Below are 144,179 nucleotides of genomic sequence, written 5' to 3'. Positions count from 1 at the left end.
TATGATTTGTCATATTCCATAAAAGTGCCAACCGCGATGCCAATCCTTTTGAAGATGTCTTCGAACCAGTATTGTAGTGGGAGACCTGGCAGCCGAATCCAAACATGTCCAATACCAATCTATTCGGTTTCAGGATCAAAGAGGGGTGACCAATGTTCAGCAGTACCGGGGTGTGCTCGAAATGCCAGTAGGAGGATAGGACCCAATTTGTGTGATCAGCACGAGCGAATCTCAGAGCGAACCATCCCCTCACAAACATTTGCACGAATGGGATTTCAACTAGATGGTGACCCCAAACTTCTGTTGCCCAAGCCTTCAGACCAGCGGCCGAGTAGTTCCTTCCCCTGATGCGACCGACAAGGACTCTGTCCGCGAAGTCCATGGTTTCTCCCCACTCTATATCCTTTTCCAGTCTCAGAAAAATATCGTCTGCTTTGGATTTAAAACACTTGTACTTCTTCTTGGTCCCCTGTGGGCGAGGGGGGTGCGACGCCCTAATATGAGGTGGATCAGATGAGGCAAGAGGTGGACGATGGCTAGACGAGGAGGGTGGAGGGTTATCAGCAGAAAGAAGTGAACCGGCAAGCGGTGGGATGGCAGAAAAACTGCCAGAAGGGGGTGCCAGGGAAGCGGTATTGTACGAAACAGAAGGAAACCCAATCGCCGGTGTAGATAAGCTAGGGTTTGTACTAGAGTAAGGGGGTTCCGAACCAGGGTTAGGGTTTAGACAAGCCGAGACAAAACCAAGAGTCGACGGAGATGCCAGAGGTGTGGATAGCACTGGCCAGGTGGGAGGATCGTCCGGCAGGACCACAGGAGGCCGGGAGGGTTCAACCAGGGAGAACCCGGAACTGAATAAGATTGACGACGTGGAGAAAAGGGTACGCCAGCGAGTCTTCGGAATAATCAATGGCATCCAAGTCCTCCATGTTGACAGCTGCACCTTGAAACGGAGGAAAACCTTCTCGAGTCTGATGGAAACGAAGAAACAGACACCCCCAAACCGGTCAAAGCAGTAATTGGAGTCAGGCTGCAAGGGTTGCGGTTAGTACCAGAGAAAGTAACTCCCGAGAATCACGTACAGGAGATGCCGCCGGAGTAAACGCAACTGCAACAGGTAGAAGCTGAGGGAGGATCGTGTCGGAGCAGGTAAGCAAGCAGGACGGTAAACAGCGGCTGGTCTGAGAGGCCGCTGCAGACAGTAACCCTAAACCTAACCGATGTCCCCGTCTTCAGTCTCCATCGCCCCCCAAAATCCAAAGGTCTCATCGCTTCATCATAAATATAATATAATATTTAAGTAACAATATAAATTAATATAAATTAAAACAATTAAAGAAATATACCACTTGATTAAAATTATCATAAAAATTAATTAAACTATCCTTTTTTTTTTCTTTTTTTCTTTTTTTTAGACTAGAGGAATGAGAACGACTACATGACACAAGGTCGATTTTGAATGAACCTAGAATCTTGTAATACATATCACTTCATTTTCATGGCCATCACCAATTGAGTTGCCCCAAAGGGGACTCAATTAAATTATAACTTTATTTTAAATTATTATTATTATTATTATTATGATTATTAATTATAAAAAGAATTAATATATTATTTAAACATATATCTTTATATATTTAGAAAAACACTCAACAAATCCTTTTAACATGGAGATTCAAAGCACTTTATAATGAATATTCTTAATGATGGGGTGTCTCCTCTATCCCCTCCTTGTGCCCCTAAACTTTTTTTTTCCAATTTTCACGGGCAAAGCCGAGATGTAATCGACAAAATCTAGGGTTTCTGTTCACCCAAGGGTGTAACACCCTTTCTCGAGCCCATATATGGTTCCTAGCTAGATATGCTTTCGACTAGCTCTTGGTATCTGGGATCTGGAAGATCTGGGTGTTCCAAGTGTGTTGCATTCCAACAAAAGTGTATGATCGTATATTATCTTGCATTCTTAGGCAAGGTCCATGCCACATAAGGCTAGAGGTGGATGTAGATGATCTAGGATTCAGAGCAAACTTGAGCTTTCCAACTTCGCAAAGGCCCGAATTACACTTCGGCTAGATTACTCTACAAGTTGTTAGATGTAGTGCCAACACAGGATATAACCTTACAAAACCCGAGATTAGGATTAGGCTAGATTTCTACACAAGGTCCTGAATGTGGAGCCTACACTAGATGTCCTTCAAACAAAGGATTTTTCAGATAAAGTGTGCACATTGGTCCAACTGAATGATGGATGACTGAGTCTCATCTCTTGACATAATTCTTCAACAAAAAAATTCTCTACTCTAGTTATTGATAGACTTGCCTTAAAACTTTGGATCTAGGTCATAGCTATAGTTAAAACTCTTTTGTATGTTTAAATGAAGTCGATTATAACCAAATGTTAAGGATTTCGGGGTGATCCTACGACTGGTTGCAGAGTTCTAGAGCTTCAATCTAAGGAAAAATTATTAACACAAAATCACTCTCGCTCTCCTCTCCTCACAGAGTATTAATACAAAACCATAGGGATCAAGTACACAATGAATAGGGAACATAATTCAACCACATTAGATAGTTCAAAATGCATAAGAAATTAACTTTTTTATGTGATGGGTTTGGAAGACAATTGTGTAAAATATAATTCAAGTTGTGATTAAATTGAAAAAAATCAACTAATCACACATATTTATAATTTCATTACACATGCCTAATAACTATTTAAGGGATAATAATTTTTTTCTTCTTTCCCCTCTTCTTCTTGTGCTTTCTGCCCTAAAGAAAATATCTCTACTGAAAAATGGAGGTTGTAACTAACAACTGTCTCATATTCCTACATTTTTCCTTCTTCTAGAAGCTAATGTGAGTCCACCTAGTATAATTTTTACATTTTTGCCTTAAGGAAACTTCAACATAACCATGAAACTAACACAAATTATCCTAGGATAAATATCACAATTTATAGAAAATATGAAAAAGGGAATTCTTCACTCGGGTGAAACAATTTTCTACTAAGATGCTCTTGCATCAGACTCTCGAGAATGAAAGAATTTCTCCATCAAATCTTCAACATCCATGCCAAATTTGGAAATTTATGATGTTATCATCCAACTGACATCTTCTATTGGCTATTTTTTCCATTTGACTAAATACTTAAAATACTTTTTTCCTCTAGTCCTCTTGGTCACTGCCTTTTCCAATAATGCTTCAAACTCTTTAAGAATTTCTTCTAGCAATTGGTCATGCCATCTATAGGTCCAACTTTCATCACTTGCAGATGCATTTGTTGTATATTTGAAGGGGTATAGGTCAAGCCCCAAAGTGTCATAGCAATCCTCCACTATGTTTCTCATTTATCAAATTATCTCTCATGGAACATTTTGTATGCAAAGTCGAATATCTTTGAACAAAAAAACATCCTAGATCATGTAGCTTGACCATTGCGTTATATTCATGTCAGATGGGGTTTCACAGGTTATATATGCTTCCTCAAAATATCAATCATCCTTGTACATTTCTCTTAGTTCATCAATTCCCATAACATTAACTTGGATTTCTCACAACACCAATTTGATTATGTTTAAAGCATCAACTACTTGATTTGATAAACCACTCGTATGCCTAATCACAAAAGTACAATTCTGTAGAAATTCAAACCGTTTTACATGCCTCTGGTTTAGCTTTGCTTGGATATTAATGAATTGTAGAGCATGGTTATTAGTGTACAAAACAAATTCCTTTGGCACAAGGTAGTGTCTCCATTCCTTCAAAGCTTGAACTATGGCACAAAATTCTTTATTGATGAAGGCGAATGGACCTCGTCCCAAATCAAATCTCATTTTTTGAAGCTTCCAAGAGGGAAATTGACATCTAGAGATAAAGGACAAACTTTCCTCTAATTTTATGTAATTTTAATTAATTAGAATCATCTAGACGGCATGTACCGATAGAGGAAGAGATTCCTCGTTCTTTATCATTGGACTTGCAATATTTCATAAGGGGGCCAATCCAAATGAGAACCAAGATACTCTCCCCCTTTGACATCAAGGGCAAAGCGCAGACTAAGATATTCTCTCCTTTTGAGATCAAGGGAAAAGGGCTTACCAAAATGAAGACGTCCATATCTGAACAACTGAATATGAACATTGATCATGAACCAAAAATGTAAACTAGAGTTGGGAAAATTAAAATCATAATAATATGGTATTTTTTATTGGTAAAAAATGTATTTTTAAAGGAAAAGTTAAGATTTACTTTTATTAAGAAGAAACAATTAATGTTGTCAATTATATATATATATATATATATATATATATATATATATATAAACAAAATTTATTTCAAAATTATAAATTAGTAATTTGAGAAGAAATTTAAAATTACAACATTTTTTTATTAAATTTAAATAATATTAAATAATGTACATTGATAATTTGAAAAAAAAAATTATAATTTTATCATTTTTTTAGAAAATAATATTGGGAAAAACATAAATAATATGTAACAGCTTTGGTGAAAATTCCATGTAATAAAAGTTAATAAATGAAAAATAATAACCACGGTTGATGGGACACTTATTCCAAGCTAAATGTTGGGGAAGACATCCTAGTGTGGGTGTTCATTGGTTTATTATGGCTAAGGAAATTGGCAAAAGAAATGGTTAAACCTTTGGAAGGGCAAAATGACATTTTTGGTACAATTATTTATGAAAATAATGGAAATTGGGAGAAAAGTAAGGTGAAAGGTCATAGGTTTCACATGAGGAGGAAAATGAAAGAAAATAATGGAAAATGAAGAAAATAAAGGCCTCATTAATAAAGATGCTTCTAAGGATCAGTGGGTACCCTTTTGTCAATGCGTATTTGGAGCTAACTCATTATTCTCTCTCTCTCTCTCTTACTCTTGGATAGCTAGAGTTTTCTTAGAGAATTTTGGCATGGGAATAAGAAAGACAAAGAAGACAAGAGGAAGCAACGATCAAGTAGGGAGAGGCATGATCAAGCAGCTACAATAGGATTCTTTGTAGGTATCAATTTTCATATCTATTATCCTTTCTATATTTGGAATGCATGGTTTGAATGTGGTTCTTTTGTTGTTATGACATGGGTTTTGCTAGGTGTGACAGTGTTTTCAGCCTAGCCTTTCCATTTCTGGATAGCCATGGTGTGATGGGGTTCTCATGTTTAGGTTGAGCTGGATTGTTGGATGGATTCAATGCTGAGTGAGGTGGATCTCTGAAATGATAGAACATATGGCCTAGTAACCCTTGAACCAGATTATGGGTTTCGGTAAAGTCGGATTTTGCGTTGCCTCAGATGGCCTAGGAATCCTTGTCAGTGAATGGCAGGACATACGGTAAATCCTAGAGGTGGTTTTCTATCCATTGGGCCTAGTAATCTTGGGTTTGGGATATGCGATAAAGTTTGGAGAGTGGGTCTTAGTTTAGGGCCTCGTGATCTGGGTTTGGATTGTGGTAAAGCCCGAGAGACTAGGAGACAGGAAAATTCCTCGCAGTGTAGGTGGAGAAATATGGTGGCATCCATGCTTGTTTTGGCGAGAGATCGAGGATCGATTATGGTAAAGCCTAGTTTCTATTGACCAGGGTGAGGTGGTTTAGCCTTAGTATGCCCTGGTTGGTTCTTTTAGTTTGACTCCCATTCATGCTTGGAATATGTCATGGGGGTGAATCGCTGAAGAGAGATTTGGCTAAGCCATTCTATGGTCGGGTGGAACATAGAAGTCCCATCCTAGGTTTGGATTTTACATCATTAATGAAAGGTTATTTCTACTTTTATTTTTATAAGTATTGTACTGGTTTATATGTGAATCATATGGATGTGATATCATTGGTATTTCTACTGCTATTGTGCTGGTTATATATGTGTTTTATGACAAAGATTGTATGGTTCACATCATGTTTTTACTTGTAATTGGAAGAACAATGTATCTATATCCTAATGGATGATAATGCATCAAATGATATAAGGGAACAATGGTCCTTAGTGATTCTCAGATACATATGGGATCCCTATGCTTAGTTCTATTGTTTACACATGTAGATTAAATATTTGTGATATGTTTGACGAAATTCTTGTCATCGCTAGTAGGGGTCTGGTTAAGGGCTTGCTCAAGTATTTACATTTGCATCATTGTTTCCTTGTCATATTGTTAATCTAAAGGTGACACTGAATTTTGGACAATGACCTGGGCTCTAGGCCTCAAAAAGTGGCTCAAATCTCGAGGGCGCTGGCACATCACTAGACAAATTGGTCCTTTGATGCTAACTGACAGGCCTGTGAGAGCGCCCAGAGGTCCTTGGATGTTGGGATGCCTATAACATGAGAGCGACCAAGAGACAAGTGATCAAAAACTTCAATGGGACCCAGAGGCAAGCCGCATGATGTCTTGGCATGGTTCTTAGGGTCTTGTAGCTGATGTGGAATGTTTGTGTGTTAGGTTTTTGTTGATTCTATTTCCTTAAGGTGACATAGGAGGTTAAATCCAATCATAGTAGCCTCTTGGTGCATGTTTACCCTAGTTGGCTGGTTACTTGGGTAGATGTGGGAGGAGAGTGTTACAGAGTGGTATCAGAACATGGTTCGCCCCTCAGACTAGATGGGCTATGTGTTGGTAATGCATGCATGTCAGTGACGTATGTGTCTCTTAGACTTGTATTCCATGTGCTTGTTGAATTTCCATAGTGTTGATCATGGTTGTAGCGATGTTGTCATGTAGAACTTGATGTTGTTATTGTGGAATGCATCGTCGTGAATGTATGATTTGTTACATGTTGTTATATGTCGCTTACATGTATCATGTTGCGTGTTTGGTTACATTCTCCTATGTTTGGTTACATTCTTGTATGCTTAGTTACAGGTATTATTCTTGTAGGTTTACATGTATTGTTTGCTTATGCTCACTTACATGCATCCATACATGTGTGTGGTTTCTTATGCATTGCTTATGCATGTTGATTTTTTCATTTGGTCATGTGTATAGTGGCATAATGGTTGTAGTTTTCATGCATGAGGTCAGGGTATGTGTAATTGATATGGTCATACATTGATGGATGGACTCTAGTTAAAATGATGGTTGCATGGTTATATGATTATGTGTTATGTTTCTATATGTTTTATGATTATTTTATACATATATCACGTTGATTTGATGATCTTGCAGACAAGGTATCATCCCTGAATTATGCTAAAGTACACTGGTTTATTGTGATTTGGTTTAGGTGACATAGTATGCCTTGCAAGAAAGATATCAAATGACTAGCAAGATGGTAGACTACAAAGACTCTCTCTATGAGTCAAATGAGCAATGTGGTGTTGGGCACTCTTCTGTCTTGGTAGAAACATTGAGAAGCTTAAAAGAAGAAATAAGGAGTTGTAAGGTAGATAATGGCAGAATCATACATGCACAATAGAAACAAGCAGAGGTAAATGTACTACTTATTTAGAGTTTGTCATAATTGCAATGACAAAGGCCACTTTGGATCAGCCATGGTCAAGATGACGAAACTAATGGGACGTATGGAAGTAGGTCTCATGGTGGTCACAGGTCGGGTAGAGATGACACAAAGATGCTAGATTGTTGTTTACTGCGGATAGGAGAGGTGATGGATACAAATATTATTATAGTTCTAGTTATGATAGACATCATGATCGTCATCGTTATCATCCTTACAAGAGGAGTGATAGGGGATATTTTCCAGATGATTTTAAGAAAGTGAAGTCACCTACTTTTTATGGAGATCTGAAGAAGACGAAAGATGCAAAAGCTTGGATCCTTGGAATGAAGAAATTATTTGAGTTGCACAATTACACAGATAATATGAAGGCCAGAGTAGATATCTTTGGCCTAGGAAGTAAAGAAGATATCTAGTGGGAAAATGTGAAGTGGGTCAGAGACATTAGGACAGATGATTTGAGTTGGCATGAATTCAAAAGGCTTTTCAGGAAGAAATACTTGTCAGAAAGGTACTACGACAATAAGGCTAAACAATTCTATGAGCTAAAGATGGGATCAATGACAAATGAAGAATACATGACCAAATTTTTAGAGCTATTGAGGTATGTACTATATCTTAAAGATGAGAAAGCTAAAGTTTAGCAATTTTTCATTGGTTTTCCATTAGAATTTAGAGATCGGATTAAGTATGAGAAGCCTCGATCACTTGAAGAAGTTATTGGGAAATTGAAGCATTTGTATGAATAGTCAAAGCGTAAGAATGAATCTCAGCAAGGATGGAAGAGAAAAAACAAAGGTAAAGGTAAATGGTAGCCTAAAAGAACAAGGCCTCTTAATGAAGATGAGAAATAAAATGTGGCACCACAAAAGAGGTTCAATGCAACTAGATAGGGACATGGGTCACAACAACAACACAAAGGCAATGGTACTAGTCGGTTAGAGTGTTGGACATGCGACAAGGAGCATATTAAGATAGATTGTCCACAGAATCAAGGTTGTAGACCTCAAATATATAGTGCACAGGAGGCACATATTGTTAAGTATGTTGGTCAGAGCATTCCTCGTATTTATGCAACATTGGATAGGAAACAGGTAGACCATCATGCATCTATCATTGAGATGGACAGTCAGCTTTGTGATAAAGTTATTCTATTTTGATTGACCCTGGATCTAATTATAGCTATGTTAGTCCTGACTTGGTGGATAACTGTGGTTTGAATGAAGAATTGCATGCAAAATCTTGGTTAGTGCAGTTGGCTACAGGTACAAAGAAACGAGTTCATCATTGGGTAAGAGCTTGTGCATTTCATTTGAATGGTATGCCTACTGCATCATATTTGAATGTATTACTATTGGGATTGTACAATAAGTTGTTGGGTGTGGATTGGTTATATCTTCATAGAACCAAGGTGGATTGTTATGATAAATCTATTGAGTGTGTTGATGACAATGGGGAACCAAGAGTCTTGCAGGGTAAGAAGAAAGCCACATCAATTTGGATGGTGAAATCTATGCAAGCAAAATATAGTTGTAGGAAAGGGTGTAAGTTATTTATAATGCACATTTCTAGTGATAAGGGTAAGGAAGTTGAGCATGCAAATGTTTTGAGAAGGTACCTAGTTCTACCACAATTCAAGTATGTATTTCCTAAGGACATTTCAGAGTTGCCACCTCACAGGGAGGTAAAATTTTCTATTGAGTAAGTGTTAAGGGAAGCTCCAGCATCAAAAGAACCTTACAAGATTATCACACCTGAGTTAGTAGATTTGAAGGTACAGTTGAAGGAAATGTTGGACAAGGGATACATCAGGCCAAGTATATCACCATGGGGTGCACCAGTATTGTTTGTGAAAAAGAAAGACGGTACTCTTAGATTATGAATTGACTACAGGAAATTGAACAAAGTTATTGTGGATTGATGACTTGTTCAATCAGTTTAAGGGAGAAACAATGTTCTCAAAGATTGACTTGAGATCTAGATGTCATCAGGTACACATCAAAGAGGATAATATTTACAAGAAATCTTTCCAAATCAGGTATGGGCATTATGAGTTTTGGTTTGATTAATTCTCCAACTACATTTGTGTGTTTGATGAATAGTGTGTTGCATCCATTTTTAGATAAGTTTGTTATTGTGTTCATTAATGACATACTGATATATTCTAAAAATTAGGAAGAGCATGCCAAGAATTTAGAAACAGTACTGAGTTTGTTGAGAGAGCATCAGTTGTATGCTAAGCTCAACAAGTGTAGTTTTCTTTAGACTAAGGTACATTACTTGTTGGCATTATGATGCATGTGTTGTACTTGATGGTAACCCACTTGTAGCAAAACAACTCACTAATATATAAGTAGATGAATCTACATAAGAGATATCAGATGTGACATAATACATGGGATGCAGAGCAGCTCAAAGGAATCAGTTCAGATGTAATGAACAATGACAACTCATTAAGATGACAGTTCTCAGTATGGCAAGATAACTTCGCCATCAAGTCCAAAGGGGGAGATTGTTGGCATTATCATACAGGTGTTGTCCTTGATGGAAACTTACTAAGATGTCAGATCACAGCTCAGGCTCACAAAATGAAGAAAAATAGATATACGCAGGTTACCCTTGATAAAGTCGCATATACACGCGGGATTGGCGATCAAAAGTCGCGTATGCATATACACGCACTTTCATGCAAGGAAAAGCGCATACATGTGGGAAAACTTATTTTTAGTCCATGGTATTTGGTCCTTGGTATTTGAACCTATGGTTTTGGACCATGGTATCTCGTCCAATGTATTGAACCCAGGTATTGCGCCCCAAGTATTGGTTCTAAGCGGTTTTGGACCATGGTATTGAGTAAAGGCCTAATACTATAAAAGGAGGAGAAGATCATTAGGCAAAGGCACCAAACAAGTCTCGAATATCTGATGAAGTATGAGATCCAGTATGCAAGTTATGGGTTCATAATGCCTTGCTTTATCTGAGCTAAGGAGGAATCTCAGCGGTTGATGGAGAACAAGATCTAAGGATAGATCGAAATTTAATGGCTTGGAATGAATCATCTCTATATGGTTTGATTTTCTTATTCTAGATCCGTATATTGATGCATGTAATGTTCTGTAAATATTATGATCTGGGTATAACTCAAGTTTGGAATAGCTGCAAATCATGAATGAATATTTACAGATGTATACGCTAGTTGACTATGATAAAAGTGCGTACATATGCAGGTTAGATACATCTAAATAGCGTGTAGCATATAAGCTATGATATTTGAAGTTACAGGTGGTTCTGGTTGTTGATGAAAAGTTCTGAGTTCTGGTGACTATTTACCGGTGTCAGTATTTTGCATATTCAGATTGATTGATTGTGTTTAGCGTCAGTGTTGATAGATGAGATCTAATAATGGATCAAGATCATATTACTTATCTTTATGTGATCTGATGGACTAGATCTAGTTGGTAACACACGTATTATCCATATGTATGTAATGATCTGGGTACGTCTGAAGTCAAGAAGTGCAACAAAGCTATAAGTAAGTATCTGATGACATCTACATTGGTTTGCTTTGGTGAAGTTGCGTATACACACTGCTTAGGCTCTTCCAAGTAGCGTATGCACTCTGATGCATGATTTTGATGATACAGTTAGATCTTAACATTGTTGCAGAGTTCTGTGTTCTGCTCTCTGTTCTGGTGACTGCAGTTTGTTGACAGGGTTTCAGTCAATATTGGGTGATTCAGAGATTGATGATGCTAGTGTTGATTGATTGTGTGTTTCAATGATATTAATGGGTCCAATATGAAAATTGGATGAAATGTGGCCTTCAGATTATGGTGTTGTGCTTCAGGAGTATCCAGTCTAAAAATTTATGAAACGTGGTACTTGGAGGAAAAAAGAGAAGGTTGTAGCCTTCTGTAGGTCGGCACCTACATACTAGTACATCAACTAGTACAAGAGCAAAGGGGGTTGTAGCTCCCTTCCAGTAGTAGCTGGAAAACAAGTGAAGGTTGGAGCATTTTGTAGAAGGATTGGCTCGTACAAGAGCTAAGGTGGTTGTAGCTCCTTTCCACGAGAAGCTGCAGAACGAGAGGAGGTTGTAACCTTCTGTAGGTAGAAGCTTGTGTACTAGTATAAGGCTGCACCAGTACAGAAATAGTATAAAAAGAAGTTTCTTATTAAAAGAAGATAGAGACGAATTGCAGTAGGTGGTTTTCACCCACATTGGGTTTCCACCTTATATCATGGTGTTCATGTGTGCTTCTTGTGTGTGATGATCTGTTCTGTTTTACTGCACATGTTTACTGTTCATATGGTTAATAAAGTTCTAATGCACTAACTAAAGATCAACATTTAATGGATTAATTGAATCATAATTTTACAGGATATATGCTAGTTGCATTAGACACAATTGCATGTACACGCAGGTTCCCTTAACTGAAGTAGTGTATATGAATCTGAGCACGGAAATGAAAAAGTGTTTGATTTGATAATACTGATTCATCCCCCCCTCTCAATATTATTTCGAACAATTGGTATCAGAGCATGTCCTTTGGTAGAAGCTTGATCGCTTGAAGGAGATCTGTAGAACAATGGGAAGGAAACTAAAAAAGAAAGCGCCTTAGAAGAAGAAGACATCTCAAAGGAACTACGACAGTGGGAGAATCGATTGGGGAATATGTGGAAAAAACAGTTTAGATTCAGAATCACTTCAGAATGAGGATGAACAAGCAAAAGAACTATCAGGTATGAATTTGTTATCCTCTGGTGATACATTTCTCCATCCATTTGAAGATGATGAAAAGTGATAGCGAAACAACTGAATTTGCTCTTATGGGTGAGAAAGAAAGATATCAAATAGAGGCAGAATTTAAAAGGCTTACAGACAAAATTAGAGATCAATAAGATCTATTGCACAAAGGGAATGTATCTCCAAAGAAGAAGTTACCAATCTAAAATCTCAACTAGAAGAAGGAAACAGGGTAAGGAAGCTATTCAAGGAAAAGGAAGATCAATGTCAAAAGTTGAAAGATGAAGTAACATCATTAAGAAATGAAGTAAATGAAAGGAGAACAACAATCAAGAAACTCAAAGAAAGATCCAGTTACTATGAAAGTCTTAAAGCTATGATCCTCTCGCGAAAGGAATATCTTGAAGAATCAAATAATTAGAATAAGGAACTACTCCAAGCTCTTGAAAAACAAGAAAACAAAGTTCTTGAATTAAGACATCAATTGGAAGAAGGAAGAAAAGTTGAAGAAAACATGAAGAAGCAGTATCTTGAAAAGGAAGAGCAACATCAGGTTGAGGTAAATATTCTAAATGATAAATTAGAAGAAAAGGATAAGCTCTTATGATTTCAAGATAGTACTAAGATCTTGGATGATATTCTTAGTAGTCAAAGGTCTCCTGCTATCAAAACTAGTCTTGGTTTTCACGAATCTGTTGAAGGTAAATCTAGTTCACAAAATGAGGCAAGGAACTCTAATGAGAAATCTGAAATGCTCAAAGAAATGGAAGGACAACCCCATCAACAGCCAAGGAAAGAAATTCCTCAAAGACAAACTTTTGCTCCTAACTGTGGAAGTGATAGACGTTTATTTCCTCCGATGAATAATGTTGAATGTTATGTATGTCAAAATCTTGGACATGTTGCAGCTAAATGCAAAAGAAGAATGGTTCAAGACCATCACACAGAAAGATCATCACGTTCCAGGTACTTTAAGGGATATTGTTTTTCTTGCAATATGTTTGGTCGCAAAGCTGTTGATTGCTACAGAAGGAATATGAAACATGTAAGATGTTATGCATGTAACAAGCTTGGACATATAACAAAGGAATGCAGGAACAAAGTACGGGCACCATATCAAAAGGAGAAAACATCATCACCCCTGAAGATATGGAAAAAAGGAAGTACAATCAGAAAAATGTGGCACAGCTCAATGTACAGACACAACAGACTCAGAGAAAACTGAAAGTGTGAAACTTCAGTGTTCTAAATCTCATACGCAAGTTTCATGAATAGAAGTCGCGTATATACGCGAGTTAGTCATTGCACAGTAGCATATATGTTAGTTTGAAAAAGAGCAGTAGGACAGGCTCAGGAAAAGGGTCTGATATGATTCAGTTCATTATTTGTTCTGTTTGATAATGGTTACAATCTGCTGATGATGTGTGGAAATGTCTTGATACTTGTAAGATGTTTAGAAGTGTTTTGATCCTAACTTGATGATGATGCCTTGATACTTCTTGCTGATATATGCATGATCAGATCTGACAGTAAACAAGATGGCATAGGTTCAGGGGGAGCATATGCTTTTAATAATGCATTGTTGGCATTATGGTTGGTAGTCCTTGGTGATGATGCTTATATGGCTAAATGATACATCGTGCTATGATATGGTTATGAGTTGTCCATGACAAAATCTCATATGATTCTTGGGGTTACATAGTTGGTGTTTAGATCATATTTGTGGTTGATTCTCTGATGATGCATATATGGTGCTTACATGGTGATCTTCATAAGGATAAGGAGAAGTACAAAGCTTGAATACACAATTTCATTACTTGATGATGAGTCACTCATATGTTGTTGTCGACATATAATACAATTATGATGCAGGATTCCTATAGTTCTTGGCACTCACATGGATGAGGATTATTGTTGTTGATGATATCAAGAAGTCTTGACAAAAGATCTTGAGCTCAAGATACATAGTGCTATATACAGTATGTTGGATACATGGATGATTACTCAAAGTTGCATTGTTGGAGACATGATGATGATGAGTTCTTACCTATATGATGATAGGTTGATACTTACATATGTTGATTGATGCAGATGTTCCCAAGTGATGATACTTGGATGATATATAAGATCATGCAGATCTTGATGCTGATGAGATGGCTATGGTGTTTTTCACATATGATATAATTTGAATGATTCTGTATGTCATATGCAGAATTCTATTCAAAAGGATGAGTTGATATCTATATGCAGACATACCTTGTTATAGGTTGATGACTTATACACTAATGGACATATACAGGTTGTTGGTCTAGATGTTGTTGACAGATGCTTATGGAGCAGATCATACATTGTGTATGATAATTGCTGATGACTATCATGGTCTTATTTAGATGTTTGTTCTCTGTTATACATGTCATGTAAAGTTCATATCAAGACTCATGATGTAATAGTTTGTCTCTATCTATTGTAGTCATTTGATGAATCCCTTTTGGTCATATGATATAATTTGTACCCCCACTATGCATGGGAAGGATGATGTAATATTTCAGTCATGTATAAACAATTGGTATCTGATGTATCCCCACTTGGTTGGGTGGATGAGTCAATATTGGTATATCCCCACTTGGTTGGGAGATGGATGTATGTATGAGTCTTTGGTGATAGGAAGGTCATTTCTGATAGAGTCATGTTCTTCTTGTAGAACATCTTTTTGCAAACCTTGCTTACAGTCAGGGGGAGCATGAACAACACACTTCAGCAGAGCAGAGATTTCAGCATGTACTCAGAGGGAGGATGGACAGATTGATACATCTTGGCATATACAAAGGGGGAGCTCAATTAGAGATTTCAGCAGGTAATCAGGGGGAGTATGGACAACGGAATGTATATCAAAGAAGAGAATATCTTGGTCCGCCCTTTGCCCTTGATGTCAAAGGGAGAGAGTGACTTGGTATGATTGTTGCCATCAAGTCCAAAGGAGGATATTTTTGGCATTATGATGCATGTGTTGTACTTGATGGCAACCCACTTGGAGCAGAACAACTCACCAATATATAACTAGATGAATCTACCGAAGAGATATCAGATGTAACAGAATACATGAGATGCAAGGCAGCTTAAAGGAATCATTTCGGATGTAATGAAGAATGACAACTCATTAAGATGACAGTTCTCAGTATGGCAAGATAACTTTGCCATCAAGTCCAAAGGGAGAGATTGTTGGCATTATCATACAGGTGTTGTCCTTGATGGAAACTTACTAAGATGACATATCACAACTCAGGCTCACAGAATGAAGAAAAAGAGATATACAAAGGTTACCCTTGATAAAGTCGCATATACACGTGGGATTGCCGATTAAAGGTTGTGTATGTGTATGCACACACTTTCATGCAAGGAAACGCACGTACATGTGGGAACACTTATTTTTAGTCCATGGTATTTGGTCCTTGGTATTTGAACCTATGGTTTTGGACCATGGTATCTCGTCCAATGTATTGAACCTAGGTATTGCGCCCCATGTATTGGTTCTAAGTGGTTTTGGACCATGGTATTGAGTAAAGGCCTAAGACTATAAAAGGAGGAGAAGATCGTTAGGCAAAGGCACCAAGTAAGTCTCGAATATCTGATGAAGTATGAGATCCAGTATGCAGGTTATGGGTTCATGATGCCTTGCTTGATCTGAGCTAAGGAGGAATCTCAGCAGTTGATGGAGAACAAGATCTAAGGATAGATCAGGATTTAATGGCTAGGAATGAATCATCTCTATACGGTTTGATCTGCTTATTCTAGATCTGTATACTGACGCATGTAATGTTCTGTAAATATTATGATCTGGGTATAACTCAAGTTTGGAATAGTTGCAAATCATGAATGAATATTTATAGATGTATACGCTGGTTGACTATGATAAAAGCGCGTACATACGCAGGTTAAATACATCTAAATAGCATATAACATATAAGCTATGATATTTGAAGTTACAGGTGGTTCTGGTTGTTGATGAAAAGTTCTGAGTTCTGGTGACTGTTTACTGGTGTCAGTATTCTGCATATTCAGATTGATTGACTGTGTTTAGCTTCAGTGTTGATGGATGAGATCTAATAATGAATCAGGATCATGATGACTTATCTTTATGTGATCTGATGGACTAGATCTAGTTGGTAACACACATATTATCCTTGTATTTGTAATGATCTGGGTATGTCTAAAGTCAGGAAGTGCAGCGAAGTTATAAGTATTTGATGACATATATGTTGGTTCGCCTTGGTGAAATTGCGTATTCATGCAACTTAGGCTCTTCCAAGTAGCGTATGCATTCTGATGCATGATTTTTGATGATACAGTTAGATCTGAACATTGTTGCAAAGTTCTGTGTTCTGCTCTCTGTTCTGGTTACTGCAGTTTGTTGACAGGGTTTCAGCGTTTTAGTATTGGGCGATTCAGAGATTAATGATGCTAGTGTTGATTGATTGTGTGTTTCAATGACATTGATGGGTCCATTATGAAAATTGGATGAAACATGGCCTTCTGATTATGGTGTTGTGCTTCAAGAGTATCCAGTCTGAAAATTTATGAAACGTGGTACCTGAAGGAAGAAAGAGAAGGTTGTAGCCTTCTGTAAGCTAGCACCTACATACTAGTACATCAGCTAGTACAAGAGCAAAGGGGGTTGTAGTTCCCTTCCAGTAATAGCTGGAAAACCAGTGAAGGTTGGAGCATTTTGTAGAAGGATCAACTAGTACAAGAGCTAAGGGGGTTGTAGCTCCCTTCCAGGAGAAGCTGGATAATGATAGGAGGTTGTAACCTTCTGCAGGTAAAAGCTTACATATTGGTATAAGGTTGCACTAGTATAGAAATAGTGTAAAAAGAAGTTGCTTATTAAAAGAAGATAGAGACAAATTGCAGTAGGTGGTTTTCACCCACATTCGGTTTCCACCTTACATCATGGTGTTCATGTTTGCTTCTTGTGTGTGATGATCTGTTCTGTTTTACTGCACCTATTTACTGTTCATATGGTTAATAAAGTTCTGATGCACTAACTAAAGATCAACATTTAATGGATTAACTGAATCATAAGTTTACTGGATATACATTAGTTGCATTAGACATATTTGCGTGTGTACATAGGTTCCCTTAACTGAAGTAACGTATATGAATCTGAGTATGGAAATGAAAAAGTGTTTGATTTGATAATATTGATTCACCCATCATCCCCCGCCCCCCCTCAGTATTATTTCTAACATTACTTGGTGCATGTTGTTTCCAAGGAGGAAATTGTAGTAGATCCAGAGAAGATAAGGGCCATCATGGAGTGAGAAGCTCCTAAGAATGTGGATGAGGTGATATCTTTCATGGGTTTAGTTTGTTATTACAGGAAGTTCATCAAGAACTTCTCACATATTTCTTATCCTATCACATCATTGCAAAGGAAAGGTAAGAATTTTGAATGGACAGAGGAGTGTGAGACTAGTTTTGAGTAGCTTAAATGGTTGTTAACAAATGCACTGTGTTATAGATTGCAGATATGGATAAACAATTTGTAGTGTGAAAAAATGCTTGCAAAAGAGGACTTGGTGGAGTCCTTATGCAGGATGGACAAGTGGTATGCTATGAGTCATGAAAACTAAACAAGCACTAGAGGAACTACCCTACACATGACCTTGAGTTAGCAATGATCATACATGCATTGAATATGTGGAGGCAATATCTTCTTGGAAAGAAGTTTGTACTGATGAGTGATCATATATGGTTGAGTTATTTGTTTGACCAGCCGAATCTAAATGCCCGGCAAGCTAGATGGTTGGCCATGATCAGTGAGTTTGATTTTGAGATCAGGTACATCAAAGGAAAGGAGAACAAGGTGGTAGATGATCTTAGAAGATGGATATTGATTAATCACTTAGCAACTATGAGCTCATATGGGACAGACTTATAGGTTAAGATCTTGTAGGCAAGTCAGCATGATGTCAAATATATGGATATTGTGCACAGGTTATAGTAGAGTACAGGCACATGTATAGGTAGTAGCACAGGTAAAAGTACAAGTACAGGTGGTGGTACAGGCGTAGGTGCACAGGATGTGGACTATTTCCTTACAGATGGATTGGTTCGATTTAGAGACAAGGTATATGTGCGGGATAACCATGATTTCAAGAAGGTGGTCTTGAGAGAGTTTCATGCGAAACCTTATTTAGGTCACTGAAGTTATTAGGATACACTGAATGCAATGAAGAGATTTTATTATTGACCGAACTTAAAGAGGGATGTAGCAGAGTTTGTGGCTAGATGTTTTTATTTCTAACATGTGAAGGCAAAGTGTAAGCACCTAGGTGGACTTCTATAGCCAATTGTGATTCCAGAGTGGAAATTGGAAGTCATTTCCATGGACTTCATCACATGTTTGTTTAGCACAGCGAGACAACATGATTCCCTGTGGATAGGTTGACAAAGGTTGGACATTTTATTCGAGTGAAGTCTACATTCTCACTAGCAATGTAGCACGAGTATTCATCAGAGATGTCGTTAGGTTGAATGGTGTTCCGAAGAATATTGTGTCAGATAGGGAAGCAAAGTTCACTTCCAAGTTTTGGAAGGAGTTATTTGTAGGTTTGGACATAGAGTTGTCTTAAGTACAACTTATCATCCACATATAGATGGAAAGACAGAGAGGGTCAATAAAATATTTAAGGACATGTTGAGGATGTATGTGATGCATCAACAACAGAAGTTGATTTCGCATACAACAATGGTTATCAGGAGTCATTGAGGATGAGTCCGTTCGAGGTATTGTATGGATAGAGTTGTAACACTCCCATCAACAGGATTGATCCAGTTAACAAGGTACTTATTGGACCAAATATGTTGGTAGACATGGAAGAGGAAATGCAGGTGATCAAGAAGAATCTAAAGGTAGCACGGAATAGGCAAAATAGATATGCAAATCAGAACATCTTGTTCAAGGAGTTCCAAGTTGGGGAACATGTGTACTTGCGCATCAAATTGAAGAAGAGCTCCTTATGGATTCGATCATGTGCCAAGATGACACCACGGTTTTGTGGACCCTTCAGTATTGTTGAGAGGATTGGGCCAATTTCCTATTGACTTTCATTGCCTCCTATAGTGAAAGTCCATGAATTTTTCCATGTGTCATTGCTTAAGAAGTATGTTAAAGATGTTGATCATGTGATTGACTGGTATGTATGGCAGGTGGAACCAAATGGAGAATTCCAGCCAAAGCCTTAGTGTATATTGCAGAAATAGGTGTTCATGCTCCGTAACCAAGGAATCGAGCAATTTAAAGTGCAGTGGAAGAACGTTGGGCTCGATGAAGCTACATGGCAGATGGATGATTAGATGCGGGCTATGTATCATTACTTGTTTGTCAATCGAGGCAAAGTAGTTTTGGCATGGTGTTTTAGTATTATATGTTTGGTGATTTTAGTATATGTACACATGTGTATGGATGTAAATATCGCCATGAGCTATGTTATAAAGCTCCAATAAGCGGTATGAGTTTTATGTCATTATGTTGTCATGTTGGTTTGCTTTTCAGCAAGGTGGTCATTGTAAATACTACATCGAGCTACGTTATAAAGCTCCATGGGCAATATGTTTTCTTTTCAGAAGTTTTGGTGAGGTATAGGTGTGGTTTAACACTAAAGACGGTGTCCCCCAAGGGGGAGGGTTCTGTAACAACCTTGGTAAAAATTCCATGCAATAAAATTTAATAAAGGCAAAATAACCACAGTTGATGGGACACTTATTCCAAGTTGAATGTTGGGCAAGACATCCTAGTGTGGGTGTTCATTGGTTTATTACGGCTAAGGAAATTGGAAAAGGAAATGGCTAAGGCTTTGGAAAGACAAAATGGCTTTTTTGGTACAATTATTTAGGAAAATAATGGAAATTAAGAGAAAAGTAAGGTGAAAGGTCACAGGTTGCATGTTAGGACAAAAATGAAGGAAAATAATGGAAAATAAAGAAAATAGAAGCCTTATTAATAAAAAGGCTTCTAAAGATCCATTAGTAACCGTTTGTTAGTTTAGTTTTGGATTTTTCTCTCTCTCACTCTCTTGGACACTTACAGTTTTCTTGGAGCATTTTGGCATTGGATCAAGAAACGCAAAGAAGGCAAGAGGAAGTAAGGATCGAGCAGGGAAAGGCAGGTTCAAAAAGCTACAACAAGATTATTTTAAGTATCGATTTGCATGTGTATTTTCCTTGCTATATTTTTCATGCATGGTATTGCATGTGGTTCTTTTGTTGTTACGACGTAGGTTTTGCCAGGTGTGAGAGTATTTTCATCCTAGCCTTGCCATTTCCAGATAGCCATGGTGTGATGGGGTTCTCATGTTTTGGTTGAGCTAGAGTGCCGGATGGATTCGAAGCTGAGTGAGGTGGATCTCCGAAATGATAGAACACATGGCCTAGTAACTTCTGAACGAGAATGTGGGTTGCGGTAAAGACATATTTTGTGTTTCCTTAGATGGCCTAGGAATCCTTATCGGTGAATGGCGGGATATATTATAAATCCTAGAGGTGGGTTTCTCTCCGTTGGCCCTAGTAATTATGGGTTTGGGATATGCGGTAAATTGTAGAGAGTGGGTCTCATTTTAAGGCCTAGTGATCTAGGTTTGGATTGCGGTAAAGCTTGAGAGTCTAAGAGATAGGAAAATTCCTCAGGGTGTAGGTGGAGAAATCTGGTGGCATCCATGATTTTTTGGCCTAGTGATCAGGTGGAAATCATGGTAAAGCTATTATGACATGTTTATTATGTTGGCCTAGTGATCCGGGATGGATTATAGTAAAGCATGATTTCTACTAATGAGAGTGAGGTGGTTTAGCCTCGGTATGCCCTCGTTGGTTATTTTTGTTTGAGTCCCACATTCATGCTTGGAATATGGCATGGGGATGAATGACCTTTCTCTGGTCGAGTGGAACATGGAAATCCCATCTCGGGTTTGGATTTTACATCATTAACGGAAGGTTATTTCTACTTGTATTTCTATGAGTATTGTACTGTTTTATATGTGGATCGTATGATTGTCATTTCATTGGTATTTCTATTGCTATTGTGTGGGTTATATATTTGATGACATAGTCTATGTATGTCTCTCATCATGTTTTTACTTATAATTGGAAGAACAATGTATTTATCTCCTAATGGATGATAATGCAACAAATGATATGAGGGAACAATGGTCCTTAACGATTCTCAGATAAGTATGAGATCCCTATGCTTAATTATGTTGTTTACACCTGTAGATTACATATTTGTGATGTGTTTGATGAAATTTTTGTCAATGCTAGTAGCGGTCTAGTTAAGGGATTGTTCAAGTATTTACATTTGCATCATTGTTTCCTTGTTACATTATTGATCTAAACTTAACATTGAATTCTAGGCAAGCACACAACTGGACAAATTGGTCTCTAGATGTTGGCTAGCAGGCCTATGAGAGCATGGAGAGATCCTTGGACATTGGCATGCCTACAGCATGAGAGCGACCAGGAGACAACTGATCAAAAATTTCAGTGGGACCCAAGGGCAAGCTGCCTTAAGTGTTGGCATGGTTCTTAAGGGTCCTGTAACGGATGTTGAAGGTCTATGTTTTAGGTTTCCGTCGATTCCATTTCCTTGAGGTCACATAGGAAGTCAAATCCAACCGTAGGAGCCTCTCGTCGCATGTTTACCCCGGTTAGTCAGTTACTTGGGTAAATGTGGACGGAGTGCATTACATAATATATCTTAATAGTTTGAAAAAAACATTACAATTGTAATATTTGTATAACTTTTATAAATACGAAAAAAATTATGAAACAATAATAAAACAAAAACCATATATTGAAATTATGTAATTGTTTTATGATCTAACTTTTTTTTACAAATTTTATTAATAAAAATATTTTCAATAATATATATATATATATATATATGAATTTACTCTCATCTATTTATTTATAACCAAAATTCATTTACAAACTCTATCCATCAAATAGAAATTAATAAAATATTTATCTAAAAATAAATAAAATACTTAGATAAATTCACCCTTATGAATAATAAAATATTTATTAAAAAATAAATAAAATATATTTCATTCTATTCTGTAGGATAAAATAAAATATAGTTATTCCTAAGAGACTTGATGTACAAATTATTCTATTCTATAGGATAAAGGCAATCAGGATCGAAACTTTGAGCATATTTCAGAGTTAAAAGTGTTTGAAAAAAAAACATTAAATTTTTAATTTGCAACTTCACATGTAATTTTTAATTAAATTCCAAATTTTATAATGACCATGATCAATATTGCTACACAACTTTTATTTGTCTCAATAACTTGATTCTGTGAGAACTTGCTCGCCCTCAACGAATGAACGCCTAATTTACCTCTACGCATTACAATATGTCATTCCTTCAGAGGAATATGGCTTTAAAGGGCCCTATCTGACAACACAAGTGGACGTATCCTTTTTACATGGCCGTAGTCTTTAACGCGACTTTTTGAAAGCCTTTCCGGCGATTTTTTCCGGTGAAAATCCGGCAGTGATTTATGGAAATCCAAGTTTGATAACTAATTTCTGCACAATGAAACTGTCCCAGGGGTTTTTCAGGGTGCTGAATCCGAATATGCAGTTAAAAAACCATTTTAACTGCAACAAATCATGATTTCAGCTCAATTTCTTCAGCCGGATTCCGTCACCGGAATCTCAAAAAGTCGCATTATAGACAACTCCTTTTACATGTACAATGTGTCATTTGTGGAAATATTAATTTCCAACTGTGCGCGCATTTAATTCCGACAACCATGATGGATTTCCACGCACCACCTTTTCAACTGAGTGGTATTTGTCAGGAGGGTTCACCCCGACTTGCTGCCACGCGTCCAGTATACTTTTTCAAAACCGCCATCCCCCAGAGTGTAAAGTTCGTGTTAAAAAGGCTTCCCGGTAAATTGCGATAGCGGTTCGATTAAATCAACGGACAAGGACCATTTGAACTTGGGTGAAGTGAATGCTTTGGTTGACAGACAAAACTATCAGCAGAAGGACGAGAAATTTAATTCTCACCATGCCAAAGTAATAAAGGAATTTATTATGGTCGTAGATTTTTGGTAAAGTCCCTAAGTTTATTTTTTTTTCTTACGTGGCATGTAATATTGTAATGTTTTTTTTGCACGGATGTAATTTTTGTTTTTTACGGGACAAGTGAAAAGTCAAGTTATGTATTTTTTGTTGGTGTTCATTGCAAGTGTGATGAAATGCACAGCAGTGCGAAGAAGTAAAAAAAACGGAAACATGTGCAGCGGGTGAATGGAGGAAATTTTACACAGCAGTGTAATTTTTATTTTTGCTGAGACAGAGAATGAAATGCACAAGAGTGTAGTCAGTTTTTTTTATTCCAGCAGTGAATGTAAGTGATTTTTACATCACTAAATGTAAATCTTATTTTTACACACAGTAGTGTAAAAATAAATTTTGGAGCTGAAACAAAGTAATTTGTTTTTTATTGTGGAAGTTCTTGGTGGATCCCTCTGAGAGAAGAAGAAATATGTAACATGCAGTTTATCAATGAATATAAAGTTTTTATGGGTGTGAAAAATCTCTGTTCTCATAAAACAATTTAGCTTCCCTGTGTAAAAGACCCTATGGCAAAAACAGAGCATTTTCTTTGTTCAGTGATTGTTTGAAATTACTAGAAATTTCCAACATCATTAGGGAAAAGACGCTGTAACAAAAACAAAGCATTTTCTCTGTTCAGTAATGGTTTGAAATTACCAGAAATTTCAACATAATTAATACAGAGGCATATATAAATAAAATGGTTTTAAAAGATTCTATTTGAGAACACCAGCTTTCCTTAATATTCATTGGCTTAACAGGATTTGCTTCATATTAATATATGTCGAATAAAAATGGGCAAGATGCGACACGAGAAGGCAGACTCTATAAATTAATTTGTTCTACGCGCCCACATTCATATATCTGTTGAGACGATAGTTTCAATGATCAAATATGTTATTGGTTCAACCTATACTTTATAAAATAGTTTGTTTGGCATGCTCAGATTCAGATATATGTCAGAGGATATGCTCCAATAATCAGATCTGTTATGGGTTCAACTTATGTTTTGAATTACAGTTACCCTAATATTTCTATTATTTTTGCAGCTTAATTTTAATTTGCTTCTAAGCTTGGTACCATCATCCATGACCGAACTGCACAAATGGATATCTGCGTTGTTCCATTAAAAAAATGACCACTCTTTTGAATGAAAAACAGCTAACCGATCCATTGTCAATTGATAACTACTTCAATGTCTACAAACCCTACAAATGTCTGACTGTTTGTTAATCAAAGCTACAAAACTCTATTGTTAGATTAACAGAGTATGTGGTTATAAGCACATGTCCCATCTTTCTTATGGGGAATGATATTGGAGAACGACCACAACAACAAAAACAAAATGGGAAAAACATAAAAGACAGTACCTGATATTGTAAGTAGAACTGAGAAAACCCAATATAAATAAATACTCCATGGCATCATTAAAAATGTCTGAAATTAATTGGAATGAAGCAAAAGAATTAAGATAATTGTGTGCCAAATGACACAGATCCCATATGGAAGGCTCTTTGGTATGACCCACAACCAGTTAATACAAAGGATATGCGAGAAAACGAGATGTTCTATCACACGCAAATTTTGAACTTACAGATCGTCGCTGTTTCAAGTCCTGTCGCAAAGGATATCTTTTTCGTCTAATAAGTATGATGAGAGAAGTTATAATTCTATTCATGATCTTATAATAGAAGATCATTAGATAATGGAAAATAACAAACTAAATATAACTTTTGTATATGAGAAGATAAAGGTACAAGGGGTTGATATTAAATAGTCATATCAGATTTGCTCAATCTTTTGTACGTAGTCTTTCTTTATATTTTAGAATTGTATTCTCCTAGCATCCATCATACAACAAAATCCATTTGTACCTTTCCTTCCCTGTTCATTAATGGCCGGGTGGCGGGCCCAATCATTTTGCATGTTACTTTCGATTGAAGAGCTAAAAGGATAAGAATAATTTGATTTTTAAATAAAAAAATTAAAAATAAAAATTTAATATTATAATTTAATAAATAATAATAATATATTTTAAACGAAAGGAAAAATATATATATTTTAATTTAATTTGATAGAAAGGTCTATTTTTTTATCTGTCATGATGATGAATCATATTTGATGGTTTCAAAAAGGTCTACTAAAATTTTTATGTGATTTTTATCTAAATGTCTCTCAAATTCATAATATAGATCACAAAACCCTAAATTCAAATAAGATAATTATTTTTTATTGTTGAATTAATTAAAAAATTGAAATCATTATTTATATAATGTTATAAAATGAATTCAAAATAAATTAAATATGATGTGCATTTTATGGTTTTATTTTAGAATAGGTTTTTACAATTTTAATTTAATTATCAAAGATAATTAATTGGATGGTAGAGATTTAAACTCTATAGGATATTTTAGAATATTTTTAGTAGTGTATACAAATGAAAGGTTAAAATTTATCCTCAAAGTAATTATATCATTTTTAGTAGTTTAATTAAATTGATTAATTTTTTAAAATGACATATAAAGTAGTTCTAGAATATTCTTAATAGCATACACAAATCAAAGTTTGAGATTTATTCCAAAGTATTTATGTACACGTTTTCTCCATTTAATTAAAATAATTAATTAAAACAAAAATTTCATTGTGAGCAATAATTTTATGAGCACAAGGTATTGGCACAAAATCTATTTAGAGATACATTTAAAAAATCTTCATAATAAAATGGAGATGAATTTTCAGAATATTTAGTTTTTATAAATAACCATAATAAAATAAGAGTGAATTTCCACATAAAATATATCATAAAATAAATATTTTCATAAATATTATAAATTTGTGTTGATCAATATTTATCAATAATTATACTAATTATAATAAATTTTTAACTAACCAAAATTATACTTAAAAATAGTCATCAAATTCAATAATACCTAGACGTCAAATTCAGTATATTTTGATTAATCGATTGACAAAACTGTGCACAGGTGTCTGAGACAACTGAGCAGGTCTGAGGGGATGGATAGTTTGAATGTGAATGGTCAAATTATGTCTAGAATTTCACATCCCATTTGCCGACAAATGAAAATTTGATAGGATTTTGAGGATAGTGTGCCTTTCACTGTGTGTTATTTAAATCTATAAAATGCTGCTCCTCCTTTATTGAAGATTTGATCCACTATTTAACATATCCCGTGCACAGGTTCAGATTTGGCCACCCGTTCTCGCTTTTTTGTGAGCTAATAAACCAAGGTTATGAGGTCACCTGCTAATGTTCTTTAACTTTGCTAAGATATCGATCATATTGATTGGCAGAGAAATCCTGTGAGTTCACGGTTAAGAAGAGATATCTGTTGACTTATAATTGCTGGACTGAAAAAATAGATCTTTCGTAGAAGGTTTATATAAAAATCCAAATAAAATGGGCTCCAATTTTAGTGAAATCGATTGTCACATGCAGACATGAACAACAGTGGGAGAGAATAGTGGAAGAGATTGTACAGGAGTAACTAACTGTTTTTATGTTTTTATTTTATTTTGGAAGAAAATATTCCATTTCATATTTTTACATGTGTCTTAATTACTTATCACTATAAATTTACTTTAATTAATTCTAATTACTGATTTGTTAGATTTGTTATAGGTAATTATTAGTTTATTTTATTGGTTATAAAATAATTTAAAATTTAAATTGATTTTTTTAATAAATAAATAGATTTAATATTTTGAAAAAAAGAATATTCTTATTTTTATTCTGTACACTACCTACCATAAACTTAATTTTACTAGAGAATATACTTAGAAATAAGTCAAAATAAAGAAATTATTATTATTATTTAAACAATAAAATATTTTATTATAGGAAATGTTAAAGAATTGATATTGAAATATATTACTTAATATGGATATTAAGATGGTTTATTTAAGTACCATATTAAAATAGTCTATTTATATATATTAAAAAGTCAAAATATACTTTTTTAATTACTGGATATAAAATTATATTATTTAACATAGCATCAACATATTTTAATTATGGTTGGTAGGGTATTTCATCACAACTTCTAGTTGTACTATCTAAGTCAACATAGTCAAAATAATGTTTTATAATGTTTTTAATTAAAACTAACCAAATATATATATTCATTTTTGTTTTCTGGAAATCTCTGACATTGCTTTTATATGGAGAATATTTTGTTTTTTATTTATTTTTAAATGGTTAACATTGTTTTCTGTATGGAGAATAAAGCGAATCAAGGTGCTGAAGGGTGCATACTAGTGTGGATTGAGCTTGAATGTGAGGAATGACAAAGTTCTTAGAGCTGGAATGGTGGTCAATGTTGCACTTGGGCTTCAGAATTTATGAGACTACGGAGATAAAGGAATTTGATGATTAAGTTTTTTTTTTTTTTTTGAATTATGAATAAAATTATTGTGCCTTATTGAGCCTAGCTAACTCAATGTAGGCAAATTTATTTTGTTAGAATTTGCAACTCTAACGAATCACAGGGTAAGCATGGAGTTCCAAGAATTTATTTGACAAAGATGCCCAAGATGTGAACTATGAAAAGATGGGATAAAGGAGCAGCAACAATGTTTATGGTGGACAACAAAATAGATGTTTGTTTGAGTTAGTGTGGTTTGTGGAATAGACTCCCTAGCATGTTATAAACAAGTCCAGTTGTTGTAATGGGCATTGTATTTGTCCAGAAACTCCAAAATGTTGAAGTATGAAATGTAAGCCTTTTAAAGGTATTTGAAAGTTTGTGGTGATCTTAAAACCACTTTGTAATGGATTGCCTTTGTAGCTGGTTGGTGGTGAGTCAGAAACCATCCATAGAGCTTTAGTGGCTATAGGATTTGCCCAGAGGTAGCACATTTAAGTTCCGGATTTGCCCGGTGGTAGTAGATCGAATTTGCCCGAAGGTGGCACATTTAAGTTCCGGATTTTCCCGGTGGTGGTAAATCGGATTTGCCTGGAGGTGGCACATTTAAGTTCCGGATTTGCCCGGTGGTGGTAGATCAGACTTGCCTGAAGGTGGCACATTTAAGTTCCGGATTTTCCCGATGGTGGCAGATCGGACTTGCCCGGTGGTGGCATATTGCCTGAGTGGCTAACGTGTACATGGGAGCTTTGTGCTCGTAGGAGCAGGGGGACTGCAGTAACACCTGGATCACGGTCTCAGATATTGGTGTGTCTGAGCATAAGAGGGTCGACGCACTTTTCTATTTGATAGTTGCTTCGAAAGGCGCAATCAGCGCAACTGTTTGCAATTGGTATTTGGACATGAATATTTGGCTTAGAAAGGCACAGATCTCTCTTTGTTTTTGGAAGTTCTGTACATGAAATTCGTCTGATGGTGGTGGATTTGACTATCATGACAAGTAGTCATTAAGGGGGGGAGTTAGAAATAATTAATCCCTACTTGTCTATAGTTGTAACTCTCTATTTGAGGAGTTTGTTCCTACATAATAAGAATTAGCTAGAATATAGTTTCTCCTAGTTTAGTGTGTGGTTGAGAGAATCTCTCAACCACACTACTGTATGTCTAAGATAGAATTCCTATCTTGAGACTATTGATTGTATAAATATGTGTCTAATTCCCTCATTCAAGAATAATAGAATATATTTTTGAGTGTCTGCAATTTTATTTTTTATCGCACAAAGGTTGCATTTCTATGTGGTTGTTGTTCGATTTTTGTTAACTTCTAGAGGTAGAGTCGTGGATCAATGCCGAAAAATGTAGCAGCAAGAATGTAAGGTTAGATGAGTGACCAAAGCATACCTGCATATTATCATTTCTTTTTTGAAATTTAAGACCCATTGGCCACGGTTGATCATTGAATTTAACAAAAAAAATCGGAAATTCTATCCAAGCGTCATTAGAGAGGAACGCCACTATCTTGTCACTAAACGAAGAGTAGTTCTCTAAGACCCTGCTGCATATGAAGCAGAGTGTTGGCCGTGCAAAATACCGAGTATGTTTGAGACTGTTTAGGCTAGTCGTGTGACGTGTTTGTTGGACATTGCAGAAACATGCACCACCATTCTAGTTGGAAAAGAGTCGCAAAGGAGAAAGAGCATGTGTGAGAGAATCATGCGTAGTCATACCATTGTGCATTTGAATCTATGCGTGAGCAGATGAGTCATAAAAAATGTGTGTGAAGATGTTTCATGCTTATGAATCACTTGAAATTGAAGACCATATGTATCATGGAATTCGCAATATGGCCACAAAGATTTAGTAGAGATCGAGAGGCAAGATCGTAATTTGACAATGAGGAACATGAGACAATTGTCCCCTCGACATTTAGAAATTTTTTGGAGTGAAGGTGAAACCTATGTGTGAGTGGGGCCTGCATAACAGTTTCATTGGAGGTTTGCATTAAAATCCATACCAAGCCATGCTTTGGCCTCTACGTCGAACTACAATGAGTGAAGCAACATTTCGGTTATGTAAGAAAAATGTAGGTTGAAGTAGAACGTGTTTTGAAGGACACTGCAAATGCCATTGAATTGAAGGACGTTGTGAATGCAATTGTGTGCTAAAAACAATGATTTGTAGAGTTGGAAAGCACCTGTGTCAACATAAGTGGACTACGTTGTCACCCTACGCGTGGACCAGCAAAGTCAAGGACTAGATTTGTATTCTGCCACTCCTTATGAGACAATTGTAATCTATTTGGAACCAGATGGATTTTGGAAATGAAATTTTATGTTTTAAAGTTTTGGACCGTAGTCAATTTCCATTAATTACATTAATATGGTTTCCCCATTCGCTATACAATTCTTCAGCAATATATCTCACGCTACCTTCTACCAAAAAAGTACCCTGTAACTGGTCTTAAATACTTCACATGGCGATATAATTTATTTCTGGAACGAAGGTACTCATCTACAAACATAGTCATTGATCTGCCCCTCAAAAATCGGACGGCTGACAGTAATATCGCATGCCCAAACCTGCAGGACTTTATGCTCCGGGGAAAAAACTGCTCTGACAAAACTGTTGTGCACGTGGCAGCCGATGATTGTGATCGCTGCCTCCTCCAGAAATACCGGCGTTCAGCAAAAGCGGTGCGGGGGATACGTTGGTGGTTTTCTACAATAAATGCCGCAGTACAACAGTTGAAAATAATATTTCAACACTCCCTTTTAATTTCAACTGCTGGGTTATCAGTCATACCCAGACATTTCCTCAAAAATTCAAAACTTTTCTGCCCCAATGGTTTGGTTAGAATGTCTGCAACCTGCTCCTGAGTTCTGCAGTGGACTAAAACAATTTCACCATTGTTTATCAATTCCCTGATGTAATGAAACTTTGTTTCAATGTGTTTCGTTCTCTTATGAAAGACAACATTCTTAGATAATGCAATAGCTGAGATATTGTCACAAAAGATCACAGTTCCTTTTGCTTGCTCTTGGCATAAACTCCTTAACGTCCTTCTCATCCAAACTGTTTGACATGCTGTTGTTGTAGCTGACACATATTCTGCCTCTATTGTAGACAACGCTACAATAGGTTGTTTTTTAGAAGCCCGTGAAATGGCTCCTGAACCCATGTGAAAAACATAACCGGATGTGTTTTTCCGATCATCTACACTTCCAGCCCAATCACTATCAATGTATCCAATTAAATCTTAACATTCTGAAGCAGTATATAAAATGCCAAACCTTTTAGTACCTTTAACATACCTAAGAATTATTTTTGATGCCTGCCAATGTGCTTATTTTGGCCTCCCCATGAATATGGAAATTAAACTAACAGCATACATTATATCTGGCCTAGTTGCAGTTAAATACATGAGGCTGCCAACTATGCTCTTGTACAAACTAGGATCAAAATCCTTGTTGTTGTCCTTTTTGCTGAGTTTTAATCCCATCACTGTGGGAGTGATTGCTGCTTTGCTCTCCTGCATATTAAATATTTCCAACACTTCATTAACATATTTCACTTGTGAGATAAAAATCCCATTTCCGTTTTGTTCTATTTCTATTCCTAAGAAGTATCTTAGCAAACCCATGTCAGTCATTTCAAATTCTTCTTTCATCACTGTTTTGAAATTTTCAACAAATAATCATCATTACCTGTGAAAATAACATCATCAACATATAACACAACAATTAGTAATTTACCATCCTTTTCTTTGATGTAGAGAGTGGGTTCTCCCTCACACTTTTCAAATTGGTTTTCCAGTAGATAGGAATCTATCCTATTGTACCACGCTCTTGGTGCTTTCTTGAGCCCATAAAGAGCTTTCTTCAATCTACACACTTTGTGCTCTTGGCCTTTCTATTCATAGCCTAGAGGTTGTTCAATGTAAACCTCTTCCTTTAACACTCCATTTAGGAATGTTGACTTCACGTCCATTTGGTAAACTTTCCACTTGTTTTGTGCTGCTATGGACAGCATTGCTCTCACTGTTTCCATCTTAGCAACCGGTGCAAAAGTTTCCTCATAGTCTCTCCCATACTGCTGCTTATATCCTTTGACAACCAGTCTTTCCTTGTGTCTTTCTATTTTTCTTTCAGCATTGCTCTTGGTCTTGTAGACCCATTTAACTCCAATGACTTCCTTTCCTTTTGGTAGTTCAACCAAATCCCATGTCTGGTTTCTTTCTATGGCATTAATCTCCTCATCCATAGCTTCTATCCATTTCTTTTCCTTAATTGCATATTCGAAATGAATAGGGTCATCAACATGACAATATAAAGCAAACAAAGAGTTCATACCTTCATTTGTTGCCTCTTGTTCATAAATGTCACTTAAATTTATGAACTTCTTACCTCTTTTTGGTGTACAAGTACTTGAAGAAGCACTTGAATTTCCTCCTTGTGGTGTGCTTGGAGAAGCACTTTCATTTCTCCTCAAGAGTGTCCCTTGCTGCCCTTGTGTTGGCACTGTTGTTTGGGGATGTATTTCAGCCATCTCCTCATCATCTTCATCATGTGACAAAGAGTTTTTAACATTCACTGTTTTCTCTATGCTTCCATCCCAAGCTTCCTCCTCAATGAACTAAACATCTCTACTCACAATAAGCTTCTTGGTGGATGGGTTATACAACCTGTATGCTTTGGATTCCTCACTGTATCCAATGAAAATACATTTCTCCCCTTTGTTGTCCAACTTCTTCCTTCGCTGATCTGGAATGTGTGCATAAGCCACACATCCAAAAACTTTCATGTGGGTGACTCCTTGCTTTGTCCCACTCCATGCTCCTTCCGGCACTATGTTCATGACTGTTTTTGTAGGGCATCTATTCAAAATGTACGCTGCACAATGTACAGCTTCAGCCCAATAATCATTTGGCAAATGCTTTGCCTTTAACATACTCCTCGCCATATCCATAATTTTCCTATTCTTCCTTTCAGCAACTCCATTTTGCTGCGGAGTGTACCTAGTGGTAAACTGCTTGTGAATTCCATTTTCTCTACAAAAACGTAGAAATTCCTTGGAGATATACTCACCTCCTCTATCAGTTCTTAGAACTTTGATATGCAGTCCGCTTTGGTTTTCTACCAGTGCTTTGAAATTGCAAAAAATTTCAAACACTTCACTTTTTTTCTTCAAGTAATAAACCCAAGTTTTTCTAGTAAAATCATCAATAAATGTTAGTATGTAGTGGTTTCCTGCAAGTGATGGAGTTTGCATCGGTCCACATAAATCGAAGTGGACAATCTCTAAGGGTGCTTTTGCCCTTATGCTTTTCCCTGATGGAAAACTTTCTCTGTGTTGTTTCCCCAAGATACAACCTTCACAAAGGCTGTCTGGTTTCTCTATCAATGGTAATCCTCTTACCATTCATTTTCTATTCAACAAGTTAAGACCTCCAAAGTTGAGATGTCCAAATCTCAAGTGCCACAACCAATTTTCATCCTTTGGTTTGTTTTGGAAAGCCTCTTGAGTCACTGCTGCTATTTCTTCTTTATTTTTCAAATCTTCCTTCATTCTGAGAGGGAACATCATGTTCCTTGTCATCTTTACTTCAGCAATACATTGTTTGTTGGGTGCTCTATCCATGATGGTACATACATCATTGATAAAGAAAACATTGTAACCCTTTTGAACAAGTTGTCCAATACTCAAGAGGTTACATTTCATTCCAGGAGCATAATAAACATCTGTTATGGTTTTATTTTCACCTTTCTTTGTTAAGACATTTACTTCTCCTTTTCCCATAACAAAAACTTTATTATCAATCCCTAGTGTGACTTGTGACTTCACATTTTGATCTAACATAGAAAATAGGGCTATGTTTCCTGTCATATGGTTGCTGCAACCAAAGTCTAGAAACCATACATCTTCACTCTTTTCTTCAGCCATATTAAAAGCTAAAAACAAATTATTTTGACGGATATTTTCTATAGTGAAATTTGCACTAGTTCTATTACTCATATCATGCTGCTTCTTCCTACATTCATTTGCATAATGCCCATATTTTTTACAATAATGACATTGGACATTGGATTTATCATACCTTTGTCCTTGAGCATGATGTTGACCACTTTGTTGGCTGCTGCCTTGGCCTTGGTTCTGATTTGGATTGCTGCCTCTTCCTTGAGCATTTGTTGGACTGTTTCTTCCACCTTTGTTTTGGCTTCTGCCTCTTCCTCCCTTGTTTCCTCTGCCTTGACCTCTTCCTCTTCCAAATGACATCTGGGTCTTAAGGGCATGCTCTAGAGATGAGTTTTCATTCCTACTCAATCTCTGCTCATGTGTTATCAGTGATGCATGTAGTTCATCAATTGAAAAGTTTGTGAGATCCTTTGTCTCTTCTATGGTGGTGACAATCACATCGAACCTTGAAGGTAGGATCCTCAATAGTTTCTCCACAATCCTCCTTTCTTCAAGAATCTCTCCATGAGACCTTATCTGTGTGACTAGACCAATCACATGTGTGAATAATGAGTCAATATTATCTGACTCCTTCATGCAAAGATTCTCAAAATCTCTCCTCAGCAACTGTAATTTTTTTGTCTTTACTTTCTCCATGCGCTGATAGGCTGTCTTGAGAGTTTCCCATGCTTCTTTAGATCTCTTGGCTGCTGCTATCCTTGGAAACACACTCTCATGCATTGCTTGATACAAAAAGTAGAGGGCTTTTGAATCCTTCTTCTTATAGATCTTCAACATATCTTTCTCTATCTGAGTCAAATTATTAAACTCATATTCATCTATTGGTTCTTCAAAACCATCATCAACAAATTCCCATAAGTCTTGAGAAGCAAGCAGAGCTTTCATAGTTATTGCCCAATAGTCATAGTTTTTCCCCATTAAACTGTGGGAGTTGAGTATTACAGATACCCATGCTAGTGTTGGCTTCAACCATTCTTTCACTCTTCAAAATACTTGACTGTGTATTTAAAATAACAGACTATCCTTAGCAGTAACACACAAAAAACTGACTTGAGAAATACCTTGACTGAGTATTCACTCTGCTGGAGAAGCTGCTGCAACAAGAAATCCTTCCTTCAGCTTCTTTGACACCTTCAAAGAGCCTAAACAAGCTCTGATACCATGTTGGGAATTTTCTGTTTAATTCCAAAACAAAATAGCTTGAACAGAACAAAGGAAAAATGCTCTATTTTAACACACAGGGAAGCTAAAATTTGTTTCCAGAGACAAAAACGAACAGAGTTTTACACCCAAAAAAAAACTTGTATTCATTAAAACTGACTGTTACAAAAGCATCTTCCTCTGTCAGAGGGATTTTACAAACAGATTGTTTCAGAAGCAGTAAAATAAAATTACTGTGTCTTCTGAAAAATAAAAATCAATACTGCTGTGTATCTCAAAATACTCTGTCTTTGCTTAGCAAAATTTACACTGCTGTGTGTAAATTTTTCTTTTTACATTCACTGCTGTGCATTCTAAAAAAAAACATTTGCGCTGCCTTCCTTGTTATTACACAACTACATTTTTTCCCCCTTTCATTACATATTTGACATCAAACAAAACATATGATTTATTTATTTTTTATGTTAAATGTGCCGTAAAAAAATAAAAAAGTAAACTTTTACCTACTTTTATGACCGTAGTCAATTTCCATTAATTACATTAATATGGTTTCCTCATTCACTGGAAAATTCTTCAGCAATATATCTCACGCTACCTTCTACCAAAAAAGTACCCTGTAACTGGTCTTAAATACTTCACATGGCAATATAATTTATTTCTGGAACGAAGGTACTCATCTGCAAACATAGCCGTTGATCTGCCCCTCAAAAAATCGGACGGTTGACGGTAATATCGCACGCCCAAACTGCAAGACTTTATTCTCTAGGGAAAAAACTGCTCTGACAAAATTGTTGTGCACGTGGCAGCCGATGATTGTGATCGCTGCCTCCTCCAGAAATACCAGCGTTCAGCAAAAGAGGTGCGGGGGTGGTTTTCTGCAACAAATGCCGCAGTACAGCAGTTGAAAATAATATTTCAGCAGTGAAGTCATGAAATTAATGATAGTTTACAAGCATGGAAGAGCACATATCAAAGTCGTGAAGTCATGAAATTAATGCTAATGAGTGACATAGAATCAACATAAGTAAACATCATTTCTTTTTTTGGCTGAAGCAAGAGTCATCCCTTTTATTCAAATTAATAAAAAAGGAGTAATTACATAAATTACAACCATCCCTAAGGAATCGGGGGAGATGAAGAATTAACTATCCCTTCCAAGTTATGGGCCAACGAGCGAAAAAAGGCATACAAGTTAGAACAAAAATTGGACTCGAAAAGGAATAAAAACCAAACTATTCAAATTTCAGGTCAAAAAAGGGGCATAAACATTGTGTATGTGGTCCGCCCGAAAATCATCGCTGCCTGCCATGAAGTTGAACAAGCATGGACGATAACAATAAGGCATAACTCTAACCTGGACCCACCAACATGTAAAATGATCCTGGGTCGTTGATCCGCCTTACAAGATCCAACGATTGATAAACATATCAGATGGAAAAGAAGCCTAGAGAATACCCAACCGATGAGGGCGGTATTCTCTCTCCTACTTGAGCAACGTGTTGCATGCTGAGTGACATCGAGCTCAAATCTTTGAAACCACTTTCTGGAGTTGAGAGCTTCTGATAAGCTAAAAACCACCTTGAGGGTGATATAGAAACTAGAGGTAGTTATGAGGAAGGTTTCGAGTCCGCTAAGGAGGCAAAGACTCTGACCTGAACCCATCAATCTGCAATTTGAATCTCCACCCTTGATCCTCAGCTGTTTGATCCAATGGATGAGAGGAATCTTCCTTTGAAGAAAAGCAGGAGCGATTCCCACCATCTGAGCAACTGAAAACCTATAAACCAACCCCACCGGTTCGATGTATCCATTGCCAACGGTTATAAACCAATGGTGGGGTGTTGATGTGCCTTTTAACTTAAGACTCTTCACCCCCTCTTCCCGCCGAGTAAAACTAAGGTGATCAGTGTTAGGAGAAAATTTTGAAATAATCCTCAATCTACAGTGCACCTTCCACCCAAGAACTCTGTGTCTGAGTTGTTCTGGACTGTTAAAGCTAACAAAGGCCTGTGTGCCGTTTTCAAAATTACCTCTAGAAAACCCCTTCATGTTGATTGTGCATCTACAAACCTAACCTCTGCTACTACTGACATTCTCTGTTTTGATGTATCTCTCGGTCCTCATTCGCCAGGGTGAGACAGTCATCCCTCAATCTACCCCATGGAACCTCTTGCCATCTGTACTTATTACTACTTTTAGTGCAGAGAGCACATTTGTTGGCAAGAATGTCCGCCAATTTATTAGCCATCCTGCGCACATGTGTGAAGCTTAAGGTTCTCATATTTTGAAGGTAGAGATGGATTCTTTGATAGACTTGAAGAAGCCTCTAGTTTCTTGAGACTTTTTTCAAAGCCGAACCACAACAGATTCTCTTGATCAAATTGATGATCAGCTCAGAATCTGCTTCAATTATGATATTTTGAAGATTATCATTCTTCAGGATTTCTAAACATTGCTCTAGTGCCATTAGCTCTGCCATATTGTTTGTGGCTCTTCCCAAATTGAAATGAAAAATGTAATGTATGCAGCGTTTTTCATCCCTTTTTACACCACCATAACCAGCCATACCCAGATTTCCTTTGAGGCCCCATCTATGTTACATTTCATAAATCCCTAAGGGGGAGGATGCCAGAAATCTTTATTAGTGACCAGTTGCTTTACCATCATGTTCTTGCCCTGAGGAATAAGCCACCCAACCGAAGAAGTATCTACACATCAACATTTGAAGGGATATTTATAGGGGGTGTTTGCATTAAAGTTCCAACCGTCTCCTTGAGTTGGCTTAAAATTTGTTCTATGATGGTCTGGGAGGAACTTTTTTTATTTTTGAAAATTCTATTGTTTCATTATTTACAAACGTCCCATATTAGGAAGCTTGGAGTTAAAGCCAAAGCTTTGTATCGTTTCATAATCAGAGAAGTTCCTCCTCCAGTTGCTTAGGGTATTGGTGATGCTTCCTTTGTCCCTATCTGTTTGTCTGAATATTAAGGCAATACCATCCCACAACGCGGAGGTAAATATGCATGGGTTGAGAAGGTGCTCCATTGTTTCCTCTTGTGATTCATAGAGCTGGCATCTGGATGGGCCCAAAACGCCCCTTTTCCGGATATTCTCCCATGTCAGAATTTTCTTATGATATACCAGCCACATGAATAGTTTGGTTTTCATCCATCCTTGATTATTCCAAAGATTCTTCCAAACCCAATCCGATTTTGTGGAATCAAGCTCAAGGGCTATGCGTTTTGCCTCTTTAAGGTTAAAGGTGCCTTCATTGTTATTTCCCCATCTAAGTTGGTCAGGATCAGCTGATATCAATATCTTTCTTTGATCTAGAATGGCCTTTAGAGCATCAACATTTGCTTTCAAGGGGTTATCATCCCTGTATTCCATTTTCTTCCAGGTTCTCCATTTTCCTTCGCTATTTGTCTGATCCCAAAAATAATAATCCTTTGTTATCAGTATCATTCTTAAGATCCACAACGTCCTCTCTTAATAGCTTAGGTTCATGTTGCCATTTATCCTCCCAAAACCATGCCAGGTCTCCTGCTCTAATCTCCCAGAATCCATTCTTTTGAACTATGTCTCTATTTTCCCAGGCTTTATTCCAAATGTGGGAGCCTTTTATGATGCTCGACATTCTTATGTGGTCCTTGTTTTGCTAATTTCTTGCATATTTCTGGTTCCAAATTTGAGCCCAAGGAGCATCTGAATCTTTTATCCATCTCCACCATAATTTTTCCCCCAAAACTTTATTTAGTATTTTAGGATCATCCAACCCTAAAAATCCGTGGTTTTTAGGTTTACAAATCTTTTCCCAAGCTACCAAAGCCCATTTCTTCTTTTCTTCCCCTTTACCCCAAAGGAAATCTCTTTGGATATTTCTGCATTGTTGCACAACTCCTTTTGGAGCTAGAAGGGCTGAAAACATGAAGATGGGGATTATTTGCAGGATAGCTTTTGTAAGCACCAATCGCCTCGCCAAGTTCAAAGATCTGTTAGTCCATATTCGAGTCTTATCCTGCAGCTTATTAATCATAGACTCCCAAATAGTCTTGTTCAGAGGTTTGTCTGCGAGCGGAACTCCCAAATATTTGGAAGCTAGCATATATCTTTGAAAGCCCAGAATTCTTGATATATTTCGCTGAATAGAAATGTTAGTATTGAAAAAGAAAATCTTTGATTTGGAGAGCCTCACCTCTGTGCCCGCCGCCATAGCAAAGTCACTCAGGATTTGTTTGTAATCTAGTGCTTCTTTGACCGTGGGAATGCCCTGTAGCATGGTATCATCTACAAATTGTTGATGGGTCAATGCTTGTCTGTTGCTGGATAGTTTGAGACCCTGGATCTTACCTGCTTCTTTAGCTGACTTTATGGCTCGGCCTAGTCCTTCCATCATAAGAATAAAGAGAAAGGGGGATAGAAGATCTCCCTACCTGAGACCTCTTGAAGGCTTAAAGGTCATAGATGGAGAACCATTTACCAGAATTGAAAAACTAGAGGAAGTCACCAGGGCCATTATCCATCTTACCCAGTTGTGGTCAAATCCAAAAGCCAACAGGACCTTCCTAATGTAGGTCCAATTTAACTTATCATACGCCTTTTCTAGGTCCAATTGCATAATCATTCCAGCCTACCTTTTACTCATCAATGAGTGAACCACCTCATGCACTTGAATGATATTATTGAGAAGTTTTCTGCCCTCCACATATCCCGTCTACTCCACAGAAACCTGAGTGGGAAGAAGGGTTTGAGTCTATTGGCAATAATTTTGGATATTATCTTATACACCACATTGCATAAAGCTATAGGTCTAATCTTTTTGGTGTCATAGCATTGTCCTGTTTAGGAATCAAAGAAATGAAGGATGTGTTGAGTGCCTTCAATATAGTTCTATTTTTCCTAGAGTCGTCCACCACATTCATAATATCTTACTTGACAATACTCCAACATGCTTTAAATAAATCTACATTGAAACCATCCGGGCCTAGCACTTTTCCATTTTGCATTTCTTTGATGACCTCATTAACCTCCTCTTCATTAACATACCTATTAAGATTATAATTATCTTCTCTTGTTACTAGCAAAGGAATATGCTTTGTGAAGTCCCTGATAAATTGTGATCTATCTATGAGAGGTTCCTCTGTTATGCTTTGAAAATGTTGGACCAACACAGCTTCTATTTCTTTATGGGTATTGAGATGTTGACCTCTAGAGTCCTTGATCGCGGAGATTCTGTTGTGAGACCTGTGTTCCATTGTAGATCTGTGGAAAAACCTTGTGTTTCTTTCCCCTTATTTTAGCCATTGTACTCTTGATTTTTGTCTCCAAAATATTTCCTCTTGTTTGCATAAGTCCTCCCAATCCTGTTGATGCTTGTTGGCTTGTTCATTTCTTTCCCCATCAAAGCCATCTGTGATAAGGGTTTGATTAATTTCCTGCATTTTTCTTTCAACAACTTTTTTTGCTTCAAAAATATTGCCAAACTCATTCTTATTCCAATCTTTGAGCCTGAGTTTGATATGTTTCAATATTTTGTGTAATAGAAACATCCTCGTTCCCTGGATCTGCAGATCTTCTTTCCACCATTTTTCAATGTTGCTAATAAATTTTGGATGGGTAAGCCAGATGTTTTCAAACCTAAAAGGTCTGTTCTTTGGGGTTCCAATGTCGGTCGCCTCAAATTGAACAGGCCAATGGTCCGAGCCACCAAAGGGGAGAATTCTCGCTGTCATATCAAGGCCTGTGAGCATGAGGTCCTCTGAGATAATGAATATGTCAAACTTTGAGGCTACTTGAGACTGTAGGAATTTACAGGGTAAGTTCCTCAGACAGAACACCAAAGGACACCGCTCACAACCAGATCACAGATCAATACACCAGTATTTTGACGTGGTTAAAACCCTCAAAGAGGGAAACAGTCCACGGCCTAAGCCAACGCGGCCACTTCAGGCAATTTATTAATAAAAGAATGAAAATTTACATAAGCTTCTCTCATAGATGGATTACCCTAACAATGACCCTCCATGCGCTTTAAATAGAAATCATGGACCAATCGGGTGTTAAGCCACGGATCAAGTGTCGGTAATACCGAGGAGAGAATGAACCGTCGGATCACTACATATCGTGACCGTCGGATTGTAAGTTACAAAATGTACAAAGAAACACACTTTACCTAACCCTATACTAGACCAAGTTGTACTTAACTATTTCCTATGTGTCGAAATATCCTAACATCCCCCCTTAAGAACAACTTGGGATAGGATTGAAGGATTTACAAATATGACACAATAGGAGAAGGAAGGAGGCACTAGAGCCTATCCCCCCTTAGTGACAACTTCCTGAACTCCAACCATAAATCGAAGTTTAGTGAACTTCGCCTCTGTGAGAGCCTTTGTAAAGATGTCTGCAACTTGATCATCTGTTGAACAATATTGCACTTCAAGAATATGGTCGTGAATGAGCTTTCTGATGAAGTGCATGTGCAGTTCAATGTGTTTGCTACGCTGATGTTGGACTGGATCTTTGAATAGTTGAATGGCACTTTGATTATCACACCAAAATGTAGTCGGATGCTGCTGCTGAAAGCCAAACTCTGACAGGATCTGACGAAGCCACAAGGCTTCCTTACTAGCTTCTACGGCACCACGATACTCTGCTTCTGCTGACGAAAGAGAAATGGCACCTTGTTTCTTGCAAGCCCATGTAATAGGTCTTGAACCAAGAGTGAACACATAACCGGCAGTAGACTTCCGATCATCAGGGTCACCAGCCCAATCAGAATCACTGAAACCAATCAATAGAGGAGCTGCTTCAGCACAGTAATGAATCCCAAACTGAACTGTACCTTGAACATAATGAAGTATTCTTTTAGCTGCTTTCCAATGACTTTCATGTGGGTTTTGCATAAACCGAGCAACAAGGCCAACAACAAAGGAAAGGTCAAGACGAGTATGGGTTAGATACAAAAGCTTTCCTACAAGTTGACGGTATAAGGTAGCGTCAACCTCAGGAGAAGTACAAGTGACTGAAAGTTTAACTCCAGACTAAAAGGGAGAAGGGGCTGGCTTACAGTCTTCCATGTGAAAATGACGTAGAATATCACAGGCATACTTAGACTGGGAAAGGGAAATACCCTCCTTGGATTACAAGACTTGAAGACCGAGAAAATAATGTAAGTGTCCTAAGTCTGTCATTTCAAATTTCCTTTTGAGGCTGGACTTCACATGGTTTATAAGGTTGGGATCACTACCAGTAAGGATAAGATCATCAACATAAAGAACAAGAATGATAAGAGACTTGCCCACTTTCTTGGTGTAGACAGTATTGTCAGAATGACACCTAGAAAAGCCGGATTCTAAAAGAAAGCTATCCATTTTGGCATACCAAGCCCGAGGAGCTTGCTTGAGACCATAAAGGGATTTCTTAAGTTGACATACAAGGCTGGAGTCTGTTTGTATAAAGCCAGTAGGTTGTTCCATATAGATTTCTTCATGCAAGAAGGTAGATTTAACATCCATCTGATGGACTTCCCATTTGAAGGAGGCAGCAAGGGAAATAACAAGGCAGATAGAGTTCATTTGGCAACAGGGGAGAAGGTTTCAGTGTAGTCAGTGCCTTCAACTTGTGAAAAACCCTTAGCAACAAGACGAGCTTTATGTTTATCAACTTTTCCATCTGGTCCATACTTGGTTCTGTAAACCCATTTGCATCTAATAGGTTTTCGTCCCTTTGGTAGAGGAACAAGATCCCATGTATCATTTTCCAATAATGAATGATATTCTTCATTCATAGTTGCTTCCCAATCTGGATGGCCTGAAGCTTCTGCAAAGGTGTCAGGATCATAATTCACTGGAGCTTGAGCCAGTAAAGAAGAGGCTCTGTCAAACTGATAACGTGTACGTCGTTGATCTGTAGGATCACCGGCAAGATCACCTGCTGCATCTCGAGTAGCACGGACCCATTTTGGAAGCTGAGCAGCTGAAGGAGGATCCTGAGATGGTGGGGGAGGATTGTCATCCTCACTTTCATCATCTGAAGAAGAAATGTTTTGAAAAGTAGAAGAGATAGGGAAAAGTGGCACAACCGCCAGACTAGGCTCGCAGGCCGATATATTTTCAGCAAATTTTACATCTCTTCTAATGATAACATTTTTGGACTTAAGTGGAATAAGTCTATAGCCTTTGACATCTTCAGAATATCCAACAAAAGTACATTTTTCACTCTTAGGTTCTAAAGCTTTATGCTTTTCATCTGGAATATGGGCCCATGCTTCACTTCCAAAAACACGAAAGTGACTTACATCTGGTTTAATTGAGCTCCATGCTTCTTCTGGAGTGATATTCTTTAAAACCTTAGTAGGAGTGTGATTTATTATGTAATTTGCATAGTTAATTGCTTCTGCCCAAAAACTAAGACCAAGTCCTTTAGATTGTAGCATACAATTAGCCATTTTCTTTAAGGTGTGATTCTTCCTTTCAGCTACACCATTTTGTTGTGGAGTATATGGAACAGTATGTTGCATTTGAATTCCATTCTCAGTGCAAAAGTTGATGAATGTGTTTTTAACATATTCTCCGCCATTATCAGATCTTAGCTTAAGAATTTGATGTCCAGATTGTTTTTCAACAAAGGCCTTGAAGGCCAAAAATGTGTTAAATACAGTTTCACTCTTGAGTTTTAAGAAGTATACCCAAGTGCGTCTGGAGAAATCATCAATGAAGGTTAAGAAATACTTGCAGCCAGAGAATGAAACAACTGGAAGTGGACCACATAAATCACTATGCACAAGCTGTAAAGGGGTTGAGGCGTGCCAAGAGGCATGTTTTTCAAAATTGTCCCAACGATGTTTTCCGAGTACACATCCGGAACAAACACCATCTCTACAAGATACCATTGGAAGACCTGTCACCATATTTTCTTTACATAGATGCTGAAGGGAGCGATAGTTTAAGTGACCAAATCGCTCATGCCAAAGTTTGCTCACTTCATCGTTATTAGCAACAAATACGGAGGGAAGATTTGATGACCCAAAGTTGTGAAACTTATACAACCTTGTAGAATCATCAGCAATGCCAGTAGCTAAAATCTGGTTAGGATCTCTTAGGTCCTTAATTACAACATCATGACGTGAAAATTCAACGATTTTACCTCCACCTGAATGAGTTATCTGATATACAGATAGAAGGTTGCAGGATAAAGTTGGAACACATAATACATCACTAAATTGACAATTGTCTAGATGAACAGTTCCAGTCCCTACAACATTAAGAGATCTATCATCACCAACATATATATTTTTGGTGTTACAATCATTTAAAGAAGAAAACATGGCTTTGTTTTTGGCCATGTGATAAGAAGCTCCAGAATCAATGAGCCACTCATGAGAATGAGAAGAAGAAGATACATTTAGTGCATAGCCAGACCGATATGATTGACAACCACATGCAGAAAGTGTCATTCCTGAAGATGAAGTTGAAGTTGAAGAGTGCTCCAAATGGATGTTATGCTTCTTCATTGCTGCTTCCAAGGCTTCCATCTTCTTAAAGCATTTGGATTCTAAGTGGCCATCTCGATTACAAAAGTTGCAATGTCTATCAGTCTTCTTCCTTTTGTTTTTATTTGCCTTATCATTTTGTTGAAATGATTTTTCATTTTGAGGCTGAGATTGCTTAGGACCCTTGTTTGGTTTGGGACCATTCTTTTTAGGATATGACTTCTTAGGATTCTTTGAATTTGGTTGTTGCTGGGCGGCTAACGCTTTCTTGGAAGAGTTTCCAAGATTAAGAAGACCAAAGTGTAAGAGTTTTTCTTGTTCTCTTATTAAAGAATCACAAAAAGAGTCAAAAGAAGGGGACTTGTAGTCTTGTCCTTGAGAAATGAAGGCTTCTCTTGTAGAATGGAAGGTGGAAACAAACACAGAGTAGGCTGGTCCCAACTTAGTAAGGATGGAATAGAGAAGGTTACTATCTTGTTTCTTAACCTTAACACCTTCCAAGAGATATCTAAGGGTCTTGAACTTGAACAAGAAATCTTCAATGCAAGAAAAATTATTGGGGTCCAATGTAAGCAACTCATTTTCAAGTTGATGGGCTCTAAGTTCATTTTTAATTCCAAAAACTTTATTGATCTGTTTCATTGCTTCATCAGGAGTATCAAGTTCTGCAATATGGAATCTAAGATCTGGAGAAATAGACATCCCTATCAATCCACGTGCTTGATCTTGCCTATTTTCCCATTTAGCAGCCTTCTCTTCATCTTTCGGTTTGGTTTCTTGGCCTGAGGCTATTCTGTAGAGACCTTTACTTCTAAGTAAATCCTCAATGTAAGACAACCATTGGAAGTAGTTGGTGCTGTCAAGAGTAACTTGGTATTAACTTTCCATTTCAATGGAAAATGAAGCTAAAGATGCTGAAACTAAGTGTTCCAATGGATATATCTCGAAAAATTAGGCTGGTTTAAAAAAAACGGCTTCCGGATGAAGAAGTTATGGCTTTTTAAAAAAAGTTGTTGAAGATGCCGACGAAGTGCGGGAATGTGCGGAAATGAAAAATCTGCCCTCACAAAAAGGAGATTTGAACCCAAGACCTCCACTCTCTTAAAATAGCTTTGAACCAATTGAGCTATACAAAAAATTTGAGAGAGAGGGGGGGGGTTGATGCTTTGGGTTGCGTGCTTGCTTTGAGAAAGCTCTTTTTCCCTACAAAACAAAAAACACAAAACCCAGAACGGACATACAAAAAAAACGAACCTTGTGGCTCGAAGTTAGCTTTAGCCGAAAACTAAATATTTTCCTCAATGTTTCTGATTTTCCGAGATCACACTATGGCGCAGCAAAAAAGAGCATACGCATGAGAAAAATCCTTCCTTTTTGTTTCTGATTTGCCCAGATCGCACAGAGTCGCGGGGCAAAGAGCATACGCAGAAATGAAAGGTATAGATCCGATAATAAAAAAAGCTAAATAAACCGAAACCGAAATAAACAGAGAGAAAATGACTGTAAACTGCAAATAAACATTGTATACCTCTAGATCTTAAAAATGACGTAGCTAGGGCTACCGGAAACCTTTTCGCGTGAAACGAAAGGGGTTCCTCACTGGAACAGATGCTCCCAACACAATGGTGTAGTCCTCTCGGCCTGAAAGTAGTTAGAAATAGTAGATCTAGGAAACAACAGTCGCATGCAGTTCTACGGCTTCAGATTTGAATCACCAACGGACGTGGCCCTCAAATAGCTCTGATACCATGTAGGAATTTACAGGGTAAGTTCCTCAGATAGAACACCAAAGGACACCGCTCACAACCAGATCACAGATCAATACACCAGTATTTTGACGTGGTTAAAACCCTCAAAGAGGGAAACAATCCACGGCCTAAGCCAGCGTGGCCACTTCAGGAAATTTATTAATAAAAGAATGAAAATTTACATAAGCTTCTCTCATAGACGGATTACCCTAACAATGACCCTCCATGCGCTTTAAATAGAAATCGTGGACCAATCGGGTGTTAAGCCACGGATCAAGTGTCGGTAATACCGAGGAGAGAATGAACCGTTGGATCACTACATATTGTGACCGTTGGATTGTAAGTTACAAAATGTATAAAGAAACACACTTTACCTAACCCTATACTAGACCAAGTTGTACTTAACTATTTCCTATGTGTCGAAATATCCTAACAGAGACTATCCTCCTCTTTTGTTGTTCTAGGTAAAGAGGCCATTACTTGTAACTGTGTCAACTAGCTTCATGTTGGCTATAAAATTCTGAAAAGCTATAGGGTCTCCTGCTTAGTGTTCTGGTCCCACCTTTTTTTTTTGACAGGGATTTGATCATGTTAAAGTCCCGGCCCAGAATCCATGGTATTCCTGAATGTCTATCTCTTAGATTCTCTAGAGAAGTGAGTAGTTTGAGTTTGTCATCAGGTTTATGAGGGCCATAAATGTTTGTGATTAAATAAGTCTCCCTATCTCCCACGGGCTGAATAACCATTGATAAATAATTCCTAGATGCCTCAGCGTACACTATGCCAATCTTTTGAGGGTTCCAACATGTGAGAATACCTCCTACTGTTTTGTCTGCCTTGAATTTTAGAAATTCATATCTTTTGAGCCATTTGCTGTGTGTTTCTCTTATTTTTTGAATTGAACATTTAGTTTCTTGGATGAAAATCATATATGGAGTTTCTTGTTTCATTCTATTGTTAAGATTCCTTTGCTTCCTTTTACTTCCTAGACCTCTAATATTCCAAGATGTGAGCTTCATTGAGAAAGATTTGTAAAGGAGTAGCTAGTTAGATCTTTCATCTTACCTGAATCTATCATCAATTTTCCACATTCTATCAATAACTCATTTTGTTTCTTTTTGCCCCTTTTCCTTCTTGGGTTTCTAGGAGCGAGTCCTGATGTGGTTTTCATGGTTTTCACCCCTTCGCTATCTTATCTTTCAAGGTTTCTTTTCCCTCCTATCTCTTTAGCCTGAGTTCTCCACAGAAATAGCTGTTGCACTCTATTAAACTCATCTTGAGGTAATGAATCCATACCTTCCATGGTCCCCTATTTCAGGAATCTTTCCAGATCTAGATGTTCTCTTTTGAGAATATCCTGAAATTCATGATCCTCCATTTCCACCTCACTCGGGGTCATTTCTTGGTCCATTTCAAGTTCCATGTTGCTCAAAATATTCTCATTTTGTTGGTTATTGTCCTGAATCTTCTCCCTGTTTTCTTCCTTTTCATTCTCCCCTGGGCTGTCCTCTGCGGCCTGATTTGCCTTTGTTACCTCTTCCTCTTCTTCTAGTATCTTGTTCCTGTTCTGACTTGCCTATTTTTCCTCGATGTGGTTTTTCTTTTGTAACCTTTTTCCTCCTTTACCTTTATTTCCCACTTTATGAAAGATTTCAATTTCTTTCTCTGTTGTAACTTTACTTTTGCTCTTTTTATTTCTAAGAGGGCAGTCTCTGAATAGATGCCCATGTTCATGGCATTTGCGACATCTAAAAGGAACATGTTCATAATCCACTGTTTGCACCCATTCTTCATAAAAAACTTTCAGTATCACCTCGTCTGGTAGAGCTCCAGAGAGATCCATCTCCACACATATACGAGCAAAGGAGGTGTACTTTCCCCTTCTGATTGCCTAAGATATTTTAACAAAACACCCTAATTTATTTCCTATTGTTGATAAAGATTCTGGTTGCCAGTAATCTAGAGGTAAGGAGTAGAGTCGTACCCAAACCAGGACCGAAGTGAAGGTCTCACGCTCTGGGACAAAATTCATCATCCAAGGCCGCATATAGAGGCCTGTAGCTGCATAGAAGTAGGGCCCTCCTTCAAACACCCTGTCTTTATCCTCGATGTTAGTAAAGACTACAGTAAAGAAGCCCTTTGACCCAAGATGTAGGTCTATATACCCTTTAGGTTTCCAATGATATTTAATCCACGCTTGTAGCGACTTCTCTGTGGGCCATAACTCCATGAATTTACAAATAATAGCATACGTCCTCATGTGATCCCCATGCGCCTGCAGTGCTGGATCACTTAACATCACTCTCGGTGTGACAATTTTTTGTTTTCTGCTTGTTGTTTCTTGTCCTCTTCCTCCTTATCTTTTTTTCTGTCTCCCTCCCTCCTATTATTTTTCTCTTGTGTGTCGTTGTTGTCCCGTTTCCCTCCTCTTGAAAGACCTTTTTCAACCTCTAGCGGTTTCTTGCCTCCGCTGGAGACTGCCTGGCTATAGGAGGGAGTTGAGCTCCCCCCTTTAGACCCCTCCATGCTGTTCAATGCCTGATTAATTTTTTGTAAACCCTAGCTCTTACCAATCGTCGCTCAAGTCTTTCGCCTTCCTTTCTAACATGTATAATCATAAGTAAACATCATTTCATTATGAAAGGGGAGTTTAAAAAAAATGGATTATTATTATTATAATAATTCATTAGTGTGAGAGAATTAGTGGCTAAGGAGAAACAAACCGAATGTTAGTCATAAAATTTGAACTTTGAAATGTATGGAGTCCACGTTGAAAGTCATAAAGGAGTCATGAAAGATTCAATCAAGTTTTTTAACGGAAAGATCAGATGTGGAAAAATAAGTTTGGTTTTTATTTCTAGCTTTGGATTGATTTTAGTTTGTAATATTTTTGGAGTGATGGGTGGAATTTTTTTTTAAAGTAATGTTTTTAGGGGAGTTTAAAAATTTCTAGTTTATATATTCAAAAATATAAACGAAAAAGTTAAGTTAGGTCTAACTTATGAAAAATGGTGTATTCTTGGTTGAATCAGACATCTAAGCTTTCAATTTCATGGTATGAAGTCAAAAGTCAAATTGGTTGAGTCTAAGTCATTTGGACGTGTCATTAAATCATTGTAAAACTCTTTAGGGTGACTTTTTCGGTGGTATATGACACCCTCATCTTATTGAAGCAAAAATCAAGCGAGTGAATACAAGTGAGCGCTTTAAAGACCAAAATGGGTAAATGAGGGAAATGACTTCAAAGTGCATAACTACAAATCAAAGAATTGCAAGAGTGCAATCATGAATTACACAACACAAATGAAATGCTTGAGTGGACTTAATCAATCATATAACCAACACATTAGAAGCAACAAAAGATTTTCAAACTGAGCTAGATATGAAAGAACAACTCATTAATGCACTCCAGATTAAATTAAGTGAAAAACAAGATCTACTTGATGCACGATGTACAAAAAAGATAGATGCAGTGTGTGATACAAAATACCTCATCCAAACAACAAATGTAAGTTGTGACATAGATGACCTCATTCAACATGTTGATGAAAGTTGTGACACAAATGATCTCATCCAACAAGTTGTGCTACTAAATGATGCAACTAATAGTATTAAAGATTTAATTTAAAATTTTGATGCAGCATGTGATACAAATGAATTGTTAATAGAGATGATTGATGCTCAGTGTGATACAAATGACTTAATGAATGTCAGCAACAATAGTAGGTGTGAAGAACAATAACAAGATGATCTTTCCAAGAGAGTGATCAGACCTTGAGAATAAATTTCTTTCAACAAATATCAACATGGCTTGGGATACAACAAAGAAAACACTTTTCATGTTCCAGATTTCTCAAAACCAGTTCATTTTGTAAGTGCGGATTCTCTATAAAATACCCAAAATTTGTGTTAAGTGTAACCATTGTAAGAGAATAGGCCAAATGGAGAGTAAATGTTTTGACCTCCATCTTATCACCACTGTGGTAAGAAAAATAATCTATCTGAGAAATGTTGAATGCAGAAGAAGACTAAAGTGATAATTAACTATGGCCTTTTCCTCTATGCCCCCTGTCTTTCATAATTTCATTATATAGTTTTTATTTGTTCTTAATTTTCTTTACGATGAGACTAAAATCATGATAATTAAATCTAAAAAGATCGCCCATGGAAATTTCGTCTATGATAACAATTGCTTGGAACAACTCTCTTCTTATAAATATTTGGGTATTGACATTCCTTATCAGCTCAACTAGAATTACAATATTGAGAAAAGGAACATTGGACGCTGGAAAGCTTATTATGAGCTTGAAAACAATTGTAGTGTTATCGATCTTTGTATTTGGAATAGAAAAATGTTCCTCTTTAAGACCCTTGTCACCCTTGTTGTCCTATACGATTGTGAAGTCTCGAGTTGCAGTATATCCAGAGAGTCGTGGAGAAATATTGAGATGATTCAAAAGCAATTCATAACCTACAATCTCAAGATCAAGGGAAATACCCCCTATCCTATCCTCCTGATCAAAGTTGGCCTCTCCCCTATTGAAAGCAGGGCTATGTTTAAGTATCTAATGTATAAGAAGAAGCTTTACAACATGGAATCTAAGTGGCTTCCTAAAATTGTTCTAACTTTAGTCAAAACCCCCACCTTCGCCTCAAGCGTGGGTGACATAAAGATGCCCAATCTTGGCTCAAACATTGGGGGATAAATGAGGAGATCATCTTGGGAAGCAAGGATAGTGTCAAAGATACTATCACCTCCAAAGTTAAGGATACACTATGGGATGATAAGGAGCTAGCTGGAGAGTAAAATGAAGCTAAGAAATTATAAGGAGGTGATAAACCCCACCCTTGAGAACCAAAACTATCTGTCTGTTTTTACTAGCTCAAAGAAAAAGATGAACATCATTAAGATTATAACTAATTCTCATGAACTTTGAAGTGAAACCGGATGTGTCTACTCCCAAGACTCCCTCAAACGATAAAATTTGTCAACTTTGTGATACTAAGAGGGCGGAGGATGAAAAGTACTTTCTTTTAGACAACCTAACCCTTTACTCACATCTGCTCTCATTTCCCTAACATATGTGACACTTCCAATCTTCTTGACTTGCTAATTCAACCCAACTATACTGATCTTGGGGTGCTTCTTTCCCTTCCTTTTTAGCATAAAAATAAGATTATAAAGAATTACAATTATATTCTTCTTCTTCTTAAGGTGCGATAGACCGCATTGGTCTTAGTGGACTTTAATCGTCATCATCATCATAATAATTAAGTTTTAATATTATTATATTACAATTATAAAATTAATTGCAATATATAAAAATAGGGGTAATCTAATTTATAGATGAAACAGTCTTTTTTAAAAGCTTGAGTTTAAGTTTTCTAATATGTATAATTTGAGTGCGTGGTTGTTGAATCTATTTATGCATTCAAAAGACATTCTTTCTTGAAATTGTTTTGTGAGATTCGAGTAAAAAAATCTATTTTATCTATAAGGTAGACAATGCCTAATAAATATAATAATAATTAATTTCCATATACACAACCATATTAATAAATATGGATGATATAAACCAATAAACATATATCAACCACAATAATAATTACTAAATATACAGTAAAAAAAAATTAATAATATTAATTAATCTATAAGAATAATAATTAAATTTTAGTATTATTATTATATAATATTAATTATAATATATTATAAATATAATAATAATAATAATATTAATTAACCTATATTTAGTGAGTATAGTGTTGGATTTTAGAATTAGGGTTTTAGTTTAAGGTTTTAAAATTGGGAAACAAAGATTTTTTTAAGAATTTTGACTTAGAATACATGCCTTTGAAAAACAATTTCAACCAAAAATATTTGGTTAGTAAATTTTACTATGGGCAAAACAAAAACTTTTCAGAACAAAATGCTTTTGTTAGAAATTTTCATGAAATTTTTCAACAAAATCGACACTCATTTCATGGATTTCTCTGAGGTATTCCATTGAGGATTTTTTCCTGAGACTTGTTCAGAGTTCTTCCATCGAGGAGATCTTTTAAGGAATTCTTTCCAATTTCGATTTTGAGCTATTCCAATTGATTGGAAAAAGCACAACAGGGTTTCTCTGAGATTTTAGGGATAATTCCAATCACTTAATGCCAAAGCAATTCGAGTTTAGTGATATGTAACTATAAATAAATAGATAACTTATTTAAAATGTGAATTTTGAATTTGAATCTTTTACAATTTAACAAACTAAATCCTTTAAAATGTATAACTTTCTAGTGAAATAGAAATGCTGGTGCATTAAACCATAAGAAACATTTTATAACAATGAAACATGGTTGTGAATCTTAAAAAATACATAAAATTATAATGTAACAAATATTGATGTATGTGAGAATACTTAAAATTACAATCCAATATTGTTTTGAACTATTCTCAATATGTTCTAATATATAAAAAAAATTATTGAATTTTATAAGTCGTAAATTTTGAAAATAAATTCAAATTATATAACATTAATTAATGACTATAGAAAAAAATTAATTAAAATATGTTAACTATTAATAAAATATTTAAATAAACGGATCCTTTACCAATACTTTTTATCATAAAATGAAATTTCAAATATTTTGAAAAATAATAAAAATTACATTTTCCATGTCATAATGGAACCTATGTGTGATCATATAATGGTTCAATCTCCACTCATTAATGACCCTTTTATCCACCTACTTAGTGACGCAACTGACCAAGAGCTTTTGGGTGCAAATTTTGCAATGATTTTCTTAAAGAAGACGCCCGACATAGAGTCGTGCGTCGGCAACCATAGTCCTCCCACCAGAACTTTATCCAATTCACTTACACTCGCATCGCACTCAAAACTCAGCCATAATCTACAGCTACTATTTCCCTGACGTCGAACCAATTTGGAATATTCCATAAACCATTCTGAAGATGGAGTCCACATTAATACATGAAACGTTCTTCCACCACTCTTCCTACCCTGCGATATCCACGAGGGGTAGCGACGTCCCGTTGCGCAGCTTTCTTCAAATGCCACGCGGATTGAATATCCACCCAGATCGTTGGTGATAAAAAACAATATCCCACGGGGCGAAAACCAAAAGTCTATTGGACATTGCAGTGTCCAACAGCGTTGGTTGGAATCCTGTGTGCTAATTGTATTATTACACACAAAATTCACGCTTTTAAAGTGAAAAAGACCTTCAAGTTCAAACATATTCTGCCGAATTTGTCCTTCGTCCTGCACAAGCATTTCAGTTGACCCATTCAAAATCCAATTTATCTATGCTTCAAAACTATTTTCTTCTTTTAATAAAATTGAACACCCACCATCTCATCATCCACTTTTCCACTCAACATGAAATTTGGTAAACGGACGCGGGGCCGAGTTCTGCACAAATTTGACAAGTTCCATTAGAACAACAAAATCTATAAATTGTAATATTGTTTCAAGTTAGAATGAGTTAAGACACTCATCGATGGACCACCACACATTGATTGAACACCACTAGAATACTCAAGGTTTCTTAATTAGCAGAGAATATTACAGAAATTTAAAATAAATAAATTGTGTATTAATGTTTGGTGTAATGAACAGAGATATTCACCAAAAAACTGCAAACATCTTCCCAGAAAAATTTATTGTCTGTTGAAATCTTCAGACAATTCAAACATTTTAGGCTATTCATTCCTTCCATTTGCTTCAGCTTCCAACACCTCTCTGCTTCAATCTCTTCCACATATATCAGACCTCGTACATTAAGGGTTTCCAGCGCGATGCAACCATTTATGTTGAGAAATTTAAGGTTCACGAGAGTTGAAAGGTTCAGTGTCTCCAACTGCGAGCAGTCTTGCAGGTTCACTCTTACTAATGCTGATGGCAACGCAATAACCTGCTTTAGCTGAATATTTTCTGAAAGATTAATTGTTTGGAGCCACGGGTAAACACCTTCAGCCATACATATCTCGGATATGGATGTTCTCTTCAAAGTGAGATCTCTTAGAACGCCCATGGTCCGCTGATCCTTTTGAAAACTAAAGTTTTTTACTGGACAAAAGTCTATTGCCAAAAATTGGATATTCGGCGCTACAATTCCTTCTGGTGAGAGGCACTCTAGACGGCGGCATCCCATCACAATCAACTCTGTTAATCCCCTCAAGTTGGCCACAGAACGTGGTAAACTCGTCAACTCTGGGCTCCCTATTCTCAGTTGTTTTAAGTTGCCGAGTCGTTCCACCTCCTCGGGTAACTGTGACAAACAGGTAGATAGTAAATTCAGATATCTCAGATTGCTTTGATTTGGGATTCCCTCTTTCCAATTGAGCACATCCTTTGAAGTCAACATACTCTAGTGTGGAAATTGGTCCCAAAATATCCGGCTGGATGGACAGTTTCCGGCATCCTCGTAATGCCAGATACCGCAGATCCATTAACTTGGAGAATGATTTTGGCAGTTCTGTCAGAATAGTGCAACCAGATAGATCTAAATGTCTTAACCTTGCAAGCTCCCCAAAATTAACTGGAAGTGATTGTAGAGATGCTAGATTTGTTAACACCATCTTACACAAGCATTCGAAATCAGTCCATTTTAGGAAACTAGGTAGATGTGACATGCCACCTTGCTGGACGGAAGACGAGCTATAATTTTCTGAAACTTTCATCGAATGTCCGGCATGGAGCGTCGAGCTGCTGCTCGAGGTACTTGGACGTTCGTACTCCATTCCGCTAATGTTCAACTCATTTAAGCGCGAACATGGCTGATTGCAAACGATAACGATTTTAAAAACTTGTAACATAATGAAATCTTGGATCTGTCCAAGTAAAGAGAAATATGACATTGGAATATTTTTAACTGTAATTTATGCTTAATAAATCGGTCCGTATTTCAAATTATACGATTTTTAAAATTTATATGAATATGGAATCTTGGATCTGTTAATATGGAGAGAAATTTGAACATGGGATTAATGTATGTGTCACAATACTTGTATATTGGTTTGCGGCACTGCCGTCAACACTAAGGTCGTTAGTTTCATTTTCTCATTATAAAATACTGTGCACTAATTGAATCAGTCAAGACGTGTTACCTTACTAAAATCGCGATCCATGTAAGCCAGGTCAAAATTTTGGAAAAACTGATCGATATCGTGTATATCGCCCTCAAGTTCCAAAACTCTCAACTTTGAAAAACGAATGAAATATTGAGAAGGCATGGACCCAAACCGGAAATTGCGCAAGCGAAGCCATACCAATTCACCGGAGAGGTTCCACGATCCCACCAGTGACCACAAATCTATGGGAACTTCCAGCACTAATAGATGGACACATTCGCCTCTGAAACTAGCGAAATTCGGTGGACTCTCATCTCTCGAGGTGCGAATTCCCCGTATTGGTGAATGTAATGCGCCCTGACAATCACATAAAGTTAATTAAAATGGTGCAACTTGGTGGATTAACCTAGTTAGCTAAGGTCGGCCAATCTCAACGACCATAAACAATAAATAAATGAATAATGCTAAAATTAATCACGCATACGTGGGATTCACTCAATTTGATTATATCCTCGGAGCAGCTAACCCGAAGCGGTTTAAGCGTTGGCGACACGGCAAACTCTTGTCGGGCAATATGTCTGGCCAGTTCCCTAAGGTGATCGTGCATTGCAAGTTTATAACCCTGATACTTTACGGAGGGATCATCGTCGCCAATCATCTGAAGAAACAAATTAAATTAAATAGTTACGGCAAAGGTAAGATGAGAAGGTTTGTAAAGCTAAAAGAGACACATATATAATGCTTACTGGATCCTCCGGTTTTCTGCATTCAATTTCATCATCCGACTGAACGTCATAATGGAAGTCCACAAGGCATTTTTGATGGAGCCTTTCAAGGGAGTGCACGATATTGCTGCCGTATAATCCCTCCAACACTCTAATTGCTAATTCTGTCTCTTCTCCCACCAAGAAGCAGCCGATGTCCAGAAATGCTTCCCTGTCCTCATCATTGAGAGCATCGTAACTAACTTTTAGTGTTTGTAGTATATCCTCATGCAGTGTTGTAGAGAACCTTTTCAACTGCCGCTTCCAGTAATCTTTGTCAGACTTGCCAACAAAGTGTGCCCCCAAAACTTTTAATGCCAAAGGAAAACCCTTACAAATTTTCAAGAACTTCTCCACTAAATCTTCGAATTCTTCGGATGCTTTCGATTCACGAAAAGCATGTTTGCAGAAGAGCTCTTGGGCATGCTGTTCATTTAATGGCTTTACATCATACAAGACAGTTTCTGGAGAAGAGCGTCTCAGTAAATCTTTATCACGAGCTGTGATCAATATGAGACTCCCACGCCCCACTGAATCAATGTCTAAAAGATCATTTATTTGATCAATATGATCTACATCATCCAAAACAAGGAGAATGCGATGATGTCGTAAAAGATGCATCCCAATACTGTCAATATCCTGCAAATCCTGAGTATAGCCAAGCAGATCAGAGAGGAGCTTCTGTTGCAACTTAGCCAAATCTTGTGTTCTGACATTAGAAAGAAAACATGACTTGCCATTAAAACTTAGATATCTCAGGTTGTATAGATATTTAGCTAGAGTTGTTTTTCCTATTCCGCTCATTCCCGCAATCCCCACAATCATCGTGCCGCTGACATCGCTTTGTTTCAGAATTGATTTGATCAGGGGATCCTCCGCCACATGGTCGAGGCCGACTGGGTATTTGGCGACATATAATGATCCCCATTTAGATACCTCTTTTAACACTTTTTGCACAATATCCTCCAAAATTTCCCCATAGTCACTGAAAATGGCATACAGAACAGATATATTGACTCATTATGTCTAGAATTGAGCAAAGTAGATCGGAATTATATATATCAGTTAGATTCTGTAAGAAAGGGAAAAAAAAGGATGTATTCACCTTTCGTTCGGTTGGAAGAATATGCCAGAAATATCCGCGGCCTCGCTGAGGGTCTTCTTCCATTTTTCGATCTCATCCGTCGAGACTCTCCTTTTGATTTGGTGTTGATCAAAGGCATTTTTATAACATCCGCTCTCAATGTGACGAAGGTCTGCAGGCTGAACACCAAAGAACACCGGAATAACCTTCCTGTTGTGCTTATGATATGATCTTAAAATCCAGTACAGTTCCTCCATGCACCACCATGATTCAGCATAGCGCTCAGAAAAAATGGTAATGTGAACATAGGCACTCTGAATGGCGTTGTGGATTGCATCTGAGATAGTCTCTCCCGTGCGAATCTCATCCTTATCGAGAAAGACACGCAGCCCGTAACAGTTTGTGAGGCGCTTGTAGATCAGGCTGGCCAGGTTTTTCTTCACATCCGGTCCCCTGTGACTTATGAAAACGTGGTATGCACCTGGCTGTTGCTCCATTAGAAAAATGACGTTCTACAGAAGGAGATATGGTGTTCCCGATCGAAGTTGGGGAACGCTATGCCTGGAAAAGATATCGATGACAGCAATAAGGAAACATGGACAAAAACGAGCATTGCCATTAATGAATAGAATCAAGCGTTTGCCACGATTAATTGTAAAAGAGAGCGAACTTTAACTTTTATTGTAAAAGAGAGCGATTAATTGTTGAATTTCGCGTGATATCCAGGGGCATGATTAATAGAAGCTACTATTGAACAATTCCACATGTACATCCGCTATGTAATCTTTTTTCTTTTGAAACTTACCGCGATAGGCTGAGCAGGTGGATTGAGGAGAGAGAGCTTTTAAAATTTCCAAACGTTTAACTATATTAGATCAAAAATACTCTTTTAATATCAAATCTGGTACATTTTATTAAAAAATCAAAATCCTTCAAACTTAATTTCAATCTAAACCACCTTATAAGATTCAGCGATGTTTTACAATTTTAAAATAACTCTATCAAAAATTTACTTTACATTTATTTATCAAAAATTTATTTTACATTTATTTATCAAAAATTTACTTTACATTTATTTAAAATTAATTAGAGAAAAAGAATATAATCATTATTATTAACTTACTTTACATTTATTTAAAATTAATTAGAGAATAAGAATATAATCATTATTATTTTCTTTTAGTTTTGATTCAAATCTATCTTAATTTAGTTTCTTATTTTAATTTGAGTTATCTTCATTTAAATTTACATTAAAATTTATGGGCTAACTCAATAATTTAGAAACCTAAATTTAAAAATATAAAAAATATTTCCATACAATATTTAAACTTTACTTAAAGTATCCAAATTTAAAATTAGTAACTAAAATAATTAAATTTTTACTAAATTTATATATATATATATATAACACATAAATTAAACATCAAACTTAAAATAAACTTATGCTTAATGTAATAATCTATATAATAAAATTAAATTTAAAAAATTAATTTAAATAAAAACTACTCCATATTAACAATAATTTTAAATATAATTTCGACAAATTATGTAAAACAACTTAATTTAATGAAAAATACTCCAGAAATAAAACCATTAATAATATTGTTTAATTACAATTTTTGTTATATAAAAAATTTATTAACTTTGATACATCTATCTATATATATATATATATATATATAATTTTAAAACAAAAAAAAAATATAAATAACATAACTAATAAATCAACAAACTAATACGAACACTCAAAATTGAAAATCTATGCATCTAACTTTGTTTATGAAAAGCCATACCTATGCATCTAACTTTGTTTATGAAAAGCTATACATGTAAACATTCAACAAATGAAAGAGATATCTGAAAAGCTATGAATCTAACTTTGTTTATGAAAAACTATACCTGTAAACAGTCAACACATAAAAGAGATATTGTTCTTTTGACAATTTTAAGAGATATCACAGTCAAAATCAAACAACATATTTATTAAAATATAATATCTCTCTTATTTACTGACTTGGGTCACCCAAAGGGCATCAATATCTCTCGGCCTATTCACTGACCTGATCCCAAGAGCTTTCGAGATTTGACCCTGTAACCTCCCATTGACAAAGCACTTGATTTGACCGATTGCGCTAACTCCTAAAGCTTTAAAAAGTATATAATTTATTGTAAAAAAAATTAATAACAAAAAGCGAAAACAATACCCATGAATTTGCAATTGAATTTACTCAATGTCTCTGCGTATAGTTTTGACATTATATTTATTATTAATTTGAAAGCTTAATTTACTCAATGTGTATGCGAGAAATAGCCAAAGAAAGGTGGCCATAGCTGCCGGCTATGGATAATAGCAATTGTAGCCATTGTTGCCTTGATCTACCGATAACCTTTCGGCCACTATTGAACCAAAGCAGCCGTCATTGAGAAATTTAGAATTAAAATTCTGATATTTAAATTTTAATTGAAGTTTGGCGGTAAATTAAATGAAAGGTTTTATGTTTGGAGTATAGGATTTAAGTATTATATTTTTTTTATTAATATTTATTTCATTCCTGGACGTGTGCATAATATTTTTCCTCCAGAATATTTTCATATTTAAAATGTGATTGATATTTTCATAATAATTTCTTAAAAGCTCTGGTATTTACATGTGAAAGTAAAACATAAAAAGTAAATCATTGATTATTAAAAAATGTGTGATTAAAAAGTAAATTATTGATTATTAAAAAATGTGTGATTATGAGAATATTAGAGAAATTTTGATATTATAAATTATTTAATGGTTATAAGTTAAGAAGGATTAATTATTTTTAGGAATACTTTATTGTAGGTGCAAGAATGTTAGGAAGTAATGTACAATGACTTTGTAGAGATAGATTAAGAAGTAATGGACAATGACTTTGTAGAGATAGATCAAAGAATTTTCTAGACCATGATTAATGCTTAAACAATCAACTTGCAGAAATGGGACGCCAAATTTTGAATCTAGAGTTTAATAGATGGCTCAATTTTTCTAGAGTTAACATATCAAGATAATGACAAAGCGAGGGCTATTAAGTTTCAAAAGCTTAGGAGAGAGTTTGAAACACTTAAGATGAAGAAAGTAAAAATCATTGACTAGTTCATGAATCAAGTGATTAGAGTTGTAAATCAGCTCAAAACTCATAGATAGACAATTGAAGATTAGCAAAATAGTGGAAAAGGGTTCTTAGAATCCTACATATGAAGTTTGAGATGGATATCACTACCGTAAAAGAGTCGAAGATATGTCCAAACAAACAGTGGAAGAATTGATGGAGTCTCTTTTATTGCATGAGTCAAGAATCAACATGGAAAATGAGTCTTTAGAACATGCATTTAAGACATAGGCACTTGTTGGTAGAGGCATAGGTAGAGAGAGATAGAGGTCAAAGAGGCAAAGATAATTATCAAGCAAAAAAATAATTAAACCAAAACAATAAGATGATTAGTTAGCCAAGACTCTCATAATCAAAGGGGGGGAGGTAAAAGATGAAAAGACAAGTCCAGGGTACCATGTCAATACCACAAAAAGTATGGGCATTATGAAAGTGAATGAAAAAAGAAATACTTAGATCTAAACAAGGATAGGGCTAATGTCTCTAGCGTCCAAAAAAAAACATTTGGGTCAATGTTTATCTGATGTCAAATCATTGAAGAAGATCAAAACAAAGTTCTTTGATTGTGTGGAGAGTGGCTATAGTAATCACACAATAAGTAACAAGACGTTGTTTCTTAGCATTGATAGATCCATCCAATTTGAAATTACTTTAGAAGATGATTCTAGCGTTAAGGCCATAGGCAAAGGTGTTGTGTTTATTCTCACTGAGAAAAATGAAAAGAAAGATATCCTTGATGTCTTTTATGTACCAAATCTTATAAATAGTATGTTAAATATTGGACAGTTAATCAACAAGATCAAAACAAAGTTCTTTGATTGTGTGGAGAGTGGCTATAGTAATCACACAATAAGTAACAAGACGTTGTTTCTTAGCATTGATAGATCCATCCAATTTGAAATTACTTTAGAAGATGATTCTAGCGTTAAGGCCATAGGCAAAGGTGTTGTGTTTATTCTCACTGAGAAAAATGAAAAGAAAGATATCCTTGATGTCTTTTATGTACCAAATCTTATAAATAGTATGTTAAATATTGGACAGTTAATCAACATGGTTATGATATCATATTATTAAAGGATTCCACATGCACAATCTTAGATAATTCGCCTAATAAAAGCCTTGTTGCAAAGGTTCAAATGTGCAAAAAAAAAAATACTCCCACTAAATATGAGAAGTGTAAATCTATCATAGTCATATGTACAAAATGCCTCAACTAAGACGAGCCTTTATTGCAATATTTTAGGTATGGTCACATACATCTTATGACTTCTAGTCTCTTGAAAAAACAATCAATGGCTAAGGGACCATCCATATTAAATGAGCAAACTAACACTTATGAAAGTTGAATTGTTGGAAAACATCAAAGAGACAGTTTTCCATAAGCCTCCTATTCAGCCAAAGAACATCTAGACTCATCCACAAAAATATATGTGGACCATTCAAATTCATTCCATTAGTGGAAGCCTTTATTTTCTAACATTTATTGATGATTTCAATGGAAAACTTTGGGTGTATTTTTTCAAAATCAAACTAGAGACATTCAGAAAGTTCAAATAATTTAACGTCGTAGGAGAAAAGAAAAAAGGATAATATGTCAAAATGCTCATATCAAATGGAGGAGAGAATGACTCAAAGGAGCTCACAAAGTTTTGAAGAGACCGGGGAATTAAACGGTAGTTCACTACCCTATTTTCCCCACAATAGAATGAGTGTATAAATGGAAGAATATGACCATTGTGAATATAGCAAGTAATATGTTCAAAGCTCGAAATCTACTGAATGATTTTTGGGTTGAGGGTTTGTCTTGTTCAATCTACATATTGAACATATCTCCAAAACATAGTGTGAAAGGTAAAGTGTCTCCAAAAGCATGGAGTGGCACAAAGTGAATTGTTTCTCATTAATTTTTTTGGCTATATTTCCTATTAACATGTCCCAAAATAGCTATAGATGAGCTTCACAACAATATTTAAAAAAATGCATTTTCATCAAGGGTACAATGAACATTCCAAATCCTACAATTTATATAATTTAATCACTACAAAGTTTTTGGTGAGAAGCGATGTGAAATTCTTGAAGCGATCAAATGAATAAAGCAATGGATTGCATACATCCATCTCTCCCACTAGATGAATAAGTGTAAAGTCGAAGATAGCTATTCCCTCCACCAAGATGGCCAAGGTTATAGGGGCAAACAGAAGAAGATAGTTTTTATTTGAGAAAAGAGTAAGCCAATTGAATGAAAAATTAGAGTATTAGTCCTCCTTCCAACAATGAGCCAAAAACTTAAACAAGGAATAAAAAAATAAGAGCTGAAGGGAAACATATGAGCAATGTGATGACATATATCAACAAACTTATTCTTCCTTATTATCCTATCAACCTACTTATTTTCAAGATGAGGTGAATGAAGAGCATTAGGTATAGGCTATGAATGAAGAAACTGAACCCATTGAAAGGAATGAGACATGGGATCCTGTTTATCTCCTAACAAATAAAATGAGCATTGGTGTTAATTAGGTGTACACGACAAAACTAGATAAGAAAGGCAAGCTAGAGAAATATAAGTCAAGGCTAGTTTGCTAAAGGACTTTCTCAGCAACCGGGTATTGAATATGGTGAAACCTTTGCTCCAATAGCAGGGCTGGATACTGTTAGATTTGTGTTAACCATTATAGCCAAAAACAAATGGCCAGTTAACCAAATGGACATGAAGTCAATTTTCTTGAATGGAAAACTAGAGGATGAGATGTATGTAGATCGACAACTAGGATTTAAAGTAAAAGGACAAGAGTACAAACCATACAAGTGGATTAAATCCTTGTATGGGTTAAAGAAAGATTCAAGAGATTAGTACAATGAAATTAACTCATATTTACTCAACTATGGGTTTAGTGATAACAATAATGATCCCACTCTCTATACCAAATCAGATAAGAAAAAAGGATTATAGTTTGTATTTGTGACACGATATATACTATGAATATGATGTTAGATGATTTCAAAGTTGTTATGAAAAGAGAATTTGATATGACAAACTTCCACCTCAAGAAGTACTTTTTAGAAATTTAAAGTTAACTAATCTACTTAAGGTATTTTAACATGTTAACAAAATTATGTTATAGATATTTAAAGAGATTCAAGATGAACAACTACAAACTAGAGGAACAAATTTGAGCAAGTAGGAAGATGGACCAACAATCGATTCCACATTGTATAAGAGGTTTGTATGTAATCTTTTGTACCTTTCTGTGAATGGATCTAATGCTATGTGTGCAATTAGCTCCATTTCTTGATTTATGTAGTCTCCCAAGGGATCTTAATGAAATATTGGAAAAATAATTTTGGGGTATATTGCGGGTACACCTAATTATGGATTATTTTACACAAGTTCTAAAGACAACACACTTATGGAATACACAGACAATGATTTTTCTAGCAATATTGATGATAGAAAAAGCACTTCCGTATATGATTTTCATTTGGGTACAAATTTGATCTCATGGACTTTTAAGAAATAGCCCATTGTCTCCATATCTTCTATAGAAGCAAAATATGTAGAAGTTACTACAATAGCATGCCATACATAATGACTAGCAAGACTTTTGAAGAATTTTGCACATGTGGGAAAGCAGTCGACCTTTATTTCTTGTGACAACAACTCAACAATTGCATTATCAAAGGCCCATGTGTTATCCAAGAAAACCAAGCACATTGACACTCTCTATCATTTTATTCGCGAGCTTGTCAACAATGATGGTGTGGCGATTAGCTAGCAAATATATTCATTAAACCATTACGAAGAATATTTTTTAGATTCACAGACAAAACTTAGATAATGTCCATGCCAATGAATGTAACAATTGAGATTGAGGAATGTTAAAATATAATCTCTTGTTAACTGAATTAGTTGAATAGTTAGTTGTTAGTCTAATGTTTTTATTTTAAGAATGATATCTCTCTACGTTGTTAATCTTCAATAATTCTATAATATTCTTATTAGTCATAGATATCTCTAGAAGTTGTTAGTCCTATATAATTCTAGAAAGTTCGTAGTTTATTGTAAAAACTATTTAATAGTGAAAAGGGTGAGCAATACTTTATGAGTTTTTAAATGGTTTTCATTCCTATCTCTATTTGTAGGATTTAACAATAGTAACAATTAAAAATATTTTGATTCCATATGATAAACTTCATTTACCATTAACTTACATAAAATACGACACAATCTCTTTTATACACATTATTCGTGACATAAAAGACCCATAAATACAAGACCTAATAAATACTACCATAAAAATATTTTCAATACACATAAACCTCCAAAATCCATATGCCATGAGAAGCATGCATACTCCCACTCTAAAACATAAAAATATTTTCAAGACAAATAAACCTCCAAAATCTACATACCATAAGAAACATGCATACTCCCACTCTAAAATATAATATAAAAAGTTAAAGCAAAAAATAACCATAAACCTCTTTGGATAGATATTTAGATTATTATTTTTAAATTCAAAACTACTTATGAATTATATTAAGGTTGGATGATTATGAAATAATTATCCCGATAGGTTTATATTGACTTGAAATCAAACTCATTAATTTTAATTCTGTTATCAAATATTAATAAAATTCAAAAATATAACCAGAAAATATTAATAAAATTCAAAAATATAACTATAAATATGTTAATTTGGAGTATTTTTAATTAGGTCGATAGGCCTTTCCTATGCATCAACAATTGTCAACACTTTTACCCTGCTCCGTTCGATCAGGTGAGACACTTTCAATCGTTGATTTGAAGTGTGACTGCTTTTTCCAAATATCGGTTGAGTTGCCTCACTGCTTTTTCCCATTCTTTTATGTCACTCTTGAAGATATTTTTACTGCTTTTTCCCTACCAGTGGTTGTTGTTCTTCTTCTTCCCTAGCTTTTGGCAAGCATTGACTCATCATTTTCTTCAATACTTTGCATTTCATTGGCTTGCCTTGTTTCTTGTTCAAGTTTATTTTCTTTCTAGGATGGCCATGCATTTTGGATTTTAAAAACCGTTTGAAACTCAAATTTCCAAGCTCCCTGGGAATCCTTCCAGTGATCTTATTGCTCGTCAGAGAAATCCATTCTAAATTATCGCAATCTGCAAGTTTTTCTGGTATCTCCCCTGTTAGAAAATTGTTGTTCAAGATCAGATTCTTGAGCTGGGTGCACCCACCGAGTTCATGAGAGATCCTACCCTCCAACCCATTGAACCACAACATCAAATGTTCCAGATTCTTCAGCTGGCCAAGCTCGGGAGGAATCTGGCCTTTCAAAAAATTGAGACTCAGGTCTATTGTTTTCAGCCTGGTGCATTGAGCTAATGTAACAGCGATTTGCCCTATTATGACGTTATCTGGGAGCCTAAGCTCTTCTCTAGAGCAGATGCAACTGGGAAAATTGTAAGCGGCAATGTTCCGGACAATCTGTTGGAACTCAAGTCTGCAACTCTCAAATTCTTGCAGCTTGAGATTGATGGCAGGAAGGGTCCTGTAATGTAGTTATTACTGAGAAGCAACTTGTCAAGGGCATCGAGATTTCCTAGAATCGAATCTGGGAAGATCCCGGAAATATTATTGTTCTGTAGATTTAGAATTTGCAAGGAAGAACATGTGGAGAATGATGAGGGGAAAGGGCCGAAGAGATTGTTGGAGGAAAGCAGAAGTTGTTCTAGCGATTGACAACAATTCCCAAGCTTGGGGGGAATTGAACCCTCGAAGTGATTCTGGGAAATGTCCAGCCTCCGGAGATTTGTAAGTTGACCCAAAGATCTAGGGATGGTACCATTGAATTCATTCGACGAGAAATTCAGAGTCTGCAATGCAATGCATTTGGAGAATGAGGGAGGGATCTCTCCTATTAGATGGTTCGAGGACAGGTCTATAGATACCAAATTATGGCAGGCAGAGAGATTTAGATCGAAAAAAGATATTGGCTCGGATGAGAGATCTAGGATCTGGAGTTGCGCCTGAGAGCTCAAGAAATTTGCAGGCAGAGTGCCGGATAAGTTATTGCGAGACAAATTCACAAAGGTGAATTGATGGGATTCCAAGAATTGTTCAAGAGTGGGGCATGTGAGGCCATTGGAGGAGATATCTATTTGTTGTAAGGTAAAGGGTAACTGGGTCAGAGACGAAGCATTACCAGAGAATGCATTGCCTAGGAGATTCAATACCTGGAGCTTGTCAAGGCTGGCTATGGCAGACGTGGGGAGAACCCCAACTAAGCCCGCTCTACTCAAATCCAACTCTGTTACTCTCCCATCTACACAAGTCACACCATGCCAGAAGCCGCAAGTCTCGTGCATTAAATCCCATCCTTCCAGGATCCCGCCCAAGTCCTTTTTTACTAATTTCTTCAACCTTATCAACGTTGTCGCGTCGGTTTGCTCGCTAGAAGCCAGCGGCAAGGAACGAGACCCTAAGGAAGCCAATGTGAGATTCAAGAAAATGGACAACAGAAGAAAAAATTGGGAACCAATAATCCTATGAAGGGCTTTTGGATCCATGGAAAAAATCTCTAAACTCTGCGAGTCTATCGATAGATTGCTACTCAGCTTTGGGTATATTATGATGATCATAAATCCTGCTTTTCATTATCCTCGAAATTCCAATCTCTCAAAGCAAAAAAGAGAAGGCCGAGATGAATGCAGGTTGACAAACCGTTTTGCATTTTGGATTTTAAAAACCGTTTGCATTTTGGCATCCTGCAGAGGGCACGGTTTCTTTGTTGCATGGCCATGCACGGTTTCAAACATGTCTCCGCAGATGAAATTCTTGATCCATTGGAATGAAATTCTCGAAATTTTTTATGGATAGAAGCAGGTATGCTTTTGGTTTTCAATATCTATGGGTTTTACTAATAAATTTGTACAGGGAAAAGCAGCGTGGTAGATAATGGCTATGCATGGAACCCAATTTTTTCAACAGTTTCAATCCATTATTTCTTTATTACGGTGAAGCTGTGGAAAAATCGCAAGGGCTTTAACCGTAGAGATAGTGCTTTTATTTTATTTGGCAGTTTTTGCTTAATGGTTTTGCCCTGCCTATTAATTTTGCAACAGGGGAAGAGAAGAGTTCGCCATGGAGGGATAATATAAGACGAGAAGCTTCGATTTCTGAATCTGTTTTCTTTTCTCTCACTTGTTTCTTATTTCTTTATCTGTCAAAATCTACCGAAGGTGTGGATTTTGTCTCTCAAATCTTTATAACACGGTGTTTGAATGGCATCCTGTGAATCTAGACAGGTGAAATAATACGCGTGCAAAAGGATGTTCGTACACCACTTTGCGGCATTCATTTTATTAGGTAAGGTGAGTAGCGATTCTTCTTTTCTCAAAGAGAGAAATCATTCGGTCATTTTCGGTTCGCTCTCTGCAAATTCTATCAACTCGATCATTTCTTATTTCTTGTTTAATTACTTGTTATTTTGCTAATACCATCCGCTGAATGTCCAGAACCTATATTTATGGAGATGACCCATGTAAATAGGTAAATGAGAATTACCAAGTAAACAGTTAAGCCGGTAGCAGATGAGGGTTAACATTAATTGATTAATTTGTTCAGTATTGCCCTGTATATATGCACCATGGCATTTTTACCTTATTTTGTTGCAGGAAGCCGTAGCTATTTTTCCGTATTCTTGATATAGCAGGGAAGGTTAAACCGTTTTTGTTTATTATTTCACATGGTTTTAAGTTTTTTGCATAGGGCAGCGATAATTGTCCAATGGGAGGTTAAACCGTTTTTGTTTATTATTTCACATGGTTTTAAGTTTTTTGCATAGGGCAGCGATAATTGTCCAATGGGAGGTTAAACCGTTTTTGTTTATTATTTCACATGGTTTTAAGTTTTTTGCATAGGGCAGCGATAATTGTCCAATGGGAAATATCGACAAATCACATGGAAGGCACAAGTGTTAAAAGGAAATACGAATTATTAATTTGCAATTTAAAAGCATGGTGAAAATCAAATATGCCAGGGATTTTGATTTTGGGTAATTAACTTACTCTAAAATGAAATAAGACATTCAATGTGTTCCTTGTAATATAGATATAAACAAAACATCTAAAGAAAAGTAATTGCACAATGATCCACTCCAAAAAAAACAAGGTTTTCCACAAACCAATTAACTCTTCTAGAAAAATTCAACAATTCCAATTTAATAATCCTCTTGATTTTGGGTAATTAACTTACTCTAAAATGAAATAAGACATTCAATGTGTTCCTTGTAATATAGATATTAACAAAAGATTTAAATAAAAGTAATTGCACAATGATCCAATCCATGAAAACAAAGTTTTCCACAAACCAATTAACTCTTCTAGAAAAATTCAACAATTTCAATTTAATAATCCTAAAGGCCTCTCTTTGTACCTTTTGGCACAATTGCTAGTTAGAATATTTTTTTAATAAATAAAATTTAAGGATATATACGTTCGAGGTTCCTTGCGCTATTAGTAACTTTCAAATCCAACGATAAGCTACAATTTTTTAGGTAAGTTAACGATAAAGAATGCATCACGTAAAGGATCCATAAGCTTACGAAGTGTATGGAAACTGTGACTAAGATGCAAACAAAACTTACAAAGCGCATGGAAAATTCTGACTGGATGCACATTAGAGTGGGCAATAAGAAAATAATAATAGTGGGGTGTTTTGTGACACGTAAGAAAGAGAAATTTTAAAGAAGATATCCGACGTGAAATGGGAGTTTTTTTTTAATCAATAGTGTGAAAAAAACTGATATTAAATAATAGTTTGAAAAAATCATATTAAAATAAAACTAGATAATTTAAAATGAATTTACAATTATAATGTTTAATTATTAATTTTTTTATGGATCAGGTTTATTGATTAATAAAAGTCTTTATTAATAAAATCACTAAAATATATATAAAAACGAATAAAATATTTGATGAATTTTTTTTAAAACTTATATTAGTATAAATTATTCTATTTTATAAGAGAAAAGAAAATCAAGATTGAAGCTTTTAGAATATTTCAATATTTAAGTGTTAGTTCAACATTGTTAGTTAATCCAACATTTTTGGGAAAATCAAACCTGGGTAGGACTCGGTAGGCTAGTTACCCTAACACCCGCCAACTTATTCTACATTGCCCATTTGTAAGGATATCATCATTGTCATTAAAAATAAACATTTGTCTAGGGTTTCACCAGGCCAGTGGCGACCCAAGCCACTAAGCAGATTAGCACATGAAACTTTGTCTAAGTGGCGGCCATGACAGATGGTGCCATGCCATTTCCCATAGAAAAATATAATGTATAAAGTCTATTGCCGAGATAATTTAACACATGAATGTATGCATATCAACCTGAGGCCTTCCATAAACATTAATCAACCAAATGTATATGTAAGTGGTGCATAAATCCATAAGGATAAAAGGTTTGAATCATGCTAATTCACCACGAAGGCCAAAGCGTGATCTCTTGTAATAATACAAGATGTAATAGGTTCTAAGGATTAATGCATATGGATATGAATATGGGATTATATATGTGTAGAAGGAATTGAGGGTAAGTGAATCAACATGAAAGAAAAGAACTAAAGAAGTTAAAGGACAAATTGTGGGATCACGATAATGCTCAAGAACTTCACCGTGGTCTAGTCTAAACTACAATGCTCAGACCCTGGAGTTTATGTGTGTGTGTGTGTGTGTTTTCTTTGTTACAAAAAAAACACAATTGTACAAGCAAACTAGTAGGAATTCAAGTATCTTATATAGTGAACATAGGTACACAAGTAAGCCAAGCAGGAGTTAGGAAAAGGTTAAATTGGAAATTATAAGAAGACTGACTTTGTTGTTGTGGTTTTTTTTAAGACCAAAAAATAAAATTAAAAAATAATGTGCCAATCTAGGTAAATTACAACTATTTTCACGTTAGAAAGAGGGAGATGTTACAATTATGTTTACAACTTTGAAGTTGATAATGAATTCTCAATTCTGAATTATATATATATAATTTTTGACCCCCTAAAAAACTCTGTGTGCGTTGTAGCCATCCCAAGAATGCATCCCCCTGTCCCAAAAACCAATGCAACATAGATAAAAAAATATCTTGATAGTTTGAAGGGATCACAATGTCAAAATAAAATGACATATATGTTGAAACATAATATCTCCTAGAGTCAGTTGTTAGTCCAAGATATGTTTTGAAAGATATATCTAGAAGTTGTTAGTCCTAGATAATTCTAGAAAATTCTTGGTATATTATAAAACCTATTTAATAGTGCGAAAGGAAAGCACCCCCCCATGAGCTTCCAATTGTTTTTTCATTCTAGTCTATTCTTGTGAGTTTTAACATAATATTAAAGTAGGCTTAAGTCTCTTCACTGAGTGGAGAGAAGATCATAAAGGATGAAATCCAAGGGTGTGAGCATGAGGTCTACGTGAAAGAGCCAAAGAAAGGTCGCTATAGCACTATCCAACAAAGTTGTGTCATTGAATAAAGACGAGCGAGAACCCCAATGTCGAGGTTCGAATTGGTCTTCATTCTCGTCTTTGCTTGTGAGTTTTAACATGGTATCAAAGTAGGCTTAAGTCTCTTCGTAAAGTGGAGAATAGTTCATGGAGGAGATCCAAGGGTGTGAGCATGAGGTTTGTGTGAAAGATCCAAGGAAAGGTCGCCATAGGACTGCCCACAAAGTTGTAGTTCCATTGAATAATGAAAATGTGATCCAATCTGAAATTCGAGTTGCCACTATTCACTACCTTGAGCTACCATCAACTCATCTGCATTCACATTGCATTTGAGTAGCTTTCGATTTTGGAATAGAACTTGACTAAGGAAAATACTAATGGTAGTCATCATTTCCTTAAGTCACCCACAACCCTGCCACACTCAGCTCCATTGACCCATAGGGAGAGCCATGGATAAATTCAAAATTAAGTTTGACTATTTTATTTTAATTAAAGTTTGGTTGTAAATTAAATTAAAGGTTATAGTATATATGAAGTTAGGGTTTAGTGATTATACTTTATTTAATTCCTTGATGTGTGGATAATATTTTGATATGTAAAAGTGAGTTTGATATCTTGTTGGGAAAAAACAATAGTATATATATAATTGAGTATTAAAAAGGGTGTGATTGCAAGATATTAGATAGAACAATTTTGGCATGACAAGATTTTAATGGCTTCTACAAGTAATACAAGGAAATAGGTACCAATTCTTGTTCACAATAACTATGAATTCTAGTTTGTGAAAATTAAAAACTTCTTGCAATTACATGAATATTGGGAAGTAATAGAGAATAGATTTGCAAAGCTAGATCAAGAAACACTACATGTCATGGCTCAATTTAGTAAAAGAAAAATACCAAACTGTGGATCTAGATTTTAGTAAATGACTCCTTTTTTCTTAACATAATGGAAGCATTTAGCGCAAAGAAATTCTAGGATATGCTATAGTTAGCATATCAAGGTAATGAAAAAGTGAGAACTAACTTCGGGAGAGAGTTTGAAACATTGAAGATGAAGGAAACAAAAAACATTGACCAATTCATGGTGAGAGTGATTAAAGTTTTAAATCAACCTAAGACTCATATATAGATGATTAAATTTTCTTTAAATCCTATTGAAGAAGATTGAGATGGTTGTCATTAAGGAGTCAAAAGATCTATCCCAACTAACAATAGAATAATTTATTAGATCCCTTTTATCACATGAATAAAAAAATCAACATGGAAGAGGATTCGTTAGAACATGTCTTAAAAGCTCAGGAATCCACTGGTAGAGGTAGAGGAAGCAAATACGAGGTCAAATAGGTAGAGATAACCATAAAGCAAAAGAAAGGACTATAGTAGAATAATCATAACGATAAAATCTGAAGCCTAGCCACTCTCAAAATCAAAGGGGGAGACGGAAAAGATGAACAAATAGGTCTAACATACAATGTTACTACTGCAAAAAGTATTGACACCATGAAAGTGAATGCAACAATAAATAGTTAAATATAGATAAGGACAAAGAAAATGTCTCCAACATTGAAGAACAAACATCTATGTCAATGTTCATGTCATGGAAAATCATTGAAGAATATCACAACAAGGATATTTGGTTGCTTAGAAAATAGTTGCATCAATCACATGTAGTAACAAGAAGTGGTTTTCTAACATTGATAACTCTACTCGACTTGAAAGTACTTTAAGAGATGATTCTCATGTCAAGGCCTTAGGAAAAGGTGTCGTGTCTACCCTAACTAAGAAAAGTGAAAAGAAAGATATTCATCGTTCATTTTATGTACCAAATCGTAGACATAATTTTCTAAATATCGGACGATTGAGTCAACATGGTTATCGTGTCATATTTAAAGACTCCACATGCACAAAATTAGATAAGACACCTAGTAGAATACCTATTGAAAATGTTCAAATGACCAAGAATAGATTGTTCCCATTGAATTTGAGAACTGTAAATATGCTAGAATCATATGCACAAAATGTCTCAAGCATAAATGAGACTTGGTTGTGGAATTTTAGGTATGGTCGCATACATTTTAGGATTCTTAGTCTCTTGCAAAAGTAATCATTGGTTAAGAGACGACCCATATTGAATGAGGAAACCAACACTTACAATAGTTGCAATATTGGAAAGCATCAGAGAGATAGTTTACCAAAAGCCTCGTACAAAGCCAAGGAGTATCTAGAACTTATCCACATAAATGTATGTGGACCTATGCAAACTTAGTCCATTGGTGGAAAATTTTATTTTCTAACATTTATTGCTAATGTCAGCAAAAAAAAATTGTGCATCTCCTCAAAAACAAACAAGAGACACTCACAAAGTTCAAATAATTTAACACTAAAAGAGAAAAGTAAAGTGACAAATATATCAAAGTGCTCAGATCAAATGGAGGAGTGTATAACTCAAAGGAGTTCACAATTTTTTGTAGACAGTAAGGAATGAAATGATAATTCACCACCAAATATGCACCATAATAGAATGGAGTGGCTTAAAAAAAGAATTATGTCATTACGTACATGGAAAGGAGTATGCTTAAAGCTAGAAATCTATCTAATGATTTTTGGGTTTAGGTTATTTCTTATTCAATCTACATATCAAACAGGGCTCCAGCAAATGGTATGAAAGGTAAAGTACCTCGAGAAGAATGGAGTGGCACAAAATCAAGTGCTTCTCATTTTAGAATTTTTTTTTTGTATTTCCTATGCACATGTCACACAAGAGCTAAGGAAACTTCATAAAAGAACTAGAAAATCCATTTTCATTAGGTACAATGAATAATCAAAAGCCTACAAACTATATATTCCAATCACTAAGAATTTTGTGGTGGGAAGAGATGTAAAATTCTTGTAGTGATCAAGAGAATGAAGGAATGTATAGTAGAAATCCATCTCTCTTAATAAATGAATAGGTGGAAATTTAAATATATCAAGTCACTCCAACAAGAGTTTAGAGGTTACAGAAGCAAATATAAGAAGATAGTTCTTCCAACAGAGAGCCAAAAAATACATTGAGAAATCAAAGAATTAGTCCTTCCAATTGTGAATCAAAAACTTAAATTAGTAAGAAATCAACAAAATATGAGCTTAAGGGAAATATATGACCAATGTGATGACATGGATAGACAAGCTCATTTTTCCTTATTATCCTGTCATTGTAATTACTTTGAAGAGGTAGTGAATGATGTAGAAATTCTTATGTAGGTTAACCCGATAATGCAATATAAATCAAAGCAGAATACTATAACCTACTTCTACTATCAATTTGCAGAAGCTTAAAGATCGAGCCGAACAATATAACCAGAAGAAGAAGAATCAATCACACAATACACATGAAAATACTTTGGGGAAAGCCTTAGCTAAAAACCCCACACTATTGTATTATCATACATGGTGGAAATACATAGGAATTACACAAAGCCTTAGCTCTCACAGCTAGCCAGCTCTCAGTACAATCCTCACAAATGCTCACAGGAATCTCAGCTTCTCTCCAGCATTCCTCTCTACCCTCCAAGCTCATATTTCCTTGCATTGTCCCTTGTGGATGATCTCCTGTTACGAAGTGGATGATCTCCTTCAAAACTGCGCAATCCTCAAGGATCAATCCCTTGACTGCATGCATGAGTTTTATCCATGAGAAAACACATGCAACTGATAATACATTGTCCTTGACATTAATCTCAACTTGGTCTTTCTCAAAATAGACATGCATGAGTTTCTAATGAGGAAATCTTTAGTTAATTGGAGTAGCACTAGTTGAGTGCATGCATGCATCCACTGACTGTTAACTCACTATTAGTTCTTCAAACAGTTTGGAGCTAATTTAACTGGACTTAACTCAGTAAATTGAGTTAACTAATTACAACTCAAATATAACTCAATCTTATCTCCTTAATTTAAGGGATAACTCTTGCATGACTTCAGAAAGACTTCTAACTTGAATTTTTCAACTAATTAATTTAAAATAAATTAATTAATTATTTCCAAGTAGCTGTTAAGACTAAATTCGTTTTTAATTCACAATTTAATTCAAGGAAAAATTACACTCCCTCTCAACAAGAAAGGGATTATCTGCCACCCCGATCCTGTCTCTATGGAACTCAAATTTACACTTTGACAATGCCTTTGTCAAAATGTCAGCAAGATAGTCAGCATCTTTCTCCTCTATCGAAATATATTGCCGCAACATGATCCTCCTTGCTACACAGTCTCTAAGATGATGATACCAAATGTCGATGTGCTTGGACCTATCATGAAATATTGGATTCTCAAAGAGTTTGATACAACTCTGATTATCACAAAAGATCACAGTTGGCTCCATCCTCTGATCAAACAAACCAACTAGGATTTTCCACATCCAGATGGCCTCACATGCTTCCTGACTTGCAACCATGTATTTTGCCTCTGCCAAGCTGAGTGCAATCGACCTCTGTTTCCTGCTATACCAAGAAACCGGTGCTGACCCAAGGTTGAAAATCCCTACTGATGTGCTCTTCCGATCTGATGGACTCCCTACCCAATCTGCATCAGTGAAGCCTTGTAGCGTCACTCCCTCTGTCCATCTGTATCATAATCCACACTGAGATATGCCTCTGAGGTATCTAAATACATGCTTTGTCACCTTCCAAAACATCTTGGTAGACTAAACCATCGCTTGACTCAGCCGGTCACTGCATAGCACAAATCTGGTCGTGTGTTCACTAAGTACATCAGTGAACCCACAAGCTTCATGTGCACAGTAGCCTCTACCACTTCTCTTAAAGAAGCATCCTCCTTCCTCTAGTTACTTGCTAGAGGAGTCGACATGGGCTTGCACTTCTCCATGTTGAATTTCTCGAGTATCTTGTTGGCATACTTGCCCTGAGACATAAAAAACTCCCCATCCTTCTGCCACACTTCCATGCCAAGGAGGTAACGCATGAGACCCATGTCTTTCATCTCGAATTCTCTTGCAAGGTCCTCCTTGCAAGACACGGTCAACTGATCATCACCAGTCAATATGAGATCATCAACATAAAGTACGATGATAAACAGCTTACCTTTCACCACGATGTGGTATAGGTTTGCATCCGCTTCACTCTTTGTGAAGCCCAACCCAGTGAAGTAGTTGTCTACCCTAGTGTACCAAGCACGAGGTGCTTGCTTCAGCCCGTACAACAATCTCTTGAGTCGGCACACATGTGAATCACGATCGAATGTCTCAAAACCTTCCGGTTGCTCTATGTACACCTCTTCCACAATCTGGCCATTAAGGAATGCAATCTTCACATCCATCTGATGGATCTTCCAACCCATATGTGCTGATAGTGCCAACATAGATCTGATAGATGAGTACCTTGCCACAGGAGCAAAAGTCTCATCATAGTCAATCCCCTCGAAAAGTGAAAAGCCACTGGCAAAAAATCTTGCCTTATGCTTCTCCACACTACTATCAGCAGCTTGCTTTACCTTGTAACTCCAACGGGAACTCACAACTGACTTGTTCTCCGATCTCGAAACCACGTCCCAAACACTGTTACGAACTATGGAGTCATACTCATCCACCATAGCATCAACCTAAATCGGCTGCTACACTGCTTCCTCAAAGGAAGATGGCTCGATCTCAACACATTCCCCAGCAAGGGCCATGTATCTAGTGTACCTCTCAGGTGACCTCCTCTGTCCGTGCTGAGAAGATGGTGCTCCCACATTCTCTCTCGCATCCTCCAACAATTTGCAACTTCTCTTGTGCGCTTTTGTCCATCTCTAGAAGACTTTGCTTGAGTGGATGTCTCCACTCCTAGAACCTTTGCATGCCACTGCTCCGCATCAATCTGAGGCTCCTCCTCCTTAGGAACCAACAATTCCTCCATAGCCTATAGTTGGAGCTCCCTCTTAAGGGAAACTCGCATGGGGTTCTGCTCATCAAACTTGAGATCTCTGCGAACCACTATCCTCCGACTAGTAGGCAAGTACACCCGATAGTTGTGAGGTGTATCAATGTACCCCACAAATATCCCCAACTCTGTTGTCGACTCAAGCTTCTTCCGTGCATCCTTTGTCACATGGAAATATGTCAATGAGCCAAAGATCCTGAAGTGACCCACATTTGGTCTCTTACCGGAGAAAGCTTCCTCTGGTGTCTTCATCCCAAGTACGCGATGCGGGCTTCTATTTTGCAAATAGACCGTTGTGTTGCATGTCTCAGCCCACAAGTGAAGTGGTAGGCCTTGGTCATGCAACATTGCCCATGTTGCCCCAACAATAGTTCTATTCTTCCTCTCGGCCACCCCATTCTACTGTGGGTTATGGGGTTCCGTCAACACTCGTTTAATTCCTTCCCCTACACAAAAGTCCTTAAACTCTTGAGATACATATTCTCCACCGTTGTCGCTTCTCAAGGCCTTGATCTTCTTCCCTAACTTTTTCTCAACCAAAGCTTTGAACTCACAAAACTTTGTGAAAGTTTGGTCATTCTTCTGCATGAAATAAATCCAGCATTTACGAGCATAGTCATCAATGAAAATCACATAATACCTTTGCTTCATTGTGGATGCCGTCGAGAATGGTCCACACACATCAATATGAACTCGCTCTAAGATAGCCTCTGCTTGACTATTTCAATCATGAAAGGAAGACTTGTACGTTCCCAAGGTACAACCTTTGCATGTGTCAACTTGGTCAAGTTTACCTTTGGGAAGTCCTGTAGATATCTAATGCATTATCTTCAAAGCCCCATGATGCAAATGGCCCAACTACCTGTGCCACAACTCGCCAATGTCTTGGCTTTGCACCAATTCTACTTTCGTACTCAATGCTGCATAATCATCTACCTCTATTTTATAGAGATTCTTCACCCGAATCCTTATCCTCTTGGTCTGACCCGTGGCTATGTGTCTTAGGAACGCCTTTCCTTTACTGAAGGCAACATTGTAGCCTTTGTCCTCCAACATCGCGACCAATACCAAGTTCTTCTTCAGTCCAGGCACATACATCACATTTGTCAAGGTGAGAGGAGCTCCATGCTCCCTCTGAAAAGCAATCGTGCCCACTCCTGAAACACTATACCTTCCGTCGTCACCCATCTCTATGCGCATATTGCTGTCTTTCTCCTCCAAGGCACTGAATAACTTTTTATCATCGGTCATGTGGAATGAGGCTCCACTGTCAAGATACCAGACACAACCCATCATCGATGACACCATGCATGTGATGAGGATAAAGTCCATTTCGAACTGAGAGGCTAATGCCTCACCTTCCGATCCTTCCGAGGATCCCTTCTTGGACTTCTTCGATGGGCAATTAGTCGCACAATGTCCCATCTTGTGACAATTAAAGCATCTTACTTTAGACATGTCACCCTTCTTCCCTTTATGAGAAGAATTCAATTTGAAATGGGAAGCCTTCCCCTTCCCTTTCCTTGCCTTACTTTCTAAGGCCAGATTTTCTTCATCATCATTCTTGGATTTAGAACCATCTCGTGTGCTCCTCCTGATCTCCTCTTGCATAAGATCTGACCATAGTCGTTCCCAATCTGGCAGTTTCTCCCTTCCATTCACAAAATCCTTGTAGTTATTCCAACTCTTTGGAAGGCCAAGGAGAGCGAGGCTCACCATATCATCATTGGTAGTAGTTATTCCCACATTGCCAAGCTCATCTTTGCAGGTGGTGAGCTTGCTTAGATATGTGGAAATAGTATCGCCCTTCTCCATCTTGATTCTTCGAAGCTTATCCTTGAGCACCAATTTCCTCTGGTCGCCACTATTCTGGTAGAGGTCCTTCAATGTCTTCCACATTGAAAATGGAGTATCCTTCCCATGGAGACTCGAGACGATATGGTCTCGAACTCCCTCAAGGATGATCCGTCTCGCCTTTGCCACACACTTATTCCACTCAGCCAACTCTTGTGCATTAGTTGAAGTTGGCTTTGGGATTTATTGATCAATGAATTCCTTCAAGCCATTCTCTTCTAATATAGCCTCCATTCTATCTTTCCAACCTTCCAAGCCATACTCGAGTCTCAAGCCATAGAACGCCATTGGTCAACCTTGAAGTATGATATGAATTCGATTTGCACTTGCAACCCCGAACTTCAAACTTCGAATTCTCTTCTTAGTATATTGTTCACAACTCTGATATCATGTAGAAACCCTGATGTAGGTTAACCTGATAATGTAATATAAATCAAAGCAAAATACTATAACATAATTCTACTATCAATTTGCGGAAGCTTAAAGATCGAGCTAAACAATATAACCAAAAGAAGAAGAACCAATCACACAATACACATGAAAATACTTTGGGGAAAGCCTCAGCTCAAAACTCCACACTATTATATTACCATACATGGTGGAAATACATAGGAATTATACAAAGCCTTAGCTCTCACAGCTAGCGAACGCTCAGTACAATCCTTAGAGATGCTCACAGGAAATCTTGGCTTCTCTCAAGCATTCCTCTCTACCCTCCAAGCTCCTATTTCCTTGCGTTGTTCCTTGTGGATGATCTCATGTTACCAAGTGGATGATCTCCTTCAAAACTGCGGAATCCTCAAGGATCAATCCCTTGACTGCATGCATGAGTTTTATCCATGAGAAAACACATGCAACTGATAGTACATTGTCCTTGACATTAATCTCAACCAGGTCTTTCTCATAATAGACATGCATGAGTTTCTGATGAGGGAATTTTCACTTAACTGGAGTAGCGCTAGTTGAGTGGATACATGCATCAACTGACTGTTAACTCACTATTAGTTCCTCAAACAGTTTGGAACTAATTTAACTGGACTTAACTTAGTAAACTGAGTTAACTAATTACAACTCAAATATAACTCGATCTTATCTCATTAATTTAAGGGATAACTCTTGCATGACTTCAGAAAGATTTCTAACTTGAATTTCTCCAACTAATTAATTTAAAATAAATTAATTAATTATTTCCAAGTAGCTTTTAAGACTAAATTCGATTTTAATTCACAATTTAATTCAAGGACAAATTAAATTGGAATATTCTTTTTGCCGTATTTCAACAAATGAAGAGCTTTGGGTTCAAGCCATGAATGAAGATATTAAAGCTATTGAAAGGAATGAGACATGGAATCTTATTGATCTCCCAATAGATAAAACCAACATTGGTGTTAAATGGGTTTACAAGAAAACACTGGATGATAAAGGCAAGGTGGAGAAATATAAGGCAATGCTAGTTTCTAAAGGATATGCTTAGAAACTAGGTATTGACTATGGTTAAATATTTTCTCTAGTAACTAGGTTTGATACTATTAGAGTTGTGTTAGCCATTGTATCCTAGATCAAACAACCAGTTTGCAATATGGACATGAAGTCAACTTTCTTAAATGGTTAACTAGAAGAGGAGGTTTACATAGATCAACCAACAGGGTTTGAAGTAAGAGGCCAATAGTACAAAGCTTACATGTTGAATAAATCCTTCTATGGTTTGATGCAAGCTCCAAGAGCTTGGTACAATTAGATTGGTTCATATTTACTCAAAGACATATTCAACAGAAGCAATAATGAGCCCACTCTATATACCAAATTAGATCAAGGTAAAATGGTTATAATGTATTTATATTGATGGCATTGATATATGCCAAGAATATAATGATAGATGATTTCAAAGTTGTTATGAAAACAAAATTTGAGATTGAAAACCTTGATCTCATGGAGTACTTTTTGGGAATTCAAGTCAAGTAATATGCTTAAGGGATTTTCATATGTCAATGAAATTATGCTACACAGATCTTAAAGAGATTCACGATGGACAAATGCAAACTAGTAGAGACACCTATTGCAACAAGAACAAAACTGAACAAGTTAGATGATGGACCAATAGTTGATTTAACATTATATATGAGGCTTGTAATCAATCTCATGTACCTTACTACAACTAAACTTGATGTTATGTATGGAATTGGTTAGATATCTATATTTATGGAGTCTCCCAAGGAATCTCCCATGAAAGTTGAAAAAATTATTTTGATATATATTGCAAGTACGATTGATTATGGATTTTGGTACACAAGTTCTAGAGATAACACACTTAAAATATTCTCAAACAATGATTTTGCTAGTAGTATTGATGATAAGAAAAGAACCTCAAAATATGCTTTTCATATGGGCACAAATTTGATCCTATCGACTTCGAAGAAACAACCCATTGTCTCGATGTATTATGCGAAAGAAAAATATGTACCAACTACTATAGTAGCATGCCATGCAATATGGCTAAGAATAATTTTAAATGATATTACACATGTAGAAAAGGAGCCAACTTCCTTTTTTGTGACAACAAATCAACAATTGCATCATCAAATAATCATATGTTTCACAAGAAAAGCAAGTGCATTGACATTCGTTGTCACTTTATTCACGAGCTTGTCAACAATGGTCACATATTTCCTCAAATTCGGAGATATAGAGATCAACTAGAAGATATTTTCACCAAACCTGTGGAAAGAATTGTTTTGGAATTACAGAGACAAAACTAAGGAATTGCAAATGCTAATAAAAGTAGTAGTCGAGATTAAGCGAGGGTGTTAAAGTGTAATCTCTCCTGTTAATTAAGTTAGTCAATTTGATAATTGCTAATTTGAGATATTTTTATTTGTTTTTAGTTTTAGATAATTCTAGAAAGTTCTTGTTAGTCCTACATACATTTAGAAATTGTGAATCCTACATAATTCTAAAAAGTTCTTAGTTTATTGTAAAATAAAAGAGCAAACAATGCCCCTGCGTTTTCAATTAGTTTTCATTCCTATATCAAATTATAAATTTTAACAATATCAATAATTAAAAATATTCTAAATATTCTAACTCTATGTGACAAACTTTGCTTACCATTAACCATATGAAATAGGACACAATCTCCTTTCTAAACATTATTCATAAGGCGCAGAACCCAATAAATATCACCATAGAAAGGTTTTCAAGATTTTCAAGCCTCCGAAATCTGTATACCATGAGCACAAGAATATCTTGAAACATATGTACTTCATGGGAATATACATACACCTTAAAATATAAGATAAAATGGTAAAGCAAAAAATAATCATAAGACTTCTCCCATGGATATTTGAATTATTATTTTAAAATCGAAACTACTTACCATCTTTTTAGAGGCTTAATGATGATGGAATAATTAAATAACTAGGATTATATTGATTGTAAATTAAACCCTCATAGAGTAATATGATATAGATATATAGATGTGAAAATTCAAAAATATGGTCAAGAATATGTTGCTTTGAATTTTATTATAAGAACAAATTTTTTATGATGAAATTCAAGGATAGACCCCTTTCAGATCTATGATATGCTATCCTAACTTTTTAGGTAAGTTAATAGCTAAGAATAAATCATGTAAATGATGAACAAAAAATGTAAACTAGAGATGGGAAAATTAAAATCATACTAATATGGTACTTTTTATTGGAAAAAAAATGTATTTTTAAAGGAAAAGTTAAGATTTTACTTTTACTAAGAAGAAACCATTAACGTTGTCAATTAACTTTATCTATATATTAAACAAAATTTATTTCAAAATTATAAACTAGTAATTTGAAAAGAAATTTATAATTACAATTTTTTTTATTAAATTTAAATAATGTACATTGATAATTTAAAAAAAAAAAATTATAATTTTATCATTTTTTTCTAGAAAATAATATTGGGAGAAAACATAAATAATATGTCACAGCTTTGGTGAAAATTCCATGCAATAAAAGTTAATAAATGAAAAATAATAACCACGGTTGATGGGACACTTATTCCAAGCTAAATGTTGGACAAGACATCCTAATGTGGGTGTTCATTGGTTTATTATCGCTAAGGAAATTGGCAAAAGAAATGGCTAAAGCTTTGGAAGGGAAAAATGACATTTTCGGTACAATTATTTATGAAAATAATGGAAATTAGGAGAAAAGTAAGGTGAAAGGTCATAGGTTGCACACGAGGAGGAAAATGAAGGAAAATAATGGAAAATGAAGAAAATAGAGGCCTCATTAATAAAGAGGCTTCTAAGGATCAGTGGGTACCCTTTTGTCAATGCGTATTTGGAGCTCGCTCATTATTCTCTCTCACTCTCTAACTCTTGGACAGCGAGAGTTTTCTTAGAGCATTTTAGCATTGTAATAAGAAAGACAAAGAAGACAAGAGGAAGCAACGATCAAGCAGGGAAAGGCATGATCAAGCAGCTACAACATGATTGTTTGTAGGTATCAATTTTCATATCTATTATCCTTTCTATATTTGGCATGCATGGTTTGAATGCAATTCTTTTGTTGTTATGACATTGGTTATGCCAGGTGTGATAGTGTTTTCAGCCTAGCCTTTCCATTTCTAGATAGCCATGGTGTGATGGGGTTCTCATGTTTAGGTTGAGCTGGATTGTTGGATGGATTCAAAGCTGAGTGAAGTGGATCTCTGAAATGATAGAACATATGGCCTAGTAACCCTTGAACCAGATTATGGGTTGTGGTAAAGCCGGATTTTGTGTTGCCTCAGATGGCCTAGGAATCCTTGTCGATGAATGGCAGGATATACGGTAAAGCCTAGAGGTGGTTTTCTCTCCGTTGGGCCTAGTAATCTTGGGTTTGGGATATGCGGTAAAGTTTGGAGAGTGGGTCTTGGTTTAGGGCCTCGTGATCTGGGTTTGGATTGTGGTAAAGCCCGAGAGACTAGGAGACAGGAAAATTCCTCGCGGTGTAGGTGGAGAAATATGGTGGCATCCATGCTTGTTTGGGCGAGTGATCGAGGATTGATTACGGTAAACCCTGGTTTCTATTGACCGGGGTGAGGTGGTTTAGCCTTAGTATGCCCTGGTTGGTTCTTTTAGTTTGAGTCCCATTCATGCTTGGAATATGTCACGGGGGTAAATGGCTGAAGAGAGATTTGGCTAAGTCGTTCTATGGTTGGGTGGAACATAGAAATCCCATCCTAGGTTTGGATTTTACGTCATTAATGAAAGGTTATTTCTACTTTTATTTTTATAAGTATTGTACTAGTTTATATGTGAATCATATGGATGTGATTTCATTGGTATTTCTACTGCTATTGTGCTGGTTATATATGTGTTTTATGACAGACATTGTATGGTTCGCATCATGTTTTTACTTGTAATTGGAAGAACAATGTATCTATATCCTAATGGATGATAATGCATCAAATGATATGAGGGAACAATGGTCCTTAGCGATTCTCAGATAAGTATGAGATCCCTATGCTTAATTCTATTGTTTACACCTGTAGATTAAATATTTGTGATATGTATGACGAAATTCTTGTCATCACTAGTAGGGGTCTGGTTAAGGGCTTGTTCAAGTATTTACAATTGCATCATTGTTTCCTTGTTCTATTGTTGATCTAAAGGTGACACTGAATTTTGGACAATGACCTGGGCTCTAGGTCTCAAAAAGTGGCTCAAATCTCAAGGGCGCTGGTACATAATTGGACAAATTGGTCCCTTGATGCTAGCTGACAGGCCTGTGAGAGCACCCAGAGGTCCTTGGATGTTGGGATGCCTATAACATGAGAGCGACCAGGAGACAAGTGATCAAAAACTTCAATGGGACCCAAGGGCAAGCCACCTGATGTGTTGGCATGGTTCTTAGGGTCTTGTAGCTGATGTGGAATGTTTGTGTGTTAGGTTTTTGTCAATTAAATTTCCTTAAGGTGACATAGGAGGTTATATCCAATCATAGTAGCCTCTTGTTGCATGTTTACCCCAGTTGGCCGGTTACTTGGGTAGATGTGGGAGGAGAGTGTTACATAGTGGTATCAGAGCATGGTTTGCCCCTCAGACTAGAGGGGCTATGTGTTGGTAATGCATGCATGTCAGTGACGTATGTGTCTCTTAAACTTGTATTCCATGTGCTTATTGAATTTCCATAGTGTTGATCATGGTTGTAGTGATGCTGTCATGTAGAACTTGATGTTGTTATTGTGGAACGCATCGTTGTGAATGTATGATTGGTTACATGTTGTTATATGTCGCTTACATGTATCATGTTGCATGTTTGGTTACATTCTCCTATGTTTGGTTACATTCTTGTATGCTTGGTTACATGTATTATTCTTGTAGGTTTACATGTATTGTTTGCTTATGCTCAATTACATGCATCCATACGTGTGTGTGGTTTCTTATGCATTGCTTATGCATGTTGATTTTTTCATTTGGTCATGTGTACAATGGCATAATGGTTGTAGTTTTCATGCATGAGGTCAGGGTATGTGTAATTGATATGGTCATACATTGATGGATGGACTCTAGCTAAAATGATGGTTGCATGGTTATATGATTATGTGTTATGTTTCTATATGTTTTATGATTATTTTATACATATGTCACGCTGATTTGATGATCTTACAGACAAGGTATCATCCTCGAATTATGCTAAGGTATGTTGGTTTATTGTGATTTGGTTTAGGTGACATAGTATGTCTTGCAAGAAAGATATCAAATGAATAGCAAGATGGTAGACTACAAAAACTCTCTCTATGAGTCAAATGAGCAACGTGGTGTTGCGCACTCTTCTGAGTTGGCAGAAACATTAAGAAGCCTAAAAGAAGAAATAAGGAGTTGTTAGGTAGATAATGACAGAATCATACATGCACAAGAGAAACAAGCAGAGTTAAATGTAATACTTAGTTAGAGTTTGCCATAATTGCAACGACAAGGGCCACTTTGGATCAGCCATGGACAAGATGACAAACCTAATGGGGCGTATGGAAGTAGGTCTCATGGTGGTCACAGATCGGGTAGAGATGACACAAAGATGCCAGATTGTTGTTTACTGCGGATAGGAGAGGTGATAGATACAAATATTATTATAGTTCTGGTTAGGATAGACATCATGATCATCATCATTATCATCCTTACAGGAGGAGTGATAGGGGATATTTTCCAGATGATTTTAAGAAAGTGAAGTCACCTACTTTTTATGGAGATCTGAAGAAGACGAAAGATGCAGAAGATTGGATCCTTGGAATGAGGAAATTATTTGAGTTGCACAATTACACAGATAATATGAAGGCCAGAGTAGATATCTTCGGCCTGGGAGGTAAAGAAGATATCTGGTGGGAAAATGTGAAGCAGGTCAGAGACACCAGGACAGATGATTTGAGTTGGCATGAATTCAAGAGGCTTTTCAGGAAGAAATACTTGTCAGAAAGGTACTACGACAATAAGGCTAAACAATTCTATGAGCTAAAGATGGGATCAATGACAAATGAAGAGTACATGACCAAATGTTTGGAGCTATTGAGGTATGTACCATATCTTAAAGATGAGAAAGCTAAAGTTTAGCGATTTTTCAGTGGTTTTCAATTAGAATTTAGAGATCGGATTAAGTATGAGAAGCCTCGATCACTTGAGGAAGTTATTGGGAAATTGAAGCATTTCTATGAACAGTCAAAGCGTAAGAACGAATCTCAGCAAGGATGGAAGAGAAAAAACAAAGGTAAAGGTAAATGGTAGCCTAAAAGAACAAGGCCTCTGAATGAAGATGAGAAAGAAAATGTGGCACCGCAAAAGAGGTTCAATGCAACTAGATAGGGACATGGGTCACAACAACAACACAAAGGCAATGGTACTAGTCAGTTAGAGTGTTGGACATGCGACAAGGAGCATATTAAGATAGATTGTCCGCAGAATCAGGGTTGTAGACCTCAAATATATAGTGCACAGGAGGCACATACTGTTAGGTATGTTGGTCAGAGAGTTCCTCGTATTTATGTAGCATTGGATAGGAAACAGGCAGACCATCATGCATCTATCATTGAGATGGACAGTCAGCTTTGTGATAAAGTTATTCTATTTTGATTGACCCTGGATCTAATTATAGCTATGTTAGTCCTGACTTGGTGGATAAGTGTGGTTTGAATGAGGAATTGCATGCAAAATCTTGGTTAGTGCAGTGGACTACAAGTACAAAGAAACGAGTTCATCATCGGGTAAGAGCTTGTGCATTTCATTTGAATGGTATGCCTACTACATCATATTTGAATGTATTACTGTTGGGATTGTACAGTAAGTTGTTGGGTATGGATTGGTTATATCTTCATAGAACCAAGGTGGATTGCTATGATAAATCTATTGAGTGTGTTGATGAAAATGGGGAACCAAGAGTCTTGCAAGGTAAGAAGAAAGCCACATCAGTTTGGATGGTGAAATCTATGCAAGCAAAATATAGTTGTTGGAAAGGGTGTAAGTTATTTATAATGCACATTTCTAATGATAAGGGTAAGGAAGTTGAGCATGCAGAGGTTTTGAGAAGGTACCTAGTTCTACCACAGTTCAAGGATGTATTTCCTGAGGACATTTTAGAGTTGCCACCTCACAAGGAGGTAAACTTTTCTATTGAGTAAGTGTCAAGGGAAGCTCCAACATCAAAAGAACCTTACAAGATTAGCACACCTGAGTTGGTAGATTTGAAGCTACAGTTGAAGGAAATGTTGGACAAGGGATACATTAGGCCAAGTATATCACCATGGGGTGCACCAGTATTGTTTGTGAAGAAGAAAGATGTTACTCTTAGATTATGAATTGACTACAGGAAGTTGAACAAAGTTACCGAGGATTGATGACTTGTTCAATCAGTTGAAGGGAGAAACAATGCTCTCAAAGATTGACTTGAGATCTAGATGTCATCAGGTACGCATCAAAGAGGATAATATTTACAAGAAATCTTTCCAGATCAGGTATGAGCATTATGAGTTTGTTGTAGTTCCATTCGGTTTGACTAATACTCCAACTACATTTATGTGCTTCATGAATAGTGTGTTGCGTCCATTTTTAGATAAGTTTGTTATTGTGTTCATTGATGACATATTGGTATATTCTAAAAATTAGGAAGATCATGCTGAGCATTTAACAACATTACTGAGTTTGTTGAGAGAACATCAGTTGTATGCTAAGCTCAGCAAGTGTAGTTTCCTTTAGACTAAGGTACATTACTTGGTGCATGTTGTTTCCAAGGAGGAAATTGTAGTAGATCCAGAGAAGATAAGGGCCATCATGGAGTGAGAAGCTCCTAAAAATGTGGATGAGGTGATATCTTTCATGGGTTTAGCATGTTATTACAGGAGGTTCATCAAGAACTTCTCACATATCTCATATCCTATCACATCATTGCAAAGGAAATGTAAGAATTTTGAATGGACAAAGGAATGTGAGACTAGTTTTGAGTAGCTTAAATGGTTGTTAACAAATGCATTGTGTTACAAATTGCAAATATGGATAAACAATTTGTAGTGTGAACAAATGCTTGCAAAAGAGGACTTGGTGGAGTCCTTATGCAGGATGGACAAGTGGTATGCTATGAGTCATGAAAACTAAACAAGCACGAGAGGAACTACCCTACACATGATCTTGAGTTAGCAATGATCATACATGCATTGAATATGTGGACGCAATATCTTCTTGGCAAGAAGTTTGTACTGATGAGTGATCATATATGGTTGAGTTATTTGTTTGACCAGCCAAATCTAAACGCCCGGTAGGCTAGATGGTTGGCCACGATTAGTGAGTTTGATTTCGAGATCAGGTACATCAAAGGAAAGGAGAACAAGGTGGTAGATGATCTTAGAAGATGGATATTGGTTAATCACTTAGCAACTATGAGCTCCTATGGGACAAACTTATAGGTTAAGATCTTGTAGGCAAGTCAGCATGATGTAAGATATATGGATATTGTGCACAGGTTACAATGGAGTACAGGCACATGTATAGGTAGTAGCACAGGTACAAGTACAGGTACATGTGGTGGTACAGGCGTAGGTGCACAAGATGTGGACTATTTCCTTACACCAGATGGATTGGTTCAATTTAGAGACAAGGTATATGTGCAGGATAACCATGATCTCAAGAAGGTGGTCTTGAGAGAGTTTCATGCGAAACCTTATTCAGGTCACTGAAGTTATCAGAATACACTGAAAGCAATGAAGAGATTTTATTATTGACCGAACTTGAAGAGGGATGTAGCAGAGTTTGTGGCTAGGTGTTTTTATTTCCAGCATGTGAAGGCAAAGTGTAAGCACCTAGGTGGACTTCTATAGCCAATTGTGATTCCAGAGTGGAAATGGGAAGTCATTTCCATGGACTTCATCACATGTTTGTTCAGCACAACGAGACAACATGATTCCATCATGGTTATTGTGGATAGGTTGACAAAGGTTGGACATTTTATTCGAGTGAAGTCTACATTCTCACTAGCAATGTAGCACGGGTATTCATCAGAGATGTCGTCAGGTTGCATGGTGATCCGAAGAATATTGTGTCAGATAGGGAAGCAAAGTTCACCTCCAAGTTTTGGAAGGAGTTATTTGCAGGTTTGGACATAGAGTTGTCCTTCAGTACAGCTTATCATCCACATATAGATGGAAAGACAGAGAGGGTCAATAAAATATTTAAGGACATGTTGAGGATGTATGTGATGCATCAACAACGGAAGTTGATTTCACATACAACATTGGTTATCAGGAGTCATTAAGGATGATTCCTTTCGAAGTATTGTATGGATAGAGTTGTAACACTCCCATCAGCTGGATTGATCCAGTTAACAAGGTACTTATTGGACCAAATATGTTGGTAGACATGGAAGAGGAAATGCAGGTGATCAAGAAGAATCTAAAGGTATCAAAGATTAAGCAAAATAGATGTGCAGATCAGAACATCTTGTTCAAGGAGTTCCAAGTTGGGGAACAGGTGTACTTGCACATCAAACTAAAGAAGAGCTCCTTACAGATTCGATCATGTGCCAAGATGACACCACGGTTTTGTGGACCCTTCAGTGTTGTTGAGAGGATTGGGCCAATTTCCTATCGACTTTCATTGCCTCCTATAGTGAAAGTCCATGATTTTTTCCATGTGTCATTGCTTAAGAAGTATGTTAAAGATGTTGATCATGTGATTCACTGGTCTGTATGGCAAGTGGAACCAAATGGAGAATTCCAGCCGAAGCCTTACGTATATTGTAGAAATAGGTGTTCATGCTCCATAACCAAGTAATCGAGCAATTTAAAGTGCAGTGGAAGAACGTTGGGCTCGATGAAGCTACATGGCAGATGGATGATTAGATGCGGGCTATGTATCATTACTTGTTTGTTAGTAGAGGCAAAGTAGTTTTGGCATGGTGTTTTAGTATTATATGTTTGGTGATATGTACATATGTGTATGGATGTAAATACCGCCATGAGCTATGTTATAAAGCTCCAATAAGCAGTATGAGTTTCATGTCATTATTTTGTCATGTTGGTTTGCTTTTCACTAGGGTGGTCATTGTAAATACTGCATCGAGCTATGTCATAAAGCTCCATGGGCATATGTTTTCTTTTCAACAGTTTTGGTGAGGTATAGGTGTGGTTTAACACTGAAGACGGTGTCCCCCAAGGGGGAGGGTTCTGTAACAACCTTGGTAAAAATTCCATGTAATAAAATTTAATAAAGGCAAAATAACCACGGTTGATGGGACACTTATTCCAAGTTGAATGTTGGGCAAGACATCCTAGTGTGGGTGTTCATTGGTTTATTACGGCTAAGGAAATTGGAAAAGGAAATGGAAAGACAAAATGGCATTTTTGGTACAATTATTTATGAAAATAATGGAAATTAAGAGAAAAGTAAGGTGAAAGGTCACAGGTTGCATGTCAGGACAAAATGAAGGAAAATAATGGAAAATAAAGAAAATAGAGGCCTCATTAATAAAAAGGCTTCTGAGGATCCATTGGTAACCTTTTGTCAGTTTAGTTTTGGATTTCTCTCTCTATCTCTCTCTCTTGGACACTTAGAGTTTTCTTGGAGCATTTTGGCATTGGATCAAGAAACGCAAAAAAGACAAGAGGAAGTAAGGATTGAGCATGGAAAGGCAGGTTCAAGAAGCTACAACAAGATTATTTTAAGTATCGATTTGCATGTGTATTTTCCTTGCTATATTTTTCATGCATGGTATTGCATGGTATTGCATGTGGTTCTTTTGTTGTTACGACATAGGTTTTGCTAGGGGTGAGAGTATTTTCATCCTAGCCTTGCCATTTCCAGATAGCCATGGTGTGATGGGGTTCTCATGTTTTGGTTGAGCTAGATTGTGGAATGGATTCGAAGCTGAGTGAGGTAGATCTTCGAAATGATAGAACACATGGCCTAGTAACACCTAAACGAAAATGTGGGTTGCGGTAAAGACATATTTTGTGTTGCCTTAGATGGCCTAGGAATCCTTGTCGGTGAATGGCGGGATATATTGTAAATACTAGAGGTGGGTTTATCTCCGTTGGGCCTAGTAATTATGGGTTTGGGATATACGGTAAACCCTAGAGAGTGGTTCTCATTTTAAGGCCTAGTGATCCAGGTTTGGGTTGCGGTAAAAACTGAGAGACTAAGAGACAGGAAAATTCCTCAGGGTGTAGGTGGAGAAATCCGGTGGCATCCATGATTTTTTGGCCTAGTGATCGGGTGGAGATCATGGTAAAGCTATTATGACATGTTTATTATGTTGGCCTAATGATCCGGGATGGATTACAGTAAAGCATGATTTCTATTGATGAAGAAGAGGTGGCTTAGCCTCGGTATGCCCTCGTTGGTTATTTTTGTTTGAATCCCACATTCATGCTTGGAATATGGCATGGAGGTGAATGACCATTCTATGGTCGAGTGGAACGTGGAAGTCCCATCTCGGGTTTGGATTTTGCATCATTAACGAAAGGTTATTTCTACTTGTATTTCTATGAGTATTGTACTAGTTTATATGTGGATCATATGATTGTCATTTCATTGGTATTTCTATTGCTATTGTGCTGGTTATATATTTGATGACATAATCTATGTATGTCTCTCATCATGTTTTTACTTGTAATTGGAAGAACAATGTATCTATGTCCTAATGGATGATAATGCAACAAATGATATAAGGGAACAATGGTCCTTAACGATTCTCAAATAAGTATGAAATCCCTGTGCTTAATTATGTTGTTTACACCTGTAGATTACATATTTGTGATGTGTTTGATGAAATTTCTGTCAATGCCAGTAGCAGTCTAATTAAGGGATTGTTCAAGTATTTACATTTGCATCATTGTTTCCTTGTTATATTGTTGATATAAACTTGACACTGAATTCTAGGCAGTGACCTGAGTTTTGAGCCTGAAAAAGTGGCTCAAATCCTGGGGACATTGGCACACAACTAGACAAATTGGTCTCTAGATGTTGGCTAGCAAGCCCATGAGAGCGTGGAGAGGTCCTTGGACGTTGGCATGCCTATAGCATGAGAGCGACCAGGAGACAACTGATCAAAAATTTCAGTGGGACCCAAGGGCAAGCTGCCTTAAGTGTTGGCATGGTTCTTAAGGGTCCTGTAATGGATGTTGATGGCCTATGTTTTAGGTTTCCGTCGATTCCATTTCCTTGAGGTCACATAGGAGGTCAAATCCAACCATAAGAGCCTCTCGTCGCATGTTTACCCCGGTTGGTCGGTTACTTAGGTAGATGTGGGCGGAGTGCGTTACATAATATATCTTAATAGTTTGAAAAGAACATTACAATTGTAATATTTGTATAAATTTTATAAATACGAAAAAAATTATGAAATAATAAAAAGACAAAAACCATATATTAAAATTATGGAATTGTTTTATGATCAATTTTTTTTTACAAATTTTATTAATAAAAATATTTTCAATTATATAGATATATATATATATATGAATTTACTCTCAACTATTTATTTATAACCAGAACTTTTTTACAAACCCTATCCATCAAATAGCAATTAATAAAATACTTAGATAAATTCACCCTTATGAATAATAAAATATCTATGAAAAATTAAATAAAATATATTTCTTTCTATCCTGTAGGATAAAATAAAATATAGTTATTCCTGGCTTGCACTGCAAGTGAGAGATGGAGGGAGAGGGAGCCGGAGCCGCGGAGTGGGAGTGCCTAGACGCAGACGCAGGGAGCCAACCAAAGCCAACCACCATGTAGACCACCCACTCGATGAGCCAATCGCTGCCAGACATAGGTCGATTGCTCAGACCAGTTTCCTTCACGCTGACTTGTCTTAGCCGCTCGTGGAGCCAATCTAAGTCGACCACCAAGTAGTCTAGCGACTCAGTAAGCCAGTCGTTGACACACCAGTCACCTTCATGCCGCTGTTCCATGGCACACTTGTTTCGTCGCCACGTTCACCCTCCTGCTTGCTGAACCTTTCGCGGTAACTCACGACCTCCTCATGCATGCATGCTCTCCAGCCTGTTGACGCTTGGAAGGTATCGTGTTCGTGTTTTGGAAGCCTCCCTTATTCTATTTATCGGCTCCCCAGTAGTCATTGCTCGGTTTCGGCCTTACGGCCTCGTGGCCTCAGGGGCCTTCTGGTCTCCTTGTTTGTTCTGGGAGCTATCTGCAACCTCAACACTGGTTTTCTGAGTGTGGACGACGGGTTTCGCTAGGGGTCCTGGCGCTCTCACCCGCGGCTCTTGGCGCTGGTTATCTTAAGGTTAGTACCTATCTCCTCCTATTCCTAGTTAGTTTTTCTTTAATACCTGAAAAAATTGGCTTAAGTAGGTTGTTTTCCGAATTAAGACAGGAATTCGGGTCTGAAAGAAGATATTATGGTCTAGCTATTGTTTTGAATTTCGCTGGCCTAGAAGTTTAGACCCTGGAACCTCTGTAGCTTATTACAGTCTTTAACCCGCATGCTGGACGTTGAATTCTATAGCTACCAAAATGCTAAAATCCTTTCTTCTTAAATTAAAGAATTCTATAGCTATCTATAGGCCGTGCACAGATTTTCGGTTCAGAATTGGTAAATGGTGGTGTATTTTCCAGATGTATTGTTGTTGCATTGATTGTCAGGATTATACTGATGCTTAGCCTTTCTCTCCAAAGCATGCTCCATCCTTCTGAAACCTGTAATGGCATCATCGGGATAACCAGGTAGTCTTCCCGGTTTTTCTCCTTTTCCGGCATCGAAAATTAGCATCCCTTCCAAGGGTAATTTTCAAAATTCCCGGAGTAAATGCCGTTGTCCTCACCCGACGTGATCCCTGTCCTCAGAAGTACTTATTTTCGTCCTCAGCAGTACTTGTAATCTCTTTTGATCCCTTTCTGGTCAAATTGACGGTTGGGAAATCGTCTCCCTTCTGGCAACTTTCAATGTGAGATTTAGTGCTCTTATCACTTCGTCATTATCCTTCTATTCTGGAGTTTTCCTTCTGCTGATCCCGAGGACACTCCTGAGCTGTTCTCTTAATTCTCCCCATCCAGTATTTACTCTATCTGGGTCTTTTGTTCAGTAAAGGATCTACGGAAAGGATTTTTCCTGTACTGTCTCAGTCAGGAATTTATGAATTCAAGCTGTCAATTGCCAGAATAGCGATCTTTCTATCGATTCAATGACAGGTGGGTCAGACTCATCTGCCACGCAAGCCATGATTCAAGCCGCGATAGAGGTCGAGAAAGCTCATGACAAATCCAGGATGTCAGCAGGATGGCAAGCCACGGTGGAAGACATGATTGTCAAGCCCGCCTGCCCTGAAAAGAATGGCCCACCTCCTGTGAAGCCTCGCCCCAATTCTTCTATTAAAGGAAAGGCCATTTCTAGGGAAGGGCGGTCAAGTGATCAGGCTTTTCACTACAATAAGACCAGGAATCCGGTTAAAATTGTTTCTCCTCCAAATGCAGTCTCATTAGACAGCTCCATTCTTTCGGAAAGAATAGATAGCTTGCATAAACTTGCCTTGGTAGGGAAGTGGCAATTCCCAGAAATGGAAGAAGCAGTCATGAGGCAATGGCTGGAAGACAAATGGAAACCCCTGATTGGATATACTCCCGTCATTTCTCGCCTAATGAAGGAGTGGTACTCATTCCACTTCCTAAAAGCTTCTGACTTAGAGACTGTATTTATCAAACCTTGGGTCTTTGGTAGGAGTTTCTTATCCCTTTTTAGATGGTATATTGGTTTCGATCCATTAAAGAACACCCCGTCAAACAATTTGATTTGGGTGAAACTTCCGAATTTGCCTCTGGAAATGTGGTCGACAGAAACCCTTACAGAAATAGGGAATTCTATCGGTAAGTTTATTTATGTAGATCCCTGGTGCAGAGGAGAAAAAGACAAGAGAATAGCGTGGATCCTCATAGAGAAGGTATACAAAGGAGGATATCCGGACCACATTGAGATAGCATGGGACCGTTTCAAAATCAAACAAAGGTTAGACTTCTGGGGAATCCCATTCAGGTGTTCCCTTTGTCATAAAACAGGGCACTTGATTAATAATTGCAGACGCCATTTCATCCACAGGCATAAGAAAGTTCATCGTAGATTTGGTGCCGCTTCTGCTCTTCCTTTTTCTGAGCGAGCATCTTCTTCATCATTAAGTTTTCCGGAGGATTCCCAAAAGGTAAATCTAGAACCTGAAGTTCTTGATTCAAAGGTGATTCAGAATCTTTCTCCTCAGGACAACCTTTTCGGGTCGGATCCCCGTCGCTCCATCCAATCTACTCCTGCCCATCCCGGAATCATCAAATCCCCTCCTTTCGGCTGCGCTCCCATTCCCGAGCCCTCGGAGGATAAAGTTGTCCCCTCTCCTTCTGCTATGAACTTAATGGACTTTGTTGTCGGTTCCCACCCCATTCTGATTTCCTCCTCCTCCCCGACTCCTGACAAATCCCATGCTCCAGCTCCAAAAGGCAAAGAACCTCTTCTCACGCCCACCCCTTTCAACTCGCCTGAAGCGTCCCCGGTTAACAAATATGATAGCGACATTGATTTCCTTCTTAGCAAAAAATCTCTAGAGCTGGAGCCTCTAACAATTCATAAACCTAAAAGTCCTGCTTCTCCATTCATAAGCCCTAACTCAGCAAAGAACATAACAGTCAGAAAGAAACACAATGGGGGAAGCAGGCACTTTAGGGGGAGAACGATCGCTTCTGAACATGGAGTGAGGAACCTATCTCTTATAGATGTGCCAATTCTGGATTCGACTGATATTCAGCCTCTTAGAGCAAGCATGGCTGGCGAGCCATCCAAATGACTTTTATTGTCTCAATGAATATCAGGGGTTTAGGCGCAAACCCTAAATATCTTGCGCTAAAAGAAATCTTCTATTCGGCTCATCCAAAAATTATCCTTATACAGGAAACCATGCACTCCAGCAAGGTGACTATAGCATATTTTAGGAGAATGTACCCCTCCTGGTTTATGGTTGCATCAGAGGCTAGTGGTCAGTCAGGTGGACTCGCGGTCCTGTGGGATCCCGTTTGGATCAAGGCAAAGGCCTTCAAATGTTTTGCGGGGATTCTAATTTCGGCCTCTGTTAGAGGTCAAGATCTAAACATCAATATTCTCAATGTCTACGCTCCCTATAAGAATAGACTCTCTTTCTGGGAAACACTGTTTGCCTCGGAAATGCTTGATATTGAAACTCTGATGATAGCAGGAGATTTAAATATGACCTTAAGCTCTGATGAATGTTGGGGCAAATGCAGGACTAAGGATCCTCTGGCCGACAGACTCAAGAAGGAATTTTTAAACAGGAACTTGGTTGACATTGTGCCCATCAAAATGAAGCCAACATGGGATAATAGCAGGTCTGGAGAGGCATATATTGCCAAGAGGATTGATCGATTCATTCTTCATTCTAACATTATCGACAAAATGGGTATGCCTGTATCTTCTATAGGGAACGACTTCACATCTGACCATAGGCCTATTTTCCTCGGATGGCGTGGCAATGGTTTCAGGCTCAGCTATTCTTTTAAATTTAACAATATCCACTTAGAAGACCCAAAATTCAATGAAATCATCACTAACAAATGGAAGGAGTTATCGGTATCAGAATTGTCCCCTTTCATGACCTTTCGGGAAAAGCTGGCATCCCTGAGGAATGTGGCAAAGGACTGGCAACTCCAAAAGAGGAAGATGGACAAACAAGAGCTTATAGACATCCAAAAGGAGCTGGACAACATATTAAATACAACAGATCCAAATAAACTGTCCCTTGACATCAAAGGCCTCATAAGGAATTTGGAAAAAAGAAAACAAATTCTCCTGCAAAAGGAGGAGGCGTCATGGAGGCTCAAAAGCAGAGCTATCTGGCTTAAGGATGGAGATAGAAACACGAGATTTTTTCATAATTTTGCAAATGCCAGACGAGAGAAAAATTCTATTTGGAGGATCAGCAATGGTGTAGGTGGCTTCTTCTACTCTCAGCAGGATATATCGAATGAAGCAACGAGATTTTTTCAGAACCAATACAAAAGAAAGGAAGCAAATAATTTCCAAGATACCCTCTGGGGGATCGAACTGGTTCCGGTAATGTTCGATGAGGCAGCAAATGAAAGTTTTTTCCAGCCGATTTCTGAAGAGGAACTTCTAAATGTCATAAAAGCCTTCAAAAGAGATAAAAGCCCTGGGCCGGATGGATGGCCCATAGAGTTTTTTTCTCACTTCTATGAACTCTTTAAAAATGACTTGCTACGAATGGTGGAGGCATCCCAGATGTCAAGAAGTATTCACAGCATTATCTCTTCTACTCTGATTGCCCTGATTCCTAAAAAGGTTAAGTCGGACACCTTCCAAGATTTTAGACCAATATCGCTATGCAATATCCTGTTCAAAATCATTTCTAAAATTATTGCAGAAAGGTTGAAGCCTACCCTGGCCTCCTTCATCTCAAAGGATCAACATGCATTCTTAAAAGGTCGTAACATATTGGATGCAGTGGCCATGACCCAGGAAAGTCTGTTTTCAATGATCTCTAACAAGATGGATGCGGCTATTCTCAAAATAGATTTGCAAAAAGCCTACGATTGCTTAGACTGGGGTTTTTTAAGAGTTATGCTGGCAAAAATTGGGCTAAAATCTCATGGCATCGACTGGATAATGTCTTGTGTAGAGAATGTCCGATATTCGGTTATCATAAATGGAATCCCCTCTTCTTTCTTTTCAGCGGAAAGGGGACTTCGACAAGGTTGTCCCCTCTCCCCACTGCTATTTATCTTGGCAATGAACTCCCTCAGCCTACAGATTAACAAGGCTGTAGTCGAAAAGAGATGCAGGCCAGTCAAGATATGCAAGGACATTGCTTTATCACACAATCTCTTTGTCGATGATGTTCTCATTTTCGCCATGCTCTGTAGGGCCTCCTGGATCTGCCTAAATGAAATTCTTGATAAATTCCAGAGAGCATCAGGGTTGGTCATAAATAAGGCAAAATCTTCTCTGTTTCATAATGACACAAACATGGAAATGATCTTATGGATTGCTGAGTTGCTGGGCATTGCTCCGATTTCGATCAGGGACGGGATGAAATATTTGGGATTTAATCTGAAGGCAAAGGGCTACTCGAAAGCAGACTGGCAATGGTTATTGGACAGATTCTATAAAAAGATATCAGGCTGGGAGTTCAAGTCTCTATCTTTGGCAGGCAGGTTCATTCTAGTTCAGGCAGTCCTATCTCAATTGGCGGTCTACTGGGCTCATATTTTCTTTCTCCCTGCAAGCGTCATAAACAAAATGAACAGTCTTGCGGCTAATTTCCTTTGGGGAGGAAAATCAATTCAGAACAAGTTTCATTTAGTAAAGATGGCAACAATTTCTAAGCCCAGGAAGCTAGGCGGATGGGGCCTTCTTGACATGCGCTCCTTTGGAAATGCGCTCCTATGTAAATCACTATACAGAGGTATTTTTGGTGATGGACTATGGAGTAAGGCTATAAGAAAAAAATACATGAAAGGTAGAAATTTAGAATTCTGGTACAAAAGAAGATCTATTGGCGCAAGAAAAGGCTCGGCTATATGGCTCAGCCTCAGGAAAATCCAGCTCTTCTTTTTGGAGAACTTAAGATGGAACCTCTTCTTTGGCTCCAGAATGCTAATTGGTATAGATCCTATTTTAAATGGACATGAGATTTTTTTTCCTCAATCCCTTTTATGCTTCCTTCATAGAAAGGGCTGTTTTACTTGGGACAAGTTGATTGAATCATGGAGAGGTCCTATTCCAGTGTGGAAGGATGCATGTGACCTGAACATGCCGGCCGCTCTGCTCCCGCTTTGGAACTCAGTCAAAGAAGATCTTTACAGCTTAGGAATTTTCCGTTCGGGGACCTGTGATCATCTCATTTGGACAGTTCCTAAGGCTAAGTCTCCTGCTCGTGTAAAGGACATTTATGCGAGCATGATTTCAACACTTTCTCCATGCTCCAACCCGCTTTTCCCTCCTTGCTTTTGGAAGGCAGGATGCCCTCTCAAAATGATAATTTTTTCATGGTTGGTCTTTTACAACAGGAACCTATCATGGGAAATCCTTCAAAGGAAAAGCTGGCAGGGGCCGAGTAGATGTGCCATGTGTCTTGCAGCTGAGGAAACAAACCTTCATATGTTCTTCCATTGTGCCTCGTCTCTCCAGATCTGGTATGATCTATCCATGTTTTTCGGTTTTCCTTACATTATTTTTCCCTCTGTACAGGCTGCGTTTCAATGGTGGAGCGAGCAAAGTCTTTCCTGGCGATCCTTGTTTATCATAACCTGTTGGTTTCTTTGGAAATGGAGAAATGCTCAAATCTTCCAAGAATCAAAGGAACCTCTCAAGTCATCCCTGCATCGCATATTGGCTTGCCATGACTCGATTCATCAGGACAATGTTCAGATTAAAAAAGTCTGTAAAAAAGTGTCGGAAGCCTCTTCTTTCCAGGTACCTGCTGCCTTCTTTGATGGAGCTGAGCAAAACTACAGCTGTGGTTGCGGAGTTCACATCATCATGGATGACAGCCTTCAATATTTTCTATCTTGGCATGGAGGGCATGGTTCAAACACTATGGCCGAGGCTCGGGCCCTTACAGGTCTGCTTGCTTTTTGTGACTTTTTTGACATCCAAGGAATTTCAACATATGGTGACTCAAAATCTTTGATAGATCATGTTAATGGGAATGGTCTCATTAGCAGTCCTCATCTTCTCGGATGGTTAAGCAGAATCAGGCATTTTCGAAACACTATGAAGCAGATTTCATTCCAGCATATTCCTCGTTCCAGGAATGTCCAGGCTGACCTTCTCTCCAAGGAAGGCCTTGCTATGAAGCCGGGATTATGGTCATTGAGAATTCTCCATGATGGATCTTCCTTTCTTATACAGGATTTCAGTATCAAGGGAATGTGACTTCTTTCTTTGGCTTATAAAGCCAGTTCATTGATCTTCAGCAACATGGGATTGTGACTTATTGTGACTTTTTGCGTTTTTAATATCTGTTCAGAATGTGTAGCTACTCATTCCTGTGTAGCTTTTTTGACTCTGATTTCCTTGGGATCGGTCAAATCCGTTCTATATGGTGTTATAGTTGGGCAGTTCTCACTGTCCGGAAACAATGTCTTGTTGATCTTTATATTATCTTAATATAAATCTATGATGATTTTTCTGTCTGAAAAAAATATAGTTATTCCTAAGAGACTTGATGTACAAATTATTCTATTCTGTAAAATAAAGGCAATCAGGATCGAAACTTTTAGCAAAAAAAAAAAAAAAACATTAAATTTTCCATTCGCAACTTCAGATGTAATTTTTAATTAAATTCCAAATGTTATAATGACCATGATCAATATTGCTACAGAACTTTTATTTGTCTCAATAACTTGCTCGCCCTCAACGGATCAGTGCCTGATTTACCTCTACGCATTACAATATGTCATTCCTTCAGAGGAATATCGCTTTAAAGGACCCTATCTGAGAACACAAGTGGACGTATCCTTTTTACATGTACAACGTGTCATTAGTACAGAGGCATATATAAAATGGTTTTAAAGGATTCTATTTGAGAACACTAGTGTCATTAATATTCATTGGATTAACAGGATTTGCTTCATATTAATATATGTCGAATAAAAATGGGCAGGATGCGGCACGAGAAGGCAGACTCTATAAATTAATTTGTTCTACACGCCCACATTCATATATCTGTTAAGACGATATGTTTCAATGATCAAATATGTTATTGGTTCAACCTTTATAGTTTGTTTGGCATGCTCAGATTCAGATATATGTCAGAGGATATGCCCCAATAATCACATCTGTTATGGGTTCAACTTATGTTCTGAATTACAGTTTAATATTTCTATTATTTTGCACCTTAATTTTAATTTGCTCCTAAGTTTGGTACCATCATCCATGACCGAACTGCACAAATGGATATCTGCGTTGTTCCATTAAAAAAATGACCACTCTTTTGAATGAAAAACAGCTAACCGATCCATTGTCAATTGATAACTACTTCAATGTCTACAAACCCTACAAATGTCTGACTGTTTGTTAATCAAACCTACAAAACTCTATTGTTAACTTAACAGAGTATGTGGTTATGAGCACATGTCCCATCCTTTTTATGGGTAATGATATTGGAGAACGACCACAACAACAAAAACAAAATGGGAAAAACATAAAAGACAGTACCTGATATTCTAAGTAGAACTGATAAAACCCAATATAAATAAATACTCCATGGCATCATTAAAAATGTCTGAAATTAATTGGAGTGAAGCAAAAGAATTAAGATAATTGTGTGCCAAATGACACACATCCCATATGCAAGGCTCTTTGGTATGACCCAAAACCAGTTAATACAAAGGATATGCGAGAAAACGAGATGTTCTATCACACGCAAATTTTGAACTTACAGATCGCCGCTGTTTCAAGTCCTGCCGACGGCTCTGTTGCCGGGGAATCGCAGGAAATTGCACGGATTCCAACCAACGTATTCCGAATATGCAATCGACTGAAAACTTGCAGAACCGTCCGTCCAGGAGTTTGCAGGTGCGCTGGAGGCCACGCTACTGAAATCAAAAGAGAGGGTTGCCGAATGGAAACAAAGGTCAAAAATCGAATCACCTAAAACAGGGAACCATCCATACCTGTGACGCCTTCAAGGCGAAATTGTAAGACAAAACAGAGGAATCTGACTGGCAAAAACGAAGGTTACAATCTGATCTCTATGGGCAGAAATAAAACTTACAATCAGCAAAACAAGAAATCCATGGAGATCCAGAGACGGCAAACAATAACATGATCCAAAAAAAGGAAATATGAGTTTCTGATTTCGAAAAGGGCATACCTTGTTTACAGAACGAAAGCTCCAGACCGACAAAAGAGGGTCCACACAGCGCTAAGAAGGTAAACCACAACAGAAGATGTGTGTATGGGTTCACAGTTTTCAGCAAACCCACAAAATGCACAAATAAGTATATATATATATTAAATCAATATGCTTGGAAGGGCCTGGAATTATAAACCACAGTAAATGAGAGCAGGTGGAGGACGAAAGAGGGGACGAAGAATACAAGCTCAGCTCGTGGGGTTTGTAAAGCTCTTGCTGCCCCTATTTGATAGAAGCTACAATGAATATAAAGCAAAGCACAGCTGCGCAAACGAAAGAGGAAAGTGGCTGGTAGTACGGTTTGAAACATTCAGGAAAGTGGCTGGCAGTAGGGTTGGAAACTGAGACCAAAAATTACATCAAATTTGACGCTTCTTTTGACAATTTTATTAATTATTTTGTACAGATTATAATGAAAATAAAGCCAATCACAGATGAATTATTTTGTACAGATTATAATGATTGTAAAGCCGATCACAGATGAGAAAGGTGGATGGTAATAGAGCTGGAAATTTGAAATCTAAAAAAATTTGAGGATGATGAAAATTTTATTAATTATTTTAAACAAAGAAGATGATTTTTGTTTAATGGATTAAAAAAAATGATGACTGTTTGTATGGAATTTTGATTATATTTAATAAATAATTATTTAATTTAAATTTTCATGGAATTTTCAGTATATTTAATAAGAAATTATATAATTTAAATTTAAATTTGGATTTTTTAAATACTTGAAAACGGAATAAAATAATGATAATTGAGGAAGATTTGAAATCACATAAACATGATATCCAAACATTTAAGTCATTGGTCATAGATTTTAATAGCTTCAAGTGAGATTTATAAACATTCATTTTGCAAGTGTATTGTTTCTATATTCATTTTGTAAGTGTATGGTTTCTATTTAAACAAAGCGTTTCATAGTGAGTCCGTGGTCACTATTCTAGATTCAAGGATGTGTAGTGTTTTTGTCAGATTTTGTCTTATAATTTTGTGATGGTAATATGGGTAAAATAATGAAAAACATTATATATTTGGTAAAATTGAGTGCTATAAAAGTGTTAGAATAAGAACCAATGGAATCATGTTAAAATTATGTTTGTGGTTATTAATGCTATAAAAGTCTTATACTAAGAACCAAGGTAACCATGTGTTAGAACCAGCTTTGTTGTTATTGATAAAAACCCTGATAAAAGAACTTCAGCACTCAAGTGATGAATACATTTGTATGAGTGAAGAAGGAGAGCGGTTTAAAAAGGAGAATTAGACATTTTTTTTCATTTTTTTTTCTGCTAGATTACAACATCTATTTTTACAATCATGATAGAAAATACTTTAGATTTATAAAAAATCTAAAAAAACTAAATACTTTGGATTTATAAAAAATCTAAAAAAACTAAATAATTATCCGTAATAATTATCCGTAATAGGAGAAAAGATTATTGCCTAAAATCGGGCCTGGAGTATGCCCTAAAACTGCTTCTGCTTGGCTAAGAGCTCGTTTTCCTCGGACGTAAGGAAACAGGGTAACGGCCCAAGACCCAGAGGCATTTGGCAGGAGTGAAAGCCTGCTCCCTTACGGACCACCAGCGGGTTATTTCAGGTGGCGTGGTTTTCCTTGATAACAATGATGTGTCAACTGACATTCGCGGATAGCACCCAGAGATAGCTGTCCTCACGGTTGGTTTGACAAACTGAGTTTGATAGGTTTTTCCACCTTTTGAAAAAAAAGAAAAAGAAACAGAAAGAAAAAGAAAAAAAAAAGATTATTACCTAAAATGATATAAATAATTTAAAGCATCATCTACTTTATAATGATAAAAAAACTACAAGAAGCTATCCATCAAATTCCCCGTACCGCAAGTGTGCAAGGAACACGTTACCCATTAAATTCCAGTCGCAAATGAAATTCCACTACGCTAAAAGCCCTGGGAAGGAGTACGACGCAAGGCCTGCAACGTCTTGCGTGGTCTTTACGCCATTGAATATATAAAGAAAAGTACAAAACATTGTACGTTTCATTACGCCATCATTGAATGGCCAAATAGTGTTTCTTTATATTTTAGAATTGTAGTTTCCTTCCAAATTTCATTTGTACCTTTCCTTTCCCGTTCATCAATGGCTGGGTGGCGGGCCCAATCATTTTACATATTATTTTTTTATTGAATGACTAAAGGGATAAGAATAATTTGATCATTAAATTTATAAATGTGTTTTTTTAAAGGTTTAATATTATAATTTAATAAATAAATAATAATAAGATATTTTAATAATAATTTAATTCCATGGCAAAGTTTAGTTTTTTATTCTGCCATGAAGATGAATTATATTTGATGGTTCAAAAGGTCTCGACTAAATTTTTTTTATGTGATTTTTACTAAAGATTTCTCAACATTCATAATATAGAACACAAAACCCTGAATTGAGATAAGATAATTATTTATTTATTATTAAATTAACTAAAATTTTGAAATCATTATTTCTATAATGGTATAAAAAGAATTCAAAAATAAATTAAATATGATGTGCATTTTATATGTTTATTTTGGAATAGGCTTTTTACAATTTTAATTTAATTATCATTGATAATTAATTGCATGGTAGAGATTTAAACTCCATAGAATATTTTAGACTTTTTTAGGAGTATATACAAATGAGAAGTTAAAATTTATCCCTAAAGAAATTATGTCATTTTTAGTAGTCTAATTAAATTGATTAATTTTAAAAAATGGCATATGAAGTGAGTTCTAGAATATTCTTAATAGTGTATACAAATAGAAGTTTGAGATCTATTCCAAAGTAGTTATGTACACTTTTTTCCCATTTAATTAAAATAATAATTAAAACAAAGTTTTCATTGTGAACCAGTGGCATATGAAGTGATTTATAATTTTATGGACATGTGGTATTGGCACAAAGCCTATTTAGAGATCACATATTAAAAATCTCCATAATAAAGTGGACATGAATTTTCAAAATATTTAGTTTTTATAAATCCCCTTGATAAAGTGAGAGTGAATTTATCATGTAAGAGTAAATTTTATAGTGTCTAGTTTCTTTACAACATAAAATGTCTCATGAAATAAGTGTTTTCATGATTATTATGAATTGATGTTTATCAATATTTACTAATACTTACACTAATTTTAATAATTTTTTAGCTAACCAAAACTATACTTAAAAATTGTCATTAAATTCAATAATAGCTAGATGTCGAATTCAATATATTTTGATTAAGCGATATGTTGGAAGTAATGAAAAAAGCTAAACTTAGATTATTGTTATGATGATGATAGGATTGAGACTCTAATCTTAGACCTCAGATCCTAATATCTAGGGAGTGGTTGAAACCATCCCATTAGTGTGAAAGCTTATATATTTGAGGCTCATCTGACTCAATGGAACAGGGCTTGTATGAGTGTTTGTACACTCTCCAGGTATCTCATCTGGAGAGCCATTTAATATATAGTTAATATATTTAGTTTTTAACATGGTATCAGAGCTGCAGGGTTGTCAATCCTATACGTTGAGTGAAGGCTTTGCCCGGCGCTACTGAGGCGAGATCGTTGCGTGGTTTAGGGGCAAAAACACATCGATCCACTATGACACTTCACGCGCCATTTATTTTGGCATCTCGGCGCGGGTGTGGGTAGAATATCGCGAATACGTGTTGACTAACTGCGCTGACCGGAGGAAGTTGCGTGTTTCCTTTTGCGTGGTGCGCTGAGTGCCTTGGAAAAGGCCACGTGCTTGAGGCCATGCATTCAGCGCAGCGGAGGCGTGGAGGAGGATTGTTGTGGTAGAGGCCAGATCTCTGTAGTGAGGAGGCCGAATCTCTACTCTTTGTTTGCAGACTGATCGATAGTAGCGTGGAATGATTGTCGCATAAATCTGATTGAGGCTGTATAGCGTTGAATGATGTGTTGAAGTGGTGAATGCCATTCGTAATGGCCCTCGCCTTGTCTGCAGAAACATTGTAAACGTTCACCGTCCCCGCGTGGAAAATTGGGCATTGGGCACACTTCTCGGCATTGTTTGTTGGATCGTCGTCAGAACCGTCAGCCAATGTGGAGGAAACCGAGCGGAAGGAGCCTGAGATTGCATGAAATCCGTCGATTTGGAATGGATTGAATCCAGAACCGCGGAGAGTGGAATTCAACCCCAAATCTGGAGTGATCATTTTGGAAATTTTATTGTTTGAGTAACCTAGAAGTTGCAAGTTGTGGAGATCTAAAAACCAATTGGGTAAATTTCTCTTCTAAGTTATTATATGCCACAATGAAAATGCGAAAGTTCATGCTGATTTGAACCTATCTTCATAAATATATGTTATCAGAAATTGCTAATTACATACATTAGGATTAGATATTGATAGTGTTTCCAGCTTGTGAGAGGTCGTTTTGTTGCTCGTCGTCAAAGCCGAGGGCACTGAGACCTGCATGGCACAGAAGCCACAGTCTATAAGGTTCTATAGTGGTAGAGCTACCAAAGGGAGAAGTTTCCCGCCTGCGTGGTAACGGGGTTGTTGGAGCTCGTTAGAGGACCGTGTGGAGTCAAAAAGAAATCTCGAAGCAAGATAAAGCGAGATAAGCTGGACTTTTCCAATATGGCTGCACTTTTAGACATATTTGACCCTGATGATATTTTTTTCATGAGGCTTAGTGGTTTTATTAATGACCACGATTATCAAGAGATACTATATGTTCTGCAACAACGTGAGACTAAAGACTCACGAGTTGTTTTTCAGGAAGGATGTAAAGAGGAACATATTGTTGAAGATCCATTGGACAAGCCACATGACACTGATTGAAAAGACGTGGCAGAAGAAGACAAAGCTGGAGAGAATTTAAATTGTGATGATCTCATTAATATTTCTGTGTGTGCAGATGTTACCAACAACAACAAGGAAAAAGCAACGAAGTTTGAAGAAGAATTGAAGTTTCTTGAAGCATGGCTTGAAACACCATGTCTTTATGAAGTCAACACAGAAGTTGCATCAATGAATGATAAAGACATCACCGTTGACATTCAAATGGTTGACACTGGAAATAGTGAGAGGGAAAATTTTCCTATCCAAACTGCCATAATTCTGAGAAGGGTGAGAATAAGAATTCAAGCTTTCAATCACTGGGGAAGAAATGAGGTGAAGATACATCACTATCTCATGGCGAGGAAAGTGAAGATGAAGCCTCGACTCAAGATGAACAAGTATGGATTCACAAGCAAAAATACCAAAATGAAAACCTCTGTTACCAAGTTTTTCATGTTTTAATTGTAAGCCTAGCTGAGACTAGACCAGCAGGCATATGTTATTGTTTAGTACATTTTCTCCATTAAGGGGGAGTGTTGGAAGTAATGGAAAAAGCTAAACTTAGATTATTGTTATGATGATGATAGGATTGACACTTTAATTTTAGACCTCAAATCCTAATATCTAGGGAGTGGTTGAAACCATCCCGTTAGTGTGAAAGCCTATATATTTGAGGCTCATCTGGCTCAATGGAATAGGGCTTGTATGAGTGTTTGTACACTCTCCAAGTATCTTGCCTGGAGAGTCATTTAATATATAGTTAATATATTTAGTTTTTAACAAAATGTCTCATAAAATAAGTGTTTTCATGATTATTATGAAATGATGTTTATCCATATTTACTAATAATTACACTAATTTTAATAAATTTTTAACTCACCAAAACTATACTTAAAAATTTTCATCAAATTCAATAATAGCTAGATGTCGAATTCAATATATTTTGATTAATCGATAGACAAACCTGAGTACGGGGTATCTGAGGGGATGGATAGTTTGAATGTACACGGAGTGAGTGGTCAAATTATGTCTACAATTTCACATGCCATTTACGTAACCAATGAAAATTTGATAGGATTTTGAGGATATTGTGCCTTTCACTCTGTGTTATTTAAATTTATAAAATGTCGCTGCTGCTTTATTGAAGATTTGATCCACTATTTAACATATCCTGTGCACAGATTCAGATTTGGCCACCCTTTCCAGCTTTTTTGTGAGCTAATAAACCAAGGTTATGAGGTTGCCTGCTAATGTTTTTAACTTTGCTAAGATATCGATCATATTGAGAGATCCTATGAGTTGACGATCCAAATAAATTGGGGTGCAATTTTAGTGAAATCGATTGTCACATGTGACATGAACAATATGGGAGACAATAGTGGAAGAGATTGTACAAGAGTAACTGTTTTTATGTTTTTATATTATTTTGGGAGAAGAAGATTTCATTTCATATTTTTACATGAGTGTTAATTAATTATCATTATAAATTTATTTTAATTAATTTTAATTACTGATTTGTTATGGGTAATTATTAGTTTATATGGATCTTTACTGGTTATAAAATGATTCAAAATTTAAATTGATTTTTCTAAAAAATAAATAGATTCAATATTTTGAAAAAAAATATTCTTATTTTTATTTTGTACACTACCCACCTTAAACTTAATTTTACTATGAGCTAAAATATAGAAATTATTATTATTTAAACAATAAAATATTTTATTATAGGGAACATTAAAGGATCAATATTGAAATATATTACTTAACATGGATATTATGATAGTTTATTTAAGTATTATATTAAAATATGTTAAGTGTGAAGCCAAATTCATGCAAGATTCTAGATCCTTCTACACCGCCATTAGTTTCTAGATCTTTATCTAAATCACATGCAGGATTCTAGATCCTTCTACACCACCATTAGTTTCTAGATCTCCATCTAAATCACATGTAGGATTCTAGATCCTTTTTCAGCCTCTATAAATTTATAATGTCTCTGGCCAAGGAAGGCAAGCCAAGGTCCAGGCCTTGTACATAATGCTAAGTGATTTCTGTTCTCTAGTGATTTTTTAATCTATTCCGCTATTTCTGATTGAGTAATCTTGTTGTTTCTCCATTTGTCTGTCTCTGAAATTATTCTTTGCTATTGTCGTCTAAATCTCTCTCTGGAGTAACAACTGGTATCAGAGCTAGGGTCGAATATCCACTATGCAAGCCACTTAGTGCCATCGCCTTACTCTGGCAATGTTCATTAAAACGTTGGTTGTTACCTTTGGAGTTGTTGAAGGATCTGTCCAGTAAATCGAAAATCGCTGCAAAGAAGAGAGTCCAGGGAAAGGATCTGTTCAGGAAATAGCTGAGGAATTAGATGAGGAACGTTAAGACAGTTGTTGCAAGAAATAAAAAGGCCGCGGGCATATGGTGAAATGTGTCATGAAGCCTAAAACGTGGAGTGCCTAAGTGCTTTATGTGGAGTCGGTAATTTTTTTCATCAAGCTTGCACGTATACAAACCAACATATGTATGTGTGAAATGTGAAAAGGTTAAAACAATATATTTATGTTTTTTATATTTATATAATTATATGTTGGAATTTTGAACAATATATTTTAAAAAGGAGCAGGAATTTTGAAAATGGTATTTTAAAATAGGAAGGTCATTATTACTAAATTTTAAAGAGTAATAATTAAAGTTTTATTTTTAAGTTGAGTTTTTGTTTTTGGGCATCAAAATATTGAAAATGGAGATAACAGTTACAGATATGGAGAAGTTGAGCAAGGCTAATTTTGCCCTATGGAAATCACAGATGGAGGATACACTGATTTTGAAGGATTAGTATTTGTCGATTGAGGGCACAACAAAGAAACCCTCATCGATGACAAATGAAGAATGGAATAAGGTAGATAGAAAGGCGATTGCAACAATCCGCCAATATCTAGCAAAGAATGTGTATTTCAATGTGTCCAGAGAAAAGACGACTGAAGGATTATGGAAGAAGCTCCATGATCTATATGAGAAGAACACGACATCAAACAAAGTGTTCTTGATAAAGAAGCTTTATAGTCTCAAGATTAAGGAGGGTGCTTCAGTTGTTGAGCACTTGAGTGCATTTAATATTATTATTAATCAACTTTCCTCTGTTAAAATCATTTTAGATGATGAAATTAAAGCCATTTTGCTAATGTGTTCTATGCCAGACAGCTGGGAAAATTTAATTGTAGCTATGAGCACTTCAACAACTGCAAGGACCCTGAAGTTTGATGATGTCAGCGACAGTTTAATGAATGAGGAACTGCAACGCAAGTCAATTGCGAAAAACCAGGGAGAAGAAGCTCTAGCTCTAGTTGATCGTAGTAGGAGAATGGATCGAGGCCGGCAAGGGCGATCAAGACCGAGAGGCCAATCAAAATCAAGGAGAGGCAGGATCATCTGCTTTCATTGTGGCAAACCCGGGCACATGAAGAAAGAATGTCGATTCTGGAAGAAAGGACAAAAGGATCAGAGACTGTCCAGTACAAATCACAAGTCATCCAGCACAAATGAAGGTGAGACTACTGCTGTAGCCACAGATGGTGATGTGTTGTTTACTGTTTCAGTAGAGGATGCATGTGTATATACATCTAGCAGTAGCTTTGATTGGATCCTTGACTCTGGGGCATCTCACCATGTAACCCCATGCAAAGATAGTTTTGTTTCATATAATCTTGGTGATTATGGTAGAGTGCATTTGGGGAATAATCATTTTTGTAGTATTGTTGGAGTGGGAGATGTCCAGATCAAGATGAAAGATGGACAAGATATATTGTTGAAACAGGTCAGGTAAGTACCAAAAATGCGCATGAGTTTAATCGCTATGGGATGATTGGATGATGAAGGCTATTCCACAAGATTTGGAAAAGGAGGCTGGAAAATTAGCAAAGGAGCATTGGTTGTGGCCAAAGGACCCAAGATATGAACATTATACACATTGAAGACATTGATAGGAAATTCATATGTGGTTGCTGTCACAAAAGAAGAAAATTCAGCAGATCCGTGGCATAAGCGTTTGGGTCACATGAGCAAGAAGGGCTTAAAAATCCTTGTTGGTAAAAATTTATTGCCAGGTTTGAAATCCTACAATCTTTATCTTTGCAAGTATTGTATATATGGTAGACAAAGAAGGGTTTCATTCCTTAGAGGTGGCCTGACAGAAATAAAAATGTGTTAGAATTTGTACACTCATATGTGTTTGGGCCTGTTAACATCAAATCATTAGGAGGAGCATCATATTTTGTAACATTTATAGATGATGCATCCAGGAAGGTTTGGGCATATCCTATGAAAAGTAAAAGTGAAGTGTTTGGAATATTTCAAAATTTTCATGTTGTTGTTGAAAGAGAGACTAACAAATTGTTCAAGTGTTTAAGAACATATAATGGTGGAGAATATCGCTCAAATGCATTTAAGGAATATTGTAACAGGTTTGGCATAAAGCATGAGAAGACTATGCATCGTACTCCTCAACGGACTAGTGTCGCAGAAAGGATGAATTGCACCATTATGGAAAAGGTGCAAAGTATGTTGTCCAATTTAAGTTTGGAGAAGAATTTTTGGGTTGAAGCAGTCATGACTGCTTGCTACCTCATAAATAGACCTCCACCTACAGCCTTGAATGGCAGTATCCCTGAAGAAGTTTGGACTGGTATGAATTTGAATTATTCTCACTTGAAAATCTTTGGATGTGAAGCATTTGTACATATTCCCAAAGAAAATAGAACTAAGATAGATGATAAATCTATGAAATGCATTTTTTTGGGATATGCGGATGAATATTTTGGTTAACGTCTATGGGATCCAGTCAAACATAAAATTATTAGAAGCAAGCAGGAATGTTATATTTAAGGAGTCAGAAATTTTCAAGAGGATTGTAGGTGAGTTGGAGGTTAAGAAGGTTATTGACAGGTTTGAAGAGCAGCAAGAAAACATACCACCAATACAAGAAAATGAACAACAAATTCAGGAGCATGAAGAACAACAAGTGGAAAATGATGAACAACAAGAAGAAGGAATCTTGCAGGAACCTTTACAAGAGATTCAACCTAATAATGCACCACCACAGTTGGTTCACAGATCTTCTAGGCCTCATAAGCCTTCACAAAGGTATCCTCCTTCAAACTATATTTTGTTGACTGATGAAGGTGAGCCTAATTGTTTTCAAGAAGCTTGTAAAGTTGAGCACAGTGAAGAATGGAAGAAAGCAATGGAAGAAGAAATGAACTCTTTACTGGAAAATAAAACTTGGGAGTTGGTAAACCTCCCAAAAGGTAGAAAGGCTCTACAAAACAAATGGGTTTACAAGATTAAGCATGAAGGTGACGAAAATAAGAAGATGTATAAAGCAAGGCTGGTGGTGAAAGGTTTTGCCCAAAAATAAGGTATTGAATTCACTGAAAGCTTCTCACATGTTGTTAAAATGTCATCCATGAGAGTCATTCCTGGTCTAGTTGTTGCTCTAGACTTAGAATGTGAACAGTTAGATGTAAAAACTGCTTTCCTTCATGGTGAATTAGAGGAAGAAATTTATATGGAGCAGCCAGAAGGCTTCATAGAAAAAGGAAAATAAGACCTTGTTTGCAGGTTGAAGAAGAGTCTTTATGGGTTGAAACAGGCACCTCGACAATGGTACAAGAAATTTGATTCATTCATGTTGGAACATGGTTTTCAGAGGTTGGAAGCTGACCATTGTGTCTATATCAAGAGGTATGATCAGGGAAAGTATATCATATTATTGTTATATGTGAATGACATGTTGATTGTTGGGCATGATAAGAATAAGATCAATTGTTTGAAGAAAGATTTGGGTAGCAAATTTGCAATGAAGGATTTGGGACCAACACAACAGATATTGGGCATGCAGATTATGCGTGACAGGAAAAACAAAAGGTTGTGGCTATCACAAGAAAAATATATCAAGAAGGTGCTTGACAAGTTTAATATGAAGGATGCCAAGCTAGTTGGTACACCCCTTACAACCCACTTCAAGCTGGGTACTGAATTATGTCCTAGTGATGATAAGGAGAAAGAAGAGATGAGCAAGATTCCTTATGCTTTAGCAGTTGGCAGTTTGATGTATGCCATGGTATGCACACAACCAGACATTGCATATTCAGTGGGAGTAGTGAGTAGGTTCCTTGCCAATCCAGGCAAACAATATTGTAAAGTAGTAAAATGGATTTTGAGGTATCTCAAGGGTACTAGTCATTATTGTTTATGTTTTGGTCATGATGAGACTGTGCTTGAAGGATTTACAGATGTGGATATGGCTAGAGATATGGACACCAAAAAGTCCACTACAGGTTATTTTAATACATTTGTAGGTGCAGCAATATGTTGGGTGTCAAGGCTACAAAGAATAGTAGCCCTCTCTACAACAGAAGCAGAGTACATAGCTGCAACAGAAGCTTGTAAATAGATGTTGTGGATGCAACAATTCCTAGGAGAGATAGGAATAAAGCAAGACAAGTATGTGTGATATTGTGATAGTCAGAGTGCCATTCACTTGGCGAAAAACCCAACATTTCATTCAAAAACCAAGCACATTGACTTAAGGTACCATTGGATTCGGCATGTGTTGGAGGAAGAACAATTATCCTTGGAAAAGATCCATACAGATAGGAATCCTGCTGAGATGCTCACTAAGATTCTACCACGAAATAAACATGAGTTATGTACAGACATGGTAGGACTTGATTATTATTATTATTACTATTATTTAAACAATAAAATATTTTATTATAGGGAACATTAAAGGATTGATATTGAAATATATTACTTAACATGGATATTAGGATAGTTTATTTAAGTACTATATTAAAATATTCTTATTTATTATTAAAATATATTACTTAACATTGACTTGATTATTATTATTATTTAAACAATAAAATATATTATTATAGGGAACATTAAAGGATTGATATTGAAATATATTACTTAACATGGATATTAGGATAGTTTATTTAAGTACTATATTAAAAATATTCTTATTTATATATATTAGAAAGTCAAAATATATTTTTTTAATTACTAGATATAAAATTATATTATTTAACATAACATCAACATATTTTAATTATGGTTGGGATTGAGCCAGATATTTCATCACAACTTCTAGTTGTAATATCTAAGTCAACATAGTGAGAATCATGTTTTATAATGTTTTTAATTAAAACTAACCAAATATGTATATTCATTTTTGTTTTCTGAAAATAGCTGATATTGTTTTTTATATGGAGAATATTTTGTTTTTTATTTTTATTCTAAAAGGTAGATGTGTCCACTCGAAGTTGAGCACGGACCAAATCACACATTGCCCTCATACTAGGTTCCAGAATGAATCTCTCTTTGCACAATAAAAAAAATTATGACCATTGAGCTTAAGGGTTTAAATTTCTAATGGAAAGTTTGATATATTTTATGCTTGTAAATGATCCTATGTAAATTTTATAATTAATCATCAAATATATTTTTAATCCACATGTGAGTCTTCATTTCACCTTTGCTTGCCTGGAGAGGTCAAATATCTTGAGGTGCAAGCATATTTTAGAGTGAAAATAGATGTGTAAGCCTCTTTTAGAGTGAAAAGAGATTTGAAGTAATTATGTTTTTCACCATATCCAGGTGTGAGTCTTCATTTCACCTTTACTTGCCTAGAGAGATCAAATCTCTTGAGGTGGAAGCATCTTTTAGAGTGAAAAGAGATTTGATCCTTGTGGGTGCTTGGTAGATCCATAGTTATGATGGATCTAGGCTAGTTCAATTATGAATTATAATGAAAAAATGTATTATTATAATTATAATTATTAGTTTATTTATAATTATTAATTTGTGGTTTTAATTTACTAATTCATATAGGTTATATTTCACATGAATACCATGAGTTAAAATTATTAATTTGTTGGTTTAATTTCCCTCTTTAAATAGACTATATTCTTTTTTTTGCTTAAGCAAGAGATGGTCCTTCTATTAACTTAAGTAAAAAAAATATTTTACACAGGTTACAACAAATGCTTAGAGGCACAAACTCCCTCAAAGGGGAGTGAAAAAACCCAATGTACCCAACAAAATCCTCAAAAAATCAGACAACGACAGGGCCTGGACTGCCCAGGAACCGAGAACGGCCAGAGGATCCGATGTCTGCTCCCCAAAACCGACCGAAGAACAGTCTACAACCAATCCGACAGTCAAGAAACGACCCACCCAGGGGCGAAGTCTCCAAGAAACCCTAAAGTTGCCCGGTCAACGCTGACAGTTGATCTTCTTTTCTAGATCCAATAGCTGGAGTCCATATTATGCGGCCTAAACAACCCACTGAATACCTCGCGATGAAGGAGGTTTTCCTTTTCGGTCGTTCACCACGTGTTGCTTCCTGAATGGAATCGCTAGCTTTTCCTTAAAATTGTCTTTGGTTTGGAGGGTGCCCGATGTAGGTGTGAAACCATTAGTGGTTTTATCTCTTCGGCCCCACCAACATGCACACCAAAAGGTGGTTGTTGATCTTCCCTCTCCAGACCTGACAGCCACAGATCAAATCGAACCCCACACCTGCACACTAAAAACCTTAAAGTTGCATGATCAACTCTGACCGTTGATTTGTTCCTTTTGATCCAACGGCTGGAGTCCATATTGCGCGGCTTAAAAAGCTCGCTGAATATCGGGCGATGAAGGCGGTTTGCTTTATCGGTCCTTCGCCATGTGTTGAATCCTGAGTGGAATTGCTGGCTTTTCTTTGAAACTGTCTTTGGTTTGGAAGGCAACCGATGAAGTTGGTAAACCATCAGTGGTTTTATTCTGCCAGCCCCACCAACCCCTGCAGACCAAAAGGTGGCCATTGATCTGCCTTCTCTAGACCTGATGGCCACAGACCAAAACGAACCACACAACTACTCATGAAATACCCAGTGATGAAGGCGGTAATCACTGTCCCACCATCTCCACGCGTCGCCTTCTGAATGGTATCGCTTGTCTTCCAGGTCAGAGGTTCCAGGAAGTTTTGACCCCTGTAATTTCTTCCATTAACGTCTTCGTCTTCCGTGGAAGCATTCCTCCTAGGAGCGGTTATCTTTTGTCTCGATAACCTACTATGCATCTCCATTAATAGGCCATCTGAAGTAAACTTATCCATCATTTTCATGGAGTAAAATTCTGTCTCTTGATTTTTCCTGATACTGCTGTCGGTCGCTGAGGGCCCTGGATGAGCATCCCTCCTTCAACCTATCATCTGTTATCTCCTCCCACCAGCAGCACAAGTCAATATGCTTGTTTCGTACCCCCTCATTGGCAAGCCAGTCCGCAACTTTGTTGGCTTCCCTACGAACATGCACCAACCTAAGAGTTCTCAGCATTCTTAGGTGTGCTTGGATTCTTTGGTAGACTTGCAAAAGCCACCAGTGTTCTGAGATTTTCTCTGGAGCAGCGCCAACATTTATCCTCTTCACTGAGTTAATGACTAATTCCAAGTCAGCCTCTATGATGACATTGTGAATGTTGTGCTTGAGCAGTATTTCTAGGCATAATTCCATTGCCATGAGCTCAGCCATATTATTGGTTGTTGTTCCTAGATAACTGTGGAAGATGACTTGTATGTTTCCTTCCTCATCCCTCAAGACCCCTCCATATCCAGCTTCTCCCGGATTCCCTTTTGATGCCCCATCAATGTTAAATTTTAAAAAGCCATGTGAAGGGGGTTGCCATGAAGCCTTTTCTGTTGAGGTATTCTTGTTGATCTGCATAGAACCTTGAGGGGGATGAACCTTGAGCTCTAACTTCTTTAGTATTCTGGCCTCTCTTTGTCCGGTGGGTTTGCTAGTGGCTACACCTCCCAGGATGTGAACAGTCTCTTTGAGTTGTTTAAGGATTAGCTGAAGGATGTTGCTCACCGGACTCACTTTATCCTTGAAAATCCTGTTGTTGCACTCCTTCCAAACATTCCAGATTATGAATCCTGGGACCAACATCTAGGCGGAGTTAATGATCTCATTATCCGAAAAAAAATTCCGCCATTTTTTCAAAGTATCAATGATGTCATTTGCATTTATGTCTGTCTACTCGAAGACTTCTCCCACCCAATTCCAAAGTATTGTAGTGAAAGTGCACCTATTCAGGAGATGATTTATACTTTCTTCCTGTTGTTTACATAAGTGACATATTGAGGGACCAACAAAGCCTCTTATTCTTAGGCTATCCCATGTCAGAATCTTGCCCTGTTGAACGAGTCACATGAACAGTTTGACTTTCATCCAATGAGGATTTTCCCAGATTTCTTTCCACGTCTTATCAGTGTTTGGAAGGTTAAGCCTTGAACCTATCCTTTTGGCTTCCTTAAGGTTGAAGAGACTTGCCTTTTTCTTTCCCCATCTTAGTTGATCGTTCAAGTTTGAGTTTAAGATTTGTCTCTTGTCTAAAAGACCTTTAAGGGCTATAGCTTGAGTATGCAGCATGCCCATTCCACTGTAATCCGGAAGTTTCCATGTTCTCCATTTCCCATTGTTCCTTTTTTGGTCCCAATAGTCACTTACCCACCTTAATCCTTTGTTGATGGTATCAGTGTGAATGTCTTCTAATTCTTCACTTTGGAGATTGTCCTCCCGTTGCCAATTATCCTCCCAGAACCAAGCCAGGTTTCCATTTCTGATCTCCCAGAAACTGTGAGTTTGGACTAGGGCCCTATTCTCCCATGCCCTATTCCAAATTACAGAACCTTTTACTTGTCCTGTCATTTTGATTAGATTCTTCTCCTACCATTCTTTAGCATATTTTTACTTCCAAAGTTTTGCCCAAGGGGCTTGTATTTATTTTAGCCATCTCCACCATATTTTGGCACCAAGAACTCTGTTAAGAATTCCTGGGTCATGAAGACCCAAGCCACCATGGGACTTAGGTTCGAATACTCTGTCCCATGCCACAAGGGCCCATTTCTTCTTTTCCTCACCTTTCCCCTAAAGAAAATCTCTCTGAATGTTTTTTATATTGGTAATTACACCGGTTGGTGCTAGAATGGCAGATAACATATAGAAAGGGATACTTTGGAGGATAGCCTTAGTGAGAATCAGTCGTGAGAATCAGTCTCCCTGCTAGATTTAGTGCTCTATTTGTCCATTTTCTAATCTTGTCTTTTAGCTTATTAAGAACAGGCTCCTAGATATCCTTGTGTAGTGGTTTGTCAGTGAGAGGAACTCCTAGGTACTTCGCGGGCAATGACTCCCTTTGAAAGCCCAAAATTCTGGAAAGATTTCTTTGTATTGAAATATCAGTATTGAAAAAGAAAATATTTGATTTATTAAGACTAACCTCTGTGCCTGCTGTCCTGGAAAATTCACTCAAAATCTGTTTGAATGCTTTGGCTTCCTTGAGAGTGGGTGTGCCTTGAAGCATAGTATCATCCACAAATTGCTGATGTGTCACCATGTCCCCACCTTGAGTGAGTCTTAGACCCTGAATTCTCCCTTCCTCCTTAGCAGCTCTGATTGCCCTTCCTAACCCTTCCATCATTAGAATGAAAAGGAAAGGAGAAAGAGGATCTCCTTGCCTGAGACCATAGAAGGCTTGAAGGTTTTGGAAGGAGAGCCATTAAGAAGAATTGAACAGTTGGCGGTGGTAACTAGCACCATAACCCATTTAATCCAGTTGTAATCAAAGCTGTAGGCTTTTAATATTGTTCTTACATACGACCAGTTGAGTTTGTCATAGGCCTTTGCTATGTCCAGCTGCATTATCATTCCTGCCTGTTTTTTGGTATTAAGTGAATGAACCATTTCATGTTCTTGAATTATATTATCTAGAATTTGTCTTCCTTCCACATAGCCCGTTTGCTCCTCTAACACTAGGGTTAGGAGGAGTGTTTTGAGATGGTTGGCAATGCCTTTGGAGACAATTTTGTATATCACATTGCATAATGCTATAGGTCTAAATCTGTCTGGAGAGGTGGCCTTTTCCTGTTTGGGGATTAAGGCTATGAAAGATTCATTGAGCGCCTTTAAGACTATCTTAAATCTTCGAGAGTCTTCCACTACCTCCAGGATGTCCTGTTTCACTACCTTCCAACAAGCTTTGAAAAAGTCCACATTAAAGCCATCCGGGCCTAGTGCTTTCCCATTTTGCATCTCTTTCACAACTTCCTCAATTTCTTCCTCTGTTATTGGCCTGTTGACATTGTAATTATCTTCTCTAGTAACCAATTTAGGAGTGTACTGAGTAAATATTTTTGTAAACTGGTATCTGTCTTCCGAGGTTTCCTTAGTAATTTTCTGAAAATGCTGGAGTAGAACCTTCTCCATCTCTTCATGAGTGTTTCTCTCTATTCCATGTTGATCTGTAAGTTTCACAATTCTATTGTTGTTCTTGTGAGCGATGGTGGATCTGTGAAAGAATTTGGTGTTTGTCTCCCCTTCTTTAATCCATTGTAATCTGGATTTCTGTCTCCAGAATATTTCCTCTTGAAGGCATCTGTTGTCCCGCTCCTGCTGGAGTGACTCTGCCATCTCTTTCCTTTCATCTGTATAGCCTTCTGTGATAAGAATCTAGTTTATTTCCTTTAGTTTCTTTTCCACATCTCCTTTAGCTTTGAATATGTCACCAAATTCCTTTATTCCACTCTTTGAGTCTGCCTTTAATGTGTTTGAGCCTGCAATGTAGAAGGAACATCTTGGTACCTTGAAGGTGAAGCTCTTCCTTCCACCATTTTTCAATGTTTGTGAGGAAATATGAATGTGTGAGCCAAGCATTCTCAAACTTGAAGGTGGTGTTCCTTGGTTTATCAAAAAGAGAAGCTTCCAATTGGATAGGTCAGTGATCTGACCCCCCAAAAGGTAGTATGAGTGCGGTAATACTGCTTCCCCTGAGAAGAAGTTCATCTGAAACAATAAATCTGTCCAATTTTGAGGCTACTTGGGTAGGGCCCCATCTTTTGTTATTCCAAGTGTAGATTCCATTGCTTGTTTCCATATCAACCAATTTCATATTGGTAATGAAGATTTGGAAGGCAACTGAGTCTCTACCAAGTGTTCTAGTTCCTCCGTTCTTCTCCATGAGTGATTTTGTTATGTTAAAATCACCTCCAAGAATCCAGGGTAGAGCTGGGTATCTCTTCTTCATATCCTCCAGTGTTGTGAGGAGTCGAAGTTTGTCCTCCATTGGCTACGGACCATAGACATTGGTGATCATGTAACATTGTCTGTCACCCACAGGTTGGAAAATCAGAGAAAGGTGATGTCTGGATGCCTCTGCATCAATCACACCAAATTTTTGTGGATCCCATAGAGTGAGAATGCCACCTGCAGATTTATTTGCCTTAAATTCAAGATATTCATATCTATTTAACCATTTGCTATGTTTTTCACGGATCCTCTCCATTGAGCATTTTGTTTCCAGTATGAATACTATGTCTGGTTTTTCCTCTCTGATCCTTTTGCCTAGATTCCTCTGTTTTCTTCTGCTCCCTAGTCCTCTAATGTTCTAGGTTGTGATTTTCATTGAGGTGGGGTTTTAAAGGAGTAACTGGAAAGGTCTTTCATCCTTCCTGAGTCAATCATGAGTTTGCCACACTCCAGTAGTAGTTCTTTCTGTCTTTTTCTTCCCCTCCTCTTGCCTGGATTCTTTGTTAGTTTTCATGTTATTAATCTTATTGAGGAATTCCCTTTGTTTTCCTGGTTGTCATGTCCTCTTTTGACTCCTACAGCTGTTTGATGTGACTTGTTAAGGAATATCTATTGGACCTTGTCCACATCCTCCCGAGGGATGGAGTTTATTTCCAGGTTTCCTCCTTGTTCTAGAAACTTTTCCAGCTCTAGCTTCTCCCTTTCCAGGATCTCCTGTAAGTCTTGATCCTCTGTACCACTTTCACTTTGAGTCATTTCCTGGTCTTTTTATATTTCCATGGTACTCAAGGGTCCGTCGTGTGTTCATTTTGTTCCTAAGTGAACTCCATGCTGGTCTCTTTTACTTTCCCCCTAGCTATCTGATTCTCTGTACTCTCTTTATCCCCTCCATCTTCTTCTTTTTCTCCTAAGATCTCAGAATTGTTGTAACTTTTTGTTTTGTTATCATTCGCAATAGGGTTCTTTTGTGTCTTCCTTCCCCCTCATTTCCCTTTCCCTCCTACTTTGGTGAAACCTGTTTGGTCTTTCCCTTTGCTGGTATTTAGGTTTTCCTCCCTTCTATTAAGAGGACTATCTCTGGATAGGTGCCCATGCTCATGACAATTGTGACATCTGAAGGGGATATGTTCATAGTCAACTGTTTGAACCCATTCCTCGTCATAGACTTCTAGAATGAACTCATTTGGAAGGGCTCCTGATAGGTCCATCTCCACACATATACAAGCATAGGATGTATATTTTCCCCGTAGAGTTGCCTCTGAAATTTTTAAGAAATGACCTAATTTATTGCCTATAGCTTTTAAAGACCCTGGCATCCAGTAATCTAAAGGTAAGGAGTATAATCTAATCCATACCGGTACCGAAGTGAATATTTCTTATTCTGGCACGAAGTTCATCGTCCATGGCCGCATATAGAGACCAACAACTGCAAAGAAGTATGGTCCTCCTTCAAAAATCCTGTCTCTGTCTTCCATGTTCGTAAACATCACAATAAAAAAACCTTTGGATCCAAGATGTATTTTTAGCTCCCCCTTTGGTTTCCAATTGTATTTTATCCAGGTGTACAACACTTTCTCTGATGGCAAGATTCCCATAAATTTGCATATGATGGCATAGTTTTCCATGTGATCCCTGGGCACTTGCAGATCTAGATCATTCAGAATAACCTAAGGTTTATTTATGGTCTTGGGTTTGCAGGGCCCCATCTTGGCTCTGTTCTCTGTTCCCTGACCTCTTTCTTCCTCTTTCTCCTCCTGACGATCTTCTTCGTGGGCCCCTTGATCTGCATGGGTTTTGTTGCCTTCTGCCTTCGGAGTTTCATGTTTTTTTGTCTTGACCTCCAAGGGTTGTGGAGTTTTGTTCTTTTTCCCTCCTCGTCCTCTGTTTGCTACCATATTACTGTAGGAGGGAGTGGAGCTTCCTCCTATCTGTGCCTCCATGGGTGCCTATTGCCCTCTGTCACTCTCTTAGTTAAACCCAGAACTCTTTGCGAACCTTTAAATAGACTATATTCAACATGAATACCTAGAGTCAATTCTATGGGTTTTATTTTTATTTTTATTTTATTAATTTTGTTGGATATTTTGAATTATATATATATATTAAAAAACATATAAAAATATTGTCAACCATGGAGATTTATGTGACTTTTCCGTATAGATTCTTAAGGTGTAAATAACTCTTCTTACATGGGCCAATAGCTTATGAATACTACATGCCCCATCAATACCACATGCCCAATATGAGGTGCTGATAGAACAATTTATTTAATTAGTTAAATTTGAGATAAATTAATAAATCTTAAAAGTAGATTTATAAATGCAACTTTGAATATTCTAACATATTCCATGGAGGTTCAATCTTTATTATCCACCTAATAATTATCTATAGTTAAATGAGAATTATGGAAGACCTATGTTGAAATAAATATGCATATCAACTGCCAAAATGAGATGCTGAATTTAATAAATAAAGAAGTCATTGGTTAGCGCTACAAAGGAGGGTCTGAACCAGGAGAGTCTGGCTCTGCAGAACGCTCTACATTCTCAATAAACATCAAACATTATATAGCACACATAGCTATAGGGAAGTTAGAACCATACCCTAAGAAATAGAAACTAATTCCTATCCTAAGGTCTCGTGAACCAACTCACACTATTATAGGATTCTCCATTATCTTCAACACTCCCCCTTAATGGAGAAGGGGTTCACAAATATGCCTAACATCTCCCTAAACATTTCAAACTTAATTTTTCCAAGAGGCTTAGTGAAAATGTTTGCAACATTATCACACATTTTACAATATACAAGATGGATTTCCTTTGATTGAACTTTCTCCCTGACAAAGTGGAATTGTGTATCAATGTGTTTAGTGTTCTTGTGAAACAGTGGATTATTAACAAGTTTGATTGAACTATAGTTGTCACATCTGATTGTTGTTGCATCTTTTTGTTATTCCTTGACTATAGAATTTCCTACAAATTCTCTACAAATCTACCTCTCAGATCTATGTAGAAAATATGACTATAGATTAACTCGATAATGCAAAATACTATAATGTACTTCTACTATCAAACTTGCGGAAGCTTAAAGATCGAGTTGAATCAGAGCTGAACACATATAACCATAAGAAGAAGAATCAATGCACATGAAACACAAAATATACTCAGGGGAAAGCCTCAGCCAAAAACCCCACTATCTGTATTATCATACAAGGTGGAAATATATTTGAATAATACAAAGCCTTAGCTCTTACAGCTAACCAGCTCTTAGTACAATCCTCCTGGATGCTCACAAGCAATCAAGGCTTCTCACAAACCTTTTCCGCTTCCCTCCAAGCCTCCTATTTCCTTGCGCAGTTTCTCCTGGGTGATCCTCTTGTTACCAAGTGTAACATTGATCACTCACATTGATCTCACACCTTGTAAAACTGTACAATCCTCAAATAACCTTCTTCCTTCTGCATGCATGAGTTTCCTTTATAGGAGAAAACATGCAATTGATAGTACACTGTCCCTGTCTTTAATCTCAACTGGGTCTTTCTCAGAATAGACATGCATGAGTTACTGATGAGAGAATCTTCAGTTATCTGGAGTACACTAGTTAGATGCATGCATGCATTAACTGACTGAACTCACAATTAGTTCCTCAAACATTTTGGAACTAATTTAACTGGACTTAACTCAGTAAACTGATCTAACTAATTACAACTCAAATCTAACTCAATCTTATCTAATTAATTTAAGGGATAACTGTTGCATGACTTCACAAAGACTTTTAACTTGAATTTATCCAACTAATTAATCCATAATGAATTAATTAATTATTTTTCAAGCAGCTGGTGAGACTAAATTCGAATTTTAATTCAAGGAAAAATTAAAATTGGAATATTCTGGATTATATTTTTATCATTTCTTGTTGCTATTTTCAACACTCTCTGTCAACAAGAAAGGAATTCAACTTGATCTCGATCCTGAACCTTTGGAATGTTATGCATGCAATGCTTCTCTCTAGTTTTGTTTCTCCATCAACTCTAGAAAAAAATCCAACCTGAATCAGTATGATGCATCTGCCATCAAAGTCTCTGACTGATATTGCCTCTGTCGACTGAAAAACTCTGCGCTTTTGCTGACTCAGCCTTTATGCACTGTTGTCAATCCTTCTCTGTGCTCTTCAGTATCTGACTGCTCTGGCCTCTGTCACTTTGATCTTTGACTACATCTATCCCACTGATTCCTCCCACTACTATGTACTTTGGGCTCCCGTAGCAAGGTACGATCCATGAGATAAAACCTCTCAATGGACCTTGCCCAATTTCAGCCTTCTTGAGACTACCACTTCACGTCGTCCCACCTCACACCTGGAGGTATGGCTACATGTGATCCCTCTGCCCACTTGGCTCGAAATTTCCCCCTACTGGAGGTATCAGCATGAGTGGATGCCTCCACTCGGTCTCCTCTTAGCTTCTCCAATTGTGGCTCATCCACAATTGTTTGAGACTTCTTCTGGGGCTACATGTTGAGAGGTAATTTACTCTCCCTCTCAACCACCATGTCTCTAACATTTTCCTTGCTCCTCAAGGCTTTTCATGCATCTTTAACCTCAAGAGCATACATGTTCTTAACGCGTGAACCGATTTGTTTCACATGTCCCGTGGTGATGTGTCTAAAGAAAACCTTTCCCTTACTGAAGACAACATCGTAGCCTTTGTCCTCCAACATCGCGATCGATACCAAGTTCTTCTTCAGTCTAGGCACATACTTCACATCTGTCAAGGTGATAAGAGCTCCATGCTCCCTCTAAAAAGCAATCGTGCCCACTCCTAAAACACTCTACCTTTCATCGTCACCCATCTTTATGCGCATCTTGAGGTCTTTCTCCTCCAAGGTACTAAATAAACTTTTATTGTTGGTCATGTGTAATGAGGCTCGATTGCCAATATACCAACCATAACCCATCATCGATGACACCATGAATGCGATGAGGGTGAAGTCCATCTGGAATTGAGAGGCTAATGCCTCACCTTCCGATCCTTCCGAGGATCCCTTCTTGGACTTCTTCGATGGGCAATTAGTCGCATAATGACCCATCTCGTGACAATTAAAGCATCTCACTTTAGACTTGTCAACCTTCTTCCCTCCGTGAAAAGAATTTGATTTGGAATGAGAATCCTTCTCCTTCCCTTTCCTTGCCTTACTTGCTAAGGCCAGATTTTCTTCATCATCCTTGGATGAAGAACCATCTCGTGTGCTCCTCTTGATCTCCTCCTACATGAGATCTGACCACAGTCGTTCCCAATCCGACAGTTTCTCCCTTCCATTCACAGAGTCCTAGTAGCTATTCCAACTCTTTGGAAGGCCAAGGAGAGCGAGGCTCACCATATCATCATCAACAGTAGTTATTCCCACACTGCTAAGCTCATCTCTGTAAGTGGTGAGCTTGTTTAGATATGTGGAAATAGTATCACAGTTCTCCATCTTGATTCTTCGAAGCTTATCCTTGAGCGCCAATTTCCTCTGGTCGCTACTGTTCTAGTAGAGGTCCTTCAATGTCTTCCACGTTGAATATGGAGTATCCTTCCCATGGAGACTCAAGACAATATAGTCTCGAACTCCCTCAAGGATGATCTGTCTCGCCCTCGCCACACACTTCTTCCATTCAAACAACTCTTGTGCATTAGTTGAAGCTGGCTTTTGGATTTCTTGATCAATGAAATCCATCAAGTCATTGTCTTCTAATACATCCTCCATGTGATCTTTCCATGCTATGTAATTCGAGCTGCCTTCCAAGGCATACTTGAGTCTCAAGCCATAGAACGCCATTGACAAACCTTGAAGTATGAGATGAATTCGATTTGCACCTGCAACCCCGAACTTCAAACTTCGAATTCTCTTCTTCGTATATTGTTCACTGCTCCGATAAACTTGGCTCTGATACCATGTAGAATTTCTTGCAAATTCTCTACAAATCTACCTCTGAGATCTATGTAGAAAATCTGAATGTAGATTGACTCGATAATGCAATATACCAAAGCAAAATACTATAATCTACTTCTATTATCAAACTTGCGGAAGCTTAAAGATCGAGATGAATCAGAGCTGAACACATATAACCATAAGAAGAAGAATTAATGCACATGAAACACAGAAAATACCCAGGGGAAAGCCTCAGCTGAAAACCCCACTATTTGTATTATCATACAAGGTGGAAATATATCAGAATAATACAAAGCCTTAGCTCTCACAGCTAACCAGCTCTCAATACAATCCTCCTGGATTCTCACAGGCAATCAAGGCTTCTCACAAACCTTCTCCTCTTCCCTCCAAGCCTCCTATTTCCTTGCACAGTTTCTCCTGGGTGATCCTCCTGTTACCAAGTGCAACACTGCTCTCACACCCAGTAAAACTGCATAATCCTCAAGGAACCTTCTTCCTTCTGCATGCATGAGTTTCCTTTATAGGAGAAAACATGCAATTGATAGTACACTTTCCCTGTCTTTAATCTCAACTAGGTCTTTCTCAGAATATATATGCATGAGTTACTAATGAGAGAATCTTCAATTATCTGGAGTACACTAGTTGGATGCATGCACGTATTAACTAACTGAACTCACAAATAGTTCCTCAAACAGTTTGGAACTAATTTAACTGGACTTAACTCAGTAAACTAAGCTAACTAATTACAACTCAAATAAAACTCAATCTTATCTCCTTAATTAATGGATAATCTCCTTAATTTAAGGGATAATTGTTGCATGACTTCACAAAGACTTTTAATTTGAATTTCTCTAACTAATTAATCCATAATGAATTAATTAATTATTTTTCAAGCAACTGGTAAGACTAAATTCAAATTTTAATTCAAGGACAAATTAAAATTGGAATATTCTGGATTCTGTTTTTATCATTTCTTGTTGCTATTTTCAACATCAACATCCTAGAGAAGTCTCCGCAACCAAATTGCCTCACATGTTGCTGCACACATAGCTTGATACTCTACTTCTGTTGAAGACAAGGAAACTGTGTTCTGTTTCTTACTGCTTCATGTAATCACCCCAGATCCAATGTTGAATGCATAGCCTATTATGGATCTACGGTCATCTACATTTCCAGCCCAGTCGGAATCTGTAAATCCTGTCAATCTAACATCAGAAGAATCAGTATAAATAATACCATAGTCTATAGTTCCTTGTAGGTACCTTAAGACACCTTTTGCTACATTCCAATGAATCTCAAGTGGTTTGGACATGTATTGACTTAGCACACTGACTGCATAAGCCAAATCTGGTCTAGTAGTGGTAAGGTAGATTAAGCTCCCAACCAGTTGTCTATAAAGTGTCGCATCTACTTCTTTAGAGGCATCCTCACTCTGAAGTTTAATGTTTTGTTGTAGTGGTACTGCTGCAGCCTTACACTGATCCATCCTGAATCTTTCGAGTAGACCTCTGACATACTTACCCTGGGATAGAAAATTTTGTCCTGAATCTCTCTAGATCTCAAGAGATCCAAACAGTATCTTAATTCACCAAGGTCTTTCATTTTGAACACCTGTGACATCTGTTTCTTGATTTCTTTGATTAGAGAAAGAGCATTCCCTGTAATAATTAAATCATCTACATACAAAGAAATCAACACTATGCGCCCCTTTTCATCTTTCATGGTATATAGATTAGGGTTGGTTTTACTTTTGTTGTAACCAAGTTGCAGAAAAAATGAATCAATCTTTTCATACCAGGACCTGGGTGCTTGTTTTAGTCCATATAGAGCTTTCTTTAATCTACAGACTAAATGTTCTTTCCCTTTCTGGACAAACCCCTCAGGTTGCTCTAGATAAACCTCTTCTTTCAATTCCCCATTTAAGAATGCATATTTTACATCTAGTTGGTGAATCATCCAATGTTTCTTAGTAGCTAAAGCAATCAACATTCTGATAGTGTTTAGTTTAGATACGGGGGCAAAGATTTCTTCATAGTCAATGCCTTCTTTTTGTGAATACCCCTTTGCTACCAATCTAGCTTTTAATTTATCTATGGTTCCATCTGCATTCATCTTGGGTTTATACAACCATTTACAGCCTATGGTTTGTTTCCCTTTAGGAAGTTCAACCAGCTCCCAAGTGTTGTTTCTAATTATAGATTCATATTCTTGTTCCATAGCTGCTTTCCATTCACTACATTCATTTTCTTCCTTATAACTAGAAGGTTCAACAACATTCATCATACTAGTTATAAAAGCATTTTCCCTATATCTTGCTGGCAACTGAGCTTTCCTACCTGATCTCCTGAGTGGTGGGGTAGCTTCAAACCTTGTCTGATCATCATTTTCTGGACTTGGCTTGATAGCTACATCATCTTCTTTCCCTTCCTACTGCTGCTACATCTACTGCTGCTCATTGATGTCACCCACTTCATCACATCCTTCTTCCACCAACAAGGGCACGTGCCATTCTTCCTTAGCACTCTCATGGATTCCATCATTAACCTGCTCATGAAACAGTACTTCTCTGCTCACAAATGCTTTATGAGTAGAGGGATTAAACAGTTTGTAAGCCTTGAATTCTGTACAATAGCCAACAAAAATACATTTGATGGCCTTTGAGCCAAGTTTCTTTCTATCTTCCTTTGGGATATGAGCAAAGTATTTGCTGCCAAAAACTCTCAAATGCTTAACTACAGGCTTAAAACCAAATAAAGCTTCAAAAGGAGTTTTAAAATCTAAACTTCTTGTTGGACTCCTATTCTTTAGATATACTGCAGTATTAATCGCTTTAGCCCAAAAACTGTTAGATAGATTCTTACCTTTCAACATACTATGAGCACACTCCACAAGGGTTATGTTCTTCCTCTCTGCAACCCTGTTTTGTTGAGGAGTGTGGGGTACTGTAAACTACTACTGTATCCCATTATCTTTGCAATATTTGAGTACATAAGCTTTCTTGCACTCTCCCCCTTGATCCGAGCAGAGAATCCTAATGCATTTACTTGTCTGTTTTTCAACCATACTTCTGAACTCGTTGAAGTATTCAAAAGTGTTGCTCTTCTTCTTGAGGAAATACACCCAAGTAAATCTAGTACAGTCATCAATAAACAATAAAAAATAATATGCACCGCCTAACGATCTTTTCTGCATAGGCCCGCATAGATTTGTGTGTACCAGCTCGAGTATATCTCTCTTCTTTCTATCAAGATTCACAGGAAATTCATCTTTGTGCAACTTTCCCAGTGCACATGCATCAGAATCAATATGCCCAGATTTTAAAATAGGAAGACCTTTGACCATACCTCTTTTATGTAAAAGCAGCAAATCATTGAAGTTAATATGGTCGAACCTCTGGTGCCATAAGTCCACTGTAGTCATGGCAGATGATGCCAATGCCTGATGTGGTGCGCTTTTGACATTTAACTTGTACAATCCTCCCACATGAATACCTAATGCAATAGGCTTCATAGAATCCAACAGGTCTTTAATGACACAATATGATTTATAAAATTCTACCTTGAGGTTCTGATCAGTCATAGTAGAAACAAAGATCAGATTCTTTTTTATCTCAGGTACATACATAACATTATGGATATGTCTAATATTTCCATCAGGAAAAACAACAGGAATATTACCATAACCTTTGATTTGGTACCCTCTATCATCACCAAGATAGATGTTTGCTCCACTGCTGGTCTCTTTGAAGTCTTCAAACCACTGTCTATTCCCTGTCATGTGGATGGATGCACTTGAGTCGACAAACCAGGTATTTGTTTCATCCTCCTTAGCCGAAAGTGCAGAGTCAAATATGAACAGTCTGATGTTCTGACTCTGTTCCTCATCAGCAAAATGACCTGCATGCTGCTTATGTCTCTTCCGACCTTCATCAAACTTCTTTTTCATACAATATCTGTCTATATGGTTTGTTCTCCCACAATAAAAACATTTGGTCACAGAGTCATTTATATTGAAAGACGTACCTTGAGGTGAGGGAATATTTCTCTGTGGGGCTGCACTTCTCTTGTGTGATGGATTTGGCTTTCCTCTAAAGGGATTCTTCTTCACCATTAAGGCCAGATTTGTACTCTGGGGGTTTATGAGTGTGTCTTCTTTCCTCCTCTTACATGAGGATCCCTATCAATTCTTCAAACACAGGGATTTTTTCTCTCGCATTCAATCCAGTGATGAACATCTGATACTCGTCGGCCATACCATTCATGGTAATCGTGACAGATCTGTATTTGACATAGCTTCACCTATATCTCCCAGCTTGTTCTTGACCTCCTTGATCCGCGAAATGAATGCTACAACTGTTTCATTCTCCTCCATCTTGATGGAGAGAATCTTGCTCTTCAAGAACAACAGTTGATTGGTGTTCTTAACCTCATAGAGACCCTGGAGTGTCTTCCAGATCTCTGTTGTAGTCTCGTAATCACGGATATGGGGGATGATGCAATCTTTTGATTGACAATTTCAGGAGCATTCTCACCTTAGTCTCCCGCTTGTCCCAGTCTTTTATTGTTGTTGTTGTTCCTCCTGCAACGAGGTTTGGCTTCACCCCATCATTGTTCACAATCGTCCATGCATTGTGTCCTTCAAGTAGGGTTTGTAGTATGAATTTCCAACCAAAGTAATTGGATCCATCCAGTTTTTTGTTTTCATTGAGGTAAGCTTCTGCTACTTGATTATTCATCTTGAATGAATAAAAACTTCAACCTCAATAATAATAAAAAAAAACAACCCCAATCTCTTAAAAAAAAATAAACTGCCAAGTGCCAGATCCACAACAAAAACTGAGCTCAGATCCAAGACAAAAAGAACCCAAATCTCCCTTCTTTTTAGTCATCCCATGAAGAACCCCTCCTTTTCTTTAATTAAAGAAATTTAATTCTTTAATTAAAAACCCATATTCCTTAAGCAACTTAAATTCTTTAAATAAAAAAATTTAAAGAAAGAACCATATTCCTTCTTTAGGAATAATCGCCCCTTTCCTTTAAAAAAATTACAGGAATTATTTCCCCTTTAAAACAATCGTCCCATTTTTTCCTTTTTAAAATAGTCGCCCCTTTTAATTTAATAAGAGTCCATGTCTCTAACTAAAAAAACGATACAGTTCAATCTTGAATATGCAAAAAAAAAAACAGCGTGAATGCAAATGAACAACAGTTCGTTAATATGCCATTATTATTGTCACTTGTGAACGTTTATTCCACCCATTTCTACCATTCTTCATCATGTCATTTATTATATAAATCCATTTTATGATGATTTATGCTCTTACATTATTTATTCTCCTTTATTTCTAATAAATTGATGATTATGCATTATTTTACCAATGATAGTTCTAATAAGTTGGTTATAACATTATTCACCATTTTTAGCCTCCAAAGTAACTTCCAGATTGAAGATTTGATTTTTAAATCTGCTAACTCAGAAATTCGCTGGTTCGAGTGATAGTTTTGCGGTTGAGATTCTGAGCAAATGAAGACGAATTTGAGAAATCCGGAACATGGGTTTTGTCCAGAACGGGCCCAATTAACTTTAGTAAGGAACGGTTTGCCCAAATTCGGCTTGCACAGGGAGAAACGCAGGGTTCTTTGAGCACGATTTTCTCAGATTTGCAGTTGCGGCCGTCCTCCAAATCTTAGCTACAAACCCAAATTCGTCTTGCTTTTGTTGAAGAGATGAAGGGAAATATATTTTCTTGTTGATCATCTGGTTAGAATCAACCTAAATTTGTAAAAGAAATCATGATTGTAATTATCTATGCTCTGATCCTTCTCTATTTAAATGAAACCAAAGATCAGAGGAGGAGAGGACTGTTTTTGTAATTCTAAGTTTCAGAACCAACTGTGATCATTGAGTCTCACTGAGACCTGATTTTGTTATACTTTTGTGGATGCGATTAATATAAAAGACTTGGTGTTCATTCCGTCTCTGCGTCTGGAGTAATCTAAGGCGGTGTACCATCGGCAACCAAGGGCCCGGCTCCGAAGGACACTTGCCTTTGTATCATTATACGGTGATCTGCGTGTGGATTGTTTATCTTTATTACGTAGTAATCTGATACATCTTTTATGTGATATGCTATGCTTCGTTATAACTGATATCTGAATGAGTTCTTTATCTCATGTCTCTGCATTTATTCGAATTGCATCTTTCAGCTATTTCTGTAGCGGAATGTTGGTATGAATGTTATTGTTATCAGATCCATGTGAAATAGTATTTGTAAGACTTGAAAGCAATATTACTTCGTTCAGAAACATAGTCATATCATCCATTACTCTCAGATTGCTGTAGTAGTAGAGAACGTGTACATACGGTTGAGGATTGCTGTTCTATTAGTGTGTTTTGTATATATGATAACTGTTGTTCCATAATTCATTTGTAAATATCTTCTCGTAAAGTAAAGATCATTGGAATTGCTTTTGCCGATTGTTATTTGATTGCGGAATGAGAGTTCAGTTCTAACTCGCGAGATTTAGTTCTTTTAATTGCTGTTTCATTTACTGCTGTCCATTTCGTTTCATTCTACTTTTTGCCATTCCTTTTACTTGCATTTATTGCTTTGGTGTGAGAGAAGGTCCAAGGCTGTCGTGAGCCTCAGCAGACGCTACCACGCTCCCTGATCCATGGTCCATGCTCTAATTCCTTTTGCATCAATTTCTAGAGGACTGAGTTATTGCTACTATATCCTCGATTGATGGTTGTTTGAATGAATGATTTAGTTTAGAACATTTCAGTTTCTTGTTGTTCCAATTAGATTTTGTTTCAAGCATTCATTTACTTTTGGGTTTTAAGCACTATACTGCAAAACATTACTCTTGAGTAAATAGCCGCCTCAGACTGAGTACACTCTTGAAATAAAAAGTCGTCCTTGGGTTGACAATTAATGTGAGGTAATTAGGAGTTTAAAAGACACCTTTTTATCGCTCCACATTTTGGCGCCGTTGCCGGGGAACAACAATTCGTGTTTTTGCTGTTCCTTTTTCAAAAGGAACAGCAGTTTGAGTTTTTGTTGTTCTTTTTTTTCAAAAGGAACAGCAGTGCGTGTTTTTGCTGTTCCTTTTTCAAAAGGAACAGCAGTTCGAGTTTTTGCTGTTCCTTTTTCAAAAGGAACAGCACTTGGTGTTTTTGCTGTTCATTTTTCAAAAGGAACAGCACTTGGTGTTTTTGTTGTTCCTTTTTCAAAAAGAACAGCAGTTTGGCCATTTTTTTTTTTTTGACAAGCACTCATGATCTTAGGAAAACGGCATCCCAACTATTTGCTTGCATGGATTCTTCTCTTTCAAAAGGAACGACATTTGCATTTTCGCGTTTTTGTGTGTATTTTTGCTTTTTTTTTGTATGCATTTTCTTTGTTGTTCCCTACACAGAACACCACTTTCTTTTTGAGTGTTTTTGCTGTTCCTTCAAAAAAAAGCAACACTTTGAGAGTATTTTTGAGAGCAACCCTTCCTTTCTCTTGTGGGATTATTCATAGTTCATCTCAACCACATTTTCCTAATTCTCTTTCATGGCATGAAGTACACTATTTTTATGAGGACAAGAATTATGGATTCTATTGAATCAAGTTAATATCATTTACGTTATGATCTTTAACAGGACAGCTCCTTGATGATAGTTTATTTTCAAAAGGACACAATTATTTATATATTACTTTACTGCATTGTTTTCTGTTGAACATGATATTGATTGATCATCTTAATACTATGCTGGTTCCACCCTACATGGTTATAATCTTCTCTATCTATAATAAATGAGATTATGGGTATTTTTTTTCTATTGACATGTTCAACTTCTTCCGCCATCCCTGCTCTTAAGGAGTATTGAGCCTCCCTCGTTTTATCATAAAAATGTGTAATAACAATAACAACAAAATTTTGTTCGCAGATGGAGGATAGGGGGTCTCATTACGAGCCAGCCTACCATGTTCATAAGGTTGTAACAGAGTGACATTCCCGTTATGGCCACCACACCAGGGTTATGATCCATTGGATAGCCAAATTATCCTTGGAACAGGAGGTCTCATCACGAGCCAGCCTGATCACTTTTGCTACATCCCAGTGAATGGCAGTGTGATTATCTGGTTACCACGCCAGCACACTGATCTCTTCTGTAGAACAGCACTGTAACTCTTCATTTATAAATTGAGGATCCTGGCTCATATGGGTTAAAAAGCAACCCTGCCGAGGCTATGGACGCCTGCTGGCAGCAGCGGCTCTGCTTATGGTATTGAAGTTATATCTTATCGTCAATTATTATTATAATGCCCTTTTCTTATTTTTCTTTTTATCAGAGAAGTCATTTCCTTAACTTTTTCCCTGTTTGAACCTTTATGCATGAGAAATTGTTTTATGATCAATCACATCATTTTCAGCTAGAATACCGTCAGCAAAGCATCTTTTTAGCATATTGTTGTCCTTTTTCGTTTTGCATAAACTATCATCACTCTAAAGCGTCCTATCTCTTATTCATAACTATCTTTACACACTTTGCTCTCAATATAACCATAATTTTCACCGTCCTATCATTGATAAGTGTACTCTGCTTCATTTACTATTGTATTGTTCACTCCCTTGCCTTGCCATCAACACCACCCCTTTCATATGCTTTATGGTTATGGAACCCATTTTCCAATTGGAGGGGGGGAATGTATGCATTATGGAATTGCATGCGATATGATTACTACACTTTGCCATACCTTGTTGATTTGACAACATATTAGTATTGCATGTATACATAAGTTTTTCTCATTGAAATTTTGCATGCATTTTATCTGTTGCTATTCAAAGCTAACACTATGGATTCAAGAACATTGTATGCAAAATAGTGCTTTGTTTACAGGAGAACAACAAGTATGGGCAGAATTCTATTCGTAGCATGACCACACTTTTGCACTTCACAGTAGAGGCTCACGAATGTGAACAATTCTTCAGACATGATGTGCTTCTCTGGATTCTACCTTTTTGCATCGCTTTCAGCCCCAACTTTGCCTACATCAACTTCAACAACTGTCAGTCCATATATGTCATTTTTGGAGGTAAAACTTGAGGTAAAATTGCATAGTTTTCTAATTTATTATAAATTTAGGAGAATCTATTGAAAATCCATTCTGAGCATTATTTGTCATCCTTCATTCCACATCTTTACCACCTCCCCTTTTTCAGTAGCATGTCATTTTCGAGTGTGGGGGAGTGTTCCTTTCATTCATTTCTTTCTTATACCCACGTCATTCATATTCTTTCTCATCCATTGCTATTCTTATTCACTCTCAACACCTCCCTTATTTCATGTTGTTTTACACCAAGCATAGAATTAAACAGCTGGTAGCAACCACCTCTCTTTGTTTTCTAGCATCGCATGAGGACATGCTAATTTTTCAGAGAGGGGGAGGAATTGCTATGCATGATGGATGTTTTCTACTTTCTTCCTTATTTAAGGCATACAATTTCATTTTTACACAGTGCAGAAATTGATTTCCCATATTTTTAAAACTATGAACTCAATTCTTGTAATTTTTGGAAAACACATTAATACAAAACCACACAATTTCAAGAAATATTGGTTCATAAAATTTCGGAAATCATGCACTCTCACCTACAGCCATTTTGTTTATATCTCATGATCCGTGCATCAAAACAATCTGATTTTTGGATCATAAAGGCATTCATATATTCTAAATTTACTTGCCAAATTTCGACAAAAGCTGGTTTGTAGTTTTTGGGGAAAATGGTTAATGAAGTTTGTTGCTATCTATGTCATATTTTGCTGCAACCTCATACATATAGTTGAATGTCAATGTAAAAATTGTTATGCCTTCATCGAGATTGCTAAAATTGAATATTCATTAATTAAGGAAGCATTCAGTTATTCTCAAATTTTTATTGCTTGGTTAACACATGGTTTTTGTCTTTGGGTTGCATGAGGACATGCAATATATTCAGTTTTCGTTGCATGAGGACATGCAACATATTGAGTGTGGGGGTGTGTTGGGTCGTTAATATGCCATTATTATTGTCACTTGTGAACGTTTATTCCACCCATTGCTACCATTCTTCATCATGTCATTTATTATAATTTATTATATAAATCCATTTTATGATGATTTATGCTCTTACATTATTTATTCTCCTTTATTTCTAATAAATTGATGATTATGCATTATTTTACCAATGATAGTTCTAATAAGTTGGTTATAACATTATTCACCATTTTTAACCTCCAAAGTAACTTCCAGATTGAAGATTTGATTTTTAAATCTGCCAACTCAGAAATTCGCTGGTTCAAGGAGTGACAATTTTGCGGTTGAGATTCTGAGCAAATGAAGACGAATTTGAGAAATCCGGAACATGGGTTTTGTCCAGAACGGGCCCAATTAACTTTAATACAGAACGGTTTGCCCAAATTCGGCTTGTACAGGGAGAAACGCAGGGTTCTTTGAGCACAATTTTCTCAGATTTGCAGTTGCGGTCGTCCTCCAAATCTCAGCTGCAAACCCAAATTCGTCTTGCTTTTGTTGAAGAGATGAAGGGAAATATATTTTCTTGTTGATCATCTGGTTAGAATCAACCTAAATTTGTAAAAGAAATCATGATTGTAATTATCTATGCTCTGATCCTTCTCTATTTAAATGAAACCAAAGATCAGAGGAGGAGAGGACTGTTTTTGTAATTCTAAGTTTCAGAACCAACTATGATCATTGAGTCTCACTGAGACCTGATTTTGTTATACTTTTGTGGATGAGATTAATATAAAAGACTTGGTGTTCATTCCGTCTCTGCGTCTGGAGTAATCTAAGGCGGTGTACCATCGGCAGCCAAGGGCCCGGCTCCGAAGGACACTTGCCTTTGTATCATTATACGGTGATCTGCGTGTGGATTGTTTATCTTTATTACGTAGTAATCTGATACATCTTTTATGTGATATGCTATGCTTTGTTATAACTGATATCTGAATGAGTTCTTTATCTCATGTCTCTGCATTTATTCGAATTGCATCTTTCAGCTATTTCTGTAGCGGAATGTTGGTATGAATGTTATTGTTATCAGATCCATGTGAAATAGTATTTGTAAGACTTGAAAGCAATATTACTTCGTTCAGAAACATAGTCATATCATCCATTACTCTCAGATTGCTGTAGTAGTAGAGAACGTGTACATACAGTTGAGGATTGCTGTTCTATTAGTGTGTTTTGTATATATGATAACTGCTGTTCCATAATTCATTTGTAAATATCTTCTCGTAAAGTAAAGATCATTGGAATTGCTTTTGCCGATTGTTATTTGATTGCGGAATGAGAGTTCAGTTCTAACTCGCGAGATTTAGTTCTTTTAATTGCTGTTTCATTTACTGCTGTCCATTTCGTTTCATTCTGCTTTTTGCCATTCCTTTTACTTGCATTTATTGCTTTGGTGTGAGAGAAGGTCCAAGGCTGTCGTGAGCCTCAGCAGACGCTACCACGCTCCCTGATCCATGGTCCATGCTCTAATTCCTTTTGCATCAATTTCTAGAGGACTGAGTTATTGCTACTATATCCTCGATTGATGGTTGTTTGAATGAATGATTTAGTTTAGAACATTTCAGTTTCTTGCTGTTCCAATTAGATTTTGTTTCAAGCATTCATTTACTTTTGGGTTTTAAGCACTATACTGCAAAACATTACTCTTGAGTAAATAGCCGCCTCAGACTGAGTACACTCTTGAAATAAAAAGTCGTCCCTGGGTTGACAATTAATGTGAGGTAATTAGGAGTTTAAAAGACACCTTTTTATCGCTCCACAGTCCATGCATTGTGTCCTTCAAGTAGGGTTTGCAGTATGAATTTCCAACCAAAGTAATTGGATCCATCCAGTTTTTTGTTTTCATTGAGGTAAGCTTCTACTACTTGATTATTCATCTTGAATGAATAAAAACTTCAACCTCAATAATAATAAAAAAAAACAACCCCAATCTCTTAAAAAAAAATAAACTGCCAAGTGCCAGATCCACAACAAAAACTGAGCTTAGATCCAAGACAAAAAGAACCCAAATCTTCCTTCTTTTTAGTCATCCCATGAAGAACCCCTCCTTTTCTTTAATTAAAGAAATTTAATTATTTAATTAAAAACCCATATTCCTTAAGCAACTTAAATTCTTTAAATAAAAAACTTTAAAGAAAGAACCATATTCCTTCTTTAGGAATAATCGCCCCTTTCCTTTAAAAAATTTACAGGAATTATTTCCCCTTTAAAACAATCGTCCCATTTTTTCCTTTTTAAAATAGTCACCCCTTTTAATTTAATAAGAGTCCATGTCTCTAACTAAAAAAACGATACAGTTCAATCTTGAATATGCAAAAAAAAAAAACAGCGTGAATGCCAATCTTGAATATGAAAAAAAAAAGCATGACTTTGAATGCAATCTTATCGAAAGAAATTTTGGCATTCAGCAGCAGATTCTAGAGAAAACAACATCGACTTCCTCTCGTGGCCTCCGGGAAAGTAATTTGGCCTTCAGCACGCCTACTTCGAAATTTAGCCTCTTGTGGATCGCCCCCTCATGCTGGATCTCCTTCCTCCTCACCAGACCACAACAACCTCGGCCTCAGGAGCAATTAAAATTCACAGCGATATGGTAGCAAAACCGCAGACATAGATCTATCTGCCACCTCTGCCACTACAACAGGACTCCTCTTTCGCTGCACAGGTCTCCTCTACGTCGTGCCCACAATCATTAATGTCTTACTCCACAGATCAACAGCTTACTCCCTGTATTGAAATCCAACACACTGCCTTTACTTGATGCACACCTCTAGGCATCCAATGTGGCCTTCTCAGACGACATCCCACCACGCAGCATGAAAAAAAAACGCAGCCGTTTTACCTTCCCATGGTTGGCGCAATTTTCTCCTCAGCCCTCACATCGATCCCTAAATAAAAAAGTGTGTAAGTCTTAACAGTGAATCGGCGCGATTTTCTCCTTAAAATCCGCGTTGATTCCGCCTCAGTTGCACCGTCCTCTCTCCACTCAGGTACAGGCTTTCTCAGCCCTGAAGCTCTGATACCATGTCAAAATGAGATGCTGAATTTAATAAATAAATAACTCATTGGTCAGCTCTACAAAGGAGAGTCTGAACCAGGAGAGTCTAGCTCTGCAGAACGCTCTACATTCTCAATAAACATCAAACATTATATAGCACACATAGCTATAGGGAAGTTAGAACCATACCCTAAGAAATAGAAAATAATTCCTATCCTAAGGTCTCGTGAACCAACTCACACTATTATAGGATTCTCCATTATCTTCAACATCAACTTAATTAAATTGTATTTTTAAATATAAGAGTAAATATAAATTAAAGTATAAATGTAACATTCTCGTTGATTTTCCATGTAAATAGAATAAAACCAAGGTCATGGGACGTGTATTGAATGTTGAATGGTGGACATGCATTATAGTGGACATCACTAGTGGTTTATTGATGGCTATGGAAATTGACAAAGAGGTTGGCAAAGACAAAGAGGAAATAAATGGAATTTAATTAAGGAAATAAAGGAAAATAGGAGAAAAGGAAGGTGAAGAGACAAAAATATGCATGCAAGGAAAATTAGAGAGAAAATGAAGGCAAAAAAAAGGTAAAGGAAGAGACATGAAGCATTAATGATAAAAAAAAGCTTCAGAGAAACAATTGACAACTTTTGATAGTTTTTGGCTCAGCTCTTGATCATTCTAGCTCTATTCTTCCATACTCTTACACACTTAGAGCATTCGTGGAGAATCCTAGCATTGAATTGGACTTGGAGAGAAGCAAGAAGCAAGGAAAGGACTTTGTGGGAAGTGGAAAAAAGGGTTGGATTAACAGCTACAACAAGAGTACATTGCAAGTAACAGGTTGCATGAGTGATTTCCTTATTGAGATTTGAATGCATGGTACATGCATGTGGTTATTTGGTTATTTTGTTGTCAGTAGCATGGGATTTGCCTGGTTTGACAATGGTTTCAACTTTGTCTTGCCATTTCCTAGATAGTCATGATGTAGTGGGTTCCTTGTTTTGATTAAACTTTGGATGGCCAGATACCTTGATCCTGGTTGAGGTGGTCTCAGGAAAATTCCTAAGGGTCAAGGGTGGAGATGGTATTTTTCCTAGAACTCTTGATGAATGGGTGGAGATAGGAAAATTCCTTTGAAGCCGATGAAGGAAGTCAGAGGCATCCATGCTTGTTTTGGTATTAGTGATTTATGGACTAGTTTAAGTGAAATCACTGTGGTTGAGGGTTGAGGTGGTTTGGCCTTTGAAAGCCCTGGTTGGTTCTATTATTTTTTAACTCATGTGATCCCACATTCATGTTTGGAATATGACACAAAGGTGATTGGCTAAAAGAGAGATTTGGTTCAGCCCATTCTATGGTCAGGAGTTACGTGGAAGTCCCTAAATTGGTTGGTTTTACATATATGAGTCATTTTCCTATTGTGATTAATGGACACATGTATTGGTTACTGTGTTGATCTTATGGTTGGATTTTCATGTATTCTATTATGGTTATATGTCGGTTATAGACATGGTTGAACAATGTGCTCTTGTTATGGATCTTGTTCATGGTTTGATAAGTTATTGAATGGTTAATGTATGCATGGGCTAACAAGTGTTGTTGGAGTTATCTTGAGAGAGAATTGAGCCTTTTTTATGATTCTATGATGAAGTTAAGAATATCATGATCAAATATGCATTCATGACCTGCAGTTACTATGCTTACTATATGTTTGACAAAATGATTATTATGTGACTGGTATGTTTTGGGAAAGATCTAGTTTTAGTATTGTTTGTATAAACTTGTTATCATATTAGATTGAGTTTTGGAGAGTTATGGAATGTTCTGGGCAGCGGCTTGTAGGTTGGCCCTAAAAAAGTGGCACTAATCTTGCAACCACAAGCAAAGAACTGGAAGTTTTCAGTTGCAACTACATGGAGGAAGGCTCATGCATGCAGTTGGATATTTTCAACCACATACACAATTTGTCAAGCTTGTGATGGGGATGTAAAATATGAAAAGAGAAAGTTACAGCTCAAGGATTCATTACCAGTGGTTGTTGTCAGGCACCTAGGTGATCTGGTGTCCCTGAGGGGTGGTAGTATGTTTCCGGTTAGTAGACCCCACTTCCATAATTGGAACTTGGAGTTCAGGTCATATCATAGTAACACTCAGTTCATGTTTACCCTGGAGAGCCTGTAAAAGTAGGTAAATGTGTGATGGGGTGGTTATAGGGTGGTATTAGAGTGGTTTTATTCCATGTAAAATTTTCCGTAGTATCGGTGTTACACAGTGGCATCAAAACGATGTTTACAGTATTGGACCTTAGGGTACATGAAGATGGTTATGGTTATCATGTATGTAGTATTGTTATCATGCATGCATCATGATATTGATGTGTGTTGCTATTACTATATATATCTCATGCTAATATGGACTGATTTGTGCAAATGTGATAGTCTCCCCTGAGATACATTGAGGTATGATTTTGATTATGTCTTCCATTTGGTTTATCTAACATGGTATGGTAGAAAAAAGTAAAAGTCCAAAGTGTATGTTTTAACGATGTACAAAAATTACTTGCAGATGAATTCTAAAAACAAAAAATCTACAATGACGAGAATATAGAACAAGTACAAAGAGATTTTCCACTGGATCCCAAAATCGAGACTACCAGATTGATTTTTCATTATATTCTTTTCAATGTTACAATACATATATATACATGTCAAAGAATTCAAAAACCCCAGTACATTAACCCTGGATTAGAACATAACCATAGTTTCCTTGACCAGATCTACAAAATACCATGGGCAGAAAATCATAATGCCCAAAACCATGTGCGAAACCCATGCACAAAACCACAGGTAGGTCCACCCACCTAATATAGGGTCCAAAAAAAATTCCTGTGGCGTTGCCCCGGACCCTGTACGAACAAGGGGGCTATTTTCCCCCTGCGTGTGCAACTAGTCATGGAAAGAATATAACACATACCCAACATTCTCCCACTTGTTGTTTTCTTATCCAAACAAGGGGTCACGAGAGATCTTAGTCATTGATCCAACCTTGCAACACCCATTGTTTCTCTACACCAATAAAACTTCTTAGTGCTCACAGACTTCGTCAATTCATCTGTAGTATTCTTCAAAGTGTCCACCTTTACCAGCAACACGTTTTTTTCCTCAACTATATCCCTCACAAAGTGATATCAAACATCAATGTGCTTTGTCTTTGAATGATAAGAAGGGTTATTTTCCAAGAAAAATGCACTTTGGTTGTCATAGCATATCTTATAGCTCGTTGTACTAACCCCATACTTGAACACATTCTCTGCATCCAAAATGATTCCTTCCTTGCATGATTGGTTGCCATGTATTATTCCTATGTGGTTGACAGTGCCACTTGTTAGAGCTTGGATTAACCTCAGGCTGAAAGAAGGCAATCCTAGGATAACCACAAACCAAGCTTAACCTGGTAGCTAGCCCTACCAGGTCGGGAAAGGGATCTCTCCTTGTCAATCTCAGTCGAGATGACTGGATCAAATTTGGATTTTAGGCTAGGTATAGTAGCTCTAGGGTTTTTGATTGATTTTGTTGGGTTTTTTGTTGGATCAAATGGAGCAGGTAGCTTTGGGTCCGGGAAATCAAGTCAGGAATGCAGGGTGTTCTATGGGGCGAGGTAGGTAGGTGTTTTGGCACTTGAAATTGAGTGAGATGGTAGGTATGAGACTGGTGAGGAGTTGATGAGGGCATGCAAAGCTCATGTATCCTTCTCAAACAATAGAAAACATAAAAAACTAAATGGTTTCCCAAGGCAGAGCACTGTAACCAATGTATTCTACCTATCTATCTCGATATCATTTAGCTAGAAGAAATGAATTAGATTGTGGAACACATAATACATGAGAAAAAATAATAACAGAAGAATAAACTATGCAAAAATACTTTACCACAAGTATCCCATAAAAATAGCTGCAAATACTAGTTTATTTCCTTGCCAACTTGTTGATAAAGGTGTACAATGTAGCTCAGAGCATCCAAGAGAGTCCAACCTTTGCTAATGAATGAAAAAATATATAATATAGACATCAAACCACCTATGTTATCCATGAGGGGTCTAATCCAAGAGATAAGGAACTGTTACAACCATTTCCAAACAAGGAACATGAATATAGGCAGTGGAACAACTTGCCTCTAAAACCACGGAAACTGATTCATTGACCCCCAAACCAACTGATGAATCTACCCTCTAATATAATTTAAGAATTACATATACATACCATAGCATTAATTACAACCATAAATTCATCCATGAAGAGAGAAAAAGTGAACTTGCAGAGAAACTATGCGAAAACTGGATTTTTTGGGCAAACTGGCTCTATGCGCAGCGCCACTGGCCAGGTGTGTAGCGCCACATTAGACCCCGTTTTGGAGGCCTTCCCCTTGGCCAAATTCCGCCCTAGATAGCTCATTGGAAAGATCTTCCTGTCTAGTTTCTGGAACATCTTTAATTTTTGAATTTGGAGGTCATTTTCCCCTTCAAACGTGAAATCTCCCAAGGCTGCTTTTGTGTGTCCAAAAAGAGGTAGAGAGGTCATTTTTTGGTAGTTTTCTGACCTTTTGGTGACCTAGTTTGCTCCAAAATTGCTGATATTTTCTGATTTTGATGCTATCATCATGCTGAATCTAGATATATAAGCCATTTCTTCAAAAATTCCTCCAGTAAAAAGCGCAGCACTGCAATTTTCTATGTTCAGAATTTCAAAATTTGAAAATGACCAAAATTTATCAAAACTTGCCCAGATTTGGCACAAGGCACCACCATTAGTTGCTTTGATGGGCTAGTGAGGCTTCAGCCAAGATTTTCAACTTATCATGCTCCTTTTTGCTCCTTAAGGCCTTCCTCAACCTAGCCTTAAGCTTCCTCATTCTTATGTTACAGATCTTGTTGCGAGTCATGTAGTGGTAGGCCATGTGGCAAAGCATCTTCTTATCTCTGTTGGCCTTCTCAATCAGCCCCTCAAGGTGTATGTTGACCCTCTCAAGCATGTTTCCCTATCATTTTGAATCTCTTGCTCAAGAGGAGTAAACTTGACACGAGCCCTTTTAGCCTTTCGCTTGTTCGCTTTAATCATTTGCAGCTCCATGAGGACTTGCTTGTCGGTCAATTGTTTGTTTTCTTGCTCTAAATATTTGATGACCCACTTAGCCCTCTCTAAGTTATCTGATAAGAATTTTATCTCAGCCTTTTGTTCTTTTGTGATCATGTCTTTGGCAGTCTTTGGATCTTGAGTTTCTAAGTTAATGACATCAACCCCTTGATGAGTGGAGTGCTATTGTGTCTCCTCATGATCAACAAGGTTAAAATCTCTTTCTTGCTCATCACTAAGATTCTTCCTTTGCATCTTTTTCTTGCCCTTACCTTTACCCTTTCTTT

General features: G+C 37.0%; 2 protein-coding genes across 6 annotated transcripts; both read right to left on the bottom strand.

Annotated features, from left to right (window-relative positions):
- Nucleotides 1–52,713: 52,713 nt before the first annotated feature.
- Nucleotides 52,714–53,497, bottom strand: LOC149244018 (uncharacterized). Its single transcript, XM_089367905.1, has 2 exons — nt 53,454–53,497; nt 52,714–53,364 (listed from the first exon to the last, which is right to left on the bottom strand). Exons 1-2 carry the CDS (start codon nt 53,481–53,483, stop codon nt 52,795–52,797), a joined length of 600 nt encoding a protein of 199 aa, XP_089224031.1. The 5' UTR covers nt 53,484–53,497; the 3' UTR covers nt 52,714–52,794.
- A 495-nt stretch (nt 53,498–53,992) lies between these two features.
- On the bottom strand, nt 53,993–102,007 carry LOC149244017 (disease resistance protein Roq1-like). Of its 5 annotated transcripts, none has more exons than XM_089374708.1 (8): nt 101,771–102,007; nt 101,571–101,648; nt 101,337–101,492; nt 57,045–57,584; nt 55,922–56,924; nt 55,660–55,833; nt 55,212–55,532; nt 53,993–54,881 (listed from the first exon to the last, which is right to left on the bottom strand). In XM_089374708.1, exons 4-8 carry the CDS (start codon nt 57,518–57,520, stop codon nt 54,159–54,161), a joined length of 2,697 nt encoding a protein of 898 aa, XP_089230834.1. In that variant the 5' UTR covers nt 57,521–57,584; nt 101,337–101,492; nt 101,571–101,648; nt 101,771–102,007; the 3' UTR covers nt 53,993–54,158. The 5 variants fall into 5 exon arrangements, with proteins under 5 accessions (XP_089230834.1, XP_089230837.1, XP_089230836.1 ...); XM_089374711.1 differs by having other exon boundaries at nt 101,337–101,477; XM_089374710.1 differs by lacking the exon at nt 101,571–101,648.
- Nucleotides 102,008–144,179: the final 42,172 nt, after the last annotated feature.

The sequence above is a fragment of the Pinus tabuliformis genome, chromosome 8, assembly GCF_031772625.1.
Source record: "Pinus tabuliformis cultivar Carrire ecotype Pingquan chromosome 8, CPIR1, whole genome shotgun sequence".
Taxonomy (NCBI): domain Eukaryota; kingdom Viridiplantae; phylum Streptophyta; class Pinopsida; order Pinales; family Pinaceae; genus Pinus; species Pinus tabuliformis.
Note: the sequence above shows the minus strand (reverse complement) of the source record. Positions and strands in the feature narration are given on the sequence as shown.

Coding starts and splice junctions, on each gene's coding strand:
- LOC149244018 (XM_089367905.1), bottom strand. CDS start 53,483: ATGTTGAGTGGAAAAGTGGATGATGAGATG. Junction 53,365..53,453: donor GAAAAGTGGATGATGAGATG/GTGGGTGTTCAA, acceptor ATGCTTGTGCAG/GACGAAGGACAAATTCGGCA.
- LOC149244017 (XM_089374708.1), bottom strand. CDS start 57,520: ATGGAGCAACAGCCAGGTGCATACCACGTTTTCATAAGTCACAGGGGA. Junction 55,834..55,921: donor GCAGAAAACCGGAGGATCCA/GTAAGCATTATA, acceptor TTGTTTCTTCAG/ATGATTGGCGACGATGATCC. Junction 55,533..55,659: donor TCAAATTGAGTGAATCCCAC/GTATGCGTGATT, acceptor TGTGATTGTCAG/GGCGCATTACATTCACCAAT.